General features: G+C 40.6%; 3 protein-coding genes across 6 annotated transcripts; 2 read left to right on the top strand and 1 right to left on the bottom strand.

Moving 5' to 3' along the window:
- Positions 1-10,714: 10,714 nt before the first annotated feature.
- stox1.S (storkhead box 1 S homeolog) lies at positions 10,715-65,399 on the bottom strand. 4 transcript variants are annotated; one of them, XM_018227471.2, is made up of 4 exons: positions 65,278-65,399; positions 16,157-16,309; positions 12,747-15,057; positions 10,715-11,530 (listed from the first exon to the last, which is right to left on the bottom strand). In XM_018227471.2, the coding sequence occupies exons 2-4, from the start codon at positions 16,287-16,289 to the stop codon at positions 11,374-11,376; spliced, it is 2,601 nt and encodes an 866-aa protein (XP_018082960.1). In that variant the 5' UTR covers positions 16,290-16,309; positions 65,278-65,399; the 3' UTR covers positions 10,715-11,373. The 4 variants fall into 4 exon arrangements, with proteins under 4 accessions (XP_018082960.1, XP_018082957.1, XP_018082959.1 ...); XM_018227468.2 differs by lacking the exon at positions 65,278-65,399 and adding an exon at positions 35,198-35,628; XM_018227470.2 differs by lacking the exon at positions 65,278-65,399 and adding an exon at positions 17,556-18,878.
- Positions 65,400-65,598: 199 nt separating this feature from the next.
- ddx21.S (DEAD-box helicase 21 S homeolog) lies at positions 65,599-81,148 on the top strand. The gene is given in 17 exon segments (NM_001088566.1): positions 65,599-65,722; positions 66,965-67,087; positions 68,528-68,728; positions 69,067-69,198; positions 69,760-69,835; positions 70,082-70,260; positions 74,262-74,379; positions 74,845-75,030; positions 75,610-75,755; positions 76,225-76,377; positions 77,185-77,346; positions 77,549-77,668; positions 77,840-77,913; positions 79,098-79,257; positions 79,449-79,583; positions 80,029-80,073; positions 80,839-81,148. Coding segments are annotated over 17 exon segments (2,280 nt in total). The 5' UTR covers positions 65,599-65,668; the 3' UTR covers positions 81,055-81,148.
- Positions 81,149-92,244: 11,096 nt separating this feature from the next.
- Positions 92,245-107,701, top strand: kifbp.S (kinesin family binding protein S homeolog). The gene is made up of 7 exons (XM_018227472.2): positions 92,245-92,796; positions 94,279-94,377; positions 95,453-95,532; positions 96,306-96,489; positions 97,327-97,420; positions 104,570-104,682; positions 105,406-107,701. Exons 1-7 carry the CDS (start codon positions 92,404-92,406, stop codon positions 106,282-106,284), a joined length of 1,842 nt encoding a protein of 613 aa, XP_018082961.1. The 5' UTR covers positions 92,245-92,403; the 3' UTR covers positions 106,285-107,701.
- Positions 107,702-109,057: the final 1,356 nt, after the last annotated feature.

The following is a 109,057-nucleotide window of genomic DNA, read 5'->3' on the forward strand; positions in this document are numbered from 1 at the left end:
TCCTTAAAGTGGACCTGTCATCCAGCTGTATAATAAAAGTCCTTTTCAAATTAAACATGAAATCCAATTTCTATTTTTTTATTAAAACATTCATAGTGGTTATAAGCTTGTTTAAAAATCTCAGCTGTCAATCAAATATTGTCTGCCCCTCCTCTATGCCTTAGGCATAGAGGTGGGGCAGAAAATTACTTTCACTTTCCCCCATTCTGGTGCACAAACAAGATTCTGAGATGATACAAGACTTGTCTTAATAACAGTGTGAACAAAATGGCTGCTGCCTGCTTGTTATAATTATGAATTCCCAGACTGAAGGAAACAAGATTAAAATAAGTTATACAGTGTAATTAAAGTTCATTTTGCTCAACTAATGCGATAAAATAGGTTTCTGAATAATTTTTTTGGGTGACGGGTCCCCTTTAATAAAGCCTGAAGACATGGTTAAAGGAGAAGGAAAGGTTAAAAGTAAGTAAGCTTTATCAGAAAGATCTATATAAATACACCAGTAAACCCTCAAAGTAATGCTGCTCTGAGTCCACATTTCTTTCCTTCTATTGTGTACACATGGGCTTCTGTATCAGACTTCCTGTTTTCAGCATAAACCTTCAGGGCTTGGGCTTGAGCATGCTCAGTTTGCTCCTCTCCCCTCCCTGCTGTAATCTGAGCCCAGAGCTATGAGTGAACAGGGAGAGACAAACGTAAAAATTTCCTCACCTCTCTCGCCTTTCCTATGCCAATTCCTGCTTAGTGGTGCAGAACTCCGTAGACGGTCTGTACACGTCAATCATTGAAGTATCGGCAAAATGGAAGAGAGTCGCACAACACCATTATTGTTGCAGGTGGGGAGCTTCCCCTTTTATTTTTCACCACGAGTAAATCAAAATCATTACTAGTGGTGAACAGGGAGAGACTCAGGCAGGAAGTTACATCACGCCAAACTAATATGGCAGCTGCTATCCTAAACAAACAGAGATATTCCAGAGCTGTTTACACGGTTATGTAAAGCATTCTGCAAAATAAATTGTGTTATAGCTTGCACTATTATAATTAAACTATTGGAGATAAACTGCCTTGGTAGCTTCCTTTCTCCTTTAAGATATAAATGTGCAAACCTCCTAATGACCTGTATGCAGGTTACTGCTCTGAACTGGAATCAGACTTAACAGACAGTGAGTGTGGTTTCCAAATGATTGATGGGGGCATCTGTAATCAAGATTGTCCAAGGGCATGACATTGATATCCCGATTTTTGTTGAAGGTGGCTACACACACACACAGACGACCCAAGTCAAACTGGCAAACAGTTGGTCTGTGTGTTGAGCCTTGCTCATTAAGTTCAGACTAAAAAAACATGAAATACAAATAAACCCTGCTGGTGCATGTATGAGAGCATCAGCTGCCACTATTCTATTTTTTTTAATAGCAATTAAACAGATTCCAAACAAGCTTCCGACAAGCTTTTATTCCTTAAAGGAACAGTAACACCAAAAAAGGAAAGTATTTTTAAGGATTGTCAATATCATTTAGGGGCAGATTTATCAAGGGTTGAATTTTTAAATTCGAATTTCAAGCTATTTTTAGTGTACTTCGACTAGGGAATAGTTCAAATTGAATTTGAAAAAAATTCATATATTGAAATCTATCCTGTACTGTCTCTTTAAAATTTCGACTTCGACTATTCACCATGTAAAACCTGCCGAATTGCTGTTTTAGCCTTAGGGGGGTACTTTGAAAAATCGACGGGTTTTTTTGGAAAATACTTTGATTCAAATTCAATCTAATATGATCCAAATTCGAATCAAACGAGTGAATACAGCCTATTCACCCGAACTAAAAAATTAAAGTTTTTTTGGGGGTTTTTTTTTACTAAATTTTGGATGGTCTTTGATAAATCTGCCCCTTAAGCTGGCCACAGACGCAAAGATCTGATCATACGAATCAACGTACGATCGGACTTTCCCATCTCCCGACCTGCCACTAACCATTCAGATCAAAGTCTTACCATTCCGACCAAATAAAGTAGTAAAAGAACAGATCAGCCGATGTTCTGCCCCTGACAGCAATCGTACGTTAGTTATGTCTGATAAAGCCAGTGACAGTCTCCCACTGAAAATCGTATGATCAGCAATACACGCAGAGATATTATCGGCAGCCGACAGAAATTTTCTAACCTGTCTGATCAACCAAATGACCGATCTCCGCTGGACGAAAAATGTCGGGACTCTCCACACATGGTCCGAAAATTGTACGAATCCTCGATTCGTACGATCGGATCTTTGCGTCTATGGCCAGCTTTAGTGTACTGGTAAAATTGGTGTGTTTGCTTCAGAATCACTACTATAGTTCATATAGACAAAGCTGCTGTGTAGCAATGGAGGCAGCGATTCAAGCACAGGATACACAATAGATAAGATACATTCTAAAGAATCCCATTGTATACTACAGAGCTTATCTGTTATCAGCTATATATACTGTGCTTTTTCTCCTTTTTCAGTTTTGAATGGCTGCCCCCATGGCTACACAGCAGAATATTTATATATAACTAGTAGTAGTGTTTCTGCAGCAACCACACCAGTGTTACCAGTGCAGCACCACAGGACATTATATATTCATTGTTTTATATTCATTGTTTTTTGGTGTTACGGTTACTTTAAGGGTGAAGACTTTTGTGGCATTGTGTAGCCGTGACAAGTAGCTGCTTCTAGTAGCTCCATGTGTCTTCACCCTAAACCTTTTAATAGTGTGATCGGAAATATCTTATCATATCAGAAATTTATGTAGGAAGGGCGGGAGCCAGCAAAGGAAGAATAGGCTCACACATAAAGGATGGATGTGTAGCAGAAACTGATTTGGTTTTATCCACAAAGTAACATATTCGTTATACAGACTTCATATCATTGATCCTGATTTTGTCATGATTTTTATGGTATATTTTTTATCACTAAATGACACTGTACGTAATTCATTCTAACACTTATAATTACTGTCAGACAAGTTATTTCTCCTACTCCATGTAACTGCCAATTTGGGTTTGTCGAACTTGGGTGTTTTACTATTGAGTGCTATTCTCATATCTGGAGCATTTTAAGCAATGCAGGTGTCAGGTGGTATCTTGTTGCCTCCCCTTTGTTCTGCTGATGGGTTGCTGGGGGTGAAATCACACCAACTTGTAGTGCAGCAGTAAAGAGTGACTTAAGTCTATCAGAGCACAGATTTCAATGCAGGATTCTGCTGGAGGAGCGCTATTAACCAAGGCATTTTGTAAAAAAAAAAAAAAAAAAAAAACTTTTCCCATGACAGATTCCCTTCAGGGCAGAGACAGACGTGGAGATTTAGTCGCCTGGCGACTTATCGCCTCTTCTTTGGGCGACTAATCTCCCCGAAAAGCCTCATGAGGAAACTTCGGGTGACTTCAGAAAACTAAGCGATCTGAGTGCCATCCGGTTTCCAATTTAGATTGTAGCCGGTGGGAAGGCTTTTCGGGGAGATTGGTCTCCCGAAGAAGAGGCGATTAGTCGCTGGGTGACTAAATCTCCCCAAATCATTGCTGTCCTTACCCTAAACATATGGTTCTTGCCCCATGTTCCCCTTTTAAAGGGGACCCGTCACCCAAAAAAATGGTTCCACATCTTATTTTATCATGTTAGTCGAGCAAGAAGAACTTAACTTACACTATACAAAAAATGCTTAAAGGGATACTGTCATGGGAAAAACATTTTTTTCAAAATGAATCCGTTAATAGTGCTGCTCCAGCAGAATTCTGCATTGAAATCCTTTACTCAAAAGAGCAAACAGATTTTTTTTATATTCAATTTTGAAATCTGACATGGGGCTAGACATTTTGTCAATTTCCCAGCTGCCCCAAGTCATGTGACTTGTGCTCTGATAAACTTCAATCACTCTTTACTGCTGTACTGCAAGTTGGAGTGATATCACCCCCTCCCTTTTCCCCCCCAGCAGCCAAACAAAAGAACAATGGGAAGGTAACCAGATAACAGCTCCCTAACACAAGATAACAGCTGCCTAGAAGATCTAAGAACAACACTCAATAATAAAAACCCATGTCTCACTGAGACACATTCAGTTACATTGAGAAGGAAAAACAGCAGCCTGCCAGAAAGCATTTCTCTCCTAAAGTGCAGGCACAAGTCACATGACTTGGGGCAGCTGGGAAATTAACAAAATGTCTAGCCCCATGTCAGATTTCAAAATTGAATATAAAAAAATCTGTTTGCTCTTTTGAGAAATGGATTTCAGTGCAGAATTCTGCTGGAGCAGCACTATTAACTGATGCGTTTTGGAAAAAAAAAAAATCCCATGACCGTATCCCTTTAATAAGGAGCTCCAAGGCGCCATCTTCCACTTCTTCGTTTTTCTTTGGATCCTCTTCCTTCCCCTCGGCAATTTACGACTTTCTGGCTCATGCGCCAAATAGCTTAGTGTTGGAGTGTCCTTTCCGAAGAATGTGGAAGATGGTGCCTTGGAGCTGCGCTACTCTGTATGAAGAAGTAAGATTGACATTTGGGGACACTTTTTACACTAATGCACTATGCAGGGAGGGGGGCTATGAAGGTTAGCAGATGGGGGTTTAGTTCTCCTTTTAAGATCACAGATAGACTATCATGGTTTCCATTTCAGTCCTTGGAATTTGGTATGTATAAAAAAAAATAGAAATAAATATATATATATATATATATATTTATTTCTATCAGTTCATATAGTGTTTATTTACATCTTTATACACAAGCCCACCTGAAAAAGCTTATGTCAAAAAAAGGTGTTCTCCTCCTTAAGCCGCATGTCCTTGTGTTTAGGAAGAAGGTGGGGGGCTGGTTAAAGCTTGGATAAAAGCAATTCAATTCTGTGCCGATTCTTTTCTTCCCGAGGGGAAGTCAAATCAGGATGGGAATAGCCGTTCAAAAAAAAAAAAAAAAAGCTGCTTCATATTGCGGGGGCAGCAAAACTGTTTGTATATCATTTAAGAAATAAACCACACCAATTCAATGCATATTATTATGTAGTACATTTCTTGTTTTTATTCAGATTATCACATTTTGTCACAGAAAAAAAAACATTAATGTACTTTACACATCCAATATTTAATATAAAAGTACAAAGGAAAAAAATGCACAATTTCTAATTTACAATTTATACACTTATTTACAATGAAAATGTGAAAGTATTCGAAAAACCGTATTGTGTTTTATCCTGTAACATGCGAATGCATTATTGTTGCCCTGTTTCTCGTGGAGTTTACTATACAAAAATAATCGTTTTAATCGGGGAGATTTAGATGACAAGTTTTGGCAAATCCTATGACTTTTTTTTAAAAGGTTAACTAAAGCCTTATCCAAATACTGAGCCAAATTCACGCCAAACTGCATTATCTGTGATTCTGAAACTGTTGCCTGCAGTAGTCCATTGCTTTTTGTTGTTCACTATGGATTTCCGTAAAATACTAAGGGGTATATATCACAAAGTGAAGTTAGCGATAACCACAGTCTGCTAGAGTGAAATACCGCTTGGTATTTGGATAAATATAAATTATATGTTGAATTCAAAATTAAAATATGCATTACTTTAATCTATTACAAAATAGTCCTATTAAGATTTAAGAGCTTGTAAACTGATTTTGGATTAGAGAACAGCAACAGGTTCTAGTCCTGCGCGGAACCAATTTCTAAGACCCCAACCCGCAGCCCGTGACTTGAACCGCAACCCGATTATTTACCCACTTTGCCTTATCCGTAACCTGCTGACCACTATCAAACAGGAAGTGATGGTGCTGCAAACTGGAAGTGACATCATCAACAGTGGACTGGACAGAAACACGTTTTGTAAAACTTTAAAAGGAGTAAAATATAGACAATATTACATAAGATAAGAAATTTAGATGAGACCCGCACCTGAAAATCCTCCCCTCATTCCACAGGATGCTCGCTTTTTTTGCGGGTAACCCGCGGGTACCCGACCTGCTGCAGGACTCTACAACAGGTGATTCTTAAATTCACTAACTATTGGGATGTAAGAGATGGTTTGGTACAAACAAGCTTTATTAGCTAGCTTCAGCCTGTCAAGTGTTCCCCAGTTTTGCTGTAAGAAAACTGATTTGGGAGTTGTCACTCAGCAGCTCCCCCTTTTCTGAAGATCACTGCTGTATGCGCCAAAGCACTCTGTACATTTCTGCTTGTTAGGGCTGATTCCATTGGTTTAGCCTTCCACAATTTTAAAGTGGACCTGTCACCCAGACGCAAAAAGCTGTATAATAAAAGTCCTTTTCAAATTAAACATGAAATCCAATTTCTATTTTTTATTAAAGCATTCATAGCTGTTGTAAGCTCATTTAAAAATCTCAGCTGTCAATCAAATATTGTCTGCCCCTCCTCTATGCCCTGGGCATAGAGGCAGGGCAGACAATTACTTTCACTTTCCATTCAGCACTTCCTAGATGTCACTGCTCTCCACACATTCCCCCGTTCTCTTTACCATTTAATTGTGTAGCCAGGGCATGGGGATGGACATCAGGTCCCCCATTCTGGTGCACAAACAAGATTCTGAGATGATACAAGGCTTGTCTTAATAACACTGTCCACAAAATGGCTCCTGCCTGCTTGATATAATTATGAATTCCTAGACTGGAGGAAACAAGATTCAAATAATTTATACAGTGTAATTAAAGTTTTGTTTGCTTGACTAATGTGATAAAATAGGATTTTGAATAATCGTTTTTCTTTAAGGAGCCAGCATAAAGGTGGCCATAAACGCACCAATAATATCTTACAAAAAACATTTTCGTATGATATTCATTGTGTGTATGGTGGGAGATGAGCAGACTGATATCGGCAGAAGACTTGCATATAGGTCGGCGTGCCAATCTGGCTGGCCGGAAAACTTTGAAAGGCATCCGAACATCGGCCACTGTTAGTACTGAATCGGCAGATACAGGTAGAATTCTATTGTTTCTATCTGCATATCTAACGATTCAGCTCTACACTTGTGTATTGAAACGAACAACCTTTCTTGGAAAGATCGTAATTGTTACGTCTATGGCCACCTTAAATTTCAAGGACCAATGCTATTGTCTTGTTGCATTCTTATGAGGACCAACGAAGGGTACTTTCCCATGGGTTCAGCAAATGACTTGCCACAAGCAAAGGAAAACATTTTATAGGTACGGTATCAATATGTAGGGGAGTGTTAGAATCTATATCCTGGGGCTGCAAATGCACATTGTTCTTTATGGGGCCCAATGATGGGATATGTAGGGAGGAAGTGGGGAATTCTTCACCTGGACCCATAGTTACCCCACCTTATTTGGTTCTATAAACCAGACATGGGCAGCGGAAGGTCCTCCAGGATGCCAGGAGTCCTAATAGAAGCTCCACCACCTGCCCATTACCGCCACTGTACTGGCATATTAAAGTCCCACAACATTCTGAAATAAAAACAATATAAGTGAAGGATAAAAATGCCCTTTCTAGTGAAAGCAGCACATATCAAACATCACTATTCCTTTAAATACATTTCAAACATAAGTGGATGCACACTAATTCCATTTAAATCTAAAGCACCCATATTTAACGGCACACATCTGAAACAAGACGAATATGTAAGCAACAGTAGTATTTGGATCTAACACCAGGAGACATCAGAAGAGGCTGGCACAAGCCTGGACCCACAAAATAGTAGAGCCGGAGTCAGGTTGTAAAAGGTTAAAAAGCTTACATTTTATTCTCCATAATTAAGAACCAAGGCCTGACGCGTTGCGTGTCTTCCAGGGACACTTAGTCATAGGCTCAAGACTAAGTGTCACTGGTAGACTCGATCAGGCCTTGGTTCTTAATTATGGAGAATGAAATGTAAGCTTTTTAACCTTTTACAACCTGACTCCGGCTCTACTATTTTGTGGGTCCAGGCTTGTGCCGACCTCTTCTGATGTCTCCTGGTGTTTGCTTCCTTTGCTGAAGGTCTGGGGCATTTGCACCCAGGTCTACCGTACTCCGTGGTAAGCGCATCAAACGCATTCACTGCATATACTTGTTCCATATTTGTATATTTAGTATTTAGATCTGGCTAATGAACCAATAAAAGTCAGATACAGATAAAACTTTGCTGATGAGTAAAAACTCAGTCTTCACATTCCAAGTATAAAAATCTGAAATAGCGATACTATTTGCAAGCAGCCTAACAGCCTATCGGTTGTTTGACTTTTTAGCTCAGGGCTATCCAATTGGATGTAGTCATCAAGGGTTTTTTTTTTCAAATTTATTTGTATCAAATCATCAATTCTTTGTATCATCTTCAATTTAATCCAGCCCTCAAACATGCAGCATGAGAAATAATCATGCCAATACATTGCTGAACTATCTCATGGGGGCATAACTCAAAATGCTTGTTGCCTACCACCTGAGCTTGTGTCATATGAGAACAATATTTCCTGGCTGTAGGCTCAAGACATCCTAGATATACTCGCCATTGCAGAGATAATGAAGTGTCCTAGGCATGGGCATTTAGGGTGACACTGTTGTCTGATCAGGTCAGATATAGAATGCAATGCTATGAATCAAATCACTAAATCAGAAAGCAAAGAAATGGCCTGTACTTAAAGGGCATGTAAAGGCAAAAATATAAAATCCCATTTTCACTTTCTTTAATGGAAAAGTAACCTATCTCCAATATACTTTAAAAAAAAATGTGTACCATTTTTATAAGAAACCTGACTGTATGCAGTGAAAGTCTCCCTTCATTTACTGCTGTGGATAGGAATTGTCAGACGGTCCCTAACTGCTGAGCAGGGAAACAATCATACTTATGAACAGCAGGGGGAGCTCCTGCCTTACTTCCCAGCCATGCAGAACTCAAGCAGCTTTGTTTATGATGATCCCTAAGCAGCCCAGACCACACTGAGCATGTGCACAGTCTTAGCCTTGCAAAGTTGTTTAATAAAGTTACAAGATGGTGACCCCCTGTAACCAACTTTCAAAGCATAAATTATTTGTTTGATTAGGCTTGTGGTGCAGTAAGTTCATGTTCATGTTTAGTATACAAAATACAGCATTCTTAGCCTTATTCTATTTTAGACTTTACATGCCCTTTAAGAGTAAAGGTGGCCATACATGTAAAAATCTTTCCTGTCACCATTGTTCGTTTCACAGAAGAGCTGAATCGTCAGATTCAGGTATAAACAATAGAATTCTACCTCTATCCGATGATTCTATCTGGCTGATGTTCAGGCACCCAATAAATCATCAATTATCAGTCGATTTGACTCCCACCATATATACACTGAATATTGTACGTGATTGTAGGTGAAGTTTCATACAATAATATCTGAGCATGTATGGCCACCGTAAAGGAGAAGCAAACCCTAAAGTTAAAAAATCCTTACCCTACATATACCCTGCTCCCCCCCAGCCTTGCTGTTACCTAAATGCCCCTACGTCTTTACTTACCCCTCCATGCAGATTCTGTCCAGCGGAGTTCACGGGCTCCATCTTGAGCAGTTTTGGTCATCTTTGGATCTTCTCCCGGCACTTCGGCAATTTCCGTGAGTTTCAGTGCATGCACAGTTGTCACAAAACAGAAAATTGCTCCAACTGCGCATGTGCCGATATGGCACTTCCCGAAGATTGCCCAAGAGAAGAAGATGGCGCCCGTGAACAGGGCCGTTTTAAGGCCTTGGTGGGCCCTGGGCAAAGAGTCAACTAGTGGGACCCCCATACCCATTTTGAAATTGGTCCCGCCTCCCTGTGTTTCCTCCCTCCATCTTCCTCCCTGTGTGCGTCCCCTCCCTCCATCTCCCTCCGTGTCCCCTCCTTCCGTCTTCCTCCCTGCATGTGTCGCCTCCTGCCCTGTGCGTGTCCCCTCCTTCCGTCTTCCTCCCTGCATGTCACCTCCCTCCCTGTGTGCATCCCCTTCCTCCGTTTCCCTACCTGCATCTCGCCCAGCCCCCTCTATTTTACGGCGCAGTGGGCCCTGGGCAGACGCCCCTTAACTTGTATTATCAAAGCGGCCCTGCCCGTGAACTCTGCTGGACAGAACCTGCACCGAGGGGTAAGTAAAGACTTAGGGGCATTTGCCCGAGGGTAGCAGCAAGGCTGGGAGGGAGGGTGGTCTATGTAGGGTAGGCGTTTTTTAACTTTAGGGTTTGCTTCTCCTTTAAGGGGCAGATTTATCAAAATGTGAGATTAGAACTCACCACAATAAAACTCACTCATGTTCTATTCATTCCTATGGGATTTTTAAAAGCATATTTATCTACTGGTGAACTCTTTTGATAAATCAATTTTTTCCCGGTGAGTTATAATCTCACATCTTGATAAATCTGCCCCTAAATGTTGTACAAATGTAGTACTATTTGGAAACCTGAAAGGCAAATCACCAATGTCCCTATTCTGCTAACATTCTAGCAACTCAAGCCCCTAACACCTATCTATAGCCTAGATATCAGGTCTAACTAGCTTGAATGCTCAGATCTCTTATGTATATTGGTTTTTACCCTGTAGGAAAATAAAGGCACTGTGAAGATAGAACATAGTTTGAAATCCCTAAAAGAATTCAGAAAACAAGAGCAGAGGCTCTGGATGGTATTACAGCATGTATTGTAGCTATAACAACTAACAAACTAATTTCCTTTTTTTCAACTGTACACAAAAGCTGCATGGGACTGGAAAAAGCCATAAAGATATGAAGTTAAATGAAAGCAAGTCGTGTCCCTCAAGAAATGCTAGTGTTCACTTTTAAAGTTGTACTTAGCCCTAATAAGTATTGCAGGTGTACTGATCCACTGCATAGTGCTGGTGTCTTTATGTACAACAGAGCTAAGCAGGTTTAGATGTAGACTTGTGATCGGGTCATCTGCACCTCTAAGGATCTCTCTGCAAAGTCTATTGTCCAAATTGGGGAACATGTCAGGCAGCAGGACAAAAAAATTGTGGGATATTCGGAAAATGCTTGAAGGACACCTACGTTCTAGATAAGGCACTCCCAGGATTTTTAAAGGCCTCAGCCAGCATAAGAGCTCCACAGAATTGTGTGTACTTGTGATATCATCTTTTTACCATTATCTAGCTTATTTTTCCAAATGATTTGGCACGCTGAAAAAGAACAGCATTCGGCTCAATGATGGCAGACAGCTGTAACATTTTCAAAGCGTAATCTCTGCCAGCAGAGAAGCGTCATGAATATTGGTACAAAAACATGCATCTAAGCAATTTGGGGCCAAAATCCTCCTGTTAACAGGTTTGGGCACTCCTCTGGTCGATAAAACCACCGACAATAGGCATCGCATGCCGTAAACCTAAATAAACCAATATTTCATGATTTAGGATAAAAATGCACAAACGCAATTGAAGCTTTCAAATGAAAGTACTGAACCCTACACGTTCATAGCAGGCGTAATCTGTATTAGAGAACTGGTGGGAAGAAGTCCTTCGTGTTTGGGATTACCATTCATTTCCAGGTTCTGCAAGAAAGTCCTTCTTTTCAGCGTCTCCAGAACAACAGAGTTATTGGAAGCAATGCTTATCCGTGTTCTACAATGGAAGCAAACGGGATATAAGAGAAGTGCCAACTGCTAGAAATGAAATAATGTTAGCTACTGAAAAAAAATCCCTACTGTTTCGTTTGGGGTTGCTTATGTTTTTTTTTAAAGTAATGGACCAGAACTCGGTGGCCCTGGTTGAGATAAAGAAACCGTGGGACACAGGCTACCAGCTATGGATATTTAACAGATACTACATGCAAGGACAGCTGCAAAATCCTGTATATGGAGACTGTATTACATTACTCCAATATCAAACAAATTAAGACTCCTTTTATAAAAATTATGGAAAGTACTGACATATCGAGGCACATTTATCAAAGGTTGAATTTGAATTCATGTGAGTACTCCCCTAAACTCCCATAACTTCTAAATTTATTTAAAAAATCACATTTTTCAAACTTGTTCGAATTAAATCGACCTGAAAACTCAAAATCATATTAGAATCGAATTCGATTCGAATTTAAGAAAAAACTTGATTTGAGGTTTTTCCAAAAAAAACCCACGAATGTCAGGAAGGCTGCAATTCTGTCTTCATTCAGGAGTTGGGTGTCAGATGAATGATCCAATATATCTTATAGTGGGGCTCCTTTTACCTAGAAGTTCACTCTATCAAAATCACTAGACATCATGTCTATCTACATGCAGAATTTGTGCAAAAAGCAGTTATTTTGTTAGATTGTGTTTGTACTGGAATCAGTTATTTAAGTGAGCTCTAAATACATCTGCTAGGAAAGGGGCCCCCCTATAAGATATATTGGATCATTCATTTGACACCCAACTGCTGCATGAAGACAGAATGAAGAGAAACAGATACTGAGAGAGGAATCGTGAATATAAAATTGATTATTTCAGAAAATGTACTGAATTTTTAATTGATTGTATTTAGAAAGTTTCGTATTTCAGTATGCTGAAGCTAATATTAAATTTTCATTTTCGCGATAGTTCCCCTTTTAGATTTTCATGAACTGCATTATACCAGTTAGTCAACTACAGGCCACATACCCAAAGGGCATCTTTATACCTCCATGTTACCCTTTGTGGCCGCCATTCTTTCTAAAAGGTGTATCTATACCATTATGTATCTTCAAGTCAATGAAACTTAAAAATTTAAGGATAAGCCAAAAATAAAAAGTCTGATCCTTATGCCTTCAAATATGTATTAAAGTTTGGATTAGTGCAAATACTTTTTTTTTAAAAATTCTTACCGCGGCGATTCAATGCCACTATCCCCAGTTGTGCTGTGATTTTCATTCTTTTCATGGTGGCTTGTTTCTGATGGGTTCATTTTTGAATGAAATAGTGTCAGTTTGTGTTCAAAGCAGGTCCTCAATTCCCCAGACTGCTGCCCTGAATTTGCAACGGGCTTTTCATCATTTCCAGTAACGGACATGTGTAGCGCCTCGGCCACAGAGTTTGCCTCGCTTGAATTGCAGTAATCAAATATGCTGCCGTCAATGTGTTCTGAGGAATTTATGCAGTCGGCAGTTTCAGGTTCTTCTTCCAGGTGACCATGGATATACTCTGGTAACGGCTGACCTGTGTGCAAAGACTGTTTGTGGCATTCATGGGAACCATCTAAGGAAAAAAGAGAAGGACTGTATGTTTTTTGGTCATTGTCTATGGAAGAGCCAAACTGAGGTGCAAAGGTAATTTTAGGTTGCCACTGGGATTGAGAATTACCAGAGGTATTTTTGTTTTCATCTGCAAGGTCATTCCAGTTGACCGCGTCCAAGTTTGCTTTTTGGACATGAGAGTCAAGTATTGGACACATCTCCGTTTTGTCTTCAGTGTCATCTTCAAGATATAAATACCTGTGAGCATCATCATTTTCCACAGTCCTTTGGTACAAAGCTTTATTGTCTTTAGTAAATCCTCCAGTCTCTGAGATAGGCAATGCATTATATTTTGGCATATCTGTGTCTTTTAGACAACTGTTTGAATAATTACAGGCGTTCGATGCCCCACTGTCTTCAGATATCCCATAATGAGTTCTCCCAATGAGATTTAAGTTAATTTCACTTTTACAGTGGTTTGGTTTTAAACTGTTCATTGCAGTCACCTTGTAGATGGAATGTGACTTCACTGCCTCGTGCTCCACGCTAGCCTCTAAATGAACAAACAGATTTTTTTGGAAATCATCACAAATATAGCTGTCTTCACTATACAGGACACTGGCAGAATTGTCTTCTTTGGCAGGTTTATATTTGTCATCAATGCGCAGTGTGCTACTCTGTGGATAACTGGGTGGATATTCCCTCAAGTCATCTTTGTCAGAAAGAACAGAATGGAACGGTTCATGATATGGTTCATTTCTATAAGCTCCAATGTGTCTTTCTGAATGTATATGCTCAACATGAATGTTCTCTGCCTTTCTTTCTGTACAGTCCAAGGATCTCGACCTTGGTACACACCTTCTTTGCTTCCCAGAACGAGATCTCTTAATTTCCTTCAATGACTTGTGCCCGTTCACGTTGGAATTCTCCCTGTATGGTATGCCATCAAATGGATTACTAATTTGCTTTTTGTAGACCGTATCGTGTTGAACAATTTCTGCGCTAACATAACAATGCCTGTCCATTGCCATTACATCATCATCATCATCATCGGACTGATCAAGAGACAGTCTGTTGACATCCTTCTCTTCATGGGGCACTGCCCTTGGAGCACCAGTGTCCTTCTTACATTTCTCTTTACTGGACTGAACTTTTTTGTGGTATTTGGACAACTTGCCATTTTTTTTCTTACTACTTCCCTTAGAATTATAGCCGTGCTTGTTTTTTATGATATCCGTTGATGTTCCTTTGCTGAAATACTTTTTTTGTTCTTCAGCCTTTTGCATGAGCAAAGTGTGCTTCATTAGGTTATCCACAGTAAGAACTGGGTTGATGCGTTTAATTATTTCATGTTCAACATCCCGCGGGATATTATCCAAATTGTCCTCATCCCTTACTGGCCATTCCTCCGGGGGGAATTGCGCAGAAAAGCTCACCAACTCTTTCCTTGGCTTCTCCTTTTTGGAGACATTACGCCAGAAAAGACTGATACCGAACTTCTTACCACACTTTTCTTTTTCTTTTAACACAACCTGTTGCTTGTTTTTTTCACATGTGTAATGGTCCCTGGAAGTGGAAGTTGCTTGATTACGAAGGGAAGGTTTTTGTTCCTTGATGCTTCTGTGCGTTTTTACCTGGCTCTCATTAATCGACTGTTGTCCAAGTACGTTGTGAAGAGATTGCTCAGAAAAGCAACTGCATGATCTACAGTGTGACACTGATGGCATGTTAACTTTGGTTAGATCTGCACAGCTCTCCATGCTGACAAGGTAAGTGATGGGCGGTGGAGAGGTGGAAAACTTTTCAGCTGCTGCATATTTACAGTCCAGAGCTGTTTTCTTTGTTATAAAATAAGTCTGGGGTGTGACAATAAAATACCCCTCTCCAGTATGATAGATTTTTCTTTCTCTGATAAGTGTCCCAAGTGCATTATAGAGAATGTCCTGAGATGGGGTCGCTATTCCTAAAGAAAAAAAGTAATACGTAATAATTCAAAAGTATATATGCAGGCTGTTTTATGCTAAATATAATATATGCAAAAGTGCTATGCTATAGGTGTGGAATATATTGTTTATAATTTAATACATTATTATTTTTTTGACTCAGTGGGATCTCCTTAAAACCAGGACAAATTAGTCACATGTATTTATAATAGTTCAAATGATAACTACTAGTTCCAGTAAAATCACAAGGTAAGATTGTAGGGTTGTTTCCCGACTGGTATTTCCCTAGCCTAGACAGGCAGCAGCTAGGGTTGAATTTCCAATTTACTGCCAATATTTACCAGTAAATTTGTAATTAGGGATGCACAGAATCCAGGATTCAGTTAGGGATTCGGCCAGGACTAGGCCTTTTTCAGTAGGATTCGGCTGAATCCTTCTGCCCGGCTGAGCCGAATCTGAATTTGCATATGCAAATTAGGGACAGGGAGGGAAATCATGTGACTTTTTTGTCACAAAACAAGTAAAAAAATGCTTTCCCCTTCCCACCCATAATTTGCATATGCAAATTAGAATTCGGATTAGGATCCGTCAAAACGTTTGTGAAGGATTCAGGGGTTCAGCCGAATCCAAAATGGTCGATTCGGTGCATCCCTATTTGTAATAACCCATAATTTTTACCTCCAAAGAAAATGGAATTACCGCACACCCTACGTTCCCAATTATTTCCTCATGGTGCTCCGTGATGGGGGAATCGGCAACCTCCAGTCAAACATGTAGGAATATCACTGGCACACAAGATATGCGTTTAGCAGGGCAAGCCCTGGTGCAACGTTTCGCGGACACTCCCCTTTGTCAAGCATCTTTTATACCTACCAACCCCACCATCCCAGCTCTCTCCATGTACAGCTCCCTGACACTGCCTCTGTCGTCCTATTCCCAGTCCCTAATCCATCCGTTCCCTGCCCCCTTACCTCAATAACCCCCATCGTTGTCACCACCCCCTTCCGCAGACCAGTAAAGTGCTACCATAAAAGTGGCAACCCTATGTGACTAATTCTAGGTCTTGCCTTATGGATCTATCATCTCCACAACACTCAAAATGAATACATTGGAACTTACCTGGGTAATGTTTATTGAGATGTTCCATGAGGCTTTCTTGTGTCACTAAAATCTGAGTTGTGTTCATATCAGAAATGGCGCAGCACAGCACTTCTGCCAGTGGAATAAAATGAGACTGAGATATGGGATTCATTTGCACAGGAGACACATCACCTGAAAAGCAATTTGTTCAAAGTTATCAATAGAGCAGGTAGCCTTAGAAAGAAGTTGTATGAGTACTGGAAGGAATATCTATTTTCCCAAAGACCTGCCCACTACTAGACAAACATTCCTGCATATATGAACACTTTATCTAATCAGCCACAAAAACAAGTGCAACATGAAAAGGAAAATTTATAAAAAATCTGAAAATGTAAATTTCTTTCCCTTTGGCACATGTCCTGCATAAGACACTTGAGAAATCCCTCAGGATTCTCAGGTAAGTGGAGTGCTAGAAAGATTTCCATTCCACACACTGATGCCTACATTTGTCTAAATGGATCTTGACAGGTTTGAGCTGCTCCTAAATTCTGTGGCCAAGAAAGCGAAAAACGAAATGTCTAAAAAACCCGACCTGCAGGGGAAAAAAGCATTTTAGAATATATTTTCATCTCAGCCTTTGATAAATCAGCCCCCAAGCGTCTCTAAAAGCATGACATCAGTGGAAGACAAACAGAATTCCTGTACGGATTCGTTTGAACGGGATCTTAAGCCCATAAGTATCAATTAACATGGATTTGTAGGGCTTAACGTGCTTTACATTATTTGCTTGTGCCATAAAATCAAGTTATTCTAAAAGAATTTACAGGTGAAGTCAGCCTAAAGTTTTAAGACTGAGCTTTAAAGTTATGAGTGTCATCATCCTTAAGTTACATGTGCCAAAAAATTCCACGACTCACTTTAAAAATGAAAATATTTATTCAGCCCAATAGCATATAAGAAATATTTCTGGGCCCTATTTAAAGGCCTGAAAAGGGGCTCAGGTAATATTAAAAATGTTACTTTTTTTTAAAGGAGAAGGAAAGGCTTCGTGCACTGGGGGTGCAAGCGCAGTTGAATGAAATAGCCGACTTCGGCTTTTCGTTCAACTGCGGATGTGCATCCGCACGAAGAAAGAGGGAGACAGAAGAGGATCGTTCCGTGGTGCTCGCTGGAATAACCCCGGGCCGGTGCAGTTTTCTGCTGATAGGAGCACTGGCCCGGGGTTTCAGGTAAGTCAATACAATCACTTGGGGGTGCCTAACATTTGGCACCCCAAAGTGCACAAAGCCTTTCCTTCTCCTTTAAAATTCATATGTGCCTCTAAATTTAGTTTTATTCAGTTTTCACCATCGTGCAGCCTAGTGTCCCTCAGCAAACACTCACCACCACAACTGCATTTATGGCTTGCAAAGGTAGAGCATTCAATTTCTATACCTACTGAAGCTGAATTGCCTCCGTTCTCCATTCATACTGTTTGCCAAGACGATTCTCTGCTAAACATTGATGGTATTTTTCTGTAGATCAGTAAAGGCAACATAATCTCCACTTTTACCCTGGATGCCTCTAATAGCAGCTAATTAAAACACTGAAACACAAAACCACTGCTGTGGCTTGTTTTTCTGGGGAGAAAACAAAAACAGAAAGAAAAACAAAAACACTAACTGCATGTGACAGCGCTAGTAGTTACGCACACCCAGTTATGTAGCTTTTGGCGCTCGTTCGTACACACACATTGCTGAATGCCAATGTCATGCTATTTAGTTCTTGGTTTTTTTTTTTCTTTTTTAAATCTGCGGTAACAAAACCATTAATGAGGCTTTATCCTGTAACAAAGTTTCTCAGAAAATATCTGACACTGGCCACGTTACATGCAGGAGAAACGGAGCATATGTTTTTGCTCTTATACACAGGCGCCTAAAGAATGGATCTTTCAGATGCAGTTAAAGGGCTCGGTCCTTTACACACGTGGTGACAAAACAAACATTTCTCTTAGAAGACTGACTGAGCTTGAGCCATCATATGATGGTGAATTCCGTTCCCCCCCTCCATGATTGTACATTTCCTTGCAATAAATTACAGCTGACCTTGAAAATGTAAGGTCGTTCTGTTATGAAGTGATGCAGGCAACAGCGATGGAGTCAAAAGAAACCCTGACTGTATACCTGAAACAAGGATTTTCTTAAAAATAATGTCTATGTAACGCTACACGCCAAACACAAACTATTTGTGTTCCAGGTTCTCCGATTACCAACCTAGACTAAATATCATGGAGCCCCAAGTCATTCACAGGTCTTCCTTTTACTCCAAAAGAACATTACTGCAATAGCTCCATTCATTTATTCATTCTTGCTGATGGCTCCTACAAGCAGCCCTAACAAGACTATGTACATGTTCTGTAGGCCAAACCACCACATGCTTTACATTTTTGTAAATGAGAAAACAGCTGTAGCCCAAATTAGGCCTTTTCCTTCCTGACTGGCTACAGCATTTGCTACTCGTGTTTCTCTAAGGAAACTAAAAACAGCAAAACCCAAGCAAAGGAAAACAGGCATATGTATGAACCGAACGCGTATAATCCGGAAATGATCTGTAGAACATGCTTATTCCATGTCAGGTTAGTGTAGTTACCCCAACAAATCCAGTTTACAGTATTCTAAAGGGATTCTGTCATGATTTTTTTACGTCATTTTTATTTCTAAATTACACTTTTTACACTGTTTTCATTTCTGAACCAGCAAGTGTATTTTTTTTTAGTTGTAATATTGGTGTGTAGGCTCCATCTCAGATCATTTTACCTGGTCATGTGCTTTCAGAAAGAGCCAGCACTACTAAGATGGAACTGCTTTCTGGCAGGCTGTTGTTTCTCCTACTCATTGTAACTGAATGTGTCACAGTGGGACCTGGATTTTACTATTGAGAGCTGTTCTTAGATCTACCAGGCAGCTGTTATCTTGTGTCAGGGAGCTGCTATCTGGTTACCTTCCCATTGTTCTGCTGATGGGCTGCTGGGTGGGGGGGTGGGAGGGGGGTGATATCACTCCAACTTGCAGTACAGCAGTAAAGAGTGATTGAAGTTTATCAGAGCACAAGTCACGTGACTGGGGGCAGCTGGGAAACTGACAATATGTCTAGCCCCATGTCAGATTTCAATATTAAATATAAAAAAGAATCTGTTTGCTCTTTTGAGAAAACAATTTCATTGCAGAATTCTGCTGAAGCAGCACTATTAACTGATGCATTTTGAGAAAAAAAACATTTTCCCATGACAGCATCCCTTTAAAGGGGCTGTTCACCTTCCAAACACTTTTTCCAGTTCAATTGTTTTCAGATTGTTCCCCAGAAATAAAGACTTTTTTTTCAAATACTTTCCATCATTTATTTTTTATTGGTTTTTTTTCAAAATCTAGGTTTAAAATTTAGAAAAAACTGTCACACGTAAAAAATAGAAAGTAATTGGGAAAAAGTTTAAAGGTGAACGACTCCTTTAAGGTAATTTATTAAAATTCACATGATTCCCTGTCCCAGTGGAGCTTATTACAATCTTCTATCACAATAACACTATGGGCAATTTAATCAGGACATCAAGGGACACCAACTTCTCCATCACTTTCATCTCTCTGACCTCATTTGTAATGAATTATTATTAAAGCACCAATATTTCTAGAACATCCATAAGCATGCTGCAAGCAGATTTGCTGCATGTCTGAGGCTTTATTTTTTGTAATGATTTAGGGGCCACAAGCATTACTAAATGTACCCAGTTAGGCATTGACATTATTGGTTAATTCAATGTTTCCCAACTGCAAGTTGTTTGAAGTATCTGTAAATTTTCAGTAGCTCCCGTAACCGTATCAAACGCATATAGCAGGGCTGCATTGAACATTAGCTGATTAACCAGACAAACTGGACCCTGATTTTTCCAGAAAAAGAAATATCATATTGACCAGAAAACAATATAATCAATATAGAACCCAATGGGCCCTTGTCACTGCCTAGTGTAATCACTCGGCTGTAGTCAGGGTCGGACTAGTGATTGAATATTGTACATGAATATCTTGTCTTGTACTTGCAGAGTAACAAGAAATCCTCAGCAGACACCAGTCCAGGTCTAGTCACATCAAAAGCTTTCGCCTCAGCAGGTAGAGCAATAAAAGGAGGCTGCAGCTAGCACTCTAATGAAAGAGTCATATCACAGGCACAGAGCCATCTGTGAATTCTCCCCTTAACGCAGCTTAGCATCCCGACCAAGACCATTTAGTATGTTTAAAAGGAACCTTTTACCAGCACCACGTGGAAAGGCTCCAAAGTGTAGTTCATTTGAAACATATGCTTGAGGCTAATTTATGCCATGGAATTTCAGCTTCATCTCCCAGCTCCCTCTCTAAAGCTCCCCATAGACGCAAAGATTTCTCTTGCCGAACGACCGATTTTAGTGAAGTCTGACCAATCCTTCGAAATTATCGTGCGGTTAGTGGGATTCGAACGATCGTACATCTTACGATTTTTCGGCCGACATCTGTCAGGAAATTGATCGGCCAGGTTAAAAAATCTTTATCGGTCCCAGTGCAATTTATCTATGTTTGCAGGGACAAGCAGGCAGCTCCCCTTTGTTTTCCTGCCAAATTGGTCTTTTTAGATGATGGACAATTCGTGCAATCGTACGCTCGTTTCGAGATAATCGTGGTCTCACGATGACGATCGGATCTTTCAAAAATCTTTACATCTATGGCCAGCTTTAGGGTAGGGACACACTGGGCGATTTGGGGAGATTTAGTCGCCTGGCGACTAATCGCAGCGACTTTTCTCCCCGAATGCCTCCCCTCACTCTGCGCCTGGATAAAATGAAAAGTCGCCGGCGCTAATCACACACGGCGATTCGTTTTCCGAAATCGCCCGAAGTTGCCTCACGAGGAAACTTCGGGCGACTTCGGAAAACAAATCGCCGCGTGTGATTAGCGCAGGCGATTTTTCATTTTATCCAGGCGCAGAATGAGGGGAGGCATTCGGGGAAGATTGGTCGTGGAAAGTCGCGGCGATTAGTCGCCAGGCGACTAAATCTCCCCAAATCGCCCAGTGTGTCCCTACCCTTAGCCACACTCACGAGCTCAGATGAAAGATGCCAAATGAGAAGTGAAACAGCAGGGGTCTGGCCTCCCATGGCTTTACCACCCCAGAGACGTTTATATGTTCCTGCCTAGTTACACAAAAAACACACACCAAATGGCTTGAAGGAACAGGTATGGGGGGGGGAGATTTCCAATATGAAGCCGTGCACCTAACAATGGTTTAAGTAGAGTAACACATGCTTATGCACTTGTGTCAGATGTCAGCTCCTGGGTGCACTGTCTTTGCCACATACACACATACACGCACAGTTCATTTTGGTCCCAAAAAAAGTAAAGATGCTGACAGATTTGCTAAGGTGGGGTTCTTTAAGAAATCTGTCAGCATTTAGTAGGAGCAACATTTCTGCAGAAAAGTGAAAAAAGTTTCACAACAAAATGCTACTTGTACCATTCACCTTACAGAGGATCCCTAGTATCACTTGGGTGTCTCAGTGGAAAGAATATACACATATACACCCAATGGTGCTTTGGCAGCCCCACAGGTTAGCAGGGGCAGCAAAAATGTTTTCAAAATTTTTTTGAGGAACTCCGATCTACTCTATTGCACTTCGCCTGGTCTGAGGTGGTGAAGGCAAGTCTGGCGCAAGAGGTAACGTTCAGTAAAATTTGCATCTTCGAATTTGACTAGTTACGTCCATTCGCCAGAGCGAAAATTTGCCTGCGTTAGAGTGCAAAGTAGCGCTAGAGTCCTTCGCTAGCTAATTTACGCCAGCGCCCATTTGCAAATAGGCGAAGTTCCAAAATAATTGAATTATTTCATTAAAATGCAGTCTATGGGTGATCTTTCTGGATAACAGATCCTGTAACCGAATTTGCATATTTTAGACTTTTCCAACTTTCTCCTTTATAAATGTAAAGCTCTTTACACAAAAACTGGTAAATCCCATACCAAACAAAACTGGTTTAGTATTACCGACTCACCAAAAAAAAATAGTTGCATTTAAATACTTTCTTTATTTTTATAGAAAACACCTGACTGCAACTGTAGCCGGCAGTTAACTGCCATGTTAATCAGAGTGTTTCCTTAAGCGCTCCTATAAAACAGCCTATGGGAAAACAAAATAAAGGTTGCGGATAGTGGCCTATGAAATGCCTATGGTAAATTAACATATTCACAGCAAAGGTCTAGAACAATTACCAGTTTTCCATGGCTGCCATTCAAAAAACACCCAACCTGTGCTCCACAATAAACACATTTGATTCATTCCTCCCAAAGCTCACGGGAAATGCGCTCCACAGGTACATGTCGAATAAATAAAACCTCCAGGAACCAGCTCCCTGTAACTGAATATACAACTAATCCTCCTGGGATATGAAGACGTATACCATATAAACACATCCAATTTAGACCTTTACAAAGCAGAATTATAGTTGGCCGTCTAACCCAAAGAAAAATACATTCAGTTGATATTCACAGGCTGCACTGGAAACACAGATATTTTAGACTGTAAGCCTGCTGGTATTGCATTGCTTCACAAAACTATGAATTAACCACTCATAGATCATAGAATATGGTCACTGCCTTGCAGTACCTGAGCTCCAGAAACAAAGACTTCTGTTCCGAAGTCGCTCGAAGTTTCCTCGTAAGGCAACTTCGGAAAACAAAGCGTTCCGCGTGCCATCCCACTGGCAATTTACATTCTAGCCGGCATGAAGGCAGTTCGGGGAGATTAGTCGCCCGAAGAAGAAGAATCGATTTGTCGCTGGGCAACTAATCTCCCGAAACAGCAGCAGGTGTCTCTGCCCTTAAGGTAACTTTTAGTAGGTTATAGAATGGCCAATTCTAAGTAACTTTTAAATTTGTTTTCATTATTTATTTTTTATAGTTATTTGGCTTTTCCTTCTGACTCTGCAGCTTTCAATTGGACATCGCTGACCCCTTCTAAAAAGCAAAAGCTTTGTAAGTCTACACATTAATTGTTATTGCTACTTTTTATTACTCGTCTTTCTATTCAGGCCTCTCCTATACATACTCCAGCCACTTATTCAAATCAGTGCAAGGTTGCTAGGGTAATTTGGACCCTAGCTACCAGATTGCTTAAAATACAAACTGAAGAGCAGCTGAATAAAAAGCCAAATAACTCAAAAACAACACCAATTGCAAATTGTCTCAGAATATCACTCTCTACATCATACTAAAAGTTATTTGACAGGTGAACAACCCCTTTAAAGTAGAGATATACAGTAACTATAGAGAAAGGTGACCCAGCCAAAAGGGGGAGGTCAGCAGGTATATGATGCCCAATGGGCACAGGCTGATAAGTAGTTAACCATTAAGAATGAGCTGGAAGATTGATATCTTCTTTAGTTTTGGAAAGGCATGAACATTAATAATGTTTAATCAGGGCTGTCTGGCTAGTTGTCCAGAAGTCTTTACAAAACTTGTTTCAGTCCCCGCCCACTTTTGATGATGTCACTTCTGGGTTGCAGCAACATCACTTCCTGTTTGATGGTGGTCAGCAGGTTGTGGCTCGAGTTGCGGATAAGGCAGTTGCGGGTCCGGGTTGGGTAGCAGATCAAAGTAGGTAAATATGCTGGTTATGGTTCAGGTCGCCGGTTGCGGGGTCGGGTCTTACAAATTGGTTCCGTGCAGGACTCTAGCCTGATGTTGTTAATTAGAAGGAAAGATAATCTAGGAAGGCTAGTATTTTTTTTTTCCACAAAAGAGGGCAACCCCAGTGGTGTGAAAAGACAGTGGTTCAGAGGAACAGGAGGATAAGTGTAATGGAAGGAACCTTCTGTGTTTTTGTACTTTTTATTTTTGGTCCTGCAGTGGCTCACACAAGCTGCCTTTCCCACTCCATAACATCGGTTTCCTAGCTATCTGGCAAGGGTTCTTTACACAACATAATGGAGTGCCTGATTTTGCAAGACTTGTATCCAGGCTATAAGTGCTTCTCAAACCACTAACCTCCCAGGGAATACACTCCCTTTTTAAGCTTCCCCTCCTTAAATAAATATCCAGAGCAATTTGAAATGATCAATCTCCAGCATTCACCACAAGTTTAAACACAGTGTGTTTCTTTTCAAATTCATTTAACAGGCACCAACTGCAAAGATTTGACCTATTAAACATAATCCTGACACTAGTTATATGATCTAAGCAGTCTCATTTGTAATCAGAGCGATAAAATATACAAGTCCGATTCTCAATTTCAGATCCTTTTTTTTTGGCAACAATAAACCATTATGTTAAAACCATCTGAAAGAGCCAACACGCATTAAAAGGAAAACATGTCACATTTAAAAGAGCGAGAAGTATCTGACATTCAGAAATAATCTTGGGGCATGTAGGTCTGCTGTGGAATGCTTTTGGAAATTAAATGTTAACATCTCTATAATTATATTTACACTGAGCTTTTCCCTTAGAGAGGAGTGTTGGTACAAGGTCAATTTCACGTAGAAAAATAACAAAAAAGGTCACCACTATGGTTAGCATATTTTTACAATTACACATGGGTAGACTAAGGTTCTCCTTATTCCACTATAATTTAAAGACTAAAGTTATGATTAGTTTCCATATTGCTTTTTTGGGCAACGAACATGAAGGGTGATCTTAAAAAACACAAAAGTGCAAAAATAAGCATAAGATGGTTTTGGAAGCATGCAATCCCTATGCAGTGGAAAACCACAAGCCAATAGGACCCAAGCAAAGACGGGGGTAAGGGATTTCTATAAAGTTATGTCAGGACTTGGAAAAATATGGCACTTGCTAAATAAATTAAAACTTAATCTGGAGCCTGACTGTGGAACTCAGATATTTTCCATAAACAAAGCTCTTCTCCTTTTGTAAGCTCTATGGAGCGGGATCTTTTATATCTCAGTTATATTTTTATATGGTCAATCTTTACACCTTTCTATTGTACAGGTATGGGACATGATATTCAGAATGGGTGGGACCTGGGGATTTCTGGATAATGGATCTTTCCGTAATTTGGTTCTACATACCTTAAGACTAGTAGATAATCATAAAAACGTGAAATAAACCCAATCGGCTGGTTTAGCTTCCAATAAGGGTTAATTATATCTTAGTTTCACTCAATACAAGGTACTGTTTTATTATTACAGATAAAATGGAATGGAAAATGGAATCTGTTTTAAAAATTTGGATTATGTGATTATAATGAAGCCTGGGAGTGACAGCCTTCCGCAATTCTGAGCTTTCTGGATAATGGGTTTCCGGATAACAGATGCCACACCTGTACAGCACTGCTTTATATATATAATACACAAAAGCCATGAATAGCTTGTGAATTATATCCTTATAAACGGTGAGTTCTGATGTCATCAGTTATAAACGGTGAGTTCTGATGTCATTTCTGTCACATGACTCACTGAAATTTGTGTATTATAATAAATAAAGTACCACCAGTTGCAAAATATGAGGATATTAGAAGTTACCTTGGAGTTCCATGACCCGTATAAAAACACTCGGCCTTCGGCCTTGTGTTTTTATTTGGTCATGAAACTCCTCGGTAACTTATAATATCCTTATATTTTACAAGAGGGGGTACTTTATTCACTATATATGTGTTAATAATAATAATAGCAAATGATGAAAGGTGAAAAGGGCTCTGCATTAAAGTGGATTAACCCATTATCTAGTATTAATTGGGCTGTGGGGCGTGAAGATTTGGGGAGTTTTAATAACTATTTTTTTTATGGAACCCAGTCCTAGGTTTCTACAACTGCCAGCATGCATTAGTTCTTTCAAATATGCCACTACACACTGGAAATATAGTCCAGTAATATTTATGCAAGCCATGTTTGAGAACCATTATATATATCCCGTTTTAATCATAGTGATATCACAAAGAAGTCATTACATCAGGAATAAGTTACTATTCAACTAAATAACTTAGGCACTTTTGGACAACCACAGGAGTTAAATAAGCCAATGGCTGGCTGGTCTTGCCAGCAGATGTTATGTACACTTGGCTCTACAACTGTTGCCCATGATAAGGTCATGTTTTTACAGGTTTGAGAGATGCTGCCCTAAGTAAAATGCAAATATATCCTGTCTTTACGGGTGGTCTCTGGAGTCTAGAGTGCCACCATTCACCTCCAGATGGCCTGAATTAATATGTTAGAGGATTTTACAATTCAATTATATTCTGAAATTCACATTCCCAGTTTCTGTAATAAAACAACGATAATGAGCTTGGAGAAGGTTTATATTTTCCCTAAATCATATGGAACACATCAAACAATAGTGAACGCAGTTCATCATAATAGTGGAAAGAAATATAATATATCAGAAGGGCCCGCTAAAAGGTTAAAGGAGTTGCTCACCTTCAAACAACTAGTTGTTTTCAGATAGATCAGCAGAAAGAACTTTTTCAATAATTTTCTATTGCAATATCACCCCACTGAGTGGAATCCTGTGTAGCTCTCTCAGTGGCTGTAAAGTAGCGGTGCCCAAAAGGTAGATCAGCATCTACCAGTAGACCTTTATATAGCAATATAAACACTCTCATAAATCAATATATTTAAATAACATTTTCCATGGAAAAGAACACTAACAATGCTTTTATGATGTAGATCATAATGGGACATCACTAAAAGTAGACCTCGCATTAGTAAAGTATGGGCACTCCTGAGGTCAATTTCACGTAGAAAAATAACAAAAAAAGTCACCACTATGGTTAGCATATTTTTACAATTACACATGGGTAGACTAAGGTTCTCCTTATTCCACTATAATTTAAAGACTAAAGTTATGATTAGTTTCCATATTGCTTTTTTGGGCAACGAACATGAAGGGTGATCTTAAAAAACACAAAAGTGCAAAAATAAGCATAAGATGGTTTTGGAAGCATGCAATCCCTATGCAGAGGAAAACCACAAGCCAATAGGACCCAAGCAAGGACGGGGGTAAGGGATTTCTATGTCATGGCCATACAAATATAAGCCTATGTGTATCCTGAAGCCACTGATCCATGGTAGTAGTACTGCTGCCAACCTCAGTATATGCTAAATATATAAAATGGTGAAGTAATTGTACAGAACACAAAGTTATGAGAGCCATAGCTTGCAAAGCTCTGACATATCAGGAAGTGAAATAAGTGGGTTAGCTTCTAATTAAACTGCCCCAAGTAATCAACTTTTCTACGACACCCTTTAATAGTGCTCTGCAAGCACTGATAGACTAAAGCTGGAGAAAAAGATCTTTCCAAGAAAGATCGTTCGTTTCAGTACACATGCATATACAGGTAGAAACAATAGAATTCTACCTGTATCTGACGATTCAGCTCTAAACAGTGGCTGATGTTCTGGTGGCTTCAAAGGCACCCAATCAAAATTTTTTGTCCAGCCAGATTGACGAGCCAACCGATATCCAAGTCTTTTGCCGATATCTGTTGGCTCGTTTCCCACCACACACACGCCAAATATTGTACGATATTATTGGTGCACCTATGGCCACCTTAACATACCTTCTCCAATCCTTATTCTGACTTTCTGTACACAAATCCAAAGTTTCCTTCAATAATAGCAGTCACCCTTGCTCAAAGTGTAGAAAGGACACAATCTATCACCTATCTATATCCTAAAGGTGGTCATAAACTGGCTGATCCACCACAGTCATCCAAGTGGTCAGATCAGCCCACAGCCTGAACAGACAGATGCTGCACAACTGGCAACATAAGTACATGCCCACCTTTTATTTTTCCATTTGTTTGGGCCACTGTCTGTGGACTGTCCAATCCCACCTACCCATCCTGTTCTTTAGCTGTAGATTATGCACTGATCAGTTGCAGTGATAGCTGAATCTGAAAATTTGCAAAATATCAAAAATTCAGTAAAATGCAGTAAAGTCTATGGGCGTCAAAAATTTTTTGATGCGCAACAACGAGATTTTTTTTCTCCCATTGGAGTCTATGGGCATCATTTTTGGACAAAACTTGTTGAAAAATTGTCCAACACTAGTCACTTTATATTTGCCATTTTGGTCGTACCTGCAAGCTGCAATTTCACCTCCTAATCCCACTTCTATCCTCATCATAAACATTAAAAATGTATTTATGTCAGCAGTTTCTAAGAGCAGCTGAACTCTACCTGCCTGAATGTCTGGTTCCAGTGACAGCAAAAATAATCTGTTGTACAATAACCTTTTAATTTATCCTACCTATACACCACTATTTAAAAGTAATGCAGAGCTATCCAGATCCCAAGGTAACAACAGAGACTCCTGTTTACTATACACAGTATTAAAGGGGACCCGTCACCCAAAAAATATATTTAAAATCCTATTTTATGACATTAATCAAGCAAAATGAACTTTAATTACACTATATAAATTATTTGAATCTTGTTTCCTTCAGTCTAGGAATTCATAATTATAGCAAGCAGGCAGGAGCCATTTTGTGGACACTGTTATTAAGGCAAGCCTTGCATCATCTCAGAATCTTGTTTGTGCACCAGTATGGGGGACCTGATGTCCATCCCCATGCACTGGCTACACAATTAAATGGTGAAGCAAAGGGGGGAATGTGGGGAGAGCAGTGACATCTAGGAAGTGCTGAATGGAAAGTGAAAGTAATTGTCTGCCCCGCCTCTATGCCTAAGGCATAGAGGCGGGGCAGACAATATTTGATCGACAGCTGAGATTTTAAATGAGTTTACAGCTATGAATGCTTTAATAAAAAATAGAAATTGGATTTCATGTTTAATTTAAAAAGGACTTTTATTATACAGCTTTTTGCGTCTGGGTGACAGGTCCCCTTTAATGTTAAATGCTGCCACTACATAAATAAATGAGGATGAGAATGGTGATATTTTGCTTACATTCTGGTAAATATTAACTCAACTTGCAAGTGCATGGTGCAACTGTGTGTGGTTGAACATGAGAATGCCACCAGTAAGTTCATGTACCAATACCTTATGTTAAACACTAACTACATGGCTATTATATGACATGACTTGTGTTTAAATGCTTACAGTCTGGTGTTTTAAAGGCTTACAGTCTGAGGCCAATCGTCCAAGGACATATGTTCAATAGACACCCCAGTAAAAGGTGGATTAGATAGCATCTCCCCTGGAATACTGTGCATATGTAATGTATCCTTGTGGGAACTGGGTGCAGATCTAAAACTACTGTATGGTCTGCAGGAGTGCAGCCTTGGAGCAATGTGCAAGCCAATTTCATTATTTATAGGCCCACATCTTACAATGGAACAGTGGGGCTTTTACAGCAACTCTTCAGCTGAGTACACATGAACAAACACCTTGAACAACACTCAGAGGTTAAAGTTACCAGTTAGATTGTCACTTAACCCATTAGAGGGAGGCTATAAAATAGCTCTGTACCTACCTCAAACACAAATTACTTTTCCGCATTCAATCTAATGTAGTCAGAATGCATTTTACAGGCTAAATAAGCAAATGAAATATAAAGACATGGAGATGTCCTTTAAACCATATGCACCATATCACATGTTAAAATAAACGGAAACCGTGGTTTTGTTTCTTTTCAGTTGATTTCTTTACAACTGTATATTCTTTTAAGGAACTACCGTAGATCTGATGTTACCCATGCCTGTTTATTGATTTTAATTAAATTAAATGCTATGCTTGGTTTTGTAGGATGGCACAGCTATCCCAATAAATTTTAACCAGCCCTCTGAAAGCAATGAATCTCCATGGACAAGACCTTAGGAATTCTATTGTATACATCACTAGAGTTAAAAAAATGTTTCTGCACACTGAGAAACTGATGTCGGGGACAATCTAGTGGCATTTGGATGCTTTAATGTGACTGGCCAACAAGTCTGCAAGGCTAATCATGTTTGCTGCATTATTTCTGTGGCAGCAATTATAAGAATGTTGCGGAATGTAAGGTTCATGGATGAGTTCCTCCAGAGGTCATCACATCAATGCCACAAGCACCTCCACTTGCAGCACATTTTCACTGCAGTCATATGAGGAATGGACCTAAAAGGCTCTTCCACCCGCTGCAAAAGTGCCAGTCAACTCAAAACCAGATTTGCTGAGCAGATGCAATGGAATCCCTTTGCTCTCCTATTGAAAGCAACTGATGCTTTGTATTGTCCAACCAAGGGTAGGGTCCATGGCAGGTGCCCCTGTTCAGTGTCGGACTGGCCCACCGGGATACCAGGAAAACTCCCGGTGGGCCAAGGTGTCAGTGGGCCCTCCTTCTTCTGAACATTTGCCCTATTTCATGGCCATTCCCTATTTCTATGAAAACCTAGAGGCTAAATAGATGGAATAATAGGTTATAGTATGTAAAGAAAAGAGAATAGGGGAATAGAGGTTGAGTGAGGAGAGGAAGAAAATAATACAAAGGGGCCAATTCACTAACTTCGAGTGAAGGATTCGAAGTAAAAAAACTTCGAATTTCTAAGTGTTTTTTGGGCTACTTTGACCATCGAATGGGCTACTTCGACTTCGACCTTCGACTACGACTTTGAATCGAAGGATTCAAACTAAAAATCGTTCGACTATTCGACCATTCGATAGTTGAAGTACTGTCTCTTTAAGAAAAAACTTCGACCCCCTAGTTCGCCATCTAAAACCTACCGAACTCAATGTTAGCCTATGGGGAAGGTCCCCATAGGCTTTCCTTAGTTTTTTTGATCGGAGGAAACTCCTTTGATCGTTCGATTTAACTATTTGCGCTAAAATTTTTAAGGATTTTAATTCCCAGACGTATATCAAGGGTTAATTAACCCTCGATATTCGACCCTTGGTGAATCGGCCCCTTAGAGTGGGCCCCTGGCTTAAAGGTTTTTGGGTGGGCCCCTGGTCTAAGGGTTTTTGGTGGGCCCCTGGTGTCCCAGTCCGACACTGCCCCTGTTTGCACCCACATGAAGAGTTGTAGAAACTTAAATTCAGTACAATTAACCTAAAGTTAAACTATTTGATTGATTTGACCTTATCCAATTTATATATTTGCAATCCAAACGCCTGAGGGCTGATTTAGACACAATAACGTAACTAGAGGGTAGGGGAGCCCTGGTGTGGGCAGTGAGGCTGGCCCCCCAGCCCCCTCCATACGCGTTTTTTTTTTTTACACGAATCAGCGGTGCGCCAGCTGCCGGGGGGCCCTGAGGGGGTGCGGGTCCTGGCCCAATCGCACCCCCTGCTCCCCCGGTAGTTTCGCCACTGTTTAGACATTTTTGTGACTTGTGTTTCCCCCAATTTATAAAGCCTGCATTTTGTCAGGGTTTTCGGGTGGTGATATTTTAATTTCTAACAGTTTTAAAATGTAAGAAAATAGCAACTTTGAAAAAACACAGAAAAGAACCAGTACCAGTGACCCTGAAAATAAAGAAATCAGCCTCTTAAGGTCATGTGACTTTAATGCTCAAGAGAACCGGGTGGTGATGCTATTTGTAAAATGAACGCTAAGTTGCATATGCAAATAAGGGTTTCGATCAGGTCTGCCTTTCTGCTGGATAAAAAAAATAAATAAATTACGCTACCTCAATTTACTTGTATTAGACTTATCTATTGGCAACATTTCCAATGAATTGTCTGCTCAACCTTTGATAATTAGGATCATGGCTAGTTGCTGCCTCTTGCTTCCTGACAACTGCAAAAGCAATACAAGTCATCCACTAAGCCTTGTAAGGCAACTGCCTACCAAAAATGCAGATGGGCACAATATTTGGTGCCTGGCGAGGGCCACACAGTGCTTACCCTTTTTGGATATGAGTAACAACAAAAGGCAAGAATAGTATTAACAGGTTCCTTTGTACTATATCTATTCCAGAGCACTCCCGGGAAGGATGCTCACTGTCCTACATACAAAACAAACCTATATACACTTCTACATAATATTAACACTGGAATTCTATCAGAGCTAATTCATTTCATGCGCTGAACAGGTCAAGTGCAAAGATTTGCATCTGACATACTTATCAAGGGAAATGACACCCTGGTGCCAAGAAGCGTACAAATGAAACCTTCCTTTAGCAAATACAAGGGAGTCCAGAGATCAAGCAAGTAGGGGGGCTGGCAATCTGTATACAACAAACAAGAAGAGTAAGCAAAGACTAGTTGCCGGGCAAGTGACTTTCCCACAGAAATTAAGGGTGGTGGCAGAAGAGGTTACAGGGGGAGATTAGTCGCCCAGCGACAAATCGGGATGGCACTCGGATCGCTTCGGAAATCAGGATGGCACTCGGATCGCTTCGGCTTTCCGTAGCCAGCTGAACTTTCATCGTGAGGCAACTTCAGGCGAAATCGGAAAACAAAGCGTTTCGAGTGCCATCCCACCGGCAATTTATATTCTAGCCAGCAGGAAGGCAATTAGGGGAGATTAGTCGCCCAAAGAAGAGACGATTTGTCGCTGGGCGACTAATCTCCCCCAGTAGCCACTTCTGCCACCACCCTAATCGCCCTACACTCAAACAGAACGATCCAATCACTCAGGGGAGATTAGTCTCCCGAAGAAGAGGCGATTTGTCGCTGGGCGACTAATCTCCCCCAGTAGCCACTTCTGCCACCACCCTAATGGCCCTACACTCAAACAGAACGAGCCAATCACTGGTTCTAGAGGCAAAACTATTTAATAATTAATCATGCCCATCCAACAAATACCAGCATGTTATGAATGGGGCTGCTGATTAATCCACTTCTTTTCAATGCATCTAATCTGCTTTTTATCTCTAAAAATAAATACTTGGCACGCACAGCACAACACTCCAGTCAGACAATCGGGTTATTATATTTGTAGTGTCAAATAAGGGACTGCCTTGTGAATCCAGATGCAGAACCCTCCTTGCGACGGTGTCCTGCCACTAGAAAGCAACACACAGCATAATATGCCGCATCCATCACAGACAATAAGAGCAATAGTTTGCATTCAAGTCAGTTCACATGCAGCCTATGGCATTGAAGATGTGAGGGCTGCCGTTCATGTGTTCTGCCAGCAGCACCTTAAACCACAGCTTCTCATTGGTCACCTTAATAGTGACAAGATAGTGACAAGCCTGGCAACAGGCACCAATCTGGCTTAGCAATAAGCAATGGAGAACCTAACGTTATCTTAAAAGCTCCATTATTCTCTAGGGCCTCACACATTAGAGGCATCATCTGCCCATGGATTTGCAATATTAAAAAAAAACTTTACAGAAGAGCAATATTACACTGCATAAAAATATAAATACTATACCGAAGATGACATTTTAAATACTAAGCATCTCCCCTCCGGCAACAAAAACAGTTCAGCCTGCAGCTGTTTGTTCAACTGCAATTCCCAGAATTCGCTGCCAATTTTGTATTTTGGTAGTTCTGTATTTTGGAAATGATTTAAGTAAGCCAAGCGTGATTGGAGAAATTGCCCCCCCCCCCAAACAGTAATATAAAAAAGCAGCCAATGAGGGGAACTGAACTTGCCTTGGGACACATCAGCCAATGTAGAACAAGCAAGCGTGGATTTGTGAGCAACAAGCAAATATATATGTAGGTAGGTAGGCAGGGGGCTGCAAAGGGGGATTCGTTTCCAAAAAGCACAAAGGCATTAAAGGGGTCGTTCACCTTTGAGTTGACTTTCACGTGGTGCTGCGTATTCCAAAGTCGTCCAAAGTTGTCTCACAAGGAAACTTCGGGTGACTTCGGAAAACTATGCACCGCGTGTGCTTTAGTGCAGGCGACTTTTCATTATAGCGGATGGGAAGACACTCTAAGGCAGTTCGGGGAGATTGACGCCCAGAAGAAGAGGCGATCAGTCGCCAGACAACAAAATCTCCCCGAATCTCCTCGTGTGAACTAACAGTATGGTGTAGAGAGTGATATTCTGAGACAATTTGCAATTGGTTTTCATTTTTCATTATATAAGGTTTTTGCGTTATTTTGCTTTTTCTTCAGCAGCTCTTCAATTTGCATTAAAAACAAATCTGCTACCTAGGGTGCAACCTACCCTAGCAAGCATACATGGATTTGTAAAAGACTGGAATATGAATAGGAGACGACCTTGCTAGAAAGATGAGAAATAAGAATTAGCAATAACAATAAATGTTTAGCCTTACGGAGCATTTGCCTTTTAGATGGGGTCGGTGACCCCTGTTTGAAAGCTGGAAAGAGGCAGAAGAAAAATGCAAATAACTATAAAAAAAAAGTTGCTTAGAACTGGTCATTCTGTAACATACGAAAAGTTTATGTAAAGGTGAACCACCCCTTTAAATGTAAGTAGTGATGCACCGAATCCCCTATTTTGGATTCGGCCGAACCCCCGAATCCTTTGTAAAAGATTCAGCCGAATACCGAAACCGAATAATAATTTGCATATGCACATGCACATTTTTTACTTCCTTGTTTTCTGACAAAAAGTCATGTGATTTCCCTCCCTGTCCCTAATTTACATATGCAAATTAGGGTTTGGATTCGGTAAGGCCTGGCAGAAGGATTCGGCCGAATCCGAATCCTGCTGAAAAAGGCCAAATCCTGGCTGAATCCCGAACCGAATCCTGGATTGGGGCTCATAAAATATGCAAGGCAGTGGAAAGATGAAGTCCAACAACAGCAGGACGGCTGCAGATTGGTCCATCTAGAAGAAGAATATTTGGCAACAGTTGCTCAATGGCACATGCCTTTCACCAAAAATGGCCTAGACCAGCTGAGAGCTAAAAAGAGAACTTGTGGGACGTGGGGGGTTCACATACTGGGGTTCAGACATATTGGGCAAAGCAAAGGAGTACAACCAGATAGAGAACTGCAAGAGCAGCTGGAAAGACTGGGGGGCTTCTGGGGCAAGGGAGGCACAAGTAATGGGGTTCAGATGAGGCAATACAGTGTCAGTACATGTGGGACAGGCTGAGGGCAAGGGGTGCAGAGTAAGGGGTTCAGTAAAGCAGATGAAGCAGTGCAGTCAGTACGTGTGCAAAAGGGGTTACAAATAGAGAGGGTTAGTAAGGCAGGGTCCATCCCGTGGGAAAGGGTGTGGGGGGGGGCTACTGGGGCACAAACATAAGTGTTTGCGCCATGGACTCACCCAGCGCTCTGATGATGAAGCCCCGGGGCGGCCGCAGCGCTCTCCGGACCCAGGAATCTCTCAGCACCTCCAGCTCGGCGCTCTGTCCCTCCAGCAGCAGCACCCAGTTCTCCAGCCACCCCTGGAACGTCACCTCGGACACGGCCCGGACCAGTCTCCTGTTCCAGAAACATTTCACGTTCGCAGCCTGAAAGTCCTTAAAGATCCGTCTGCCCTGTTCTTCATCCCCCTCCTCCTCCCTGCTGCCTTCTACCCTGCACAGGACAAGGGCCAGAATGTTAGGGGTCAGCCGCACCACCCTGTCCCGGGACATGATTACAGCTTCCCGTTAACGAGAATGCAACGAGTCAATGGGCTTCTTCCGCCGCTCTCCTTGCGATCACATCGAACACTCCGCTGCCCGGGTTACTGCAGGCAATATGGGGCGGAGTTACTAGCTGTCCGTCGGCCGCCGTTCAGCCAATAGGAATGGGAAAGGCGTTGGGGGCGGGTTTGAGCTGATCACCTTGGTGTTTTGATCCTAGTAGAAAGGGAACGGCGGGGAAGTGTAACCTGCGGTGTTGGTGCGCGCTGTGGGATTAAACTGACAGAACAGCGTTTGTACGAACGAATGTGGAGTCTAATGATACCTGTTTTTAGTTAGAATGACAGGGATTCAGCAACTAAAACGTTTCTTAGACGCTTATTGTGACACTGGAGGTTCCGAGATGTCTGTAGGTTATCAGCAGCTTTGCCTCAGCTCTCAGTTTTATATAAATAAACACTATTAGAGTCTATATCTCTCAACATTTTGGAAATCGAAAGAGGGACAAAAATAATGTTGACCACACCCATTTTGTGACAACGCCCCCTGATTACCATGTTCCTTTTACAAAATTTGGCAGGTAATAAAAATGTCTGACCACATTTCTGTGGTTTTATTACAGAAGGTGAATTGCCCTTTAAGATGCAAGTCACAGTTTCTCCAAGAGACCTGCTTATTTTAAATGGTGACAATTGTTTCTTTGCTTATCTTAAATTGTTACAAAAGTATCCAAGTGCACCTGTCATGTATTCTGGGCTCTCTGCCAAAAGTCAATTGAGTTAGAAACTTTGTATCTTTTTCTGGCAGTTCAGGAGATCAAAGAGAAACTGCCGAAGCCCCGAAAAGAGCCGAACTGCCGAAGTAGCGGAAAGAGCCAAAGTGATGAAAAGAGCCGAACTTGATGTCCCAAAGCGGCGAAAAGAGCCAAAGTGAAGTCATGAAAAGAGCCGAACTTGAAGTCCTGAAGCCGCGAAAAGACCCAAAGTGACAAAAAGAGACAAACTTGAAGTTTGGAAGCTGCAAAAAGACCCGAAGTCATGAAAAGAGCCGAACTTGAAGTCCTGAAGCCGCGAAAAGACCCGAAGTGACAAAAAGAGACAAAATTTAAGTCTGGAAGCCGCAAAAAGACCCGAAGTCATGAAAAGAGCCGAACTTGAAGTCCTGAAGCCGCGAAAAAAGACTCAAAGTGACAAAAAGAGACAAACTTGAAGTCTGGAAGCCGCAAAAAGACCTGAAGTCATGAAAAAAGCCGAACTTGAAGTCCTGAAGTCGCGAAAAGACCCGAAGTGACAAAAAGAGACAAACTTGAAGTTTGGAAGCTGCAAAAAGACCCAAAGTGACAAAACGAGCCGAACTTGAAGTCCTGAAGCCGCAAAAAGTCCTGAAGTGACAAAAAGAAACAAACTTGAAGTCTGGAAGCCAAAAAAGACCCAAAGTGACAAAAAGAGCTGAACTTGAAGTCCTGAAGCCGCGAAAAGACCCAAAGTGACAAAAAGAGACAAACTTGAAGTCTGGAAGTCGCAAAAAGACCCGAAGTCATGAAAAGAGCCGAACTTAAAGTCCGGAAGACACAAGTTCAGTTCTGCTGAACACCAATATGTGTGTTTTGTTTTTTCTGAAAGCCCTAGCCACCAGTGTATTATTTTAATACTTTACAGGCTCCTGCTACCAGTGTTTTTTTTTTTTAAATATTCTCTGGGGCCCCAATGTTTTTTTTTAACTTGTAAAGGGGGCCCTGGCGCCAACATTTTTTTTAAACTTATGGGGGCCCTGACCACCACTGATTTTTAAAAAACTTTTATGGGTTCCCTGGCGCCAATGATTTTATGCACTGTACAGTGCTGCGGCTCCTTAACATCGCTTTACAAATAAAGTTATACTTACATTCATACACGTCACATGAAACTGGAGATCATGAAGAGGATTTATTTATTGCTGCTGCCATCATGTGGAAAAATTTTGCCTGAAGCCAATGTGGAAATTCAAAGTCGGATCTCCAGAGACTCAAGAAGGAAGACACAAAAGGAGTAAGAGGGGACAAAGAGGGGCACATGTCTGTTCTACATGTGGGAAAGGAGCAACCCAGTGGTGCATAGTATCAAATACCCCTGCACCCAAAAAAAACAACCTAATCCAGCTGTGTGACTACAATGGCAATTGTATTTGACTTCCATTTCCTCAAAAGGACAGAAAGGACAAAGTAAAATTCAGTAATTATTATTGACAGTGATTCCTGATCAGGTACACATTATTCAGAGGTACACATATACCTATAGATACCTTAGAGGCGGATTTCTCCCTAGTTGTCAGGGTTCTTAATGACTCCCTAGTGAGCCCTTATGGTTATAATTAGCCTCTGTCCACTCATCCCATATTTTCTCATATTTGTCTGGGCAGCCTCTGGATAGGCATGTCATCTGTATCAGTGAAAGGTTTTTACTGATTAGGTCTAGCCAGAACTGTAGGAAAGGTGGTTTCAGGTTCATCCACGTCACAAGAAGCGCTTTCCTTGCATAAAACAGCAGGGCTTGTCACTCAGATCTCTCTTTGCATTTAAGGGGACAATCTTATCTACTATACCTAGGAGACATACTTGTGGAGACATTATTTTGGGGAAGGTAGTTTTTTCTTGCACAAGAGTCATTACTCTGTCCCAGTACTTATAGATCTTGGGGCATTCCCACATCATATGGAGATACCCCGCCTCTTGCTGTTGGCAATTAGGGCAGTGTGCTTTATCTGTATCGCTCGTTTGGCTAAGTCTTAGTAGTGTGATGTGGAGTCGGTGTATCACCTTAAATTGGATGAGTCTGTCTCTTGTTGCAATAAAATATTAATATGCTTTGATATGCTTTTGCTACTGTAGGGTTATCTGTCTGCCAGGTCGTGTCCGCCTTGGAGAATGGTGAGGGGTTGTGGAGAGCAGGTTCCCATATAATTTGGTGACCATTTTTTTCTGTCAGTGACTTGAGGGTTTCTAAAAAGTGGGGTGTGACTAGTTCCACTTGGGTGGATGCAAATTGCGCTATGAAGGCATGTCTAAATTGCAGGTAAATTAACTGGCTGATTTGTGCCCCTTGGCTAGCGTGTAGCATTTGATCTATTGTAAGCAGCTGCCCCTCCAGAGCAGCATTCCCTTACGTCTTAATCCCTGCCCTGGGCCATCTCATATATGTAAGAGTTGCTGGAAATGGGGTAGGTGTGAGTTGCCCCATAGTGGGAGATCTGCTGTGAGCAGCGGGATGCAAAGGTGGTTAGCTCGTATTACCCTTGTTTCATCTTTAGCATCCTGCTAGATGACAACAGATTCTTGTCAAGAATGTCCCCGTACTTTTCTCCATTCATCCTTCCTTCAATTATATGAAGCCTGCCGGTACCATAAGCTAAAAAAACACCTCCAAACTTCACTGTTGGTATGGTGTTTTTGGGGGGATGTGCAGTGCCATTTATCATCCAAACATGGTGTGTGCAATGACATCCAAATAGTTTAAATTTGGTCTCATCTGGCCAGTCTCTCTCTCATCTCTCTATTACAACACCAATTTGGCCAGTCTTTCTTTATGATATTTTTAGACTTCAGTAAGACCAGTTTAATAACCGGCAAGCAATAGTGACAGGCGGGCAGAAAACCGAATGTGCCTAGTGCCCCTTGTTCTGTTGTGCCTCTTCTGCCTTCCCCTAGTTCTTGCCCTATTTGTCCCAGACAGACAGGGATCACTTCACATTAAGTGTGAACAAAGGGGGAAGAGGAAAAAAGTTGATGGATAGAGAGATTGATTATAAATTAAAAATAGTGTAGATTTTGGCTGTTATGATATACAGAAATGGATTGATCAATTTATCAACTGCCAAATTCAGCAGCCATTTCTTCTGTCACTCTCACGTGTCTGTGTTTTCAAATGTGACTTCCAATTGATTAAATGTGCTACATTTACTCCACTGGCCTGGGGGAGAGTGGAGCACTGGTAAGGGCTCTCCCCCAATCCCTGCACCTGTACTGACCATTCATGCTGGGAGGGTGGCCCTAAATTATTATTCAAGTGATCCCAGGAAAGCCAATTTGCACCTCCTGACATGTGACCCAGCAAGTACTGACCCTTGAATATGCAGTTACTTGCACTAACATGACCCTAGGTCAATACACAGAAAAATACCACCATGCTGTTAGACTCCCAGAGATCTATGGTACTAAAACTGCTGATAAAACAGTTATCATAACTTTCATTACAGGAGTGTCCAGGGCATTAAAAATAGTGTCACCCAAAAGATGGCCACATACAAGCACATATAATTTGATGCAGTTCTTGTCCAGTGGGTCTCCACTGAATAGATGATCCAATTTGACCCAAAATGACCTAATCAAACAAGCGCATCTGCCCATATATGGCCATTATAAAACTCAAGCCACTAGCATGATTTGCAGCAATTTGCATATAAATCTTTCCCCCATTCAAAGCATGGGAAAACAATTTGCCAACCCACATTCATGTCAGTGGAAACTGTGTGGAAACAGCAACACATATGACTTTCAAATGCTTCTCAACTAAAAATGTGATTCAGTAGCTTACACATCTATACTGATTATTTGGTATATATTTCAATATATGTACATATATATCTATATCTATATATATCTATATCTATATATATATCTATATATATATATATATATATATATATATATATATATACTGTATTCATGAATATACTTCAATGTGTGGACATGAAAAGCATAGTTGCTCAAATTTTCATGCATTGCCTACAATTGAGTCAGGTGTATTTCTCCATCTCAATAAAATTTATAAAGGTATGGGACCTGTTATCCAGAATGCTTGGGACCTGTGGTTTTCCGGATAACAGATCTTTCCATAATTTGGAGCTTCATACTTTAAGTTTACTAAAAAATTCCTGTAAACAGTGAATAAACCCAATAGGTTAGTTTTGCTTACAAAAAGGATTACTTGTATCTTAGTTTGGATCAAGTAAAAGGTACTGTTTTATAATTACAGAGAAACATTTTTATTTTTACAAATTTGGATTATTTGGATAAAATGGAGCCTATTGTAATTCTGAGCTTTCTGGATAACAGGTTTTTCGGATGAAGGATCCCAAACCTCTAAGGACTTGCTTCGTAATTTGCACTTTGCCTGCTGCACTTAAAGTTATAAATGTATATAATCTGTATGCAGTACCTTGATGTGAGCTGATCTAACCGAGGGCTCAGCTCAGGTATTCTTATTATTGCTGTTTTATAAAATCCGGCAGGTCCAGACTGAAACTGGGCTCCTTAGATAAGGTGAGATTTGGATGAACATTTATGAATTATTATACCATCCAAGATATTCTTGAAACTAAACTAGGATGACTGTTAATAATGTTATGAACCAGAGTGCTGAATGAGGGTGGACATTGAAGGATAATTGGTTTACATTTTGAGTGATTTTTGTTTTGATGTCCTGTAACGTTCTGAAGCTAAAGAATGCCATACAACGCAACCTGTGGAACCGCTGGGCACACTGGAGGGCATACAAAACCTTGTATAGGGTTGCATTTTAGTCATGGACTCCATTTAGACCAAGGGTGCCCAAAAGGTTGGTGATCAGTATTTCTCAAGACACTCTCTAGTCTTGAGATCTACAGCTTGTCTAAATCACCCTTCTGTTTAATTCAGATATTTGAATTTTCTGTTAAGGTTACATAAGAAATATTAGAATAATAACAATACAATAATACCATAATATTATGTTATATTGCAATATTTAAGGATTATATTATTTATTACTAACCATTCAGATTAAATAAAGTTGTAAAAGAAGAACTCAGAGGATGCTCTTGCCGTGACAGCAATTGTGCAAAAGTTATGTCTGACAAATAATAGTGACAGTCACCCATTGATATCATCAGATGCAGAGAAATTATCATTAGCCAACAGAAATCTTTTAACCTGTACGATCGACTAAAACGACAGCTCGACATGGTATGAAAAATGTCAGGACGATCCACAACAAGGTCTGAAAATCGGCAGAAACTTCGAATCGTACGACTATATCTTTGTGTCTATGGCCAGCTTAACATGAAAAGCGGCTTAAAGCAATTATTGCTATCTAGTTCCATAGCTGTCAGTATTTCATTCATTCATTCATTAACATACAATTCAGAATTTATCTAAACAATAATATATTTGCAGCTATTCAATCATTTCTACAGTAAAATAAATTGTTTTTCAAACACCTCCCTTTGTTTAGTCCTCCTCTGACACCTACAATACAACAAAGCTTGGTGCTACAGTACACACAGAAGGGGCTAATATTATTATTCACTTATTATTATGCATTTTATTTGGGCTTGTACATACTACAAGGATTTGAGACACAGCACTTTAGGGATTCAACATCTCTATTTAATGCCATGTGCACAAAGAAAGCTGACTGATAAACCAACACAATGTCTGCCATGTTTTTGTCGTTCTATATTCCCTACCCAGTGTTTAACTGTGGGAATAAAGCCTGCTCGCAGATCAGCTGTCGGCTTTTGTCAAGTGTATTTATTCAGTGCCAGTTACACTTTGTGTTTATTTAAAGTGAGTCCAACAGTAAAATATATGACTGTGTTGTAAGCATCTATAATATTGATTGCAACTCTTTCCTTAACATATCTGGTTATTCCCTTAAAGGCAGGTTCTGGGTTCTAGGTTATAGTGGCCACTAATGAATAAGCTGCTACAGGTAAGCAGATTCAGCTTTGAAATTCTGGGGAAGAAAATCTGCTTCTGTGTGAACTGTATAACTACGAGACAGGGAACAGATAACTAAACAGTTAAATTAATTGTTTTGGGGTTCAGTCAGTTCAGAGTTTAATTTCCCCAGCTCGTAGGAAGCTTCTTTATTTTGTTATAGGCGGGCAAGGGTTAATTTTGTGGTTTTATTTTCCTGTGTTGAGGCCAAGCAGCATAAAACTGGCTGTGAGTAAGTTAACCCTATGGTGACAGTAAAGACTGCTATTTTCCTAACCTGCACACTAAATGAATAGGGTGATCCCTAAAAGAACCCCAATGATACAAGCAATAGAGTAAAACAAATTGAAAAAAACCCCCACATTTTTCTCAGTTACATTACTTCTAATTTAGAAGATGGCAACAAGAAAACGGAAGAAACTTTAAAATGCTTCCAGATTTGCTTTATTTGGGGGGTCCTAACCCCAGATGTTGCAATCTGATATTGTGCTGGGATAAAAGTCACATATTTTGAAGCCCTTGTATTCCAAAAATAGGTTAAACTGTAGACAGAACTATATGTGCTAAAATGGTCACTGGTGCCTGATGAGGTTGCTTTTCTTTTACGCAAAAAAAGTTGTTGCCCTGCACTGGATGGGCCCATTGCCACCGACTCTGAATAGATGGATTGGACTAATTAATTCGCAACTGGAACTGTACAAACTCACCTACTTAGCATGCGGATGCCCGCAGAAATTTGAGAATATTTGGAACCCTTGGCTCGAGTCGTCAGCACAACGACTAACCAGTGATAGCCACTTTTTCAGACGTACCTCCTTCTCTACTTTCCCTTTCTTTCTTTCCTTCTACCTAGCTTTACTTCCTTCAATTTTTGTATGTTGTTAAAATTCAATAAAAATCAACCTTTAAAAAAAAAAAAAAAAAAAAAATGGTCACTGGTACATGCCCATGACAGCCCAGAAAACCAGTTTGAACCATAATCCAAGAAAATTTAGATTTTTTGGGTTCTACCCCACCTCAATGACCCAAAATTTTTCTAGGTCACCCTAAGTTTATGACAAGGCTTCAAAGATATAGAAATTGTGTTGAAACAGTCCACCTTCTTTAGTTACAGGGTAATCCATGACTCAATTTTGCCACCCACAGTCTCCACTCCCTGTAATTCAGGGAGAAAAGGCCTAGACAACACCTGTATGTACTATATTATACAGTCACCAACCAGTGGCTCATCAGCAACCCCTTGGATGTTGCTTCCAGTATCGTCAAAGAAGTTGCACAAAAACCAGATGTACTGCCAAAAAGAGCCACCTTGAGACTGCCAATTAACATAGGGGCTGTCAAATAGTCAATCACAGCCTCCATATTTGGCACCCCAGGAACTTTTTTCATGCTTGTGCTGGTTCCCAACTTGTTTTACAGTTGAATGTGGCTCATGGGCAAAAAAAGGTTGGGGACCCCTGCCATACAATAACAGGTAATGTTGGCAGAGATGGGATTGCAGCTGGGGGCATGACAATGGTTGTAATAGGGGCATGGCCAAGATATTGCACTATATAAAATCACTGGGTTGGTGTTTCTGTCCATAAGCATTCATAACAGTTCAGCTAATAACATAATAATAATAAGTTCATGAAAAACATCACTGTAACAGTCATTCTGCTATAATTCTATAATTCTGAGTTCACCCAAAGCTCAACAGAAGTGAACGTCCGGCTAGGCCCCCATAAGGTTAAAGATATAGAAACTTTGGTGTGGCAGTCATCCTAATATAGTTCTATATAGGTATCTACGGCAGCAGTATATGATCACATCAAAACTAACCCAAGGTGAGTTATTTATTAAAGTCCGAATGCTAAAAAACTTTAAAAACTTGAGTTATTTTTTGTCAGAGAACCATGAATTTTGTTTTGATGCTGCACCTCCAGTGCTAGAGCAGCAAGCAAGAAACTTATATTACACATTACCTTTCATGGAACAGAGACATGGGTTACCTCCCAGTGGTTGGAGTCTCTTTAAATAACTTGGTGATAAGCTGAAGCCTAGGAAACCTGAATGTATGCCTAAACTAATCAGTATAGCCTTGTCTCCCTATTTGCACATTCATCATTAGTGCATCGAGTTAAGCTGCAGTGTATTAGAACTCTGCAAATGGGTTGGGCTTTACAATGGGGATCAAATTGTAACTGGAGCATAAAAAGAGCTTACTGTTGAATTGCAGTATTTTAGGCCTGAGTTAGATTTTGACCAGGACAACTTTACAGAGTAAAGAACAGTTGTACATTCTCCCTGTATCTGCTCTGGGTTCCCACCACACTTCAAAAGAATTCAAGCAGGACAACTTACTACTAATTATATTATGAGTTTTTTGGGGGCAGGGATTCATGTAAGTGACAAGCAATCTCTGAATCCACCGATAACCTGTTGTGATATATAAGGGTCAGCCACACAAGCAGATTCGGGGATATTAGTCGCCCCAGCGACAAACCGCCTTTTCTTCTGGGCGACAATTTCCCCGAACTGCCTTCCCCCTTCCCTCCACCGGCTAAAATGAAAATCACCTGCGGCAATGCAAACTCCTCATAAGCCAACTTCTGGCGACTTCGGAAAACGAAGTGCTGCGTGCCGCATGCGATTTTCATTTTAGCCGGTGGAGGGCAAGGGGGAGAAGAGGCGATTAGTCGCTGAGGCGACAATCTCCCCGAATCTGCTCGTATGGACTGACCCTAAAAGAAAAAATTGTAAGCTCTTTTGTGCAGGACTGTCTTCACCTTTTCATTTTCAAATTTTCTGTAGGATTGAATACAGCAGAGTCTGGGCCAGCAAGGTTGCTCTGAAATCAGTATTTGTACAGTGTACTAAATATCATGCAATTTTCACTTTCTGATGATTTCTCTGGAAATCAGACTGGCTAGTTTATACATGCATTTTTCTAATAAACTCATACATTCTGATAATCTATACTGTGGTTTGTTCCAGCAATATAACTTCTGTTTTAAGAAAACTTGCCATGTTAAATATTTGTACTTTAAAAATGTTATTTTTCTTGTATAAATACAAATGCTTAGAATTTTTGGCAGAGATTCATAATATAGAAAGATCTATTTTCTTTTTCTACTAAAGCACATAAATTTCCCAGACTGGCTTAAAAACATAGTGAGTTCTCTCCAAACACAACTCTTAAAAAATATCAGCTAAAAATTAGTTAGTGGTTGACTGGGCAATTTATACATCCTAAGTCCTAGTGATCTGTGAGCAAAAACAGCTGGATGACCTACATGACATTTGGGACAAAAAGGGATTGCACGTCAAGGTATGGGGAGAACTTTATTTTGCTACATTATGAACCAATCTTGAATAAAAATGTATACAGTATGAGGCCCATTTATCAAAGGTTTAATTTCGATTTCTTGTGAATTATTTTTAACTCAAATACTCACAATTCGACTGGGAGGTTATTTAAGAAAAAATTGGAATGTCTAATATTTGATCGAATAGTTCCTGCCCAAAAATTTGAATCGTATTTGATTTGTACGAATCGAGTTTTGCTTAAAAAAAAAAACCCTCAAATGTCAGAAAGGCTATTAACATCTTCAAATGACTAAACTGACCTCTGCCATTGACTTGTACATGAACTTGGCGGGTTTTAGGTGGCGAATATTCCAATTAGGACTGTTTCCATAGTCGAGTTGTTATAAATCTCACATTTTAAATTTAAATTCGAATAGGGGGATTAAAATTAGAATGTGAATTTTGACACTAAAAAAATTTGAAAATCTGAATTTACTATTTGACCCTAAATAAATCTGCCCCTTAATGTAGAGTGAAGATCTTTGAAAGTCAAAGCTAAAGCAATTTTTTGGGGATTATTTCCCACAGCTCCACAAAATCAGAACACTGAATAAATATGAATATTATTAAAAAATGAATAAATGTCCTGCCAGCTCACTATAAATAAATGTATATTTAGGATAAAGTTCAAACACATATATGTCTTCGGTCATTATTTGTTAGTGTGTCATTTTTGTTTTGTCCTTAAAACCAAGGGGATTATATGCTATTTGGACTTCACTTATTTTCCCATAGGGACCCATTTATTTCATGTTACACTTAGGGGCAGATGTAAGAAGGGTCGAATATCGAGGGTTAATTAACCCTCGATATTCGACTAGGAACTAAAATAGTTCGACTTCGAATATCGAAGTCGAACGATTTAGCGCAAATCCTGCGATCGAACGATCGAAGGATTATTCGTTCGATCGAACGATTAAATCCTTCGAATCGAACGATTCAAATGATTTTAATACAACGATCGAAGGAATATCCTTCGATCAAAAAATCACAGGCAAGCCTATGGGGACCTTCCCCATAGGCTAACATTGACTTCGGTAGCTTTTAGCTGCCGAAGTAGGGGGTCGATGTTTTTCTTAAAGAGACAGTACTTCGACTATCGAATGGTCGAATGATTTTTAGTTCGAATCGTTCGATTCGAAGTCGAAGTAGTAGTCGAAGTAGCCCATTCGATGGTCGAAGTAGCCCAAAAAACACTTCGAAATTCGAAGTTTTTTTAATTCGAATCCTTCACTCGAGCTTTGTAAATGTGCCCCTTAATAAATACAAGTTTCTAGACTCCACTGACTTCACAGTGATCTGAGCTAAAAGCAATCAATGCTATGCAGCCCTGCTAGATGGATTCTTTAGAAGTGTACCTGATTTTTTTGATCTGTGCTGTCCAAGAATTTCTATGTTATTGCCCAATTATGTATTATTTTACATGTTTGGGGCTGGATCATTATATGCTAATGATGCCGTGCAAAGAGATCTTTGGAAATCTTATGTGTGGGGTTCTATTGCAGGGCCTGCAAGCCTTTAGTTGGACAGCCCTGTTCTAGATGATAATGTCTCCTTATCATGAGAAAACAATTCAATAAATAACCATTCACCTCTAAGGCCTATGGCATGCATGGCATTTATCTGCCAGCATATTTCATTCATAGGCAAAAGACTTATTCCCCTCTGTGCCAACTGAAAACCTGCAAATGTATATTTTTAGCCCTAAAAATGTCAGTAGTGGTGACAGGTGGCTTCGAATCATCTGATTAACAGGCTGCAGAGAGACATTGATATTTCTGAATAATCTTACATGTGCCATAAGAAGAGTTGCCACCCATTCATTTATAATTTTATTTTTCACAGTGAAGCTCTAACAAAAATGTGGCCAATGCAATGTCACAGGTCACAGCCTTACTCCCACATGTCAGGATCATGCCCCCTCATGACCTGTCCCCCAACATCACTGCTCCACTTCCAGTGTTATCGGCCCACCTCCCCAAATTTGTTTTTTGCCAAGGCAAAAGTTGGTAAGCCTAGCTATAGGTCTTTTATCTCACCCTAATCAGCCTTCACAGAGGGTCCCTATATGAACTGCATCAGAGTCAGAGAGGGTAAGGACCACAGTTTGGAAAATACATTCTACGTTCACATATTTGTGGATATTTTTACTTAACTCCCAAATTTCTCTTTTGACTGGCTCATTTTAATCATGCTCTTCTCCCCATTATACCAGACAGGTCACAATTCAACCTACTCCTTCCTGTATTCCTCCGATTCCCACCAGGATTGTATATTAAATCTATCACACAAAAACAGAACAGTTAGGAGCTGTCTGTGCAAGAAACTAGGCTAAGTAATCATTCAAACTCTCAGGCACACCACCAAAAACAGCAAATTAAAAATACGTGATTTGAAAACCTCATCCCAAAAATTGAAGCGTGCCCCTTTAAAAAGTTCAATAAGAGGTTAAATAGTATATGTTTAGTTGCCCTGTAGAAATGACAGGTGATAAAAAAAACTGCAACTGCCAAATGTTAAATTGCTTGTGTAAATGATACTAAAGGATATGATGAAATGCAAACGATGCAGAAATATTAAATAACGTAATTTGCTGTTAGCATAGGCCTGATTTAAGTCGTTATGCTCACTGATGGGTTCAGTTCAATTTCAACCAGACCACCCGCGGGTAAATCATAATCAATCACTTTAATCAGAAAAGAGGCATTCTGCTGAAGCTAGCTGTCATTTCCAAATATGTGATCCGACACAGCCAGTCACACCAGAGTCTGTGGAACACTGGATTATACTGGGTCCTGTGTTTTATTCTGACTATGATACTGAATTAGTTTGTCCTCCGGGTGCTCCAATTTCCTAACACAATTTTAAAAACATAAATATGGGTGTGTGAATGGTAGGGATGTTAGATTGAGCAGGTCTAGGGCAATTGTGTTTTTCTTCTTGTTTTTAATAATCAATTAGTAATTTATGCAGTTTAGCTTTTTGTGGATATAGGATCTATTTCTTGCCTTAGCAAAGGGCTCTCACCTCTTTAGGGTGGTGGAAGACGGGGATATTAGTCGCGCAGCGACAAATCTTCTCTACTATGATCAACTTATCTCCCTGAAATGCATTCCCGCCAGCAAGAATATGAATCGCCAGTGGAATGGCATTTGAATCACTTCGGATTTTCAAAATCACCTGAAGTTTCCTCATGACAACTAATATCCCCCCTCTGCCACCACCCCTAAAGTGAGTGGGAGCCATAGGAAAGATATTCATGGGTGCTTTTAAGATCGTCATGTGACAATAGGGTAAGGGGCCGATTCATCAAGAGTCGAATATCGAGGGTTAATTAACCCTCGATATTCGACTGGGAACTAAAATCATTCGACTTCGAATATCGAAGTCGAACGATTTTGCGCAAATCCTGCGATCGATCGATCGAAGGATTTTTTGTTCGATCGAACGATTAAATCCTTCGAATCGAACGATTCGAAGGATTTGAATCCAACGATCGAAGGAAAATCCTTCGATCAAAAAAACACAGGCAAGCCTATGGGGACCTTCCCCATAGGCTAACATTGACTTCGGTAGGTTTTATCTACCGAAGTAGGTGGTCGAATTATTTTTTAAAGAGACAGTACTTCGATTATCGAATGGTCGAATAGTCGAACGATTTTTACTTCGAATCGTTCGACTTCGATCGAATTTAACCAATTCGATGGTCGAAGTACCCAAAAAATACTTCGAAATTCTAAGTTTTTTACATTCGAATTCTTCACTCGAATTTTGTAAATCTGCCCCTAAATGTTTTTGTCACCTTGAGCATGAGTGACAATACATCCGTTATTACCTTTGTAATAAAGTATCCGCATCACCAACTGTAATTAACCATAAATAATTCTTTACTATCTTAATTATGTGAACATGTCTCTTTAGGCAACATTTTAGTAGTTTTCTTCAGTTTCCTTGAAATCATTTGTTTTGTGTGTGAGCTATTATGTCTTGGTTTAAATCCCTGCTGAGGGAGACAGCACTATACATATAATAAAAAGAAATAATAGCAAGGAATTACTACTAAGACATGGGTTATTGTGTAAATATGCCTTTATATTCTGTGGTTACAATAAACGATGGTCCTTTTATTTACTGTGTGTTTAAGGAAATTGGAGAAAATAAGTTTAATTAACATGGCCTTCTTTACCGTCTACATTGATCAGTATTTGCATGTAATCTGTAAGTTTAATGATAACACCTTTGGCTGTATTGATAATAACAGTAATATAAACACTGTAAAATTGTTATGGTCCACCTACAAAGTAGGTTCTGGACACATGGCCAACCAATCAGAACACCCTAAATCTGCCCATTGGCCTCAATACAGGGGTTCCTCCTACAGTGAATATACTGTAATTGTAGGGGAAACATTAAGAGATGCTGTTAACTTTCATATTATTTGTATGATTCCTGTGTATAGTCACATATGGTTCAAAAGTATTGCTATTAGTTGGGCATTACTAAAAGGGTCCTTTATTGAGAGTATGGACACCAATTCCAAATAAAGTTGTATACTCTGTTTGCTATTCTCTATTGGTTAATTCCATATCCTGTAAGTACTGTAGGTAATGTCGCAAATTATGCAAAAGATGACATGTCTGATAACCTGGCTGCTGAAATTGGGTGGTCATCATAATTATTGCACTAACAGTAACCAGGATGTAACCAGATGTATTCAGTATAGGGCCACAAAACATTGGTAAATTGACATATTCTACCAGGAAATATTGAAATTGCTCATTAATTATGAGCAAGCTCATATACCCTTGAGAGTTAACTCAACTGTGGTCAGCTATTTGCCTCTATTGCAGAGGTGTCACGCATGCTATTGGGAATGCTCAAAGCTCTAGTTCAGTAACAGCTGGAGGGTTAAAAGTTTATGTGTATCCTTAGATGGGATGCCAGACTTTCTGTACTTCTCTGGCTGAGTATGCAAAATATACAGACACCCAAACAAGGGGGTGCTAATTCTCTAGCCCAGAACAATGTACAAGACTGTTTTTGATATGCAAAGAGAACAGACACTAATTAACATTTTCAGGACACAGTCTGCTGTACAAGTGCACAATGGGAAAAAAGGAATAATAATAAAACTTAATCATGGTAAGTGAAAGTGTGGAGTGGAACAATTCCATGGGAACAACTTTCTTTCAGAAAATAGACATCATTATGAGATGTCTAAACATGTCTGCCAGTAACTGGAAGTAAGGCCACACTGGGCGTTTTGGGAAGATTTGGTCGCCTGGCGACTAATCGCCTCGTCTTTGCGGTGACCAATCTCCCCAAACGCCTTCCCTCACTCTGCACTGGCTAAAATGGAAGAAACGCCGGCGCTAATCACACGCGGCAATTCGTTTTCCAAAGTTGCCCGAAGGCATTTGGGGAGATTGGTCGCCACAAAGACGAGGCGATTAGTCGTCAGGCGACCAAATCTCCCCAAAATGCACAGTGTGGCCTTACCCTAAAGGTGGCCATACAAAATAAGATCCACTCGTTTGGCGCGGTCAACAAAAGAGCAGATCATTCACCAATATGCCCACCAACGGCAGGGCGATATTGGGTTATTCCGAATGTTCAGTGCTAGGGCCGAACAATGGATTACAACAAAGAGAATGGGTACCGATGGGATGAGGACAGCATCAACTAGCTGTTTTGGTCCTGGATCGCCAAAAAAAATCAAACTTCCCCGAATTGATATCTTGGCCAGATATTGATCGGGTAGACCCATCAGAAGCCCCCATACACTTGCAGATAAGCTGCAAAACGGTCTAAAGGTCTGATACTGCCCACCAAGGTCCACGTCACAAGTGTTTGTTTTTTTCACTGGATGATAAAAGCAAGCAGACAAAATAGCACTACCGCTTGCAGCCAGCTCATTTGTGTATTTTTGAACCCCTGTGCAATATTGGATCTGTACCTGGCTCATAAGCTTGAAAATAAATAGAAAAGTTGCCTCCAATACAGAATGGTATTATGGCACTATTGCCTTTGGCTGGATCTTGTTGGCACTGCACTTCACACAAAAGATCAGTCAAGCACAATATTTATAGCTAAAACACTCAAATGTAAATTTTGGGGACAAATGCTCCCATCACATTCAGATTCATGTCAATGGGAGTGATGGGGGCAGTAAGGTATTTGGTGTTTCTCCCGCAATAATGGCACAGGTCACTCAAGGGAAAGTTTATTCCAAACTATTTTTAACTGGTGCATTGTTTTTATTATGTCATTGGTGCTTACAGCTTTCCTATCAGATAATTATCTTGATATCATTCATGTGGCATTTAGAATGCTAATTGGATTCAATGGCTACCAGACAAGTGAAAACGTTGTCTCTGTTATTATTTAACCCAATTATCTCCTAGGCAGTCCAAACATATTGTGCCCATGTTGGCTGTTTTGATTGCTGTACATTGCTGTGAAACTCTTTAACTTCCACCAATCCCATGGGATAAAAGAGCTTTATAAATATTGATTTTTCCTTTACCTTTAAGAGGAAAAATGGAGCCACTGTGCTGCAGTGTGTATGTTTCCAGTATTGGCTAAACGTATAAAGTCATAAAAGCAGGCTGTATGAACAGTGTCTCACAGGACCGTCCATATGGAAGTTTGTCTCGCGCTTCTTTGCATTCACATGTAGCTCAGCTATTACAAAGTTCTCATATTTTGGATTTACTTGATTACAAGTGCAATATTAGCAGATGGTAATCATAGCTTCCATTCTAAGCTCTATAACAGCTACCCTGTCTAGTAACTGGCAGATCACAAATACACCATTTATCTCTTCCTGAAACTGAATATAAATCCCCCTTTTATGTGCTTCATGAAAACAGAAACTGGCAAAAAACCCAGAAATTAATAGAAGAGTCAACAAAAAGCATTCTACGTCTAAAGGTCGATCGGACGGGATTAATAATACAGTCGGATCGCGACAGCATCTGTTCGTTGATGCGGTTCTGAGATCCGACCACACGTTAGCCATTGTTAGGATCCGATCGTTGGGCCCTAGGGCCCACGATCGGATCAGCCCAATATTGCCCACCTCAAGGTGGGCATATCAGGGAGAGATCCTCTCATTTGGCGACATTGCCAAATGAGCGTATCTCTTAGTGTATGGCCACCTTAAGACTCATGGAACATGCCATGTTTTAAACTGCAGCAGGCAAAACACCCTTGCCAGTCAGTAGTCACTTCCCTTTTGTTTAGAAGACTCGCAGTACGGTTTACTCAGGAATGTCAAAGTGTTTCCTCCTACTTGACCAAACCAGTCTTTGCCATTACATTGCATTTCCATTCAAATAAATGAGAGGGTGGTTTAAAGGGCTATGTGAGAGACACTTTGTATGGGGAAAGGCCATGGTTTAATGAGCAAATGTTACAAGCCCCGGTAGGCAAAGGTGGTTATGCCAATAATTATATAATGTATACAAATAAGTATATGTGTGTGGGGCCTAAACCCAGAACCAATCAACCAAGTCATAGTTATGGAGGTGTCAGTGATCCCCTCATGCAAAGCTTTGGCTAACTGCACACGGTCTTCCCTCTCATTTAAGAGTGGCATTTAGGCTCCACATCCATAACTTGTTCTGATTTATTGGTGCAACAAGAATCACTGAAGCCACCATAAATTGCTACTTGTAGACAGGATCTTTAGGCCCCTCAGCTGGTTCTACACCATTCCACTGCAAGAAAAAATGTATCCAGTAAAGCATTTTTGTCAAAAATGGGCCCAGGTTTTCCCTGATTTGGACAAGGGGACCTGGAAAGACAAACTTGACCATATACCCAAAACTAACATTGCAGTTAGGGATAAACAGCTTACCTGGCTACACACAGGCTAATAGAGTTAATTTTGGAAAAATATAACAGGGCAGATGGTTGGCTATCTATAACAGGGCAGATGGTTGGCTAACATGCAAGCAGGATACCAATCCTTATAAGCACTAGGAAATGACCCTCTATACAGTATAAAAACAATTACTGAACAGTATTGACCTCAAGGGCACAAAGGGTTTCCATCTCTCCAATTTCTACTTCTTACTTATCTTTATATTCTTTATCTTTTAATTTCTCTAAAGTATGTTAATCTTTTAAATTGAAATGTATAGTGACTGGGAGTTTGAGTGTTTGGGAGTGAGTAGGTGCACACTGCAGAATTTTGAAATGAGGCCCATGGGCCTCTTGTAACACAACTGATGCATTCTCCTATATTTGCCAGTCCTATTTGCCTTGGGATTATATTTAATCATTCACTATTTTCTACTGCCTCTGTGCTATCAGACATGTGTTAGTAATGTAATTAATGATGAGCTGAATGGGAGCTAATTATTTGTTTATATTGTATTCCAGTCAGGCCATCATTCACGATGTATGGATGATTCACCAAGCCTTTCCCCAGAATTAATATTAGTGCACACATTATTCAGAGCCGGGCCGGCCAGGCGCCCTAGTCAACCAGGCCGATTGCAGAGCTAGTTGGTCGTGCATGTGTGAAATGCCGCTCGTGTCGCGCATATGTGAAATTGCGCTTGTGACGTTCATGCACAAATCGATGCATGCATGCGCGGAAGCACAAATGCACGGCAGATAGCAAATACAGTCGGAGAGAGGGGAACAGACATGGAGTAGGCGACAGAGGAGGTACGTGCCTGGTGCCCCTCCCCAGCTTTTGTACCCTAGGCACATGCTTACTCTGCCTACCCCTAGTTCCAGCCCTGAACCCCCTTAATATTGTTCACTGCTTTATTAACATGTATATATAGAGGGCTTGAGAAAGGCTTCCATTGTTACAGTCATAAACAGTATTCTTATCTCATCGGGTCTTATCGGGCCAGATTCAAATCAATGAGAACATGTTATTTATGGTTTATCACATGAAAACTTATGGGAAAGATTTGACTCAAAGAAAAAAAAATCCTCCTAATTTATAATCAATATAATGATCAATTAAAAATTTACATCAATCCTTTCTGGTGCTCACATTAAATTCCTTAAAATTTTGGAACCTTAAGCCCCATGGGCTTATCCCTTTTAACCACATAATTTTGTTGAGAGGTTTTCTGTTTACCTTATCCATTGACTTCAAATGTAATCTACTTACTATATGTGTCTTTTTACATTATGTGCTTTCTGTAACATATGTATCACCATGGTTCTATATACATTAGGAGATCTTATTCCCCATAATAAAATAATATAACAAACAAGTTAGGCAGCAAATTAGTTATAGTTTTTTTATTTGTTTCTGATCATTATGACAGTTTATATATTGTTTCCAACCTTTTAAACAATGATGTTTTTGTTTACAAATTCTGTGGTGGTTCTGTAATTTTCACTTTTTGAGTATATTGTTTTTATCTTTTTCCTTCAAAACCGAATCAAATTTTACATGAAAAAAAAAAACCAGTGTCTGACCTCTCAATGATGGTGGGCGCAAGGTCAGCTGTAATACATATATCTTTAAATAAGGACATTCTAGATGAATATTTAATGTATTGCATATCATCTGGAGAACTGGTTCATTCTATCTCTCTACATATAAATGTGTGTGTGTGTGCATATACATACATATATACTTTTAAAAGGGCTGTTTTATTGTTTTCATTATCATTAATAATCCCCCGGTGTCCATAGACCAGAGGTTGGCTTGCAATAAGCAAATAATAAAAACATTTATATTTGGGTATGGCCCAACCTTTAAACCTCTGGAGAAGTCGTTATCGGCCAAAACATGAGAAGCCATTTGTTATCTTCTGTTCTGAGCTTGCTTGAAACCCTAGACATACATGTTTGCCATGTGCTCGTGTACAAAGAGATATTTCCCCAGTTCAACAACTGAGGCTTCCAAAGAGGGGGAGGAGGATGTGAAATGAGCAGAAATGGAAATTTATAATATGCCTATTAAAATTTTAGGTTTATTGGCTGCTACTTGTATCCTGATGTTGAAATAGGTTTCATTGTTTTCTTCTCCCACAGATCTACAGTATTATTAACCATACAGTTGCTACTCATTTCTTGGTGTGACATAAGCCTAAAGAACTGGAAACAGCCCCTATGTTCTTTGAAAAATATATTAACCAACATTCCCAATATTAGAGAAAACAGCTCCTTAAGGTGTAGTTTGCTATTTCACAACATAACTGAACCCCTGGGGGCAGATTTACATATGGTCGAATATCGAGGGTTAATTAACCCTCGATATTCGACTGCCGAATGTAAATCCTTCGACTTCAAATATCGAAGTCGAAGGATTTACCGTAAATAGGTTGATCGAACGAAAAATAGTAGGGGTGGGAAGGCAAAAACATTTTTTACTTCCTTGTTTTGTGACAAAAAGTACTGGAAAAACAAGAAGAGTAACCTTGCATACCCTGGCAGTCCGAATTTTGCGAAACCTGGTGCTCGATGAAGGAGGTATTGGCAGCCTCCAAAACAGACAGAGAAGTAGAAAATCACCGGCACAACAGGATATTTTTAACAGGGAAACCCTTGCTCGTTTATTTGCGGATGCCAAATAAACGAGCAAGGGTTTCCCTGCTAGAAATATCCTGTTGTGCCGGTGATTTTCTACTTCTTTGTGACAAAATGTCACACGATTTACCTCCCCGACCCTAATTAGATTAGGATTCGGTTCGGATGGGCAGAAGGATTCGGCCGAATCCTAATTCTCCTGAAAAAGGCAGAATCCTGGCCGAATCCCAAACCGAATCCTGGATTTGGTGCATCCCTATAAATAAACACATTTAGGGGCAGATTTACATAGGGTCGAATATCAAGGGTTAATTAACCCCAATATTCGACCGTCGAATGTAAATCCTTCGACTTCGAATATTGAAGTCGAAGGATTTACCGCAAATAGTTGGATCGAACGAGAAATCGGATTTTAATCCATCAATCAAACTATTTTTCTTCGACCAAAAAAACATTAGAAAGCCTATGGGGACCTTCCCCATAGGCTAACATTGCACCTTGGTAGGTTTTAGGTGGCAAAGTAGGGGGTTGAAGTTTTTTTTAAAGAGACAGTACTTCGATTATTGAATGCTCAACGATTTTTAGTTCAAATCGTTCGTATCGAAGTCGTAGTCAAAGTAGCCAATTCGATGGTCGAAGTAGCCAAAAAAAATCATTCGAAATTCTTGACCACTGCACCCGAACATCGTGATCAATCTGGTAAGAGTGCTAGGAATATATATATATATATATATATATATATATATATATATATATATATATATATATATATATATATATAGGGAAAGGTGGGTACAAGCTGCACACCTTCAAATACATCAAAAAACCTGAGTGCTCTGGTTAAATAATAGATAGAAATTGCACGTGGTACCGGCACTCACAGGGTTTGCATGAAAAATCAATTGTTCAATATGGTTAAATAGGAAAAAAAAAGGTTGACTTTGACTTTGACGTAGTTGGCCAGCTTAAATATATTGCAATATATGGACAAACAATCCCTGTTTTGTTTAAAGGGTAAGGCATTTTTCAGTAGCAGTATGCACAAAATGTCGCTGTCTTAAATATATTGATAATGGGTTGAGTGCAGAGGAATCTTGTATTTGTCTATATGTATTTTGTGGTCACACCCTCATTGCACCCCCGCCTAATGTTTTTAAAAACTAGTGGTGAGCACAACTTTCCCTTGTTTGTTATAGTTCTACAAGAGCAGTGACCAGCTCCATGTTGTAGCTCCCACCCCCTCCAACTATAGTCAGGTGATCCCACTGGTGTCTAATAAAAGGGCAGCCAAGTTTGGGAGTTTTACTTTGAAAGCAGCTAGTAAGTTGCAGGTAAAACGTATTCGTCCCTTTTATAAAATGTATAATTAAACCATAGAATTCTTAATGAATCAGATGAAAATTGAGCATAGGACTGGCCAGATATGGGATGACTTTGACGTAGTTGGCCAGCTTAAATATATTGCAATATATGGACAAACAATCCCTGTTTTGTTTAAAGGGTAAGGCATTTTTCAGTAGCAGTATGCACAAAATGTCGCTGTCTTAAATATATTGATAATGGGTTGAGTGCAGAGGAATCTTGTATTTGTCTATATATATATATATATATATATATATATATATATATATATATATATATATATATCTATATATATATATATATATATATATCTAAATATATATACATATATACATACATATATATATATATATATATATATATAAACATACATACAAGAGATAAACATGTTCACTACAAATGAGCAATATTTCATATTTTTCTACTTTATGGAAAAATAAAACCAAATGTCCTAAAATTTAAAGCATGAGAATGCCCTCACCAGCTTCTCAATCCTCTAAACCCCCATGTGCGTAAACCACTATAAAGTAGATTAGAAAGATCAGGAGTGAAACCAAGCAGTGTTTTTTACAGCAAGCCTTTATTTGGGAATAAAACACATAATGTTTCCAGAGAAATCCTCTGTTCAACTGTGACACTTGAAAAAGAGCATTCACCTCGACACATGTTGTATATTATACCCAAATAAAGGTACTGCAGTTAAAAACTCTGCTTTGTTCCAGTTGTGATCTTACAACTTCCTTGAGATGCTATTTAAAAAGCACTTAATAATGTTTACCACATCAACGCACTTCAGTGGTTTCTGACAATGGGGCATATTGATCAAAGTGGGAAAACAGAGCTGGCCACAGTTTGGCAAAGGGACATTTCACTGCTCTCTGGTCACTTGTTTAGTATTTTTAGGTTAATATTTATCAAATTGTAAAAGTTCAGCCCGACAATTATGCTTTTAAAAATCCCGAAAAAAATTATGCATAAAATTTCCCTCTGGCGGACTGTGGCATTCTGTAGTACAGTTTTTAGATATGCCCATAATTGGAACTGACTAATTATAACGTTTTTGTCAGTCATGTAGGGTTAGTGAAGTAGTTATTATAATAATAACTACTAGTAGTTATTGATGTAGCAATAGATATTTACTGTAAGCAGCAACATGTTACTGAAATACCATTATTTCTATCGCATTTTAACCACTAAGGGGGTTATTTATCAAAATCCAAAATTTTCTCACCATTTTCTGAAAACCACTATGACCAAATCGAACTTCCCCCCTATTTATCAACACATTTTCAGACAAATTTCTTGTGTGGGAAAAGACTAGAAAAAATCCTGAAAAAATCTAAATCATACAATTTTTTTTACAATTTTGACAGCCAAAACCACAAAAACTTTTGATTATTAAACTAAACCTATCGCAGATCAGAATGTCAACAGGAAATGTGCCATTGACTTCTACATGATCGCGGCAGGTCTGAGTTGGAGTACTTTTTTAAGGAGTTGGTTTTTTTTTTCTAAGAAAAAATTGTGTTTTTACCATTAAAATGTATTAAAAGAAAGAAGAAGAGAAAGAAACCTTGCTTGAATTGTTTGGTTACATTAAAAGTCCCTCCCCCACCTTCCACAATTTTCAGCGCTACTTATAGAGGAACCTCTTTAGGACCAGTTTGTAGATTTTACTAATTGATGCACAATTCTTGATTCATTAATTGTTACTTGAAAGAGATCGTGAAGGTACACCTTTTAATTCTGTATATATCAATTAATTGTCAGGCCCTTATTAATTTATCAATTATAAAAAATAAATATATGAACAGTGTGAATGCTTCCAATTGATTGTGAATTAATTTGTGAATTGTAACCCACGATTGACTAAAACCGTGTTGATTCAGATGATTGGTTATAAACTGCAGGTGCTTAGCCTTGAAAAATACGTCTTAAATTCTATGTAAATCAGTTGGTTACTAACACTTGATTAATTATTTAATTAATAACTATAAAGTGCAGGTGCTTCTAGTTGATTCTGAATTAATTGTTAAGTTATTACTAGAATTGATTAAAACAATGATAGGATAATTTAAGTATAAATTATAAAGTGCAACTGCTTCAACCTTAATTATCTGACTCAATCCATATTTTACTCTGTTGTATATCAATTAATAGATGTATAAAGTGATCAGTGCCAAATATAATTTTAAAATTAAAAGGGTTTCAATTGTGAAATAAGGTATATTTCACCTTATATTGTGTCCTGGCTCTCAGGTCGCTCTTTGGTTAATGCAATAACAAGGAGAAATCAGATGGCACTCACCAAGCAAAATGTGATGAATGGTTTATTCAGATCTCTGCACAACGTTTCACGGGATCAAACCTCTTTCTCAATTGCTCTTTGGTTAATAACCAGAAAATTGAAGTAAAATAGTTGGTGGAGTTACTGCCATAGAATCTAACTCATTTGTTTCTAGTCCCTGGGAGTACCACAAAGTGGGAGGAAGGTCAGGAGCTGAAGGGCTGTGGTCTCAAATTTTAATCTTTCCTGTTCTCAATTGGAAGACACTATTCTAATCTAAAAAACCATAAACCCAACAGACCTTGGAAAGGAAAATAGGATAAGATAAAGTAAGTATGCGCGTTAAAATTGCTTCCGCAAATCTCCAAACGTACTAAGTTTTAAAAGAATAAGAGTCAAGTTCTTGCACTGACGCGCGTTTCGCCAGTGGCTTTCTCAAAAGTCAATTACAAATTCCTTTCTCTTGGTGTTCTTTATAGCCGCATGGATCTTAGTTCATTGAAGCGTCACTTTCGCTATCCAGCTTTGGGTCTTCAGAGCGTCACTTTCACCCTCTCTTCTTCGATTCTTTTTTTCCGCCATTTCATTGCATAACCAAATGGAGGCATGAACAGGGATCAGAGCGGTCATGATGACAGGGAGGTTCTCAGCTGGAAATCCCTCCCTCCTCCTACCTGAAATCTCCTTCGCTACATACAGTCTGAATAGAGGATGAAAATCTTAAAAACATTACATTTTCTTCACAGATGGAATTTTTCTAATAACTGGCATATTCATTACCATGGAATGGTTTCACATTTTGTTATTTTTCATACCTTCATTTAATGATCATCCATGTGGAGGAAGATAATAATCATCATAATAATTACTGTATAAAACCCTGGCAGACCATATTTTAAAAACAATATGCAGAAGTGCAGCAGATAATAATGACTCCAAACGTGGGTGATTTATAAGGAAATGCCCTAATGGCAGAACAAAGTGAATTAGATTTAGGCATAAATGTTTTCTGGGGTTATTACCACTATATTTATCTTGCCATGCATTTCAGGGGTATTATACATGGCACTGCATTTAACTTGTCATGTATTATTGGGTTGTAAACATTAAATCGATATTGTATTGATACTACGGTGTATTCTGTTAAGATGATGTGTTTTGGCACTATTTATCATGCCATGTGTTCTGGGATGTATGAAATTACCATTTGATTTATATTGTCATAGAGGGCTTTGAGAGGAAACAGTCGGAGCGAGTGATGAGCTTCAGGAGAGCATCACGGACCAAATGGTGCCAGTGGGGACAGGTTTGATATGTGAACTGATGGTAAGGGAAAGGTTTTGAGCAAGTGGCAAAGGCCTCTGCATCAAGTAGTATTTGCCTTAGGAGCCACTAATAGTTGGGCCGACTCTGTTGTCATGTGCTCTTGGGTATTATACAAAAAGCTGGCACTGGATGGAGGTATATTACACAACATTACAACTGAATCTATATTCCAGTGGGATATTAAATGTGCAAACAGGTCTGGAATACTATAAGACAGTGATCCCCAACCAGTAGCTCGTGAGCAACATGTTGCTCTCCAACCCCTTGGATGTTGCTCCCAGTGGCCTCAAAGCAGCTGCTTATTTTTGAATTCCAGCCTTGGAGGCAAGTTTTGGTTGCATAAAAACCATATGTAATGTCAAACAGAGCCTCACTGTATTTTGACAACCCACATAGGGGCTACTAAAGGGCCAATCATTTGGCACCCCTGAACATTTTTCATGCTTGTGTTGTTCCACAACTCATTTTACTTCTGAATGTTGCTCACGGGTTCAAAAGTTTGGGGATCCCTGCTATAAGGTAATCCATGTAGAGAATATGCCTCCCCCAAAAAATCACCCTCTGCTTATGGCCATCTCAACAGTGACTATAAAATAATGACTCGCCATAAACAAAGGAGCAAGGCAGCTTCCATCTTTGCCTATTAATTTAGGTAGAAAACATGTTGTGCCTATAATTTTTGATTCCATACTTCATATTTCACTTAATTAAGAATACATTTAAAAACACTACTTCTGAACTGAGCATAGTATTTCTTTAACAGGGCTGTCTGAAAGGCTGATTGAATACTATAGTTCAGAGGCTGGGAAAAGGGTTTCTCATTGCAATGCTAAGCAAAATTAATATCAGATGTTGGCCGTTCACTGATGACAGCCACATGTGGTGACCCACAAAGGCTCCTACACCTGTATGTCCTCTCTTGCAATCCCACAATGCACTGGGTTTGCAGTTTTATTTATCATCGAAATTACACGTACCTCCACTAGAAAGGCCTTTGTTTTTTGCCAGATGGTGTTATGTAACACCGTTTAAATGCTGATGTTATAAATTAATGATCTAAGGCCTAGAAACCAGTAATGAGCATATATCATACTGCAATCTAGCAATAAAGCTCCTGGAAGCTGTCCTTAGGCTAAAAGACATAAAAAGCACATGTATCGTTGACTGATTGTACTCCCATAAAAAGCAGGAAATAACCTTCGGTTCCAAAGGGATACACTGTAGGGACAACGTGTAAGAAATCACCAGTACAGTGCATCAAAGGATATATACACTATTAATCAGAAGTTACTAGGACCCATTTAGATTGTTAGGCTTGAGAACATAGCTCAACTGTCTGCACAGAACTGTCCTCAGCAAGTTATTGTTAATGCTTTGAAGTTGCTGCAAAAAGCCCTATGCACAATAGTCTTATGTAGTCAGATAACCACTCCAAAGACCTCTACTCAATGGGGCAGATTTACTTGTGGGTGAAGTGGCTAACGATATCCTCAATTTGCTAGTGTTACTGCCCGCAGGGACATCGCCAATTTACTAACGGGCGCAGGCATCACTTCACTAGCGAAAGGGATTTTGAAAGGGGTTTGTTTGTGGGAGATTTCTGTGCTTCTCTATGTACATGCTATTTCTCACCTACCGCTCCAAAAAGGGTCTCTGCGCGTTTTAAAGCTACATGCGATCTCAAATCGCGCTATGTACATATTAGCTTGCGATTTGCATGCACCTTGATGTGTCGACAAAACGAACGACTTGTCGGCAGGACATGTTTTTAAAAATCACGGGCGAATTATCACCCAGTGTGACCTTAGGCAAAAACGGAAAAGTCGCCAGCGTTTTTTGGGACTTAGAAAATTTTTCAACTATTTTTTGAGGAGCTCCTATTTACTCTATTGCACTTCGCCTGTTATGAGGTGGCGAAGGCAAGTCTGGCGAAAGAGGTAACGTTCATTTAAATCCGCATCTTAGTGAATTTGCATAGTTATGTCCATTCGCGAGATCGAAAATTCGCCTGGCGTTAGAGTGCAAAGTATCGCTACAGTCTATCTCCTACGCTAGCGAATTTATGCTTGTGCCCATTAGTAAATCGGTGAAGTGCCGAAATTACGTCACGCTGGCGAATTTTCGCTAACGTTAGTCACTTCGCCCTTAAGTGAATTTCCCCCTATGTGTTGGACCCCCTTTTATTGTATCTATACAATAAAAAAGAGTCCTGCATTTGGTTCTGGTATCTGTAAAACACCAAAAGTGGTCACATTTCAGATGATCCGCAGGTACCCAGGCAGGGTAAATGTAAACCCTAATGCAGAACATTGCCTCTCTAGGAGAAATATTTTTTTATTCTAAGTTCCTTGCTGATGCAATGTGACATCATTTCTGGTTCATGCAGTCCATGGGTCAGAATGGGGGTAACCCTGCAGGTAAGGTCAGGCTGTGGCTATGGGGAAGTGCAAAACAGTTTTGGGTTAGTTTGTCTGGGTCAGGCACAAGTCTATCATAAAGACTTACAAACAAACTAAAAAATCCAACAGATGTGATCATATTCCTTTAAAGAATCAGAAACACCGGACAACACACTTTTTTTCCTGCATTTGAGTCTAATGTAATGTCCTGTTACCTTTCTTTGCTACAAGCTACATGTTCTCTTCAGAGGCTCTAATACAGTTTATATAAATCAGCAGCTGTGTAGCCAGTCACTGATATTAAAATGGCATACCTCCCAACATTTTGGAGCGACAAAAAAGTTGCCTGTGTAGTGCGTCAACATTTTGACCACGCCCATTTTGTGGCCACACCCCTAATTATCATGTTCATTTTACAAAATGTGGCAGGTTATGAAAGTTTGAGCATATTTCTGGGGTTTTTTCAGTTATTACAGTTTTGCTAATGACGGAATTGCCCTTTAAGCCGTGAGTAACTTTTCCCAGGGGACCTGTTATCTTATATTGTTACAGTTGCTTATTTGCTTATCTCAAAATTGTTACAAAAGTATCTTGTCTACTGCTGAGGCTGTTCTGGGCTCTCTGCCAAAAGCCAATTAAGTTAGAAACTTTGTTTCATTGTCTGGCTGTTCCGTGCAGAGAAAAACTGGACTTTCCAGTATAAACGTGGGACTGCGGGTTGAGCTGTCAAAAGAGGGACTGTCGGGAGGTATGCTATGGCATTTTTCGTGGGACAGTCCCTCTTTTGACAGCTCAAACCTCAGTCCCAGATTCTTACTGAAATTTCCTGACTTTCTCTTTGAACTCCTGCACTGAACAGCCAGAAAAAGATAGAAAGTTCCTAAGGGCAGAGACACACGTGGAGATTCGGGGGGAGATTAATCGCCCGGTGACAAAACGCCTCTTATTCGGGCAACTAATCTCACTGAACTGCCTTCCCGCCGGCTAGAATCAAAATAGTTGCCCGAAGAAGAGACGACTTGTCGCCGGGCGACTAAATCTCCCCGTGTTTCTGCCCTAAAACTTAATTAAAAAAGAGGCTTTTGGCAGAGAGCCCAGAATACGTGGCAGTACCCTTTGTAACAATTTAAGATAAGCAAAGAAACAATTGTAACTATTTAAGATAAGCAGCTTAAAGGGCAATTCACCTTCATTAGCAAAACTGTAATAACACATAAAACCTGACCCTAAAAAACACTAAATGTGTTCAAACTTTCCATAACCTGCATACGCTACACTTTCCCAGTTGTATAAAGTTCAATCAGTAGCGTTCGTTGAGGGGGGCGGGGCCTGGTGCGTGGCGCGCAGCTGGGCCCTTCCCCCTCCGTACCCCCGGATTTGGCCGCATTGTCAGCGGCGAACGGACTGCCGGGGGGCCCTGAGGGGGTGTGGGCCGTGGCCCGCTCGCACCCCCTGCTCCCCCAGTAGTTCCGCCACTGAGTTCAATTTGATTTGATGGTGTGGTTAATCATTTGTTCCTATTGGGGCCACAGTGAATCCCTGGATCCCACTAGGTGGAGGCACTGCCTGGAGACAAATTCCCAGTACCCTTTCATTTAGCAAAGGGGATTCAGGACCTGTGGATGGTAAGGAATTAATGGTATATATTCTATGGCACAGGGGGGTGGCCATGATGGGGGTTACACACACACAACAGAAAGGCCACCAAGCACATATTTGTATATCAAATAAAAGATAACCGTTAAATCATACATTGGTTAACAACTCTCTCCTGATTTGTGGAGCATATGGTAATGGAAGAAAAATAATTACCCTGATAACGAGGGAGGTTGGAGTTTCAGAGTTAAACAGGGGGAGATAAAAAGCGGCGTCAAATCGGAACTGTCTGCAGAAAGCTCTCTAAGCCCACCGATCCCCTATGTATCATGAAAACAAATGAAGGGGCTGCTGTTCCAGGAATTTTCATTTGGATGCCGAGCAGCGCCCCCTGCTGGTTACAAAAAAAACCCAGAAACCTGTAGCGCTCAGCAAGGCTTTTCTACACACGTGGCTGCTGTTTGTCGCACATCGATGACGTTCAGTCAAATTCTGGGAACAGGAAATTACGCACGATCGTTCCTTCCTTTTGCACGCTGCTTTAGTGTGGTGTGGTCACCTGCGGACCCCGTTCTCTTGGATACGGGAGTTTTAGGAGAAATCATCGATGCCCGTGAAGGTTTATGCCGAGGAAATGGAGGGTGAAAGTATGAAGAAGAAGGTGAGAAACGCGGGGGCGGCTGGGAGGTTGTGGGGAGCGAGGCTGAGGCACCGCGGGGACAAGTGTAAATAACAACGTGTTCTCTGACTTCTTTCCCTATTTGTATTTATACTTATCCATAGTCACTGACCCCTTCACTTTTTTATTATATTTGGACTTCGAGACAGTTTCTTTTTAAGTATTGGTGTGTATTTGGACTATTGGTTGACTTTTACATTTTTCGGATTTGACTGCTGAAACCTGCGACTTTTTCGGATTTGACGCGCGACACCCTCAAAATTTTCGGATTAGACGGCCGAAACCCGCGACTTCAGATTTGACACCCAATGGTTGAGATTTTTTCAGATTTGACGCTCGTATAATGCAACTTTTTCGGTTTTGATGCACAAAGCTGCTTCTGTTTCCGATTTGACGCACGAAACCTGCGAGTTTCTTGGATTTAACCCCAGAAACCTGCGACTTTTTCGGATTTTACTCCTGAAACGTGCGACTTTTTCGGATTTGACGCCCGACACCCGCAAGCTTTCCGGATTTGACGGCTGAAACCTGCGACTTTTTCGGATTTGACGCCCAATAGCTGCGACTTTTTCAGATTTGGCATATGAAACCTGCGACTGATTTCGGATTTGACGGCCGAAACCTGCAACTTTTTTCATATGACTCCCGAAACCTTACATCTTTTTCGGATTTGACGCCCAATAGCTGCGACTTTTTCGGATTTGACACCCAATAGCTGCGACTTTTTCAGATTTGACGCCCAAAACCTGCGATTTATTTCAGATTTGATTCCCGAAATCTGCGACTTATTTCAGATTTGACGCCTGAAACCTGCGACTTTATTCATATTTGACGCACGAAACTTGCAACTTTTTTCATATTTGACGCCTGAAACTTTTTGACTTTTTTTTTTTTTCAAATATGACAGCTGACACCTGCAACTTTTTCAGATTTGATGCCCGAAAACACAAAATCTTTATCATTTTTTAAACAAAACCCAGATATCTTCAAAATGTCAACGGGACAGCTCCCATTGACTTCTACAGAACTCGGCAGGTCTGAGATGGAGTACTGTTTTATTCTGACTTTTAACACCATCAGGGTTTAATAAATCTTAAAAAAAATGGTGGTTTTTCCTTTTAAAATTCCAACCAGAAAAAAAAATCAGATTTTAATAAATAACTCCCATAAATAACACTTGTTTGTTCCTAAATATACATGTTGCTTACCCCTACGCAATTCTAGAAACTGTCTGAAACTCCTCTACCCAAGATAAAAAAGAGAAAAATGAAGAATGGGGACACAGAAGATCTTGATTTGGAACATATGGCTGAATCCATAAATGGAGAGATCAACAACAATAATCCGGTAAGAATATATCTAGTTGTGATTACAGAAATCCACTTAAAGCAGAGAGTCCCCACCACATACACCACTTGTTACCCTCAAAAATGTGTCTTGTACCTGCTTTAAAGAAAAAGCTAAATTGTGGACAAGGGCTGGCAGACATTTATTTATTGCGTGGCTTCGGATACTCTTCTGTCAGAGCTCCCCTCCTGGAGCATGCTCAGTTTATACTAGGTTTTGATCAGCTTCAACTGCACATGCCCCTGCTGTACAACTTTTTTTGGTATGCATATTTTATATTTATATGCTGGGAGGTTTAATTCTCATTTAAAGAAAGAGAAGCTAGTAGCATGATGCTTGGAAATATGTTATGGTCATAAGTAATAGTTGAATAAGTAAAATTTTAATTTGCATTGACATATTTGCAGTAAATCACAAAATAGGCCAAGATGCAGGATATATGGCAAATGATTGTGGTTGAAAGTTGGTTAGATGTTAATGCCTTTTTGCCTAGCACAATCTTAACCTATGGTTCAAATACCCAAAATCAGGGCCCTTTATTGTTTATGGTGGGTCCCATGCCCAAGATGTCCTGCTATAGTAGGCATTCGTAATTAAAATAAAGTGCATTGTGTTGCAAAGCAGACCTAATTCTGGCCTCCTGGAAAACATTGAGAAACCCTGGCCTGGATGTCCTCCTAAGTCATAAATGTTATCAAACTTTACTTTGTGTGTCCAGCTTAAAGGGGAACTGTGACTTCTAAACCATAATTTAATAAAGAGGACCACATAACACAGAAACCCTTAATAAACCTTTATTAAGTTAAAGTTTCTTCAAAAAGTATGAATAAATGCCATTTTCGCTGCTGGAATCCAGCTGTTTAACAGTTTTTCTCTTTTTGCATCATTTGAAATCCTGTCAGAGAAGGAGGGACCAAAACACTGATGTTACAAATTGTTACAACGACTCCACAGCTTACAGACAGCATGCAGGAACTACATTACCCACAATGCATTGCACCGGGATGTTCCTTTAATTATTGAAATTACATGTGCAGGGAATTGTTGGCTTTGGAGGATGCAGGCTGAGGACAGCTGGCTGTTGATACAAAGTAACAGTAGTCAGCCAGCTCAGCAAAGTAGTCAGACAGATCAGCAGGGGGGCTAGGCATAGGGAACTGTCAGAAACCATTAAAAATCATGAAAAGTCTGCATTTTTTTTATATGATGTATATTGCAAAGTTGCTTGAAATTGTTTACTTTTCAAAAAGCTAAAGTTGTGTTTTTGTGGAGTTCTCCTTTAATTGTGAAAATGCTTTTTTTCTCATAACTGTATTTTTTAAAATCACAATTTTAAACTTTTCTTGTTGAGGGAGTTCAGGTTATATGCACTATTGTTCTGATGTTCTTGTTTTTTTCTGAAAAAGTGTGATTTGTTTTGTTGCATCAATGTGCTAATAGACTCCCAAGTTGAAGAAAAAGAAGAAGCCTGCACCAATAACAGATCTCTCTGAAACCGCAGAAGAATGTGACGGAGAGCAGCCAGATCCAAGCACTCCCACACCAAAGAAAGTCAAGAAGAAAAAAATAAAAGTGAGCAAGGAAGATTCAGACTCACAGGAAGAAGCAGAACAATCTGAACCACAAACGAATGGCGTGAAGGTATAACTGATACTGTTTTGTGTTTGTGGTGTGTCCTGGGAAATTGTTTTCTGGAATTTGTTTCTTTTCATATTTCCAGAAGTTGCTCTTAAATAATATTGTGGGGACAGATAACTATAGGAGTGCTGGACTGCACACAAAGATTACCAGTACTTTGAAAGTACTTTTGTTTAGCGTTTAGAGCAAGATTTAACAATAGAAAAATATAGTTTTTAATTATAAAACTAGGGAAAACATTATATTTAGCATATGGCCTGTTTACTTGAACTCATGCTGAACAAGGGAATACATTTTTCCTTTAAAATTCTTTAAAAAAACTCTAAACCCATGTTTCATAGAGCGTTAAAAAATCTAAAAAGATCATAACAAGTGATGATAATGAACCAACTCCTAAGAAAAGAAAAACTGATACAACGGAGATCACTACAGCCAAGGAGTGTGAAGAAAAGGTGTTAACCAAAGAGGAACAGGTAATGAGGCAATAGTCTGTATTTATATAATATGTATCTTTTTATAATGCGTGTAAATGGGTCAATAACAGGTAATTTGAGCATGTCCCTGGTCTCTCAGAATGTAGGTCACTTAAGCAAAATAAGAAGCTGACCAACGGAATTATATTAACGTGTTTATAAAGCACCTACATTTCCCCGCAGTGCAGAGTACAGTGTATATATATCAAACATATAGATTACCTGCAATACTAACCGAGAAAGGAAGTTAATCTGGTTTACCTAAAAGGTGGAAGGGGTTGTGAGATTTAAAGGAGAAATAAACCCAGCACAGCGCTTGTGCAGTGAATCGTCAGAAAAGAAAATGGGGAGCTACAGGGGCATCTTTGGAGGCACAAATCGTCCCTGCTAAAGGGCTGTGGTTGCCTTGGGCTAATACAGAAGCCCAAAACAGAATCTACAACATTTCTAGCCTACTTTTTTAATTAAGCTTTAGTTCTCCCTTAAGCCCATAAGGTTTGCCCATAAGATTTGTTGAAATCCGTTATTTATGTCACAATACATTTTTTTTTCTTCCTACAGGAAATAAATCAAGAAAAAATAGACGGTGACTTCTCTAAATTTCCACTTTCCAAGGAGACCATTAAGAATTTACAAGGTAATGATTTTCTGATGCAGTAAAATACACTATATATGCATAATGAGGTTGATGAAATTCATCAGTCTTTGCATAATGGAACCTATATGGAAAGAAATGGCCTAAAATCAAATACTGAGAAAAGCCAAGCTGTGCATTTTTACAGCACTTTGCAAAAGTGATATAATCCAAAAGGTTGCAGACCTTCCCAAATGCCATCATACATGCAACTAACACTGTGCACTGTTTTTCATATGATTTGTACAGCTAAAGGAGTGAGCTATCTGTTCCCAATTCAGTCAAAAACATTCCACACTGCTTACAGTGGCAAAGATGTTGTGGTCCAGGCCCGTACAGGCACAGGGAAAACATTCTCGTTTGCTATTCCTTTAGTGGAGAAGCTAAATGAAGACCAACAGCCATTGGCTAGAGGACGTGCACCTAGGGTAAGGGATTCTGAACGATTTTCTTTTTATATACCTTCCCTTGTTCCCTGATAATACCACAGAATGGATATTTTATGTACGCACAATTTTTTTTTTTAACTATAAGAGAATTCTAAAAGTATGGGTTTAGGAAACCTTAGACCACACTGAGCATGTCTTGGTAAGATGTCTTTATTTTGCATTTTCAAAACAACACCAAAAAAACCCACAATTGAAGCAACCAACAGGCTTGACACTTACATGACTACTGTTTTCAATTACTTTGTCGTTTAGTGACAGTTTCAATACTTAAAGGAGCATGTAACATTCACCAGTTATCGGCATACACAGTACTTCGGGCCAATCTAGAGCATAGTCATCTGGTAGGGATGCTTGGGGGTTGACATCTAACTAAGGTTCCCATATTTTCTCAAATTTCCGGGGTGTTCCCCTAGCATTATACGTCAATTTGATTAGAGGCAATGTGACATTTATTAGGTCAATCCATTGCTGAATTGTAGGGGGGTTGGTTCATCCATTTCATTATTACTAGCTTCTTTGCATATAACAAAATAAATTGTATTAATGTTCTGGATTTTTGTAAGGGTACTGCCTCATCTATAATACCCAAAAAACAAGTCTCGGGGGACTTAATTCCAAGAAAGGATAGAAATATATTAGTGTATCGGATTACTTCTGACCAATATGCTGCCACTCTAAGGCAACTCCATAACAAGTGGAGGAATCCAGCTTCTCCCCTGACGCATTTTACGCATTTGGCTCCCTCTGATCTACCCATAGCTTCAAGCCTTAGGGGGGTAATGTAAATTTGGTGGATCGTTTTGAATTGAACCATTAAGTCCCTAAGTGATATTAGGTATGGGTACAAGTTATCCGTAGCCTCTTCCCACTGGTCTTCCTCTAGTGAAGGAATAAATGTCAGCCATTATTGTTTGGCTTTGTTGAATGGGGAGGGTTGCGTCTAGAGTCCGCAGTCTGGCGTCCCATGCCAGATGTATGGGTGTAAATTGGAATGACTTGAACTGTGCATGAAAGGCACGTCTCATCTGGAAGTATCTAAATAGTTGTATGTCTTGCCGATTTAATTCTTAATTGGTCTAGGGAGACGAAATTACCTCCCACCAATAGATCCTCTAGAAGTCTAATACCCATTTGTGGCCAATATTGAAAATCTGTCCGCTTTCTCATGTGAGGCAGGTTAGAGTTCCTCCAGAGTGGAGCTTTGCCTTGCAAAGATGATTAACAAAGTTATAAGATGGTGACCCCCTGTGGCCAACTTTGAAAGCATAAATAATTTGTTTGATTAGGCTTGTGGTGCAGTAAGTTCATGTTTATATTTAGTATACAAAATACAGCATTTCTAGCCTTATTCTATTTTAGACTTTACTTCCCCTTTAAACATTACCTATATATTGTGTAGATCATTTTTAGCTGATATTCCTCATTTTGCAAGTAATTGTTACTTTCTAAACCTGACTGTTTTGCCAACCTGACTCTCCCTTCTCAACCTGTTTCTAATGCTAATGCCCCCTGATAGAAGAACATGGGGGATAAAATGGTTAATGTTAAAGCATTGATTAAATACTTTAGTGGCAACATTATAAATAGTATGCCACAATGTTATAATAAATGTAAAAAAAGGTTTAATTTCTGGTGTCATTATCTCTTTAATGTACAAATAATGGAGGCAACTGGTCACCTGTCCAAAACAAATTTATGTTGGGGATAATTGCATTGGGCACATTTTTTAATTGAAAATAGGCATTTTGTTAACTTTGTATTTTCAGATGTTAAAGATTCAAACATTTTCCATGTTAGGCTAGAGATACAAATTTGTAAACATCTATATCGGTAATATTTTATTTAAAAAAAAGTCGTTCTCTTTCCAACACACTTTTCAGTTAAGTTGTTTTCAAATGGTTCACCAGAAACACAATAAATTTCAGACTTGCAAATGTTGACAGTAAAAGGGCATCTGTGCAATAAGTGGTAAATGCTTTTCACAGGGTTAAACACATAACAAAAATGTGACTTCTAAAGCTGCTTAATAAATATACATGTCAGTATATTCCCCTTGCAAGCACGGAAGTTTGTTGCAAAACAAAATTGGTGTGGCCCATTAGAAGTGTTGGTGTTGAGGTTGGTAAGAAAAGCCTGCTTTTAAGGCTTTCAATTTAGCTGGGACAGCTGAAACGTTTATCAGGTACAAGGAGGCCAATAAATCATGCAAAAAAGCTAAAATCAATATGAAAAAGGGTATTGCAGCAAGCAGTATAAAGGATCCAAAATTATTTTTTAAATATGTAAATAGAAAAAAAAAAAAAAGAAACAGGAAGGGGTGGGACCCTTAATATCAGAGGGAGGTCAGCTGGTTGCTAAGAACAGAAAAAAAAAGCAGAACTATTTTTTTTTATCTGTCTACACAAATGAGGAACCAGTTAATGAAGGTTTCCTTCTTAATAGTCCCAATTCTAGTAATAGAACTAATGATGCATGGTTCACGCATAAGGAAATTCAAAAGAGACTAGAACATGGTCCGGGGCAGGATTGTATTCATCCCAGGGTACTTAGAGAGCTTTGTTCTGTGATCTACTTAGACTTTGCTAAAGCATTTGATACAGTGGCACACAGAAGGGTACTGGTTAAATTAAGGAATGGTAACCTGTAACATAGTATTTGTACCTGGATAGAGAACTGGCTAAAAGACTTCAAAGAGTGGTGGTAAATGAAACGTTTTCTAATTGGACCAGTGTTGTTAGTGGAGTACCGCAGGGCTCTGTAGTTGCTCCTTTGCCTTTCAACTTGTTTATTAATGACCTGGAGGTGGGCGCTGAAAGCAGCACCGGGTTTAACGGCCGCTCGGTTCTAGCGGCCACCTGCACAACCACTCGTGGGCACACAAGTGCGCTGGAGCACTGGGGAGCTGCACGTCCCCAGTGCTCCCCATAGAGTGGCTCAGCAGCATGCCACCCCTAATAATCTGCCGCTCTAGGCCGGGCCTTTGTGGCCTCACTACAAATCTGGGCCTGATTGAAAGTACTGTTTCTATTTTTGTAGATGATACTAAATAGTGCAGAACTATAGGTTCCATGCAGGATGCTGCCACTTTGCAGAGTGATTTGTCTAAACTGGAAAACTGGGCAGCAAACTGGAAAATGAGGTTCAATGTTGATAAATGCAGGTTATGTACTTTGGCAAAAGTTATACACTAAAGGGCAGTGTGTTGGGAGGTTCCTTAAATGAGAAGGATCTAGGGAGTTTTTGTGGATAACAAGTTGTCTAATTCTGGGTAGTGTCATTCTGTGGCTACTAAAGCAAATAAAGTTCTGTCTTGCATAAAAAAGGGCATTAACTCAAGGGATGAAAACATAATTATGCCTCTTTATAGGTCCCTGGTAAGGCCTCATCTGGAGTATCCAGTGCAGTTTTGGACTCCAGTCCTTAAGAGGGATATAAATGAGCTGGAGACAGTGCAGAGACTAAGTGCAACTAAACTGGTTAGAGGGATGGAAGACTTAAATTATGAGGGGAGACTGTCAAGGTTGGGGTTGTTTTCTCTGGAAAAAAGGCGCTTGCGAGGGGACATGATTACAATTTACAAGTACATTAGGGGACATTATATACAAATAGCAGGGGACCTTTTTACCCATAAAGTGGATCACCGTACCAGAGGCCACCCCTTTAGACTAGAAGAAAAGAACTTTCATTTGAAGCAACGTAGGTGGTTCTTCACAGTGAGGTTGTGGAATGCACTTCCAGGTGATGTGATGCTGATTCTGTTAATGACTTTGAGTGGCTTGGATGATTTCTTGGACTGACATAATATACACGGCTATTGTGATGCTAATATCTATAGTTAGTGTATGAGTATATATAGTTTGTGTGTGTATGGATGCTGGGTTTTCATTTGGAGGGGTTGAACTTGATGGACTTTGTCTTTTTTTTAACCCGATCTAACTATGTAAGTTTATGTTCTTAATTCAAACTTAATTACTTTCTAGGTGATAATCCTTACTCCAACCAGAGAGTTAGCTATTCAAATCACAAATGAAATCCGCAGCATCACTAAAAAGCTGAAGGTCTCGTGTTTTTACGGAGGAACTCCATATCAACAACAAGGTGACAATTTGGCTTTTACATGATCGGTTTCATGTCTAATACTAATAAGATGTTTGTCAGAATGCTACATTTACTTCATGGTCTCATAATATTCCATATTGTTTAAAACTTGGCTTTAATGTTTAGAAGTAGCATTTAGATGGAACCAAAATAGTTGCATTGGTGGATACCAGTGGCCCCTTTGCCTACCCCATGCTTTTTTAATAGCCTTGTTAAAAAGGAAGTCCTATACTGTTCAAAGGATTACTGACTTAAGTCTTGGTTTGTTGTATAACATTGGAGCCCCCTCTTTAACATTTGCTTTAAGTCTGATCTGTTTATCCTGTAATTGTCTCTATATCTAGAGCCAACCTAATATATAAAAATAATTATATCCAATAATATTTGCTATATATCTATATAAATACTGTTTGGAGTTGCCAAATTAATCTGGAGCCTGAGCTTTTTTTTCTCCCTTTTTTGTAGTTTTTGCCATTAAAGATGGAATTGACTTCTTAGTCGGGACACCTGGCCGTGTGAGAGATCTTGTCCAAAATTACCGCTTGGACCTTACAACTTTAAAGCACGTGGTACTAGACGAAGTTGACATGATGTTCGATATGGGCTTCTCCGAACAAGTTGAGGAAATATTATCGGTTCGCTACAAAGCTGGTATGTGTCCGATCTTTGTTTTAATGCTTTTGCAGCAAGAAAATATAAATCAATGTTTAGGTGTTAATGTAAATTAATTACAAATTGTCCATTCGGTTGTAAAGTTTTATAATATTTGCAGCAGTTCATTTTCGTTTCTGACTATAGCACTAACTAAGCTTTTATTTAATTTCATAATTACAGCTGCCTCATTTTAGGCAGCGTAACAGTAAGTCATTCAACAAATTTACCTTTTGGTTGATGAAAAGCATCTTCTAGCTACAGTCTTCTGCCCTGAGGATAAATGCAGGCTCCTGTGTCTGCACTGACCGTTTTAAATTCTGTTTTGGTGCAGAATTTGGTGATTGGCTGAGCAACAAACATTCCACAGAGGTTTTGGCAAAATAACCAGTCCCTAGACCAGATATAAACATATCGGCATTTGTGATCAAAATTGACTATTTTTATGTTATTATGTTAGTCACGTACCAGTGGTTCAGATTTGATATGTCAGAATTTTTAGTATTGCAAATGTCCTGTGGTTTGTCCAAATCTTGATTTGAAATATTGTTTATACGTTTTGAATCTACTTTTTTCAAGATCCTGAAGAAAATCCCCAGACTCTCTTGTTCTCTGCAACATGCCCAGACTGGATGTACAATATGGCTAAAAAATATATGAGAAAACAATTTGAAAAAATTGACTTGATCGGGCATAGAAGTCAGAAGGCTGCCACCACTGTTGAGGTCAGTGGAATGTTCACATTGTGAGGCAAATACATCACCAAAATGGCTTCAGCTGAAGAATATATTTGGTGGAGCTCTTTCGGTAAACTAGTTAGATTTCCCTGTGGGCCCCTCCTTGGATAAGAATCCCTTGTAAGCTGATATAGGAGGAAGATAGAACAGAAATTAGAGAATGCATGGAAATTGGTTCTCTAAGGTTCCTAAATATATGTTTTATTATATCTTTGTGAATAATGGCAAAGAAACATTGCACCAGCAGATTGTTTTTCAAAACTTGAAAATGAAACTTTCGGCACAGCTGCAACTGTAATTCTGTTTGCACAACCCTATCCTTTAATTTGAGGTCTCAATCTGCTCTTTTTCTAGTTTCTTCATTAACACAAATAACAATTTAATTATAAATATTATTTTTTCAAAGCACAAATTAACTGTATGTAATCAAATCTTTTTTTTTTCCTTTCACTCAAAGCATTTGGCCATCGAGTGCACCAGATCCCAGAAGGCAGCAGTCCTTGGAGATTTAGTTCAGGTGTACAGTGGAAGTCATGGAAAAACCATCATCTTTTGTGATTCAAAATTAGAAGCTCACACATTAGCCACAAGCTGTGGCTCATTAAAACAGGTCAGAATTATAGTTGTATTTAAATTTATGTATAAAGCCTAGTGTCAAAACTCCAGCGGTGTAACTATGGGGGAGCAGACTCTGACGAAGGCCCTTGGACAGCAATAAAGCTCTCCCTCCCCCTTCTGTTGGTGGAGTGGGGGGAGTATGTTCTATGTTACACCATTGGTAAACTGAACACTTATTCTTAAGGGAAAAGGAATGATACCTTTCCTTCTCCTTTTAATCACTTAAAGGAGAAGGAAAGGTTAAAATTAAGTAAGCTTTATGAGAAAGGTCTATGTAAATACACCAGTAATGCTGCTCTGAGTCCTCTGTCAAAAGAAACACCACATTTCTTTCCTTCTATTGTGTACACATGGACTTCTGTATCAGACTTCCTGTTTTCATCTTAAACCTCCAGGGCATGGCATTGAGCATGCTCAGTTTGCTCCTCTCTCCCTCTCTGCTGTAATCTGAGCCCAGAGCTATGAGCGAGCAGAGAGAGACTCAGGCAGGAAGTGATGTCACACCAAGCCAATATGGCAGCTGCTATCCTAAACAAACAGAGAACACTTCAAGAGCTGTTAACTCAAGTATGTTAAAGCATTCTGCAGAATAAATAGTGTTAAAGCTTGCACTATTGTTTCTAATCTATTGACAATAAACTGCTCAAGTAGCTTTCCTTCTCTTTTAAGTGAAACCCTGAAATAGTCCTTTCCTTCTGCTTTAAGTAGAATATAGGGCTTTTTTTCTTTTTTAATCCTGTAGAATTGTTTTGAAGGAGTTGTTTTGGCAAATGTCATATTTATTTTTAACTTCTTCCAGTCTGCCAAATCATTACATGGAGACCTCCAACAGAAGGAAAGGGAAGTCGTCTTGAAGGGTTTCAGGCAGGGAACATTTGAAGTTCTTATTGCCACCAATGTTGCAGCTCGTGGACTAGATATCCCAGAAGTTGACCTTGTAGTATTGTACTCTGCACCAAAGGTAAAGCTATTCCTTTCTCTATGGTTTAAAAGTGATTTGTTGTTCTTTTATAGACTTTCGTGGAATGTTTAAAATCCTCAAAATTACTTTTCAACTTGTCTTGCACATACATGTAAACAGGCAACAATATTATCAAATCTAGAAAAAACACACTTTTGTAGAAATTCCTTAGAACTATACTGACTATAAAAACTCTTTACAGGAAGCAGATGCTTATGTTCATCGCTCAGGACGTACAGGAAGAGCCGGACGCACAGGCGTCTGTATATCCCTTTATGAACCATGGGAAAGGCATTATCTCAGGAATGTGGAGAGGAGCACGGTAGGTCATATATTATTTATCTTGTGTTTAAAAAAGGAAAGATGAAACAAACCAATATAGTCATTATACACACCTGTACCTAAGCATGTGCTGACCATTAGAAATGTGTAGTTTTTTGTATTTATGTACTTCTATTTGGTTGTGATGCTAACAAAATGTTTTATTTTTCAGGGAATCACATTCAAACGTGTTGGAGTACCTTCCTTATTGAATGTTGCCAAATCATCCAGTGCTGATGCAATAAAGTAATTATTTTTGCTTTTTTTTGTTTGCAATTTGCATTCTTTATCTTTGAGTGGGATCTACAGCACTCAACAGGTCTTGTGCAAACAAAAATAAGGTTTTTTTATTTAATTTACAAACCTGAGGATTGTATTCCCTTGAGAGAGATCAGTCAGTGAACGAACTGTCTGGTTTGTAAATTAAATTACAACCTGTACAAGACCTGTTGAATCAATACTTTAATACTTTCATTAATAAGGAAAGGTCAACCCTTCTGAAAGAATTGGCACTAGTTCACCATAAAGGATAGATATTGATTAGTATGGATTTGCATTTGCAGCATTAGGACTTTTGCCAAACGGTTTCCATTGATTATTCAGTGTTTTCTTAGGCAAATTCCAGTCACAACAGATTTCAGCTCCAAAATGCAAACTTTCGTGTTTTGGTCCTGAAATCCACTGCATGTGCCTGCACCCAGGCCCACACGATGGGGTATATTTGATATATTTAGTATATCAAAGAGTGAATTTAAGAGATCGCCAGAGTCCCCTAGAGTGAAATTCCGCCACTCTCCATTCATTTCTATGGGATTTTGAAAGGCGTCTTTATCAAAGGATGAACTTTTACCCATTGATAAATACTCCATAGAAATGAGTGGAGAGTGGTGGAATTTCACTTCACTCTTTGATAAATATACCCCAATGTTTCCAGGCAAGGCAAAGGAGGGAAGCAGATGGCAGTATAGGGGTTGATTCTCAGCCTGCTTTTGCCACAGGCCAAGAATCAGTCCCTTGGGCATTTGCCTTCAGCTGTTAACCATTCTGCCTCCTATCATTCCATCTCGCTCAATACAAACAACGTGTTTACTGACTGAAGGAATATGATGTACATGACCAGGTTACCCTTTGTAGTCGGGCAGGAGCTGAGTGAAACTCATTAAAAGACATCTAGCTCCGATCTATAGCCCTATACCAACTGCTGTATTATCTTCACACTGAAGAATAATCGTTTTATTTCTTATTCCCACTCTCGTTTGAGAAATACTTTAGCACAAACTAGATGTTTGAATCTCTTTGTTAAAACTTGTTCGTTATGAAACCTTTGGCCTCCAGCTGGTTGTAGCTTTGAAAAGCAATGCACTACAACATACTAAAGCAGATGCTTTGGATTCCTATATACACACATTATATCTTACTGTTTTTCTTAGGTCCTTGGATACAGTTCCAGCTGATGTAATTGAACATTTTAAAGAATATGCCCAGGAACTGATTGAACAGAAGGGTGCATTAACTGCCATAGCTGCTGCTTTAGCTCACATTTCTGGGGCGACGTCCATTAAACAGCGCTCTTTGCTCAACATGGAAGCGGTACGTCGGTTATGAATTTTCTGTATTTAATAGTCTTTCTTCTAGAATTTGCAGCAGAGCTCTGTTATAGTCTACAGGGCAGCATATGTGATGTAAATGGGATGTTAAATGCAGTATTGTTAACTCCTAGCATTTTATTCCCATTCCTTAACATAATTGACAATTTGCACGTTTTACTGTTACATCTTTAGGGTTACGAGACTATAACATTGAAGAGTTCAGTACCTATTCACAGCTTAAGCTATGCTTGGCAATCCATTAAAGAACAACTGGGTGATGATGTTGATTCCAAAATCCATAGAATGTGTCTACTCAAGGACTCCATGGTAAGGGGAACATTCTCAAATATGTATCATATAAGAAATGTGGTCATTTAAAGCTGAATTTTCATTTGTTTTTTTACAGCTACTTAACTAGTATGCCCTAAGTAAACAATTAACGCTTCATTTTTACAAAACAATGTGACAATTATAGTCCTTGTGCTTTGTCTTATTGTCTGTATATTTTCCCAGTGTCGAAGGTCTCTTTAAATATATATGTAAATACAAAGAACCCAAATGTTAGGGATTTTTTTTCCCAGAGGCTAGGCCAGGCAATTCTTTGGACCCAGATGCCCTACAACTCCTAGCACCCTCAAAAGCAGATTGGAGTTACTTTTATGCTACAGTGCAAATGTTCAGTTAGCTATTGTAATATTTACAGAAGATTGCTACAGTCTTTAATTGAGACGTGTATTCAGAAAATGTTTTCTGCTTTTTTTTCTTTCTTTAGGGGGTGTGTTTTGATGTTCGTTCAGAAAACCTGGAATCAATGCAGGTAAGTTTCAGCTAATATTAAAGGATTAGTATTAGCATAAAGTTCGTTTTTTTTTGTTTTTTTTTTACATTTGAAGGGTATGAAACGTGTATAAAAACATTATTTTTCACACTATATGTCTCCTTTGAAATACAACAATTGCTGACACAGGCACATAGTTAGCTGTGCACCTGCCATTGAATGTAAAATCTGCAGCAGAATATGTCACAGAACTGACTGCTACACACAGTAGATTCTGTGTTTCCAGATTCTGCTGCCAGCAATGAACAAAAAACGTTGCCTAGCAATATTGCTACCTCTTGCTACCAAGAAATCTTAATTTGGTCTTTAAACATTTTAAAAAAATTTAAACAAAAAAAAATTCCCTTGCTATACCTAGGCCACCCTAGTGGTGTGCTGCCGGTGCAAGTGGCCATGTTGTGCAGTGCGTATGCACAAAATGGACATCTTGACATAGGCAACTCACAATCTGACATCACATATGCGTATATTGAGCAATTAGCTGCACTCTCTCATTATATGCCCCAACATGGCTGCCTTCACCAAGAACTTCCTCCCCATGTGAGCAGCCTAATGCTGGTGGGAGCATTTTAACCCAACAGGAGTGTGGACTCTATTAGCCCGAACCTCTGGTGGGGGGGCTGTTTCAGCTGACTGATGCCCTTTAATAAACCGTTTTTGCACTTGATTTGAATTGGCACTGAATAGAATGTCCCCCATCTCTTTGAGAATTCTGTAACAGAACTGCATTATTATTTATAACAGGAGCGCTGGACAGATACAAAACAGTGGCAGTTTACAGTTGCAACTGAACTACCCGCAATTCAAGAATCTGAGAGAAACTTTGATGGACCAAGGAATAGAGGTTTTGGCGGAAGAGGGAGGAGACCTTTTGACAGAAGAAATAATTCCAGAAATTCAAACCGAGGAGGCGGAGGAAGAGGCAGGAATAGAAATGGGGGGTTTAGAAGGGGCCGTTAGTGACTCCGAACATGCCAATTCAGATTAACTTTTTCAATACTTCCTAAAGTAACTGAAGACATATTTTTATGCAATATACAAATTAAAAGCTGTTAAAAAATGTCTGTTTCACTTCCTTTGAGTACAGGAAGGACCACATGGAATTTCCCCTCTTTCTCTCTGACTTCAAGGTGAGAATTAGTGATGAGCAAAATTTTTCGCAAGGTTTTGCCGTGAAAACGCAGACAATAGACTCCAATGGGTCAAGAAAAAAATTGTTGCCTGTCAAAAGTTTTTCACATAGACTTCATTGCATTAAGCAAATATTTTGCTGCTTTTGTGAATTTTCGGCAAATGCCCATCACTAGTGAGACTCGTTGGGCAGCAGCAGAATCAAATTGTTTACTGAAGCTCTAAATCCCAACTTTAGTAGTAAGACAACTTTCAAATTCAGTCACAATTCAAAGTCCAGGTTCAACCCCTCCAAATCAACTCGGTGTCTATACATACACACACTCACACCGACCCTCAATACACTCACATAAACTGTATATACCCATATCTACAGTTAATTTTAGGTATAGGATCCCTTATCCGGAAACCTGATATCCAGAAAGCTCCGAATTACGGAATGGCTGTCTCCCATAGACTCCATTTTATCCAAATATTTTTTAAAAATGATTTCCTTTTTCTCTGTAATAATAACAGTAGCTTGTACTTGATCCCAACTAAGATACAATTAATACTTATTGGAAGCAAAACCAGCCTATTGGGTTTATTTAATGTTTAAATGAATTTCTAGTAGACATAGGCATGAAGACCCAAATTACGGAAAGATCTGTTATCCGGAAAACCCCAGGTCCCGAGCATTCTGGATAACAGGTCCCATACCTGTATCACAATAACCTTGGATATTATGCTTGTCCAAGAAATTATCCAAGCCACTGTTAAAGGTATTAACAGCCATCACATCACCCTGCAGTGCATTCCACAACTTCAGTGGGAAGAATCACCTACACTGTTTCAAATGAAAGTTCTGTTCCTCTAATCCAATGCTGTCCAACTTCTGTGGTACCGAGGGCTGGAGTTTTTCTGGCCTTCATGGTGGAGGGCTGATAATGGAAGCCAGTGTTGACCACTCCCTGTTTATAGACCACAGCCATGTTATCACAAGACCACGTCCACATTAATTGGGGTAGCACACCAAAAGACCAAATGATTGGTGCTCACTGGATATTGCTCATATGTGAAAAAAGTTAAGTCATATTAAAGGAACAGTTCAGTATAAAAATAAAAACTGGGTAAATAGATAGGTTGTGCAAAATTAAAAAATGTTTCTAATATATTTAGTTAGCCACAAATGTAATGTACAAAGGCTGGAGTGAGCGGATATCTAACAAAATAGAACAGAACACAAATTCCTGCTTTTCAGCTCTTAGTTTCCATTCAGAGTTCGAGAGCTGAAATGCAGGAAGTTGTGTTCTGTTCTATTTTGTGAGATATCCAGTCACTCCAGCTTTTATACATTACATTTGTGGCTAACTAAATATATTAGAAACATTTTTTATTTTGCACAGCCTGTCTATTTACCTAGTTTTTATTTTTATACTGAACTGTTCCTTTAATATGACTTAACTTTTTCCACATATGAGTGATGAGTGATATCCCTGCAGTGAGCACCAATCATTTGGTCTTTTGGTTTTTATTTTTAGATTGAACTGTTCCTTTAAGACCTACCCTTAAATCCATATGCTGCCTCCCCTGTGGATAACTCGGCACCCCACAGCACATGATTAAACACCTTAGGGGCCCCTAACAATAATTTTTAAATGCTAACAAACCCCCAGAACAAATACCAGGCTTATGTTCAACAGACAGAGTATGGCACACACAGGGAGCATAGGGCAGACAGAGTAGGACAGGCCAAGATTATGGCACACACAGGGAGCATAGGGAAGGCAGAACAGAGCAGGAGACAGTTTCCACTGATCAGGACAAGTCTAATATGTACTACATACAGTGACACAGTGCTGGTGCCCCATTAGCATTTTAAATAAGGTGTGAACAATGTGGGCAATTTCAGTCTGGGTCTCAGGTGTGAACAGTACAGGCCTTTAGGGTGTGAACAATAGAGGTGTCACAAGTGTGAACAATACAGGGGATTACAGTCTGAATTTGAGGTTTAAACAATGCAGGGGCCATTTAATCTCTGTATTAATACATTTTAAATTTTACACATGGTAAACAGATTTTCATGTGGGTCCACACAAGGGGTCGCCAGTTGGACAGCCCTGCTCTAATCCAAAGGGGTGGCTTCTGGTGCAGTGATCCTCTTTAGGGAAAAAAAGGTCCCTGCTATTTGTCTATAATGTCCTGTTATGTACTTGTAAGGCAGTAAGGGGTGCTTCTACTAGCAGCGTGAAGAAGCCAATCTTTAACAGATTGCCTTTGCACAGTGCTTTAACAAGCCTATAGGATCTTGCGCGATTACTTCTGCATTAGTATTCCCACCTCTGTTATTTGCTTTTTTGTTTGCCATTGAGAGTGGTGGTTGTGGAAGCAAAGCTTTTGTAAGTGATAATATTGGTATACACACTCTATTGACCATACAAATAAACTTTATAGTGCTCTAAGGAAAGACATACTACCAATCATTTAAACATTTTGGAAACGAACTTTTTGTGCAGACTCAAAAGGTGACTACAAATTTGTCTATCTGAAATTCTTTTTTTCCACCCCAAATGTTACCGGTTTGTTAAAGCTTGCCTTTTCATGATGAATTAGCCACTGGAGACTGAAGGTGAGATTTACACAGACTTTTGAAGCTTCTTGGACAAACTGGATTAAAGATGGATTAAAATAAGCAAGTAAATCTCACTAATTGGATTCACTATATATATATATAACTTTTGGGTTTGCTTCTCCTTTAAGGACTAGGTGCCATAGGCTAATCTCTAGGGCAGTGATCCCCAACCAATGGCTCAGGAGTAGCATGTTGATAACCAGCCTATTGGATGTTGCTCCCAGTTGCTTTAAAGCAGGTGCTTAGTTATTAATTCCTAGCTGTAGTTGCATAAAAAAACGTGTGTTCTGCAAAACAGAGGCTCTTGTAGGCTGCCAATCCACATAGGGGATATCAGTAGTCCATATGTGGCACCCCCAGGAACATTTTGCATGCTGATTCTCTCCAGCTATTTTAATATTGCTTTGGCCCGCATCTTGGACAAAGTTATATGTATACCATATGTATATTGGAGTTACAGTTATTATGCGCATCTGTACTTGGCCCAAGAAGAAGAACATGACTAAACAGTGCACATGTTTCCATTTGTAAGCATTGTGTTTAACAAGCGGCGAGGCTAGGGGCAAAGAGAATGTTATTGTAATGAAAATTACAATTACGCTACTTTGGGGCCCTATCAGAGCGGCTCTTTGATTCTACACAATAGGGCAGAACTATAAAGAACTACACTCTATGACTACTGTGGGGACCTAGGAGGTATAGGGGTCAGAGGGACTCTGTCAGATAAGCTTATGTCATTATACTTTTATGAAACTTGCCATATCCTTATGTTTATTTAGGTGGGTTTTAAAATGATTTTACTGCAGGGCTCAATAACTTAGTTAAGCCAAACTTAACTAATAGTTATTGGTTAGCCACTGCATACAATACAAATAACTGCTGGCCTGGGTAATAAGTCTATTTTCTTGAAATGTGACTTGTTGGGCAGCATGCCACCCCCTTAAAGGAACAGGAACGTCAAAAAATAAAAGTGTTGTAAAGTAATAAAAATATAATGCAGTGTTGCCCTGCACCGGTAAAACTGGTTTGTTGAAGAAACTCTACTATTGTTTATATAAATAAGCTGCTGTATAGCAATGGGGGCAGCCATTCAAAGGAGACAAGGCTCAGGTTACACAGCAGATAGCAAATAAGCTCTGTCTGTCTAATGGTGTTATCTGTTATCCATTCGTTATCCTGTGCCATATAGCCGTTTTTCAATTTCTGCCATTGCTCCACAGCAGCTTATTTATATGAACTATAGTAGTTTTTCTGAAGCAGTGCAGGGCAACACTATATGATATTTTCATTACTTTAAAAGACTTAAATTTCTCTTGCCTAATTGGGGGACACAGGCACCATGGGGATGAAGATCCTGCAGCTGGAGATGGACACTATGTTGCAAAATAAGACTCCTCCTCCTGCTCTGGGCTTCATCCCCTGCCTCCTCCTACAATCCTCAGTTTCTTTTAGTGTCCTCAGAAGGAGACGACACGCTTTTTCACCGTCTAGTGGCTGGAGCACTGATCAGGGCCTCAGGTCTAAGATCACGCCACACCAAGGGGCCACTGATTCACTCAAGCGCCTCTCCAGCTGCCAAGAATTGCCCTTTAGCCTTCCCGCTCTCCGGAGGTCTGCAGGCTGGCTCCTCACCCCCTGCGCTGCTTTCCCGCTCTACGGAGGTCTGCATCAGCGATATACACCCACCCGGGTGTATAACAGCATAATAGCTCACATATACATATATATTTCACACCTGTGCATATATATATTTATATGTGTGTCTCTTATTCACAGGGGGCATCCTTTACTGGGCACAACTCAGCTGGCTGATTCCTAGTTGGTGAGTAATTCATTTAATACATTATTCAACTCTGTCACCCTCTCTGTACAAGCGACGTTTTTTCCTTATGCGCCCTTTTCTTTTTCTAGCTTTCCCCTCCGTTTTCATGGTGGAACGCATGCGTTCCACCATCCCTCCCTGCCCCGCCCTCCCAGCCTTCTCTTCTTGCAGGACGCGCGCCTTTTTTCTATGGTGGAACGCACTGCGTTCCATCACCCTCCGCTTCCGCTCCCTTCCCGCCAGACGCGACCGGCTTTCTCTCTGCACAGTCTGCTCCGGATTCCTCTGCGACCAGGTAGCGCACAATTTTCTAAGCTCACGGCGAGCGGTTCTATGCTTATTCTCCGCTCCTCCATTACTCTCCTCACACGCTGCCTCCCTTATGGCGGCGCGCTTCTTCCTACAGGGTTTGTCTTGTGCTGGGATACTATTATATACCCATTTTAGCCCCTGATCTTTCACATGTCCTCTTTCCCCTAATACACTGCCGTCCCTGGTGTGTTGGAATCTAGCCTTGTGTCTACGGCAAGGCACAAAAATGTACTTCCCTGGCTATTATATCATTATTCTTATTATTTATATATATGTATATATATTGTACAGACAGACAGGGAATGTAATACATGTATCTTATACCCCTTCTATGCCTTCCGATTATGGCTACGTGTATGTGGATGACTATGCTTACATATGGGCTGCTTACTAAGGGCTACTACATTACAGGGTAAATGGACCCCCTGGGCTACCATTCATACTTCTGTTGTTTTCTCCACAGACCACACCTGCCTGGAGAAGTGCCCACAGCCATACTCTGCTTCGGCTAGGAGGTCGATTCCCCTGCCTCATATTATAAAAAAAAAAAAAAAAAAAAAAAAAAAAAAAGGGTTTTTACACCGTTTATATTGGATCTTTGCCTATTACTTCTACAGTTTCCAAGAAGGAGCAATATGGCTAACAAGACAGATGAGCCCAGGACCTCCAAGTCCTCAGCTCTAACCCACTCGCAGGTCTCATTTTTAGCCTGCTCAAATTGTAAAACAAAATTTTCTTCAGCCTCGCCTGAATCATTGTGTGGGGCCTGCAGAATTTCCGAAATACCTACTCTACCTCAGGCTAGTACTTCGGACCCAGATCTCCTTAGGGCTATTTCCCTCTCACTTGCAGGCATTCAACATTTGGCCCGCATCCCCGAGACCCTGGACAAAGTGCTGGAGCACTTATCCCAACCTTCTCAACACCGCCCAGGGAAATCAAAACGCCCAGCCCCTTCACCTCCGGACTCCCCCGGAGAACTTCTTTCTCCATCCGACGAGGAAGGTCAGGTTCCGTCAGACGAGGACTCCGATCAGGAGCTCCCTGATCCTGACATTGACACTCCCAGAACTCAAGGGGAAGTGGAAGGCCTTATTCAAGCAGTTCTCAACACGCTAAACATTGAGGAAGATTCTCCCTCCATCGAGCCAGCAAAGAACATCTTTAAGCGTCACAAGAAAAGCTCTTGCCTTTTCCCCGCATACGAACAGCTTGACGAAATCATCAAGTCCCAATGGAAAAACCCTGATCACAGAGTGCAAATTTCCAAGCGATTCACCCAGACATATCCCTTTCCGAAGGAATGCATTGATCTCTGGTCTTCACCTCCTGCGGTGGATCCCCCAGTCTCCAGATTATCCAGGAATACCACCATCCCTGTTGCCGACGCGGCCGCTTTCAAAGACCCCATTGACAAGCGCCTCGAGGGTTTCTGCAAGTCCTCATTCACCGCATCGGGCTCGGCCTTCCGGCCCATCTTTGCTATCGCCTGGGTGGCTAAGGCCATGGAGGTCTGGGTGGAACAGGCGGCACAGCTCATAGGATCCGAAGATCCAACTACCGACAACATCCTTTCCAAGATAGCTGACGCCACTACCTACATCGGGGACGCAGCACTCGACGCGGCAAGGATGGTGGCTCAAGCTTCAGCCCACTCTGTAGCCGCTCGCAGATATTTGTGGCTAAAGTCATGGTCCGCTGACCTAACCTCCAAACGCTCTCTAGTCAGCATTCCTTTTCAAGGTAAACTCCTCTTCGGGGCCGAACTGGATAAAATCATTTCTCGAGCGACTGGGGGAAAGAGCACGCTACTTCCCCAAACCAGACCCAAGAGACCCCCCTTCAAAAGGAGACCCTTTTTTCGGCCCTTCAGACAAGGACAAAGGTCGAAGACGCAATCAGATAAGCCCACCTCCAACTTTCGCTCCCGATTTCCAGGAAAACAGAGACAACCCTGGTCTTCCTCTAAGCCCACCTCCAAGCCTTCCCAAGATAAACCCCACACCGCATGAAGGTGTGCCCCCTCCCGAAGGGATTCCCTTAGGAGGTCGACTCAAGTCCTTTCGAGAGGTTTGGCACAACAAAATTCGGGACCAGTGGGTCCTTCGGGTGGTTTCCCAAGGACTTTTGATAGACTTTTTACACACGCCCCCTCACAGATTTTTCGTATCCAGGATGCCGGCCAAGGTCCCCGACAGAACCAAATTCCTTGCCGTCATACAAAACCTGGCCATGGAGGGCACCATTCAACCCGTCCCATCACACTCCAAGGGAAGGGGCTACTATTCCAACATCTTCATGGTCCCCAAAAAAGACGGCTCGCTCAGACCTGTCCTAGACCTGAAGGATCTCAACCCATTCGTCAAAAGGTGCCATTTCAAAATGGAGTCAATACAGTCAGTTCTTGCCTCCATGGAAGAGAACGAGTTCATGACAGTCATAGACATCAAGGAGGCATATCTCCATATTCCCATTCATCCAGCTCACCACAGCTTCCTCAGATTTTTTGTGGACGGAAATCATTGGCAGTTCGTGGCGCTGCCATTCGGCCTTTCGTCGGCCCCACGCACCTTCACCAAGGTCATGGCGGCGGCATTGGAAGACCTCCGACTCAGAGGCATCACCGTTATTCCCTATTTAGACGATCTCCTCGTCAAGGGTCAGTCCGCCTCTCTGGCTCATCTGCACACATCTCAAGTTCTCCAGACCCTGACATCTCTGGGCTGGACGATCAACTTCAACAAGTCGAACCTCCACCCGACTCAAGCCATACAGTATCTCGGCCTGATACTGGACTCCAGACAGGGGAGAGCATTTCTGCCGCAGGACAAGGTCCGGACCCTCCGGACTCGGATCAGATCTCTCATGGGATCCAACAAGGTTACCCTTCGATCGGCGATGCAAACGCTGGGCACGATGGTGGCGTCCTTTCCGGCCATCCCGTATGCTCAATCTCACACCAGACCACTTCAACGCACCATCCTGCTACACCAGCGCAGGGACCGAGTCAACCTCGATCGCAAGATTCCCATCCCACGTCGTGTGCTTCTCTCTCTCCAATGGTGGCTTCAACCGATTCGGACGACGGGGGGAAAACCCTTCCCCCCCCATCACTGGAAGATTCTCACCACAGATGCCAGTCTTCGCGGGTGGGGAGGTGTCATAGACCAAACCACTGTACAGGGTCTCTGGACTCCAGCGGAACGGCAGCTACCCATCAACCTTCTGGAGCTCAGAGCGATACGCTACTCCCTGGAACACACGGCGACAGTACTTCAGGGCCACCCCGTGCGAATCCAGTCCGACAACGTGACGGCCGTGGCCTACATAAACCATCAAGGCGGCACCAGAAGTCTGGCGGCCCTCAAGGAAGCTCAGGAGATTCTAACTTGGGCGGAGAACAACGTCCCCGCCATATCGGCGGTCCACATACCCGGGGTGGACAATTGGTTGGCAGACTACCTGAGCAGGGAAACGATCGATCACGGGGAGTGGAGCCTCCACCACGAGGTGTTTCATCTCATTGTGGCAAGGTGGGGCTTGCCAGACGTCGACCTCATGGCGTCCAGGTCCAACCGGCAGGTCCCGTGCTTTGTATCCAGGAGCCTCGACCCCTTGGCTCACGCAGTAGACGCCCTAGTGATTCCGTGGAGCTTCTCCAGGGTTTACATCTTCCCCCCTCTGGCACTCCTACCAAAGGTAATCAAAAAGATCAAAAGAGAGGGAACTCTGACCATCTTGGTGGCGCCCTTCTGGCCCCGCAGGGCCTGGTTCGCAGATCTCATCGCCATGGCCGCGGACAGTCCCTTCCATCTTCCTCAACGGTCAGACCTCCTCACTCAGGGTCCGGTTGCCCACCCGAATTCTCGTCTATGGGATTTAACGGCGTGGCTCTTGAGGCCTTGATTCTACGGGATTCCGGAGCACCCCCTGATGCGATTCCCACCATGCTGCGAGCACGACAGCCTGTTTCTGCCAGGATATACCACCGTGTTTGGAAGACCTTCATTTCATGGTGTGAACACGGAGCCATAAATCCTCAGAAGGCACGTGTCAAGGAGGTCCTCTCCTTCTTGCAGGACGGTCTTTCGAAGGGCTTAGCCCTCAGCTCCCTCAAGGTGCAGGTTTCGGCCCTGTCTATTCTCCTGCAATGCAAGCTGGCCCTTAACCCTAAAATCCAGACTTTTCTACAAGGTGCGACTCGTATTATCCCTCCGTATCGCTGCCCTGTGCCCCCGTGGGACCTCAATTTGGTGCTATCGGCCTTACAAGAGGACCCCTTCGAACCACTTGATCAGCTTCCTCTGCCTACGCTCACTGAGAAGGTGTTGTTCCTGTTGGCGATCACGTCCGCTAGGAGAGTTTCAGAACTCGCGGCTCTCTCCTGCAAATCGCCTTTCACAGTCGTTCATATGGACAAAGTGGTGCTTCGCCCTACTCCTGACTTTTTGCCTAAGGTGGTATCTGCATTCCACTTGAACCAGGACATTGTTGTCCCTTCCCTGTGTCCAAATCCCAAAGGTCCGATTGAGCACAAGCTCCACACTCTGGATGTTGTCCGAGCTGTTTCATTCTATTTGAAAGCCACAGAGCCGGTTCGTAGGACTGATGCGCTCTTCATTCTCCCTGATGGCCCCAAAAGGGGCACCAAGGCCGCCAAGACGACTTTAGCCAAGTGGATCCGGTCTGTCATCTCCAGAGCATACGCTGTCAAGGGCAAGGATCCTCCGATCAGGGTTAGAGCTCACTCCACTCGCTCCCTCAGCACTTCGTGGGCTTTCCGTCACCAAGCTTCTGCGGAACAGATCTGTAAAGCGGCCACATGGGCATCCCTTCATACATTCACTCGCTTCTACAGGCTTCACACACATGCTTCAGCCGATGCTGCCTTTGGGAGGAAGGTGCTCAGCGCTGTAGTTCGCTAGACACCTGACATGCAGTGTCCCACCCTTTTTGGGAGCTTTGGGACGTCCCCATGGTGCCTGTGTCCCCCAATTAGGCAAGAGAAAGAGAGATTTTTGTACTCACCGTTAAATCTTTTTCTCTTGTCCTATATTGGGGGACACAGGCTTTCCCTCCCTATTCTGACACTGTTTTTTCACGGTATTCGTGACGTTTTTTCCATTTTGTTAGTTGTTACATTTTTCAAATGTTTAGTTCTGAGGGTGTTATTGTTGATTCCTCTTCTGTTTTGGGCTGCTTTGCTCCTTCTTCGGTAGAAACTGAGGATTGTAGGAGGAGGCAGGGGATGAAGCCCAGAGCAGGAGGAGGAGTCTTATTTTGCAACATAGTGTCCATCTCCAGCTGCAGGATCTTCATCCCCATGGTGCCTGTGTCCCCCAATATAGGACAAGAGAAAAAGATTTAACGGTGAGTACAAAAATCTCTCTTTTTTGGTGTTACTGTTCCTTTAAATCCTGCTGCCCTAGGCACAGGTCTTAGTGGCCTTTCCACAAATCCAGGCCTGCCTCTCTCTCTCTCTGCTCCTTTATTCATATAATATGATCTTTATATCTGTGCTACTGGGACACTGTGTCGGGTGCAGCATTTCCACGGCTGGGACACTGAGCTCTATAAATGTAGTATTTAGATACTGTGTGTATTCTATTGTGCTATTTCTGGGATAAAACAATTTCAAATTCTACTACTAGAACTAGAACTCATTTGTGGTAAATTGTAGTCTGTATAAAATCATTTAATAATATAAAACATTATTTTGTATACCTGTATCTGAGTCGGAATAAGAATGTAGGCTAAAGATATAGCCCTAACCAAGTAAGAAAACAGGGTCACTGTGTTTTCCATCACATTTATATTCCTGTAAGGCACCTTTAAATGAACTTTTAGCATGACATATAGATTGATAGTCTGAGAAAATTTGTAATTGCTTTTCATTTTTTATTAGTTTTTTTTAAGTAATTTAGATTTTTATTCCGCAGCTCAGTTTGCAATTTCAGCAATCTGGTTGTTAGGGCCCAATTACCCTAGCAACCATGCATTGATTTAAATAAGAGACCGGAATATGAACAGGACAGGGACTGAATAGAACGACAAGTGCTAAAAAAAACAGTAACAACAATGAATGTGTAGTCTTACAGAGAATGTGTTTTTGGTAGGGGGGGGTCGGTGACCCCCATCTGACAAGAAAAGAGTAAGAAAAAGAATGCAAATAATTTAAAAACGATGAGTGTAAGCTGCTGAGAATGAGCCATTGTATAAGATACTAGAAGTGGACATGGAGGTGAATCGTGGCAGTAATGTGTGCAGAATTATCCAGGGAATTGTATACGAGCGATAGATAAATAGAGCTCAGGCTGAGCGCAGAATAAAGGCCGCAGTAGATCTGCAGCACAGGAAGCTCTTCCCTGCCGTAAAGCGAGTGACGGAATTATTGCCAAAAAGCCACTCCTCTGCTGTATTTCGGAGTAGCAAGATGGCAGACAACTGGGGTCGGGTGTGTGAGACCTATCAGCGGGCCATCGCCTTATCAGACGTGGAATCAAAGAACGACCCGGAAAACGAGCCGTACAGATCCAAGTACCAAGCGCGGGAGTTGCTGCGGGAGGTGCGGGTGTTGCTGTGCCCGCAGGAAGACGAGAGCGAGGCCGAGGGAAAAGAAGAGCATAGCGATGGGCCCGGGAGCTGGGGAAGGATGGGGGAGAGTCTGCTGGCAGCCCGCCTGGCGGTCATAGAGTTCCGGCTCGGCCTGAATCACACGGAGACCGAAGAGTTATCTGCCGGGGAGGAACATCTGGTGAAAAGCGGAAGGATCATAGAGCGATACCGACTGTCAGAGGAGGGGGTGTCTGTGTATATCCAGGCTCAGGTGTGTGGCCGTAGGGCTTGTGCCTCGCATCCCTGTATCTATCCTGTGTCTAGCCCTGGTCGCGTCCACTTTCAGCACAAAACATTTAGATGTCTTGCCTATAAATAACATCAAGCTTCACGCTTAGGAGCCGGGTGCCACCCCAGAGCCAAAATCGGTATTGGTTTGGCCTGTGTGTTCTCTGTGAGGCCGATGTGTCTTGTCAGCAGCGCAACCGATGCGCCACTCCGAAGGCATAGGACATCGCATGCAGCACAGCTATTTCGCTGCAGAATGTCCTAAAATACGTTCCGTAGCGCCTGGCAACCCGGTTGCCACGTCAAGCTTCCCCCCCCAACCGGGGACGCGCATGCGCCTATGAAGTCTTTGGGTAAATACTAAATAACCCTGGGAGTCACCACCTATTCATGACCATTCACCTTTAAGTATGTCACAGTATGTCCTGTTTTTGGCAACTTTTCAGTAAATCTTTCGGAGTGGTTTTTGTTTCAAACGGGGAAGGGGGTCACTGCATCTAAAAGCAAAATAACACTTGTTCTGTGAGGCTAAATTGTTGGTTTTTTTTTTTTTAAATCTCCAGTCTGGCCCTCTCATATTCATCTTCCAATCTCTCATTCACATCACTGCCTGGTTACTAGGGTAAATTGGGCCCTAGCAACCAGAGAGCCTGATGAGAAGGGGCTCATGGGAAGATAAGTAGTAAAAATAAAAATACACTTGAAGCCCCACAGACCAATCATTTTCTGCCTCGATGAACCCCCAACAAACATAGCAAACAAACTATTACACAACCTATTGAAAATTTCCCAGGGATAGGCTATTCAGTAACATATTTAGGGCAGAGACACACGTGGAGATTCAGGGAGATTAGTCGCCCGGCGACAAATCGCCTCATCTTCAGACGACTTATCTCCCAAATTGCCTTCCTGATGGCTACAATCTAAACTGCGGGCGGGATGGCACTCGGAGCGAAGTCTCCTCATGAGGCAGCTTTGGGCGGCTTCGGAAAATGAAGCGTTCCAAATGCCATCCCGCCGGCAGTTTAGATTCTAGCCGGTGGGAAGGCAGTTCTGGGAGATTAGTCGCCCGAAGAAGAGACGATTTGTCACCGGGCGACTAATCTCCCCCAAATCTCCATGTGTCTCTGCCCTAAAAGCATTTTTAAAGATGAAATACTTCAAGCTGTTCTTGCTGCAATGAGAGGTGTGGATACTTACATATACAGCCATTTCTTTTCCCCCCAAAACAAATCAGTCACATTAAAAAAATATTTTGAATTTGTTCTTTGGAATGAAAATCTCAAGATTTCAGTGTAGAATTTATTAAGTTAAACGTTGTTTTTAGGGCTTATCTAGGAACATAGTGCTTAAAATATTTGCTTATTATTGTAATCTCTTTGTGTGTGTGTAAAGTCAGCTGTATGTATGCACAAGTGACAAAAGACATACCGGTATTTATTGAGCATCACATTTTGTTTCCCAGAACAATCTTGGCATTCTGTGGGCTAACAGGGGTGAAATAAGAGTGGCACAGAGATACTTGGAGTCTGCTGAATCCCTATACTATCAATACATGAAGGAGGTAAGTGTAACAATTCACTCCAATCGTGTTTTTGCCCCCCAGATATAGAGAGAAGGGGGGGCACAGCTTTCCTAGCGTTTGTCCTAGTAGATAGTAGTAGTCAGGCCGCCATCAGGGGGGGACAAGTGGCCCGGGCCTTGAGAACGCCGAAGCCATGCGGCCATTTTTAAAGCCCTCCCCATCCCTAACTTGCATATGCAAATTAGGATTTGGTTCGGCTGGCAGAAGGATTCGGCTGAATCCAAATCCTGTTGAAAAAGGCCAAATCCAGGATTCCCTGCATCCCTATAAATTAGATTTTTGATAAATGCCCCTATATGTCCCTTGCACTCCTCTAGTGGAGGAGAAAAAACTTCTTTATACAAATGGGTGCCCAAAATTGTACACTGTAACCAATAAGCAGTATAACCAAGGATTTATACATGCACAGAATTCTGCTTGCATAGCTTAAATGAATTGCCTTTTTATGCATGGTATTATTGATGCCTCTAGCATTACACATCAGTATATCCTAAATGCGGTTACAGGTTGCACTATATGTGATATGTTTAAAGGAATTGTTTAGCATAAAAACTGGGTAAATGGGCTGTGCAAATTAAAACATGTTTCTAATATATTTAGTTAGCCAAAATTGTAATGTATAAAGGCCGGAGTGACTGGATGTCTAACATAATAGCCAGAACACTACTTCCTGTTTTTCAGCTCTCTAGGTTTCAACTGAATGGTTAGCAGGCAGTAACCAATCCGTGACTTATCAGTGACTTGAGTGAGCCATAACTGTTGCTTCTGAGGATCAATTGCAAACTCACTGAACAGTTATGTCCCATGTGACCCCTTTCAGGTCACTCAGTAGTAGGAAGTTGTGTTCTGCTTTGTTTTGTTAGACATCCGGTTACTCCAGCCTTTTTAGATTACATTTTTGGCTAACTAGCTATATAAGAAACACTATTATTTTGCACAGCCTATTTACCCAGTTTTTATTTTTACACTAACCTGTTCGGTTTACAGTTTAGTGAAACCTCATTACTTAGTCCACAAATGGTTAACAAATTGCTTCTTGCTCCGTTTGTTGTAGATTGGTAAACCAGCAATTGATCCCGATGAACATTTCTTCTCTGAAGAGCAGAAATTTACTGAGCAGGAAAGAACCAAACGGTAGGTAATAAACATTTGAGTTATAGTCCACATCTTATCTGATTATCTGAGATTTTATCTATTTTATATTCAGATGTATGAGAATGTTGTTTGCCCGTTGATGTTTTTTCCTGCAGGATAATTTTACACCTCACCTAACTTTGCATCCATTTACAACTTCATGTACTAGTTAACTTGTATTCATCTCTGTCACCTGGCTCAGGGATACCGCTTCTTTATGACCTTGACCAAGTCCCTGAATCTTCTTGCTAAAGATCTTAAGCTCTATGGGGCAGTCTAAGGGTAATGTCACACTGTGAGATTCAGAGAGATTTCTCATTCTAGCAGGCGGAAGACAGGGGGAAGCAGTTCGGGGAGATTAGTTGCCCCAAAGAAGAGGCAATTGGTCTCTAGTAAAAGTTTATATGAATTATATGAATTTGTCTCCTTACATAATACTCTACAGAAGTGCATTAAAAAGTATTATATAATATATTTTAGTTATTATTGCAGTGTTCAGACCTTGAATGCAATCTAACACTATTTCTCGATAATACAAATATACACAAACAACCTTTAAGCTAAGCGACAATATTATCTATACCTTGTTTTACTTTGGTGGGAACTTCATGTATTGTAGCTGTACTCCTTGAGTAAAGTTGATTGCAGATTTCTCAGTGGTTGTCAAGAAGTGTGTTTAATCAGCCATAATGTATCTTGAAAGTGACCCACACTTCCCCTCCAGGTTAAGAGAAGTTTAACTATAACTGCTGTAACTTTTTTGCATCTTTTAGGTTTGAGAGAGCATATACCCATACGTTATACTATCTAGCCCAAGTATACAAACACTTGAAACAGGAAGAAAAGGCTGCTCAGTACTGTCATACAACTCTTCAACGGCAACTAGAATATGACAGCTACAATCCATTGGAGTGGGCAATTAACGCTGCCACATTGTCCCAGTATTATGTTACAAAGGTAATCTGCAAACTATTATAATATAATCTATATATTACAATAGTGAGTCCTCTAGAAAGCATGCAATTTAAGTACAAGAATATCGAAGAGCGCTCATTAATGAAAGAGAGGCTTTTAAGGCTTACAATTGTCAACAAGGTGCTTCCCTGCCAGCTTAAAGGAGAAGGAAAGCTCCAAGACTGTTTATTGCCAACATATTAGCCACAATAGTGCAAGCTATAACACTATTTATTCTGCAAAATACTTTACCATACCTGAGTAAAGCACTCTAGACACTCTTTTTGTTTAGGATAGAAGCTGCCATATAAGCTTGTTGTGACATCACTTCCTGCCTGAGTCTCTCCCTGCTCACTTACTGATCTGAGCTCAGATTACAGCAGGGATGGGAGGGGGAGAGAAGCAAACTGAGCATGCTCAAGCCCTAGCCCTGGAGGTTTCAGCTGAAAACAGGAAGTCTGATACAGAAGCCCATGTGTACACAATAGGAGGAAAGAAATGTGGTGTTTCTTTCGACAGAGGACCCAGAGCAGCATTACTCTGAGGGTTTACTGGTGTATTTATATAGACCTTTCTGATAAAGCTTACTTAATTATAGCCTTTCCTTCACCTTTAAATATGCCAGTTGTGAATTCCCTGCCTGTCATCGCGCAGTCTAATAACATGAATTAACATGGGTTAAAAGGAAATTATTGGAAATTCAGTTTATTAGGCACGTACAAATGCTTTTTTGCCTTTCATTTGAGCTAAATTATATGTTGGGAAAAAGGATGAAAACAAGAAAACCAAAATAGCATTATTTACAGAACCTACTTATATAGTTTTTGTTTTCTTTACCAGCAATGTTACATGGAGTCTAGACACTGCCTTGCAGCTGCTAATGTTATTTTTAGCAAAGCTGAACAGATACCCTCTGTCGAGGCTGCAAAAGAGAGTGAGTATATAGTCTGTTTTTCAATTGTATTTTCTCCAAACATAATAATAATAAGATGGGGAAAATGTCATAATGGTAATAAATTTGTAATCCTACATATGGCAGCGTTGATGAATGATGTAGTTTTATATAGTATGTATATATTTTTTTATTCATATTGCGTTACTTGAGAATGAAGCAATGTACAGCAGAACAATAAATTAGTTGAACAAATGGGGCCATTACAATAATAAATACAAAATACAATACAAATACAAAGTACAGTTGCAATAAAGATTAAAGCTGGCCACAGACGCAAAGATCCGATTGTAGGAGGCGTGGTCTGCATGGAGACCGGATAGGCAGCGCAGGCCGACAGCTCCGCCACACAGGGGACCATACTGCAGACATCCTGCGATTAGCCTGCTCCATTTGCACACTACCTGGCGGGTGAAGTACCCGAGCCTGCATCCGGAGCCTCTGATGGTCAGAAGAAGTCGGCGCAATCACACGGCGCGCCACTCCGTGTCTCCCCGCATCATGGCTACTCAAAATGGCGCCGTGCACCATGCGGCGCGCCCGACTCAGGAGGACTCGCAGGGCCCGGGTGGAACTGCTGCAGGGAAACTAGCGCGCTTTGCTAGAGACCCACTGCCACAACCTTTGCCAGCAGGTATGTCTGCATCTGCTACCAGCGCAGTGGAATATTCTGGCACAGAACCTGCTGCAGCTGCACCCTCCTCCCCTGTCCCCACGCTATCCCCCTTGGAACCAACTTTAGCAGAGGTCCTGCAGGCCATAACTTCGAACCACACTGCACTTGTTGGGAAAATCGATGAACTCAAGATAGACTTTGCCATACTGAAACATGATGTGCAAAAGCTAAGGGAGAGGACAGGGGAGGTGGAAAGGCGGGTCAGTGAAGTGGAAGATCACACAGCACCTCTGCCTAACAGGTTAACGGCCACAGAAAAGCAAGTTGCGTTGCTTGAACAAAAGGCTGATGACTTGGAAAATCGTTTACGAAGGAATAATATAAGGATTCTGGGCCTCCCTGAGAGGGTGGAGGGTACAGCCACAGAGAATTTTGTTGAAAAATGGCTGGCCGACACGTTTACCCGGGCCGTCTTCTCTACTGCCTTCACGGTGGAGCGGGCACACAGGGTGCCAGGAAGGCCGCCGCCATCGGGGGCCCCTCCACGCCCATTAATTGCCCGCCTTCTGAATTACCGCGACAGAGACTCGGCCTTGCAGGCGGCTAGAAGAGCTGGAGAAATATTTTTTGAAAATCACAGAATATCACTTTATCCCGACTTTTCTACAGAAATTCGGAAGCAGAGAGCAAAATTTGCGGAAGCCAAGCAGCAGCTCAGACAAAGGCAGATTCCATACGCTATGATGTTTCCGGCAAGGCTGAGAGTAACAGACAGCGGCAAGGCCAATTTCTTTACTATGCCGGAGGAGGTCTTCAATTGGCTAGAGGTGAGACCCAGACAGTCTCCACGGAGGGAGCAGTGAGCTCTTCTACGCTACATCTGGCTGGCTCGCTGCAAGATTACCCTTAGGTTTATTTTGTCGTCCTGGAAGTTACGGCCTGGCACTTTCTCATTGTCTCTACATGAGGACATTTCCCCGGACAGGTAATGCTGCAGCATATGTCTTAATGCAGGACAATAGTTGATTAACCCTTTTGTCCCTGTGCGGAAGCGGCAGGCCCACGGACATTTGGTTCTGCCTAGTAAGGACGAAGTGTGCCCACTAACCTCCCTTCATAGTTCATTTTATTTTATTATGGGGGTAGGAAAAACTCACTCTTCTCAGGTTATGGAGTGGGTGGGGTGGGTTTGGGTAGGGGTTAAAGTTGTGGGTATTGCTAGCAATGTTACTTTTTTTGGTGTCTCACGTTTCATGATCTATTGTGTTTTCATGTCAATATGCAGTTTTATTCTTGATGTGTCTCCTCCCACTCCCGTCACACTCTCTATCTGTATGTATGATGGCTTCCATTAGGGTATTGTCGTGGAATGTTAGAGGTATGGGGGATGGGATAAAACGTAGACTGGTTTTTGACTTTATCAGAAGGTACACACCTCAGATGATTTTTCTTCAGGAGACCCATCTAGTGGTTCTAAACTGTTATCTCTAAAAAGCCCTGGATTGGTTCCATGTATCACTCATCCTTTTCCAGTTACTCTAGGGGAGTTTCTATTTTGTTAGCCAAAACTTGCCCTTTAACGATAGAAAAAGTGATTTCTGATAGACATGGTAGATTTATCCTCCTACACGCTAATGTCTATGGCAAAAAGTTTAACATAGCAAACATATATGCCCCTCCTCCACCTACGGCCGAATTTTTTAATGAGGTAACTGGGAAAATGCTGAGCTTGCCCATGGCGCCATTTCTCCTTATCGGGGATTTTAATGCAGTTTCCGATGCGGAAATTGATAAACTACATCCACCTCGGGTCTCCTCTGCACATTTCAATAGATGGATTTCTGCCATAAACTTGGTGGATCTGTGGAGAGTGCGCAACCCTGGCATCAAGCAATTTACGTGTTACTCCCCTGGTTGTAACAGTATGTCCAGAATAGACCTCGCTCTAGGTTGTCCTGAGATGAATAAATGGGTAAAACCGGTTGAGACGCTTACTAGAGGCATCTCGGATCATTCCCCCCTACTACTCACTTTCATGTATACACAAGCTCCCATGGATAGAGTGTGGAGGCTGAGTCCCTACTGGGCGAAACATACCCATTTAAACGATATTATCAATACCAGTGTTTTAAATTTTTTGGCTGCGAATGGCACCGAAACTCCCTTACATGTAAAGTGGGATGCACTCAAAGCTTATGTCAGGGGGGAGTTTATCTGTAATATTGCAGCTTTAACGAAATTGGCGGCAAGCGACATAGCCCAAAAGACGATAGCAGCACAGGTGGAGGAAGAGGCATATATCAAATGTCCCACAACCCATTCATTCCAGAGCTGGCAAGCTAGTCAAAGTGCCTTGAAACTAGCCCAAGTAGAGCTTACTAAAAAGCATATACTCTATCAGAAAGGCAATATATTTGAACATGGGGACAAAAGCGGGAAGCTACTGGCAATGCTAGCAAGGGAGGAGACGACTACCATGGCTATCCCTGCAGTGAGGTTATTAGATGGCACAGTGGTATCCTCACTAGATGAAATAAATCAGAGGTTTGCGAGTTTCTATTCTGACTTGTACAGCCCCAAAATATGCACTACCCCGGGAGAAATAAGGGACTATCTACGTGACATAAATATCCCAAAACTGGCACCACACCTCTCTGTAGCACTGGCTGAGAATATCACACAATCGGAAGTTGAGGCTGCGATAGCTTCATTCCCATCAGGGAAAACTCCAGGTGCCGATGGTTTACCAATGGAGTGGTACAGGCAACATGTTAAGTTACTTGCACCTCTCCTGACAGACTTGTATAATGGGGTACAAAAAGGGTCGCTATTGCCAACCTCGATGAGAGAATCTTTAATAATTTTACTATTAAAACCAGGTAAGGACCCGTTAGAATGTAGTTCGTACCGGCCCATAGCACTCATTAATGCTGATGCAAAAATATTAGCCAAAGTCCTAGCATCCCGTCTAGCGCCCTTACTCTCTCACTTAATCTCTCCGGACCAGACAGGTTTTATGCCTGGTCGCTCCACGGATATAAACATTAGGAGATTGTTCACGAATATTTCTATTACACACGATAATCCAGGTGGTAGACTGGTTGCCTCTTTGGATAACGAAAAGGCTTTTGACTCAGTAGAGTGGGAGTATTTATGGGCCACGTTGAACAGAGTAGGTATACCCCCATCGTACATTAACTGGATAAGAGCAATATATGAGCTGCCTGTAGCGAAAATCCGTACAAACAACAAATTATCCACCCCATTTCCAATCCTCAGAGGAACCAGGCAGGGCTGCCCCCTTTCCCCTTTTTTGTTTGCACTGGCCATGGAGCCTATGGCCTGTCGCATCAGGGCCTCCCGGGACATTGAAGGGCTTAGGATTGGGAACCTAACTGAGGTCATTTCAATGTATGCTGATGACACTTTACTATACCTGCCTAACTCACACCTGGCACTGACGCAAGCTCTAAACATTATAAATGATCACACTAATTATTCTGGACTCAGGATAAACTGGTCCAAGTCAGTTCTCTTTCCTATAGATACTCTTCCACCGGATAATCCTCAGAGGACTTTGGGACTTAATTGGGTGACCACCTTCAAATATTTGGGGATTTGGATCCATGCTGATCTAAATAAATACATAGAACTTAATATTCTGCCTCAAATACGATATATGGAACAGAAAAGAACTGCATGGGCTACTTTGCCTCTATCTTTAATCGGTAGGATAAACCTCTTTAAAATGGTGATACTACCGAAATTAACTTATATCTTTAGACAATCCCCAATAATGATTCCTCATATGATCTTCTCTAAACTCAAAAGCCTTGCACTTATGATGTACTGGAATAATGCTACCCCTAGACTAGCTCTCACCACCTTACAACTCCCGACTCAGCAGGGAGGTTTGGCGGCCCCTAACCTTTTCTTTTATTATTTGGCATCTCAGTTGGTAGTTGTGAGGAATTGGGCCAACTCTGATGACACCAATGCGTCTGTACTTCTTGAAGCTCAATTGGCAGGGTCCTTTGAAGGTCTAAAAAATCTACCTTATCGGGGTGCTACTTATAATGTTACGGTCTCCCTTCTGATGAAAGAGACACTTAAGGCCTGGCGTTTGGTTAATCAATATTACCCTAAACTACACTCTCAATGCTCCGGCTTTACCCCGCTGTGGTGTAACCCCTATCTGAAGCAGTTAGAGTTGATCCCTGACCCTCAGCTCTGGGCGAGATATAACATAAAATATATATCAGATATCACAGAGGAGGGTAAACTCATTGGTTTTCAGGCCCTAAAAGAGACTTATACTTTGCCAAATAATATGCTTTTCAGATATTTGCAATTGAGACACGCGTTTGTGACTCAGTTTAAGGGGGACACGGTAGACACCACGCTAAATAGCTTGCAGGTAGGGGTACATAAACAGGTGTTAGGCAAGCCTCTATCATATTTTTATTCACAACTACAGACTGTTAAGGGTACCCCTCTCAATAGATTGTGGACCAAGTGGCAGCAGGACATCCCTGAACTCACGCAGGAACACTGGGAAGAGGCACTGAGTTCCATCTTCGAAGGAGTAATCAGTAGTAAAGACAGAATGACACAAATTAACTACCTACATAGAGTTTACTTTACCCCACAAAGGCTGCATAAAATGAATCCGGCCATTAGCTCAGAGTGCCCCAGATGTCGACACTCCCCGGCGGACTTTTTTCATATGGTGTGGGATTGCCCTGTCATTAAATCATTTTGGAGGGCGGTCGTGCAGCTTATTGTGGCTAAAACTGACCTTTTCGTACCGTTAGAACCCAGAGTACTTTTATTAAGTCAGATGGACGACGTGTCCCCGAGGAGGGCGCATCGCACCTTACTATCTGTACTCTGTATGTATGCAAAAAAATCGATTGCAATTAAATGGAAGTCTGAAGATGGCCCCAATGTTAACGACTGGGAACAATTGGTGGAACACTCCCTACCATTGTACAAACTTACATACATGAAAAGGGGTTGCCCTGAGAAATTTAATAAGATATGGGGCTTGTGGCTTGAGGAGGACCCTGACCTAGATCCTCCTTGACTCTCTGACTGCTCACGCTGAGTTCATGCTATCCTTTATATATACATATTATTCTAGTGGGATGTGCGAGTGTAAGGGGATTATCGATTTGTTCACTACTACTTTGAGGGGCTTATCACTTACAATGCATAGGGGACGATAATGTGTGGGAAACGGGGGATGGGTAAAGGTCAATGTCTTTATACTGTGTTAAATTGAGAACCTATGGCAACTCTATGTATTGCTGTGGATGCACTGTGGTTTACCAGATGTATCGGGATAGAACTGTATTGTAATATTTGTTACTCAATATGACGAGGAAAACATAGGGAACATAATAATAGTGATGCAAAGTCATGACTAAGACAAGAATCTGAAGAACGACAAAGACACCATGTTATTGTTATCTGTTTAAGTTTTATTGTTAAAACTGAACTACTTACATGTAATGTATGTTAACAGGAACAAACATTGTATCTACTACAGTCGTGATAACTGAATGTATGTTTGTTTCAATAAAAGAATTGTTAAAAAAAAAAAAAAAGATCCGATTGTAGAAATCAACTTAAGATCGCACTTCCCCATCTCCCGACCTGCCACTAACCATTCAGATCAAATAAAGTAGTAAAAGAACAGATCAGCTGATGTTCTGCCCCTGACAGCAATTGCCTGAAAGTTATGTCCACAAAAGCTGGTGACAGTCTCCCACTGAAAATCGTACGATCGGCAATACATGCAGAGATCTTACCCGCAGCCGACAGAAATCAAACGACCGATCTCCGCCGGTCCAGAGAATCTTCGTACGATCAGATCTTTGCGTCTATGGCCAGCTTTAGGTCTTCATGACAAGGAGACAAAATTCCCTGCCCCGTAGAGCTTACATTGTAAATATATATTTAATATCTGATTTTACTAATTATTTAGTTATATATTTGATTAACTTATACTGGGGAACAGCCAAAATATACGGCAAGTCAGCTCGGCATGCCTAAACCAGTGATGGGCAACCTGTGACCCTCCAAATAAGGACATAAAATCCCATCTTCCCTCTGACAACCTTTAGCTGGGAAGCAAAGTTTACCATAACTGGAACACAGCTGTACAGGTATGGGACCTGTTATCCAGAATACAAGGGACCTGGGGTTTTCAGGATTACGGATCTTTCCGTAATTTGGAACTTCATATCTTAAGTCTACTAGAAAATCATGTAAACATTAGATAAGCCCAATATGCAGGTTTGCTTCCAACGAGTAATAATTATATCTTAGTTTGGATCAAGTACAAGGTACTGTTTTATTGCTACAGAGAAAAAGGAAATCATTATTTCAATTTTTGATTATTTGAATAAAATGGGAAATGGCCTTTTCCATAATTCGGAGCTATCTGGATAATGGGTTTCCGGATAACTTGAAAAGTTTTGGACAATTTTTTTTTTTTTTTTACTTAACAGATGAGGCTGAACAAGAACGGCTCGATCTTCTCCGTCAAAAAAAAGCAGATATTGCACGATGTTGGGTAAAATATTGTCTGAATTTATTACAGGATGCACAGAAAAAACTTGAGGTACGGTATCAACTTGCTAAGTTTGACAACATTCAGTAAATATTTTTTCGTTATACCAATGGTTATTTCCTTTTAGCATTTTAATAGCATTTTAGCATTATTTTAAAAACTATTTGGTTATGTTTTATGAACAAAATATCGAAATTATATATATATATATATATATATATATATATATATATATATATATATATATATATATATATATATATATATATATATATATATATATTGAAAAGAGAGTCAGCACACTCTGTATAATTTCAAGTGAAAAACAAGTGTTGGTTTATTCACACATCTCATCCGACGTTTCGGTCCCACATGGGGACCTTTCTCAAGGTCTTTCCCATGTGGGACCGAAACGGCGGATGAGATGTGTGAATAAACCAACACTTGTTTTTCACTTGAAATTATACAGAGTGTGCTGACTCTCTTTTCAATATTACTACAAACTTGGTCATGCACCTCTGGCTTCGTTCTTTGACTGAGTGCAGGCACTGTCTGATACTATATATATATATATATATATATATATAATATATATATATATATATATATATATATATATATAATATATATATATATATATATATATATATATATATATATATATATATATATATATATATATATATATATATATATATATTCTGACTGGGCAAGCTGGTGTTGGTTATGTCTACAAGAGCTGCTTATGTAAATGAGATTTTTGTTTTGACACAGGATAATATTGGAGAACTTGACGTTGACATTCAAGAAGAACTGAAAGCCCAGAGGAAAAAGGAAGAAGATGAGAAAGAAAAGGGCAGAAAGAAAGCTATCCTTTTCGGATCAAGTGATCTGTATGATTCAGTTCAAGCAGCAGAGGAAAAAGTTGAGTGTTCATGTCCATTAGATTTTAAAGAAGCAAGGGAGGTGTTCCTTGTTGGCCAGAATTACATAAATGAAGCAAAGGAATACTTCCAGCTAGATGGGCATGTTACTGACCACATAGAGATAACCCAGGACCATAGTTCTTTGTTTAAGCTTCTCGCCTTTTTTGAGGAGGATTATGAAAGGCGATGCAAGATGCACAAGCGTAGAGTAGACATGTTAGAACCTTTGTGCAAAGAGTTAAACCCACAATACTACCTTCTCATCTGTAGGCAGCTTCAGTTTGAGCTGGCAGACACCACTTATGAAATGATGGATTTAAAGGTAGCAATAGGTAATAAACTAGATGAAATGGACACTCACACTATGAAAAAAATCAATAGTCTGGCACAGACAGCAATCAAATACTATGAAATGTTTTTGGACTCGTTAAGAAGCCCAGACCAGAAATTTCCTGAGAAACTCGAAGAAGATGTTCTCCGTCCTGCCTTGGTGGCAAAGTTCCGCATTGCACGTCTCCACGGAAAGCTCATTTCCACTGATGGAAAAAAACATCTGGAAAATCTGCAAAATTCCTTAAATAATTACATATATATTGTAGATTATTGTAAAGCGAATGAGGAAGCCATAAAGCGCATTGAGACTGAGCTAGAACTTAGTAAGGAGATGGTGGCTCTTCTTCCTGCTCGTATGGAAAGGTTAAGGCTTCAGCTAGCATCATTTTCCTAAACGGTGAGCTGTTTGTTGTTAATTTCAGATGGAGACTGAAGCGTATAGTATTTATTGTTACTTGCCATTTCCAGAATGAAACTCCTTGTCACAGTATAGTGGTTCCTCTACCAACGTCAATCATTAAATAATCCATTATGTAAATCCAAGCCAAAAAGTTTTGGTGAAAATTGCCGAGCCATATATAAAATACACTTTCAAACATATCGAGTGGATGTTGGTAAATTGTACTGCAACACAGAAATGAATGCCCCTTCTGATTCTTTTTATGGACCAGTGAAAAGAAGCATAACTTAGAAATATCTAATGCTTTGACTAATATCTATTTGCTGATATCTGATGCCAGTGACTAATAGGAGTGCACAGTGTAGTAAGCAAGAGTTGTTAAGTGTTTAGTGCAAGGCATAATCATTCAGCCTGGCTCTATGCCTTTAATGATCATATTTAAATGTGGACTCTGGCAATGAAGAAACATTAAGGGCTTTAGCATACGGGCAGATTTGGGGAGATTTAGTCGTCTGGCAACTAATCGCCTCTTCTTAGGACAATCTCCCCACAAACTGCTTTCCCCCTGTCTGCCGCCTGGTAAAATGAAAAATCGCCAGCGGCAATGCACTCGCGGTATTTAGATTTCCGAAAGTCGCCTGAAGTTGCCTCACGAGGAAACTTCGGGCGACTTCAGAAATCGAAGCAATGTAAAACTTCAAAGCAAATTAATGTAATTACAAGTAACATTAATTTGTTTCTTTCTCATTTTTAAGTTCTTGGCATTTTTAAATCGTTAATATAATTAGAACAATAGCTCCACCTGCTGGTCATTTTGGCCAATCGGTTATTCAGTGAAAACTGATTTCTTGAGAAAAGTGACTACAGCGAGTCCACTGAAATGCCCAGCAGGTGGCACTTTTTCAAATTCCTTATATTAACAGTTGAAAAACATTTTTCTTTAAAACTAGAAACAAATGATCTAAAACAAGTGTCTAGAAGAGCACTTTGAGCTATTTTAAATTGATTTGCGTTGAAGAATTAAATGTTCCAATGAATAACTTTGTGTAACTACTTAGGTGAATTAATGAAAGCCATTTATTTATGCTGCCCACACATATGCTTGATTTGTTACAAAGAACGTGCCGCTGCATAAATCCCACCAAATACATATTCATTCATATAATATATATATATGTGTGTGTAACATTTCAAGTTATGTTTATTGCAAAAGCGGAATTTCGACTTACCAGTACAGTGCTTGAGTCAACTGTGATTGCATGTGAACTTATCACTTGGCTGTAACCTCTCTAGGTTTGCAAATGTTATCATGTGAATGGTTTCCTTTAATATATTCAAAGGTGATGATACAGGAGTGTGATGTGGCTAGTGTAACCCCCCAACGTGTCTTATTAAAATGCATTTCAAAATATCTGCGTTTCTTTTTTGTATTGTGTTGCAGTAATTGGGCAAAAATCACCAGAGTCCTGCAGCGGGTGGGTACCCACAGGTTACCCTCAAAAACCTGTAGTACCCTGCGGGTTGCAGGTAGAAGTTTCGGGAGCGAGTATAGGGTTGCGGTTCTCCGGGTTTGCACGTCTTCTCAATAGCGAGTTGTACACCTTTTTTTCTGATCTAGGTCTATTGTGTCCCAGCTCTCAGGTTGCTCTTTGGTTAATAACCAGAAAATTTAAGTAAAATAGTTGGTCAGTGTCGGACTGGGATGCCAAGGGCCCACCAGAAAACCTTAGACGTGGGCCACTTTCCAAAAAATTATTCCATCCTGTCCTCACTCAACCTCTTTCTTTATTCTCCTAGGGGCAAATTTACATAAGGTCGAATATCGAGGGTTAATTAACCCTCGATATTCGACTGCCGAATTGAAATCCTTCGAATATCGAAGTCGAAGGATTTACCGCAATTCGTACGATCGAACGAAAAATCGCTCGATCGAACGATTAAATCCTTCAAATCGTTCAATTCGAAGGATTTTAAATGATCAAACGATTTTTCTTCGACCAAAAAAAGATAGCAAAGGCTATGGGGACCTTCCCCATAGGCTAACATTGACTTCGGTAGGTTTTAAGTGGCGAACTAGGGGGTCGAAGTTTTTTTTTTTTTTTTTTTAAAGAGACAGTACTTCGACTATCGAATAGTCGAACGATTTTTAGTTCGATTCAAAGTCGTAGTCGATGGTCGAAGTAGCCAAAAAAACATTCGAAATTCAAAGTTTTTTTTCCTCTATTCCTTCACTCAAGCTAAGTAAATGGGCCCCCTAGTCTTTTATATTTACTTTTTATTCTTCCATTATTAAGCATTTTTTCCCATAAAGAAATAAGGAATAACAATGAAATTGGCGAGATAGTTAGAAGCAGGAGGGCCCACTGACACCTGGGCCCACCGGGAGTTTTCCTGGTATCCTGGTGGGCCAGCCCGACACTGTAGTTGGTGGAGTTACTCCCATAGAATATAGCTCGTTTGTTTCTAGTCCCTGGAAGTACCACAAAGAGAGAGGAAGGGCTGCGGTCTCAAATGTTAATCCTTCCAGTTCTCAATTGGAAGAGACAATTTTTATCTAAAAAAACGCAAACCCAACAGACCTTGGAAAGGAAAATAGGATAAGATAAAGATAAGGTAAGTATGAGCGTTAAAATTGCTTCCGCAAATCTCCAAACGTACTACGTTTTAAAAAGAATAGAAGTCAAGTCCTTGCCCTGATGCGCGTTTCGCCAGTGGCTTTCTCAAAAGGCAAAGCTTTAGGCAAAGCTGGAAAAATTGTGATATTGTG

This window comes from Xenopus laevis, chromosome 7S, assembly GCF_017654675.1.
Source record: "Xenopus laevis strain J_2021 chromosome 7S, Xenopus_laevis_v10.1, whole genome shotgun sequence".
Taxonomy (NCBI): Eukaryota; Metazoa; Chordata; class Amphibia; order Anura; family Pipidae; genus Xenopus; species Xenopus laevis.

Bases quoted from the DNA above. Each gene is read 5' to 3' on its own strand.
- stox1.S (XM_018227468.2), bottom strand. From the start codon at position 35,510: ATGTCCCGGGACAGGGTGGTGCGGCTGACCCCTAACATTCTGGCCCTT. The intron at 15,058-16,156 runs GTAAGTTCCAAT...TTTTTTCTTTAG, and splicing joins TCTCAATAAACATTACCCAG to GAATAGCGACCCCATCTCAG. The intron at 11,531-12,746 runs GTAAGAATTTTT...CTTCCATTGTAG, and splicing joins AGTGGCATTGAATCGCCGCG to AACACGGATAAGCATTGCTT.
- kifbp.S (XM_018227472.2), top strand. From the start codon at position 92,404: ATGGCAGACAACTGGGGTCGGGTGTGTGAGACCTATCAGCGGGCCATC. The intron at 95,533-96,305 runs GTAGGTAATAAA...TGCATCTTTTAG, and splicing joins GAGCAGGAAAGAACCAAACG to GTTTGAGAGAGCATATACCC. The intron at 96,490-97,326 runs GTAATCTGCAAA...TTTCTTTACCAG, and splicing joins CCCAGTATTATGTTACAAAG to CAATGTTACATGGAGTCTAG.